The sequence below is a fragment of the Clytia hemisphaerica genome, unplaced genomic scaffold, assembly GCF_902728285.1.
Source record: "Clytia hemisphaerica strain Z4C2 unplaced genomic scaffold, Clytia hemisphaerica genome assembly, whole genome shotgun sequence".
NCBI classification, from domain to species: domain Eukaryota; kingdom Metazoa; phylum Cnidaria; class Hydrozoa; order Leptothecata; family Clytiidae; genus Clytia; species Clytia hemisphaerica.
In genome coordinates this window covers 866,261-1,010,439 of record NW_027103286.1, presented here as the reverse complement: position 1 = coordinate 1,010,439, position 144,179 = coordinate 866,261, and the positions used below count along the sequence as shown (strand labels likewise).

The following is a 144,179-nucleotide window of genomic DNA, read 5'->3' as shown; positions in this document are numbered from 1 at the left end:
CCATTAAAGTATCACTCATTGTTTTATATTGAAGAGCGGAAAACTTGACATCTAAAAAGATCTAAAAAGCGTTTTTGGAATCCAATCAAAATACACGTTTTTTTTTAAGAAACACATTTCGTAAGAAACACGAGGCTCAGAATAACTGAAAACTAGATCTGAACATGGAGGTATAAAGAAACAGGAGAAGTATGCTATTGTAACCATGCTCGCCCTACGATTAAAAAAATTACGAGGTATGCATGCTCATAATCTCATATATCGTGCATTTTTAATGAGCTCTTTTGTTGATAGGTGAAATCTTATTGGCTAACTTAAGTGTTGGAAATAAGATGAGACGAGATTCATTGTTTCTGACATTGGTGTAAGAAAATATTTGGATTAAAAAAAGGCCTGTAAACTTTGCAATCCTTCATCAAATGACAAGATTTTTCGATCAATGTTTTCTTTAAGGTGAACTCTATTGCTTGATACTTTCCTCCAAAATTCTCCAGCGACTTTTTGTCTACAAATCAGGGGGGGGTCAACATCCAGATACCAGACCCATAGCCGGATGGTGGTGTCTTTTTTTCCTTTAAAAGTTTGAAAAGTCAAGTTGGTATTGATGGGGGTGGGTCCCCCTTTTTTTAGAAAAAAAGAGTTATCCTCAGTTGGTATTGATACCAAAATAGGGGGTGGGTACCCCTTTTTTTAAATAATATGATTCAGAAAGTTGGTATCCATATCAAAATGACAGCAAAACTTTCCTAAATTCTGCCCTTATAGCTAAAAATACCCCGGGGTACATATCAGTCTAAACAGGTTTCAATTGGATTTGTTTTAGCTTATGAGTATAATGACTGTAAATGAGTAATAAGTATAAATGACTTTGAAGTTTGTTTATTTTGGACTTTTTCGATATTTTCAAGTTTTCTTTTTGATCAAGCCTGAAGAAAAAACATTTTTTCTGTGATAGCATTTGGTAATGAATGAGTGAATCTATTCTGTTCTAAAATTATGTACTAATAATAGCTTCTCCTAGTTTTTGCACATCAATTATTATATTCAGATAATATTGATTCAGATTGATTTTGCTAGCTTCATTCGGTTTGTTTTTTATTGTATTGTCAGTTTTCAGTCATTTTCTATTTTAGCATATGATATTTTTTGTGTTGTGTTGAAGAAAGAGTATTTCAAAAATGAGTTTTTTTTAAGTTTCTCTTAGTACCCTGTTTGTGTGGGAGGGGGTGGGTCCCCTTTAAACAGCTTTAAGCTCAAATTTGTCAGATTGGTATTGGTACTAAATTAGGGGGTGGGTCCCATGATATTTTGTCAAATTCAAAAAGTCATGTTGGTATCGATACCAAATTAATGGGGTGGGTCCCCCCTTTTGCTGAAAATTATGATTTTCAAGCTGGTATCGATACCAAAATAAGGGGGTGGGTCCCCCCTTTTTCTGAAAATTATGATTTTCAAGTTGGTATCGATACCAATTTTGGGGTGGTGGTGTTAACTTAGCTCAAAAGGTCAAAAGTCAGGTTTTTGGGCTATGGGTTGGTATTATAAATGTTGACCCCCCCCCTGTACAAATTGGGTCTGGAATTGTGTGTGCTTATAAAGAACTTTTTATTTTCTGGCTGGAGAAAATATCTTTTCAAAAAAAAATTTAATGGATGACAAAATTGAACGCAAAATCATTTCGTGGAGCTAAATTTTATTTTATTCTCGTATATCAGAAGGCTAGAAATCCTCGATGCTGATAGTAAGAATATTCAGAGCAAACTTGAGTTCTACTAAAAAGTCGTATTTCATCGGGCGAGCCTAGAATTTCTTTTGATTTATTACATAAAAGAAATCAAAAGACTTTAACGACCAATTACCGACAAATTCATCTCCTGTCTTTCTTTATACCTCTATGATCTGAACTTACTCACATGACATGATCAGATAGAGTATGAAATAACAAAAAGAGGACTGTTTAATAAAATCCAAATTTTGGTGTTGTTCATTTGTTTGAAAAAAGAGGACAAGTTCAGACTTAATTCCAATACAGAGATTGTTCCCTTATAAAGATATATATTTTCACATAACCAGCTCCTGATGACACACAAAAATAAAAAAATACATCTTACATCCTATACGTGATAAGTACTTGAAAATTTTACTGTAACTGAAGTCAAGCTTTGGGCTCTTTCAGAAAATGTCCTTCCATGGGGGGAGGGTGGAGGGTGGAGGATAGAAGTGTCCGGGTGTAGTAAAAAATCTACAAAATTTGCCTTATCCGAGGGGTAAACTTGCTTTGTTTGGGGGTAATTTTGATTGTCCATGGGGTCAACTAATGCTGTCTGGTGGAGGGGGGTCAAAAGTTACAATGTCCGGGTGGTAAATTTCCTACTGTTAGATTTCAAAGATAAATTTTGTTTTTGCAAGAATAAACTTTGTCTAAAATTGCCGAATATTAAGAAATCTTCGTCACTTGAAGTAGTTTTTACAAAAAATAAGTCTATGCAAAAAAAGAAAGTCGAGCTATCCTGATATAAACTAGATATATATTGTCTATAGTTTGGCTTGGTAATATCTAACCTGATATCTCTCGGGCACGGTTAACCTCTAAAGGCCCTTGAAAATTAACCATCTGAGGAAAATAGTCCTTCCGCGCAAAATTCTACAACAAAAATTATGTTAAGTGTGTCGGAAAGTCAAAAACTAAATTTTCCTGATACGGCGCCCTATTCATAAGCACAATCACGCAACTTTGTTGTTAACCACAGTCCTTTTAGATGAGTGCAGTCCTTACAATTTTTGAATAGCATATTCTTCAGATTGTTATGTTTACACCCATCCCTTTAGAGCTTCAGCATTCTCGACAGAAAACAATCACAATCTGATCTCAGGTTAGTAATATTAGAAGTGCAAAAATTGATAACAAAAACAAATTTTACTCCATAATTCGTAATCATTATACAAAATATTATTGAAAAATTAAGTCTACTGCATTACATTACTTTTACGATATTGTTAGACGTCTGCTCTTTTGAAGAAGATACATTAAAGTTTGCTTCAAATACAATTTGGGGGGGGGATTGTAGAGACATTTTCCCGTCAATATTTTTGCTGAATCCCAGAATACCGAAAATTAAATAAAAATGATAACACCGTCACACCGGTTTGTAGAGGTTATACTGGCACAATGACAGAAAATAAGGCTAAATACTGTACCTCGAGTGACTTAGGGCAAGTCTCAGAAACCTAACAGTTTACCCTAAGTTTTCGCTACCAATATAAGCCAGATTCAGAGATCCACTTAGGGCTCTAAATTACCATTAAGGTTTCAGGACCCGGTTGTTACGTAATTAAATATTAACCTAAAAATTAATTATTAAAGAAATTGTAATCATGACGTCATAATTTGATCGAATTTGGTGACGTCATGAATCGTATAATCGCCATAATATTAAAAGTACATGTCCAATCTTTCCCAAATTTGAACCAAAGATGCATCTAACTGAAATGTAACTTTTTGAAAAAAAAAATTTGGAAAAATTTGATGACGTCAGCAAAAAATTGCATTTTTCGATTTTTTGTATTTTTTGCTGACGTCATCAAAATTTTCAAAATATTTTTATTGAAAAGTTTGACACCATTAACATACATCTTTGGTCCAAATTTGAGAAAGATTCGACATGTACTTTTAGAGTTAGAGCTAATTTACGATTTATGACGTCATAATTTGATGACGTCATAATTCACACTTTCTTTAATAATTAATTTTTAGGTTAATATTTAATTACGTAACAACCGGGTCCTGAAACCTTCAGGTATAGGTCATGTAAAAATCCATAAGTGAATCCCTGAGAATGGGTGCTATTGGTCGCGGATTCGGGATTTGTGATTTTTAAAAATCTAGACACGCCCTAACTCACCCGACCACCGTCTGATTTTAAAATACCGTTTTATCGTCTGTTTTTTCGTCAAATCTTGTAGACCCAATCCCGTCACACCGTAAAAGTACAAATTATTATTTCGAGGCAAAAAACACTGAACAAAACATTTTATGTAAAGTAAAAAAAATTTCTAGAAAATTCTTTATGGCTTACGCATCAATCCATTTAGAATTACTCTCCCCAACAAAGGGCTTTACTTTTGATGATATCTTTAATGTACAAGCTGACATATTTCAATTAGTTTACCCCCCCCCCCCCAGCGGTAACTCTGATCACGATATCACACGCACTTTTTGTCTACAATCACGATCACGCAAATCAACAAAAAAGAAAATGGAAGATCACGCATCCCTTTAAAAAAAGTCCAAATCACGTATCACGACTCAAAAATCTTTCAAACCACGATCACGTTTTAACCTCTCATCACGCAATCACGAAGACAAAAATTTCAAATCACGTAATCAGGCTGCAACAAAGTCCCTATCACGTCATCACGCAAACCGCTTGGGGGTTCTCTTGTACGGGCTGCACATTTTTTTCTTCTTGCGACAAACTTTCATGTTGTTGAGCTGCACATGTCATGATTGGTGTGCTCCCAGAGCTCCTCCATAGTTCCAAACGTTTTGATGCTTTTTCCTCTCGTGTAGCAGTTATTTCCATATCGTGTTCTGTACTCTCGGTAATGATAATCTTGGTTTCGTAAAAGTGTTTCGTAGTCCACACAAACCAACCCAAGCATCCAATCTATCACATTAATAAAAATCTCCTTTTCGTTTTTTGTGTAGTTATAATTATTGTATAGAGGATGGTTTTCCCATGTGTGAACAAACTCCACATATTCACCACCTGCGGTGCGTTTCAAGTCAATTAATGATGAATGAAATAAATAACTATAGAAAATTATCTTCAAAGGTTTCAGTTTTTCCTGCTCTCGACGATCATTTTCTTTTCTTAACACTGCCAATGCCATGGGATAATAATAATCCCAATAATCAAATACCAAAAAGTGTATTTTGTCGATCTTACCGAAACACGAAGAATTAAACAAGTCGTTTCTGGACGAAATCCACCGATATGCTGCTTCATACCTGTCATAATCAGGGTTTTTAATGACGTCAATTAAATTAATGAGATTAATATCATCAAGCGTGAATCGAATCTGAATAGATCGATGAAGTGGAAGCCAGTTTAGCAATGAATTATATATGTCAGGCCGTGACACAATGATAATATCCCATTTCCTGTCATTCTGCATTTTTTTTAGACTTGAAGAAACTGATTTTAATGCGGAATAATATTTTATAATGATAAATGATTGTTTTATACCATTGCAGCATCACCAAATATTTTCTCTTCGTATAAACGGTCTACCAGTTTCAACAGCCTACCATTAAAGAAAAAATCCCTATTTCTTTCAATAATGTACGAGAAATCGTTACTATATTCCGTACGCGAACCACGCGATCCTCACTGTTGAGGTACATGTTAACGTAAAAACAATACTCGTTCGTTATGAAATCGTTAAAATATCGGTAAAACTTATAATCCGAGTCCCGATCCAGCACGAGTGTGATATTTCTTATCTCCGTGCAGCTGAGCATTGAAAAATCAGTCCGCCCGTGAGGCATGGTAATATCATTACTGCAAATACAAAACTCTACCACTGAAAAAAGTAAAATCAGGATGACCAAATTTTTGATCGCCATTTTTTTGTCAATCAAGTACTTTCTTTTCTCCATTGATAACTTCGCTCAAGTGATAATAAATCTGATGCTCTCATTAATCAAAACACTTCATTTCCAATTCACGCTTTTTTTTATAAGAATGATGTTTTCCCATTTCATCATGGATATTTTTAACTTTTTGGGAAAAGGCATCCTAAACTATTCTTACGGTATTCTTTAGGCTAGGATCATAATTTCTGTAGTACATAGCTAAATCATAAAATAGCATTTTTGCGAAAACTTCGAACCTTAATTAGCAATCTTAGGCTCTGCTGCCAAACTTCACGATGATGATATTCTAAGCATATTCTTAATTTTTTGGCCAATTTCATCATGAATATTCTTATAAAGTTTATTATTATAAAAGAAAAGAAAATTTCTCTCTTCTCTAGTATTGTAAAACATGTTGTGTTATAACTGACTTTGACGCACGCTCAACCAAAGGAGCTTTTCTTTGTGTTTAATTGATGCTGAACTGACGTCATATTCCCAAATGACATGAGGAATTTTATTTATGTTTATAATAAATAGATTATTTGATATACGCATTAATTCCCAAATGACTTATAAGAATTTGTTTATAATTTAAAATCTAGTCATCAGGGATCATCAAGTTTTTTTTTTAGCAAGCAGTTTTACTGTTTTTAACTTTTATCTTTATTATTTTTTAGACCTGATGATGATACAAATGTATCGAAATATATTGTCAAGTAAAATAAAAATAAAATGAAGCTACATCGTAGACTGGAGTCGTTTATAATGCGTGCAATACTAATAATACCAATACTAATAATAATAATAATAATACGGCATTTAGTTTGTATAAACGACTGGAAGAATCCGGTGTTCCAGCCTTATAGATACAGGGGCTAGCTACGCAGAAACTTGCGTAGCGAGAAAATAATTTATCAAGCAATAACAAACTCTCAAAACAAAATCAACTCAAATGAAAAACTTTCAATACACAAATCCACATACATGTTTTTCTCAAGAATTATTTTGAGCGGGAAAAAGATTATAATTGCAAATATTGACACTTTTCTTTTGTTTGGAGTTAGTGCACAAAGGTTTCTAGACGACTAAAATTGTTCCCTTTATTACTTTTGCTTTATTTCTACTATGTATGAATTAGTCGTCTAGCTTGCTAGACTAGCTACATCGTTGATATTTCACTTCTGATATAATTATATTCTCCTCTAACTCTGAACCATAGTAACTCCCAACAGTACCCTTAAACTCCCTTACCCACAAAAAGAAAAGACACAGTTGTTTTCTTTAAATGTTGGTGTTCGGGTTCTTTTGTCAGCACTGAGGATACTCTGGCCAGCGAATAAAATACAAGCCGTTTGCTCGTTGAGTACAGTATAAAAATTTTCTAGCTTGAATGTCATTGTTGTTTCATCAAAATGAATAGTGATTGCGAACCGGCCGGATGCGCCACAAACCCCTTCATGATAGGAAATACATATTCCTCATCCCAATGCACAGTCGCGTCCTCGAGGGTTCAGGCACTATTCTTAAGTCTCCTGTAATTACCAATATCTCAATAGTTTGTTTAGTGGTAATATTGAACATCAATTGTCCACATTCCGGTATATTATCGTATCGTTTGGTAAGTTCTGGTTCTTTCCTGGAGTATAAGTTCCGGTGATGACTCGCGTATCGTTTGGTCTCGCATATCCAGTTCGCCCAATTGATCGTTAGTCGTTTGCTGGATCGGCTACGGGCTTCGTGTCTTGTTGTCTCCGTTTATCGTCGTCACATCACATGAAAGAAATTTTAAAGTATATGTAAGTAAGGTTAATGTCCAGAGTCCTCGACCCGAGATGTTGTTTTGGAAAAAATCTACCATTTTTAAAACCCTCGCATGTCTCTTCTGAGCATGCGTACTCGGACCCAGATCTCTCAGACGCCCAACCACCCGTTCTTTATCATGCCCCGGCGCCCTACTATTTGAGTACGAGATCGCGGAGAAACTAATTTTCGCTCTATCTTCGACTGCGCGAAAATACGCTTCCCTAATGACATTGTTGGATATTTTGACATGTTTGTAAGCTATAAAAACTATGGAAATTTTCATTTGATCAGAGAAGGTTGTGAGGGTATCTCACGCCACATTTTGAAATGGTTTTTTAACAGAAGAAACTTATATCAAATAATTGAACAGCCTCGCAACACTCATTCTCTACACATAATTCAATAAGATCAGCAAACAATGTCCAAATAAACCAGCTGCGCTGAAATGTCGCCCGAAATCCGAAATCCGAAATGAAAACAGATTAGAAGATTAATTACTCTCGGGTACCTAATAGCCGTCCCCCTCCGCTAATTAATTTACCCCCATCGCTAGATGGAGTGATACGTGTTTTCTCAAGATAAAGATAGTTTCGATGCTATCGTCCGTAAATCTTTTTAATGTCACACCAAAAAATTATGGTACGGAATTTGAAGCCGTTTATGGCTTTTTAAAAAACGCATCGGGAGTGATGAGTTAATGTACAGACAACAGTCACCCCTGAAAATCAGACATTTTCCAAATTTTATTGTTCGACAAATTGTTAGACAGAAAGTCACAAAAATAAACTCGAACTTTGGGCGATTTATGGGTGTTAATAAATTACAGTATTGTTAAGCAGGTAGCAATGATACGTACGACAGATTTAAAATGAGCAAAGCTTAAGACCATGTTCACACGTTACTGTTCCGTTTCGCTCCGGTATGATTTTCGTTACGGATCAAGTGTGTTCATATTGGTTTCGGAACGTTTCGGAGCAAGAAAACGGAGCAGTTCCGTTCCGATGAAAAAAGTAGAGCGAAACCGTTTCGATCTGTTTTGCTTTGTAACGTCTTCTTTTTTTGACGTTTCGAATTTTGTTCACACTTGTTTCGGAACGGAATGGAACTGTAACTTCTGAACATGATCTAAATATTGTATAAAGTCTGACGCAATGATCTTTGAGCTAGTAGAAAAAATTCTTCAACTTTTCAAAATTATCATCTTTTATATTATTATCCTTGAAAATATCTTTCCAATGACGTTAAAAAATTTTATTCCAACCAGAGGAATGTAAAGAGATGGAAAAACAGCTTTTCTGATTACTCAAAGTTCAACGATCACTTCTATTGAAAATTCTATTGTAAAAACGTTGATTAGGTCATTAAATGAAAGTCCAGAAAAGACGGCTCGTCATACAAATCGGACGGTTTCTACATGATTTGACGATAAAAATGAAAATTTGTTTTTCCTTTTTTGCCGATTACTAGTTCAATTTTTAAGAATAAGGAGCACTATTTTTACTAATGTATAGCAAAAGAAATTCTTAACGCAATGATATTAAATTGGTTCTTGCAAAACTGTCAGAAGTCGAGTAAAGTCAAGATGAAGTTATAATTTTCTCGCGCTCTAGCTTTCCATATAATGATGCGGGCATAATGCGGTTATATCAATAGAATCGCTAGGAAATTCTGAGCAAGAAGATATAGGTTCCTTTTCGTATAGGAGAGGTGTACCCAAAATATAAGCCCTAAAGGTTTGCGCATAATCAGGCTTGAAACAAAAGAATTTTGTCACAACACGCTAATTATGCAGATTTTTTATAGCGACAACAAAAGAAACCTATTTACTCGACATAAACTCCCTTAAGGGCAAGAGACCTGGTATATGACGAGCCGTTTTTCCATTGTTTTCAAGAAGCTGTTTTTCCATCTCTTTACATTCCTCTGTTCCAACATTGATACATGCTGAGAAATCGTTAAAAAAATTGAGTGTCTATATAATTTTGAGGGAAGTAAAGTAAGTTTGCGACCGCAGTCGAGGGCGACCCCAAGGCTACCTTTTCGTATAGCTGTCTACTCAAAGGTAGGGGAGAGCGTCAATCCTTTCCCTGGATTTCTCCACTTACCCTTGATCCGTCTCTTTAGTTGCTGAGCATCAAGCAGAGAGGCATCAAGTACCATTTTGGGAATCTTTGGTATGTCCCGGCTGGGGATCGAACCCACAACCTTGTGCACCGTAGCTGGATACTCTACCTTCATGCTACGGTCGAAGGAAAAACTATGGTTTGAGGGAAACTTATCATTTTGTTTTGTTTGCTTTTTTAGGGGCATGACGTAAATGCAGAAATGCCGTTGACGTTCTGGCATCAAAATTTGAATACAGTTCATGTATGTTACTAACGAGTTGTTAATGACAGGCGCGGCGGAAGCGGGGAGACTGAGGAGACTTCAGTCTCCCCACTTTTGAGCAAATGAAATTTTTTTCTTCAAATCATTAGCAAATTTTATCTCATTCTAACGGTTGTTCCGCCGAGCCTGAATGAGTTTCTTTCTCAAGGCACCAACTTCTCACAGACCGGGTGGGCTTTTTTACGCCAACGACAAACTCGATAGGGGATTAATAATCCCCAGTTTTTTTATAGGTTAGCATTTGAATTCCATTGTTTCTAAGTCAGAAAATTCAGTGGGGATGGAAAAAAATAGCACAATATTTTGCAGTGAGGATTTGTTTATTTGATTATTTTCGGCGATGACGACGAAAATTGGAATATAACTATCCAGTGAGGACGATATTTTGGCGAATTTCTCCAGTGGAAAGTGTCCCCATCGGGTCTGTGAGATAGGATGTAGTATCATAAGAAAGGATATAAACGAAAATTTTAAGAGTAAAACTAAGCCAGGAAATAAGTTGGAAAGTCTGAAATGGCTTAAATTTTGCCCTACAAAAAAGAACAAAAATAGTTTAATAGTCAAGTGCCAGAAAAAAAAACAACAATTACGCCAAAACAAATTCTTTTAATCGGTCCTCAAAAAGTCTGTCTGTCTGTCTATCTGTCTGTCTCTTTGTCTGAGGGTGTGTGTAAATAAAACGGATCCATTTATCTATGATGTTCTCGTCTCATTAACAGGGTGTGACTCAAACCAAACAAGGAAAATCCCCGTTCAAGAAAAATGCTGCTTTTTCAACGCCAATCTCCGAATCCCTCGACGCTCAAAAACCTGGAGATGAGTGGAATTTCTAATAGTTCCATTTATACTGAGACGGAAAAATCGTCTGATACGAGTAGTTTGTAAATGTGACCTGTGGAGGAGATCCTATTTATTGAAACATATATGGAAAGTACACTTCTCCATAATTGTTAAATTGCTCGTCTCAGACAAATTAATCGTCTCAGTATAAATAGAACTAATATTTTTGTTTGTTATTTTCATTGTTTCTTCCGCAACAAGGAATGAGATTTTTTAAACATGCCTTCGCATTGTAAACTTTCACCAAAAATGATTTCATCAACTCTAGAATTTGTACATTTTAAAATTTTAGAGATTTTTCAGGTTTAAGAAAACTTAAATAACTTACAGTAACATTGTTACATAATCCACCATTATGGAAGCGAATGTTCGCATTTGTAGACTAGAGGTGATTCGTTGCTTGCAAATCGCTTCCACAATGAAGAAAATATTGTTTGAAAAATTATTTTATTTTTGTGAATAAGGAACAACTCTTATCTTTATGTAGGTGACAGGACAATTGCCCCTGGGACAATTACCCCCAGACAATTACCACCCCCCCTTCCAATCGAAAAACAAATCCGAGACCATCACCTTCGAGACAATTCTTGATCGTTAGAGTCTTTTTGAATTTCTTTTTGATTTTCTTGTTAGTGTTGCTGAAAACTGTCTTCAAGAATGCTGTTCGAAAGTTTATGAATATGAAAGAATCCTATACGATTGTATGAAATTTTATCCAAGAGAGATTTTAACCCACCTTAAAACAAACATTGTGATGATCAATGTAAAGTTGATTTCTTCTGATCTCATTATCCCACCATGTTACCTCTCTCAAGTCCTTAAGAAGACTTTCCTTAAGGATCTCCTTCAACATGTGTAACCAAAAATAAATTTTCGTACAGAAAAAGCTAGCTAAAAAAATAGGCGATGAATTTAGGAGAACATTATTAAAGAGAGTTTTGGTAATTGTTCAGGAAGGCCATCGTCTGGGGGTTGGGATTGTCTGGGGGTAATTGTCCTGGGGGAAATTGTCCTGGGGGTAATTGTCCTGGGGGTAATTATCTGGGGGCAGTTGTCTCGGAGGCAGTTGTCTGGGAGCAATTGTCCTAGAATCTTCTGTATGTGTGTAAATATAATAATTGAAAGTAATTTTATATTTAATACTAATTAAATCCAATGTATATGACACCTTGATAAAGATTTCAATTTGTTTCAAGGTGCTTATTCTTTGCAATCAAGTACAATTCTAGTACTAGTAATTAAGAAAAGTGTCTTGTAATGGTTCCTTTTCACTTCTCAAGGGCTGTAAGCTCTAGTTTAGAAGACGGCCCCCTTCAATTTGTTTCAAGGTGCTTATTCTCCTTTTCGCCCTACTTATTCTAATTGTGAATTAAAGTGGGCATAAAGTGGGCTGTCTAAAGTCAATGCATTGATTGCCCTCTTATGACGTCAATGCAATGTCTTCTTTTAATCTTTTTCAAGCAAAGATTTTAACTGCCAAATTTGTGCCCATTTTCTGCTTACTCTAACAATTAGAATAGGCATGGCAGAAAGTCGGGCGTCTAAACTAGAGCTAAGGGTCCGATTTTGAAAGCCATTTTTTAAGAATCACATGTCTTCGTTTAGAAATCGAGTGACCCCCCCCCCCGGACACAAACCTGTTTATCTGGAATGTTGATATATGTCTCGCAACCTCTCATCAAATCGAATTAAAATCGATATCGATAGAGTTTGTCTTTTCTACGGGTGAGTCGTTAAAACTCACTTTCGAGGGCATTGTAGTGTATTCGTCGTCAATTTTTAGCATGAAAATATTGAAAATATGATAGACTGTTTCATTAATTTCCATGTCTCATTTAGATAAAATACTAAAAAAAATTTACATTAAAAAATAATCGACAATTTATTTAAAGATCAAAACGATATCAAAATTATTGGATGGATTGAGTTACTTGATTGCTGAAGGAATGTTTTTTATCCTTGTACGAACAGAATACTCTTTCAACCCAGCTGGCACACAATGTTTTTTCGACGTTTATCTAACGTTCACAACGTTCATGTAACGTTAGATGAACGTTGAAACAACGTTGTGTGCCAGCTGGGAAAAAACGGCGATTCGAACCGAGAATCCCAGGGCGAACTTCATCGATGTTTGACACTTTATTTTATAAGACTTTTCTCTGTTTCTCTAAAAAAACTCAAAATAACGAGATTTGGTACTCTGATTGAATGCTTTTCAAACATTACTTAATCTTTTCCGAAAATCGTCTGAAGATCTAAAACCATTTAAACATCCAAAGATTACACCAAAGTCCATAAACAAGTTTACATGTATCACCCACTGACCTTTATATATCCCTGGACCATGTTACTCGATGCCGGCCAAGCATAATATTATGATCGGAGTTTTTTTTGAAATTGGTACCCACGGAGAGAGCGCTAGATCTAGTTTCGCTTGGACACAAATGATGTAGTGTTGTTTGTCGTTAGGCAAAGTTTAAAACACTACAATAGCTTCTTTGCGGGTACCGACTTTCAAAAAAACTTCGATCAAAGATGGTGGATATAGCTAGGTCCAGGGATATATAAACGTCAGTGGTTATCACCATGAACAACCATGTTTTCTTATAAAATGAGTTCGCCTCTGTTTCTTCCTTTTCATGTTTTCTTGTAACAGGAAACTATATTTACATTAACAAGGGGGAATTAACCTATTTTTGTTACAGAATTTCTCCGTGTTATGTAGACCAGGCTCTACGGCTTTAACGAAGTGAGCGCAAGCAAGCGGACTGTATTCTGATTTGAAAATGCAAATCGCTTTAGAAAGACCAAGCGGTAAACAAAAACATCAAATATAAAAAACTAGACTCTGAAATAGTTTAACGCCTGGATATCCAGGCTAGGTGGTTTATTATAAGTAACGACAATTTTTTTTAACCAATGCTTTTTTGGACAAATTATGTGTAGGAAAACTTCCACAACTCTCTATTACAGTGTCGGACTTTTTTGCTGTCGGACTAGAAAGTGTCGGGCTAATGTTTTGAAATTTGACCTCCCCTGGAATTTTTGGAGTGTCCATGTTCCTGATTCTCTAGATCTTTGGCTAATATTTTGAGGTAGTGTCTTTGATACTTGCCTAACTTTTAGAGAACCTGGATGTGAATGTGGAGTTTCATTTTCGCACCAAATTTCGCAAACAAATCTAAATTATCCAGGTTTCTTAGCGGATGTTTCTCTACCTAGACGGAAAATTTGAACTTCTCAACACGGGGTAAAAGTTACTTCAGGAATAGTCTATTCAGCGAATGAATTTGTTCAGTGAAGTGTTTGTCTCATAACTAGCGACCTTAAGCATTTAGGACGGTGACTTTGGAAGAGTACGGCAGGATTTAACAAAAAGAAAGCCCTTTGGGATTTATATCTGGATCGCAGCTTGATTCTATTCTTTTCATTATCAATTTTCTCATGAGAATAGTTAATTTTAATAGGTTATTAATGAACGTTTTCAAATCTGAAGACAACTTGAAAGTTTTGTTTTGACGTCGTCCTCAGGACGAAGACGGTAAAGAAAGAGTACAATAGTTTTAAATGATATGAATCCCTCGAGAATTGTATCGAACTTATTTTTTACAAAAACTTTCCTGGATTTCAAATTTGTCCATGTGATATTAAATCTAGATAAAATCGGATAATATTTGCCATTTGATTTTAAGATTTAATTTACGTCCTCATTCAAGTCGCCATCCTTAGATGCTTAAGGTCGCTACTTAAGTTTTCTCATGATGTCATGTTATACCGCATATCAGCGCTGATTTTACTCCATGCATTTGCACTTCGTCTGCACTCTCTTGTTATTGCATTCTTGAATTATTTTGAATTATTTATTGCATATCTGTTTGAAGTTAATCTTTGTAATAAACCAACCAAACCAATGTAAGAGTGATTTATAGAGACAAAATTTACCTCAACATACAAAGTTCTAAAATTATAGAGCTTGGTCTCCCTAGAGAATGAAAGTGCAAACCCATGTTTCCAAAACTTTCCTCGCCAACCCAGGGCAGCAAAATAGAAATTAATAAAAAGCAGCCTTACACAAGATCTAAAACCACTTAAAACATCCAAAGATCAGACCAGAGTCCATAAACAAGTTTGCATGCACTATCATGACCAACCATGTTTTCTTAGAAAATGAACTTGCCTCTGTTTTCTTCTTTTTCATGTTTTCATGTAACAGAAAGCTCTATCTTCACTAGCAAGTGGAGGCATATCCTATTTTTGCTTCAGAATTGCTCAACGCCGTGTAGATTGGAGAATGCAAATCGCTCTAGGGAGACCAGGCTGTAAACCAGAACATAAAATATCAAAAACTAGACTTTGAAAAAGTTTACAGCCTGGATATCCAGGCTAGGTGGCCTGGGAATCTGTAAAAGATTATTATATTATCTTTGTAAACACTATAAAAATAGTGTCCCACTATATACAGGTCAAATTGCAAAATAATAATTATTTTTCTTTAGTCCTGGCCCAGTTTATATGTCAGGTCTCCTGTATTTTGAACATGCTGTCTAACCAAGCTCTTCTATTTGGTTTTCAGGAATGCGTATCAAAAACATGACTAGGTGAAACAAATTTGATTCATTGTTCTATGGGATGACCTTTAGAAAAATATGGGTCCATAGGCGAAGCGAGATACCCTGCAAAATTTATGAGGGAGTGCATTATCTTTTGATAAAACAAAGACAATAATTACAGTGTCCTAAAAACCGCTCTCATCCATAAATTTTGCAGGGTATCTCACTACGCCTATGGGGTCGGTCGGTGCAAACAAAAATAGATTTCCTAAATTATAGACATAGGGGCGAAAGATCAAGACCCAAAGAAGTTTGTAATGTTTTGAAGCGGTGACTTTTTTCCTCTTTATCGATGAGCAATTTTCGTGCCATTTTCATTGTTATTTTTAAATTCATCTAAGTTCTGGGATGATTTTACACTTTTTCACCTTGCTCAGTTAAAAATATCTGTAAAGAAGACTTAAAAAGTCCATCTGCTAGCTTTGCAAATTCAATATTACTATTTTTGGACCTACCTCGGAGGTCCTTTAATTTAACCTTTGTTGGGGCCCCCTTCGTTCGTTCGTTCGTTCGTTCGTTCGTTCGTTCGTTCGTTCGTTCGTTCGTTCGTTCGTTCGTTCGTTCGTTCGTTCGTTCGTTCGTTCGTTCGTTCGTTCGTTCGTTCGTTCGTTCGTTCGTTCGTTCGTTCGTTCGTTCGTTCGTTCGTTCGTTCGTTCGTTCGTTCGTTCGTTCGTTCGTTCGTTCGTTCGTTCGTTCGCCCGATTTTAGGGAAAAAAATTTTGGGCAAATTTGGGCCAAAAACTGCCTAAAAATGAGGTTTTTTGGACTTTTGTGTGAAATTGCCTCATTAGTTTTTTCTATTTCTTTTGCATAAAGATAAAAGGCTGAGGTTCTCTAAAAAGTGGCTGAAGCTGAAGCTGTTTTTTTTCAGAAAGTTTTTTTGGCCGTAAAAATTGGATTTTTTTTATTTGGGGAAATCCTCTTTTATCATTTTTATGGAAAATAACCATTTATCTCGATTGAATTGGTTTTTTTCTGATTCTTTGCATACTGATGTAAAATGGTATTCTCTAAAATCTGATAGAGCCCGATTTTCCAAAAATGAATTTGGCAAATTGGGAGGTAGCTCTGATCTGTTTCAAAAGTTTATATCTTGATGGAAAGACTTTGATTTTCATATTTGACAAAATTTATTTTTATTAAACCCGACGGACCCATATTTTTCTAGAGGTTTGCCCATATAACAATAAATTAAAGATAATTTTTCACCTGCTTAGAAAGGTAGTCTCAAACCTTTTTGTCTCTGTATGCGTAATTCTTTTTATAAGAACAAATTATATAAGAACCCCTATGTTCTTATATAATTTTCGATGACCAAAATGTTTAGAACAAGTTAAGAATATTTTAAGCTTTGCGAACCCTAAAACATCTATTTTCTTAGGAAAACTACTCACAAATTGGTGAAAATAAAAACATTTTCGGAATATTTTTAGACTTAAAACTCAAAAAGTTAAGAACATCCAAAGGCTTCAAAAATTTTGTATGTTTTTATAAAAAAGCGTGTAAAAGTGAAATTCTTTTTCTCCCCTTTAGTAAGGTCTTTTCTAAAGAATACAAGCGAGTCTTCAATTGCGACAGAGTATGGGTTGTGTTTTCTCACATCACTCATTTCTTTATTTTTCTTTTGATCTGTCCAGTCCTATCGGGTTCAAAAACTGTGTTTTCTTTTTCCATAATTTTTTTCCTTCACCATCTATTTTGATACATGCAATTCATGTGGAGTTTGCTTTTAACCAAAAACACCACGTACTGGCACACGACAAACGATAAATATTTTTTCATCACTGCAATGGAGTGTTTATAAAGTCACGACACGATGACAATTATTTCTCCTCCGCAGAGTTTAAACTTAAGATTTTTGCCTAAGTTTTTAGAAAATTGTTGCACGTTTTTTATAAGAATATTTAAAATTTTTGAACCATGCTGATGTTCTTGATTTTTTTGAGTTTTAAGCCTAAAAATGTTCTTAACATGTTCTTATTTTCACCAATTTTAGAGCATTTTTGTCCATTTTCCTAAGAAATCGTGTTTTTTATAAGAACAAACTATTTAAGAACATAAGGCTTCAATGGCCAAAATATCAAAACCAATCCTTAAATGTTCTTACAGTATTCTTAGGTTAGGATCCTAATTCAGACTAGATTTAATATTCATGACACTTTAGTGATATGTGTGAGCCTTACTTGGGGATAATCGACAATTTATAATTGAAAATGCTTATAAAATGGTATTCTTAGCCTCAGTAGCAAAATTCCATGATGGTGATATTCTTAGCTTATTCTTAATTTTTTGGCCATTTTCATTATGGACGTGTAGATGATCAATAGAACATTTATTTGTACGACTTTAGTCTTCAATCGAAGAAGGTTACATTAGTTCAGAAAAAGATGTTATTTGAATGATTTAAGAACCAAAAAAACGGCTTCGTATGCAGTTATTATAAGAGTTCTCTCAATGTCATTTATTTATTTCAAATACACTGAGATGTTTGAAACGAAAACGTTAAGAAGAGAAAAACCGGGTTCCCTGCTCGCCATACCGCTGCGAATTGTTTTCTTTGCAAAATTCTTTTTAATCACATGCCGAGAATCTGAGCGTAAAGAAAAATGTACATATAAGCAACACAGATATCTTATATAAAACACTAGAAATAGCTTCTCTATTGTTTCAAAGCAACTGCAGCTAAGTTTTTTAAGCCATTGTCACAAAACAGTAGACCACAGGTCGATACCGGCAATTTGGTCAATCAAAACAAACAACTATCATAGCAGGAAGCAAGGAGACAAGATAACGGTCTTAATTGTACAAATTGCCGGCACCGAAATGTGGTCTTCTTAATAAAGATGGCGCGTTATTCTGCTTCAGACAGGTACGAAGATGCTCCATCTATTGTTTTAAATAAGATATCTGTTGAAAGCAAGCGGCGAGAAAGCCCCTCTTTTGATTAGAAAGGGTTTTTAAAAACAGAATACTCGATAAGGAATTATATATTTTCTTTATCATAATTTCACAGTTACAAGTTCAGTATTCTTTATAATAGAAACAGAATACTTTATAGCTAAGAAAAGCGACTTACCCACTGTCTTTTTATCTACCCCTCTCCATACAATATTCTTGACTTTATGGTTTGAATATATTGATTTTTTTTTGTTCTATTGTTTTGATTTCATTTTTTTTAGCAGGCGGGTGGAGAAATTTTATATTCCTTTTGGACAAAATGTCAAATGTATTCATTTGGGTGATTGACTCTGTGGTATGAAGAGGTTCACATCAGCTGATTTATTGCAAGGCTGAAGATCAAAGATTTTATTTCGTCAGATACGGTAAGGGATAGGTTAGACTAGCAAACTAGTTTGTTAATTAATTATGTCATAGGGTGGGAACATTGGGGCGGGCGTTTTCTAAAAAATAAGAGCTGTATAGGAGCAAAAGTTGGTGAGAGGGTTCTGATTAACTTATGGGCTTTCAGCCCCTTCCGCCAACAATATTTCCTTACTACGCTTACCTAACTCCTAGGCTTTCTTTTCCCGTGTGATACCGTTCCAGCCTGACTGGCGTACCAGTCTAGGGATAGGATTCTATTTTTCCTCTAACGAAAAAGACTTTCAAATAGGAAGTATATAATTCTGCAAATCCAAAGCATAGGCGGTTTTAGACCATGTCCAACTTATGAGAGGAAGATATTTGTAATTGTATTTTCGTTGTCTTTTAACGAACGTTGCAATCCTTCGCATGTTTCCGACGTACTTGCTCTATTGCCTTAAATCCGCCAGTGCAAAGGATCGAAATTTGAATTCTCCAAATTTTTTGAGTTTATCAAAATTTCATCTCCAGAAATGTCAGAAGGATCCACATAGGTGGAAGACAAAACTTTAGGTTATGATTAGGATGGTCTGACCCGGGTTTCAGTTAATACACAATGAACTAAGCGAAACGGGTTATGGGGCTCTTTACAATCAAGCTTTTAAAACTATATTTCAATTTTTGCCACTTCGTCTCCCTTAGCCTCTATAAGAGAGGACCATCGTTTTCGGTTGCGTATTAGACACAGTTGACGCTCTCTAATTCGAAATTCAAGGGGAATTGAACTTTCATTGAATGAGGAGGGGGTGTATTGAATTGTAGAACATCAAATTAGAGAGTGTCGACATAAAATACATAAAACATCGTTGGCGAAGTACTGATTAGGATCCCTTCTATTAGTTACGTTATATGAACGTTAGGGATGTCAGATGAACCTTATCATGACGTTCTGTGCCAGCCGAGTCATGACGTTACTCGTTAGAATACATGGAATAACCATGAACTATGGGACACACAACGTTGTTATAACGTACATTTAACGTTATATGAACGTTAGGGATGTCAGATGAACGTTGTCATGACGTTCTGTGCCCAGCTAAGTCAGGACGTTAAGTGAGTCTACCTGATTTTGTTTTCTTCTTTTTAGAATTTCCTCTCTATGAAATATCCTTCACAAAGTTTGTCACACCCTTAGTCATATCAAAAGCAAATTCGCCATTTCTGGTAAGTTTCTTTAAATAAGCTTTATATAGGGCATTTCACAGTCGTAAAGCGTAATGGGTAAGCAGGACCACTGCGCGCTAATGATGACTTACTATTGGTCCAAAGTTTTGAAAATTTTTGAAGTTTTTTGCGTTTAGCCAAATAAAAGCCTCCTTGTTATGGAGGTGCAATCAGTCCTGATTAACCATGATCCATTTGGACTGTTGAATTGTCTATTTATCATTATGTCTTATGACATTTTTGTCTTAGTAGATTACGATACCTATGAATCGCAAAGTTTGGGTGAGTTTAGTTTTAGTTAGTTTGACTTCACTCGGTAATTCTTTTTCTTTTTTTTTTTGGTAATTTCAGGCTCGAGTTAGTGTTTGTGTCCCTATTTTTGGAGCTACCCCGGTGGAGATCCTATAAATTAACCTATGTTCGTTTGTGCGCGCGTTCGTGCGTTAGTTACCAGCAATTTTTTGACGACATGGATGTTTAGCTGCTCATGAAGGCTTACTTTTGAAGAATATGTGTGTTTAGACATGAAATTTTGGTTGCTAGACGTGTTTCTATAGAAAAATGGGCCGAATTAGATAATTTCTTTATAAGCAAATTACCAATTACTTAGTTATTAGCTTTTCTCGAGATTAGCTTTTTCATTCTTTATACCTATAAACCCTCGAATGTGACGGAGCTCGATTTACTGAAAAAATTTTGGGTAAATTTCAGCCAAAAAACGGCTAAAAAAGGGATTTTTGAACTCTGTGAACTATATTGGATCATTTTTTTTCAGATTATGTGCAATGAAAGTAGGTAAAAGATGGCTCAAGCAGATTTTCACAAAATAAAAATTTTCGGCTCAAGATTTTTTTTTGAGATAGATGTTTTTTTTTTTTTTGCTCACAAAGTCTTGAATATGAAAGAATATTTCAAGAGCATGAAATTTTGGTTTCTAAACGTTTCTTTTATAAGAAACAAACGGCGAATTTTAATAGATCGTCACTATTTGTGTTCTGAATGATTGTTTAATGGTCACGCTCACGTAGATATCAATTATATATGTGTTAAATGCATAACCAGGTAGGTCCATAAAATTATCGCTTTTTAATTTTCAAAATTGCAGTTTTTTTTGATCTCTGTAACCAATTTTAATAACTTAAGAACCTTATATCTTTAAAAGTTACCGGTAAACAATCATCGTCTTTCTGTTGAATTTTTTTCTAATGCATGCTAATATAGAAAGTAACCGCTGTGTAGACCTGGTTGATGTTGGCTTTACCAAGGAATTCTTTTACTTTTCAAAATCCAATTTTTTTCTTGAATGAGGTCAAAACCCGGGGGGGGGGGGCACTTAGGCAAAATCGGGTACGGGGACGTGCCGCTGGCCAGGGTCCCTTTTCTAGACTCTGAAGATTTCTGACAGGGTCCAAAAATTATTTTCAAAATGTGTATTCGACAGGGTCTACTTTTGGTTATTTTGGACAACTTTCAGGGTGGAAATCAGAATTTTTTTCAAATTTTCGTACTGACAGGGTCCCAATTTTACCAAAAATTTATATCTGACAGGGTCCACTTTTCAAACTCCAGCGGCACGTCCCCGTCGGCTGTCAAGATCATTGTCCCCCACCCCGGGGGTTAAAAGCCCTTTAAACTTTGTAGTAGATTGTTTGCTGGAAATTCGCATTAAATACCCAACCCAATGTCTTCTGACATTACATCACAGACCCAAACAGCTGATTGGTTATATAAAACAGTCAATACGTCACAACCAGTCAGCTGTTAGGTCTAAGATGTAATCTCAGATTGGGTGAGAATGGGTACGAGTGGGTCTGTGAGAAGGGGGTGTATCATGAATAGATTGATTCTTGCTTTGATTTGATGTCATTGATTTTAGGTCATGTATTTTGCCAAAGAACCTGCCTACCACCCTTATGTCAAATATTCTATTATTTATTTTTGGAGAAAGGCGGTGTCCCCATCGGTATAAAAGTCGTCAGTTGTATGTAAATGTGATCAAAAATGTTTCCGCGCCATTGTCCTGTCATGAAGTGAGAGATTTTGTCTTTTATTAATAATACAAGGTGCTAACAGGGTTCAATATTTAGCAAGTTAAGATTTTAAAAATGATGATAGATTTTTTACATGCGAAATTTTTAGGGGAGGGGAGAAAATATCATCTAAAAACATAGCAGCACTGTCGGTAGGTGGCTCGTTTTATTGTTGTTTATGTAATTCGATTAAAACCTAATTGTCATTATTTAAAGAAAATAAAAGAGTTTCTCATTGATATTTTATTAATCTTTTATCATCATTATTATCATTATTCCGTCGTTTTTTATATGCTTTGGGAGGGTTTCCTATATTTTGATGATCAATTTATTCGATATCCCTTTTGCTTTTTTGTTTTTTTATCAATATCTCTCATCTCCCCTAGAAAAAAAATATTCCAATGATAACTAGCCGTTTATAAAAGAAATTTGTCTTTTAAAGCGCAGTTTCCGCCATTTTATGTTGTTATGGTAACTTTGACAAGTGAGGGTGAGAAATTGTTAGGAAAGGTTTAGAAATGGTTCTCTTGGCTTTGGATAAATGATTCATCTTGGTTTTGATATTACTTTAGCAAATACATTTTTTTGTGTCGAAATTCTGGCTTTTAACCTCTTCTAGCCACTTTTTTTATTTTGACTGTCGAAATCCTGACTTATATACAAAATAGCTTATTTCGAAAAGCACTTTGTCAGAGGCATATTGAAACTAATTTTCGTTCTTTATCCAATCCAGCGTTTGTACAAAAACCATGCGGGTCGCACAACTTATGTACGATTTCAGTGGCTTCAAATCCTACGTAGAAGATTCGACTTTAAACGTTGTCTTTATCTTATTGCTGGGTGGAACTGCAATAGGAAATTGACCTCCCGGGGGGGGGGGGTACTTATGCAAATGGAGGGTACGGTATGTGCCGCCCTTAAGGGTACCTTTTTTGGACTTCCAAAGTCCTGCTAAGGGTCGGAAAAATAGGAAAATTTCAACTTTTTACCCCCTGAAAGGTCGAAATTTGGTCAAGATTGGTCAAATTTGTCCCGCAATGGGTCGTAAAATTCCCAAAATTTTCCTTAGTTTTCTCCTTTTTTAGTCCCGGTAAGGATCCAAAGTTTATTAGTATAAGTCCAAAGACTTATTAATGAATTATTTTTTCATCAAGCGGTATTTTTTAAGTGATTTACCCCTCATGTCAAACCTTCTTACCCCTAAAAAAGGGATATGACTAAGTCCTGGTATAGTTTGAAATGTCAAAATTCAAATAGAAATCTTGTGAATAAAACCCTGTATGTGATTCAGTTTAATATAATACCATCGTCTATTTATGTCTGTAGATTTGTCAGTACAGGTAGTTCATTTCCGATGTTTTGTTTTGACATCATTAATTGAAATCTATAGGAAGTTTATTTATCATTAACAGATTTAATTAATTTATTTGATTAGAGTAAAACTTGGTATGAGGTCCAAGGTTTCTGGACGATAATAGTAAATTAAAGATTTCTAGACTGCACACAGTTTTTTTATTTGCCAGTATAGAAAAACATCGTTTTAAATTTCTCAATAGATTCTTTAATCTTATGTTGCTGTATATAATATTTAAAATATTTTTGCCTGCAGTGTGCAATTTTATATTCCTATATCGCTGATTTTTTTTCACTCGCAGCGGCGGAATAAAATATCAAGCCACTGAGAATCTCTTTTGGCCTCCTGCATTGTTGAGCAATTACAGTAATTAGCTTCCGGAATTTTCGCAATACATATTATTAGGTAGACTGCTTTTTGACATAGGGGATACTCATCGTGTATGAAATTCCCGTCCGAGAGTTATCCCAATTTAGGGTTAACCTGTTTCAATTTTTAAAAAAGCTTTAAAAACCCAATGATTGTAACTACGAGAATATATCATACACAATATATACACCCCTTAAAAAACATATCAGAAGGGATGCGTGCAGCCTAATTATTAGGGAGAATATTTTGTAAATCATGGCACATTTTTTCATAAAATAAAAATTTATCTTAACACACTTTGGTAAAACCAACCTTAGCCAAAATATGTAGACAACATGGATTTCAAATTTTCGACCACGCCTCTTATTTTTTGTGTGTTTGTCCCAGGTCACGTCGACTTTTTTTTCCCATATTTGGAAATTGACAATAACGTGACTAGCCAAAGCGCCAGAAAGAATTAACATCAGTGAGGAAGAGTCTTTTTGTTTGAGACGCCCATTTAAAAACAAAAGAGAAACGGATGTTCCATTTTTCTGTTCAGCCAATCAGATGGCTCTATTTGTGAACGTTCGAACGTTCTATTTTTGTGCCATGTAAACAAAAATTTTTCTTTCACGTGTTGCCATTTGATGAACAAAAGTCAAAGAGGAAAGTCAAAAAGACCTCCTTGGGTAAGAATTTTGACTGTTTTGAATTTTTTTACTTTTATTATATAAAAGCATATTAGATTCTTGTTCGACGTAACGAAAAAGTTTCTTAGATATTCACAATAAGGGTACTCTTCACAGATTTATGTAAAGCCCAAAGGGCTGGATGTCGTGCTTTAAGCTCTCCCAAGCAAAAAAAGAAGCGTCGCAAAAAATATTGCTGCTTTTGTCTTCGAAAAACCGCGAAGCCTCTTATTGGTCAATTACTGAAATTCTATTGTAATGTCACGTGACCTATAGGTTAGGATTTCCTGCCTAACCTCGGCACACTTTTCAGCCATAGGACGACATCTAGCCAATCGGGCTTTATAAATCTTTGGTACTCTCAGGTGCCAGATAACTAAAAAAATGAAGTAATTATAGACTAAGACTTGGGCAAAATAAGGGACTCTTCTTTTGACAGCTGTAAATATTTCCAAAAATAAAAGGGGGCGTTTATTAGGCACCTTATTGCAAGAGTTGAGTCTGGGGGTACTGTTTTTGGATTTCCAAAATCCCGCTAAGGGTCGGAGAAATTAGAAAATCTAATTTCAGTCTCACTAAGGGTCGGAGAAATAGGGAAATTTCAACTTTTTATCCCTGGAAAGATCGAAATTTGGTCAAAATTGGTCAAATTTCCCCAATAAGGGTTGTAAAATTCACAAAATTTTCCTTTGTTTTTTTTTTCCTTTTTAGTCCCGGTAGGGGTCCAAGGGTCGAAAGTCGGGTGGCACCCCCCCCCCCCGTTAGCTTGCAACCCTCGTACCCCCGGGAGTTGAGTACCTCTTTCCGGGAATCGATTTGAAAACGGACAAAATTAAAGATAAAAAAAATGAAATTGAACTCTCTTAAGTATTGGGCAAAAAATATTTTTCCCGGCGAAAACGCTCTAAATGTCTTGATAAAAAGCTTATTTGTTGAAGTTAAAATTCGATGGTGTTCTCATTCGGGGTGGGGGCTGTTGAAAAGTTTGAAATGAAAATGCTTGCCTCTTTATTCAGTCCGTGATTTTTCCTAAAATTTTGTCAAACTTCTTGCAAAGGAGGGTACCTTCGTTACTATGGAAACTGTTGAATATATGCTTTTATGTTTTATTGAAATTTTAAAAAGAATCAAATTTTGTCAATTCATCGCGGAAATATTTCATCCAATCAAATTTGAGATCACATCAACTTATCAAAAAAGGTTTCTTGAAAAATCGGAGATTCTTTTCTAAGTAACTTGTCTGTTATTAATTTTGGATAAGGTAGGTAAAACCAAAAATTTCTTTTAGATTTGATTAAATCCGCCAGTCGCTATTTAGTTTGGAGATCTTAGGCTGCGCGCATTCCCTTTCATATGTTTTGATATAAGGGATGCGTATCGTGTATCAAATTCCCGTCCGAGAGTTACCCGCCCCCCATCTTTGTGTTTTAGAGACACGATCAGTAAGTTTTATATGAGAGATCTTCAAGTTTCATTTATAAGTTTGAATGACTAGAGGTTAATATAATCATTGAATTTCTAAACACCCCTTTAAGAAAATTAAAACAGGTTACCCCACCCTCAAGAACACTATGTATCGTCTCTCTTTTTAAAAGAATATCGAAAGATTTTCGCCCTTTAATATTTGATACTACAGTTAGCTTTTCTCGTCATAAGTTTTACAAAATAGTATGAAAATGTTTTCTTTGCATTCAAAATTGGTCGGATAGTCAAATGAAAAGTTTGAGCAAAACATTAGGAAAATCTTTTCTTCACATTCAAAATTGGTCGGATAGTCAAATGAAAAGTTTGAGGTCATGAAATTTATTTGGATGTCGGAAATAGGAGGTTCTATTTTCTTCTGTCTGTTTCTTTACATTATCAGAATTCCAACTGGAAACAGGAACCCCATAGGAACGTAATCAGTTCCACCATTTCCTATTGATAATAGTGAAAATATTTTGGTCCTAAATATTGTTTTTTGGTCACCAGTATATATTTAGTGTGAAAAATTTTTGGTCCATTTTATGTCAAAATATTATTTTCCTCCTCATTTGTTTTCTTTCGTCATTCTTTTCTAATTGCAATACATTTTCTCAGACTTTGTCAAAATACTTTGGCTTTTTTCTGTAAATAGTCCTGATGTGTCCTTTTTCAAATCCGAGTCGGGTCAGGACCTTAATCAACATCCTGAGGTAATTTATCAAGAATATTTCTTAAATATCTCATAAACAAAAAACAACATACAAAGTAAAACAGGCTTTCAAAAGTATCATCCTTCACAGATTGTATCCCATCATGAGCCCCCCCCCCCTGAGGACCTTCAATTTACGCAATCACACAAATTATCTTCTCAAATTCACGCATTCACGCAATGTTTTTTCGCAATTTGTGCAATTTTTGTTCACGTAAAGCTTTCCAATTCACGCATTCACGTGAAAAAGCCCATTCACGCGTTCACGCAAACCGCTGGGGGCCCATCATGTTGTTTAGGGGGCTGGGAAATACTTACTTACAAGGCGTCAAAGTAGGTTGAGAGCGACGAAATTTTGGAAATTTCTTCTATATACAATATCCAAGGGGATCGGGAAATCTTAAATGAAAAATTCTCTTGTCCAATATTGTATCTGTCAGAGATGGGCAAACTATTTTGTTCACACGAGCTGCAACAACCAATAACAAGGAACTTAAAAGAGAGAGAGGGGGTTTGTCATTCTCTGAATACTTCTCTGGTATTCTCTAAGCTGGCTTAGAGGTCTAAGCACTTTTCAATTGACATCTTTACATAGCTTTTTGGAAGGCATTTTGTTTGTCTATTCTCACTCGTTTGATTTCGCGTTATTTAACTACGTTTGCAGTATAATGTGATGGTATATATGCTTTGGAGAGAGCGATTTTTAAGTAAAGTTTTAAAGGTATTTTATTCATGTTTGAAAAGGTGTTCATTTTGAAAGAATTGTCAGAAAGTAAATCTCATTTTTGTTCACTCTCCAAGAAAGTTAACTTTGAATAAGATTGTCGGGCATGTGCCTGTGGAACTTAAAACTCGGAAAAGGTTTCGGGTTGGTTCGGTGTTAAATAACTCTCCTTAACCACACTCTATAACTCGGACAAATTTGCGATTGATATTTAGCTTGTTTGAGTTATGGAGACTTTGATGTACCATTACAGACCCCTGTGTCATAGATTCGGTGGGAGCCCCCGCCCCCGCCCCACTTGAAAATTTCGCCAAAATTTCGTTCCCGATGAGAAAAAAACCCCTCATTTTCAGCCCAACTGGGAAATTGACTTCGTTTTTATTACCAATTTAAATCTCACTGTATTTTTGATCAAAGAACAATAAAATTTTCATCCCAACTGTAGGAAGAAGCTCCATCGGGGCTCCGAGACAGGAATATTTTTCGAATATTTTGTCTTAAGATATTTTTTCATGATAAAGAGAGGACGTGCACTTCTTATGCTCCCCGGGAGGGGGGGAATTGTTATTTCTTTTTGCTGAATTGTAGGATATGTTAAAATGATATCCTTAATTGAAGGAACAACGAAATGATTCACATACCTCATGACATATCGAACTTCTTAAAATCAGTGTCCTGTTTTCTCTTTACATCAAAGCCCTTTATTTACCCCCTCCCACGTATTTCCGTTTTGTGCGAAACATCAAAAAAAGACTTTCATATTAACCCATCGGTAGATTTTGCATAACAGAAGTTCCTTACCCTACCCACTTCTCTAGCTGCGAGCTTTCTCCTTTTTCTCCGTTCAAGGAGTGTGCCTATATCCATATAAGGAATGCAATTGAAAGAATCACTCTCCCTCTCCTGTCTCACATCTCAACCATCTCTGTTCTCCCGTTTTCAGTTGAATTTTTTTTGGTATTAAATTTGTAAAAGAGTGACATCATTTCCTTATATTAGAGTTTAGATATGGTATCATAAAGCCATTTTTGTTTTGAAATACCTCAAATATTTTGTAAGACTCATTCCATCCTTTACTTAAATCATTTTGATATTCTTTATAAGGTCTAACACAAAATAACAGTTATTTATCAAACACAGTTGACCCTCTCTAACTCGATTTCCAAGGGGGGAGGTTTGATTTTCATCGAATTAGGGAGTGTATGGAGTAGTATAGCGTCGTTGATGAGAGTTTCTTCCTTGATGCTGCTGATTTTCAATACTATCAAATAATGGAGCGTATCGAATTGTAGAGTGTCGAATTAGAGAGCATTGACTGTACCGATGAATTTCATCAATGAAATGCTCACACAAATTTTTTATATCAACATTCTCTGCACACATTAGATTTTGCTTTAAGTGCATTGGGTTTACGCACTGGGGATCCCAAGATCGAAATGGGTCGGGTCCCTTTCGAAATTTTTATCCAAGTTTTGAAGCTTCTCAAGTAAGAGAAAAATTCTTATAAAAGACAAAACTTTTTTTTATTTTTTTTGTCCCTATAGCGTATTTTTTAAAAAGACCTTCACAAAGAAGCATCAGGTTTTTCGTCAATAGAGCAAACAAGTTTCTAAGCTACAGGATATGATGTGAGTTATTTTAAATTGCTTACATAAATTTGCCAACCCTCCAAATTGAAATCTCATTTGGTAATAAGAGACGTGACGAATGGTTGAAATTATTCTCAGCCAAGGGAATATTTTCTTTAATTTATGATACTCATGACGTAATGCTTTCTATGAAAATACCCCGGTTTTAGCCAGTAGTGGCAACTTTAAACTAGACAAAAGTTGCATAAAATTTGCCACTACTGGCAAAAACCGGGGTCAGCCATTTCTTTGCTCTATTTTCAATAAAAATCTTGCGACTGATAGTTCGTCTTCAATATTATTAACTTAAGTGTCTGAGATTGAGACTGGAGTGGTTCCTTTTCGTTATTAGTATTTCCAATGGGTAAAGTAAGGGTTGTGTAATTTATTGAAGATTACTTTTAGTATTTAGAGACCTGGTAACGAGTCTGGTGTTCACAGAAAGTTGATCATTACGCATTCATATGATTGATATTAATTTGTGACCATATGAAGTCTCGTTAATATGCCCGTCATTTATTTCTCAATTTGTATATTTCGCGAAATTTCTCAAACATCATGAGATTAATGAGATAATGAACAGTTGTATCGATTAGGTTCAACAGCTAGTTAGCTTGTCGAGCCTGGTGTATGAAAAATAAATTAACTACGAAGGAATACCTTTATTTCCCAAATAAGTAATGCTTAAACCAATCTTTGTGGTGTATTTCTCCATCGGGTGGCTTTTTTTTGGTAGCAGATGTCTCATACCGTTAGCCCACCTACATAAGTGGTTATAAATGAGTCGACAGTCGCAAAATTGTCTTGTTAACCATCTGTAAGTCTTTAATGTACGGTTAAACCAATTAGCGTGTGACAATTTTCCATGAGAATAATCAACTATATTTGCAACTGTTCTAATTAGCTTCTTAATTATACCTCATTAAGGTATTACACGGTAAAAGGTTGGAGAGAGGAGTTTGCTTTCATTGGTTATATCGCAGCGCTGTGGAAGTGAGTTCCTAAAAGAAGAAAAATGGTTTGAAAATGGATTTTCTTGAATGATATCTTAAGTTTTTGTTCAACATTTTTGCCTTTTGTTTCTTTCTTTTTTCTTGCCTAGATGTTGGATACAGATTAATAAGACCGGGATCGCTCAAGTGATACCCTATGGGCACGCAACGTCTTATGGACATTCAATGGACGCCTTTAAGACCTTTGGACGTCCTAGAAACGTACATTAGACGTCCAAAAGACGTTTGTGCCCATTGGGTAAGCTCAGTCTTTCGCATCGGTTTTCGTATGGAAAAGAATTCACGTCTCTTAAAGTCTGTAATATTACTCTTAAGGCTGGTTGGTATCCACTTGCGCGCGCTGAGATTGCACCTTTTAGCTTCAATCCTTTTTGCTTGGAAAAAAGATTACGTCATAAAAATATAGCGCGGGCTCCAAAAAAAAAAGTTGAACACATTTCAACTTTTTTCAACCGTTACGTCAGATTGTGCCAATGGAGTTGCTTCATTTTTCTTTTTGACCAATAGCGTGGAAGCTTTGCTCGAAAAAGTGCGATCGAAGCGCGCGCAAGTGGAGACCGGCCTTTACTTCTTCTTGTTGGCTGGTAGTGTTGAAGTGAGATTTAGCGCTCAAATTTCTAATGATTTCGAGTTAAACATCTTTTAAATTCTGGCGATATGTTATACTTCCAATCCAGAGCGTTTGTATGAAAGCCACGCGAGCTAGGCAACTTATGTAGGAAATAAGTGATTTCAAATCCTAATATGATTTCTAGATTTCTAGGATCTCCTAATAGGAAATTGAACTGTAAACTTCGGCTATACTTTATTGGTTCATCGCATGGACTGATTTGACGTAGTTCACATGACGATATCATATGCATTGGTCATTTGAATAGAACGATAATACCTTGCTTAAATAAGAAATAGCTCAAAAATCAAAATAGACAGATTATTTTCAGAAGGTATTTCATGCTTTTTTATTTAAGAAAACGCAAGACCAGAACTTTATTTTAAGTTTAGCGAAGGTTTTTTATTTAGCCTAGGTTGTGCTCTTAGGTTATATGATATCATAAATATTGTCGTACAATTGATATTTCATAATTGATTTATTCATAATTATTTCAGTTTATTTTCCCATTTTAATGTGCTTACAAAAGACAGATTCAAAAGATTTAATGCGGATTTCCAAGATGACCCAGTCAACATTTTTTAGGTGCAAAATAAAGCAGGGTTTTTCATTGTTAAATTTCTTCATTTTGTCATGCTGAAAGATCAGATAAAATAATATAAAGATAAATATATTTTTTAGCCCGGCTAAAATTTAGTCTCTCTATAAGGTCGCTTTTTTGAGGTCTTGGTCTACATATAACCGCCATTCTCAAAACCTGGATCCCAGGAAGTGCTCAGGACTTTGTGTATACACTACAGTCTAATGTATTGAGTACGCAGACACTTTCCCCGACTCTGTAGTAGTATTCTTTTGGTAGGTTAGTAGTAATGAAGTAAAAGCCCGAAGGGCTAGAATCGAATCTCCTTATAGGATTTGAAGCCAACAAATCCTACCAAAGTTGCGCGGCCTTGAGCGGCGAGCCGGTTTTACACTAAAATTTACCATTAAATTTCGAAAAAATATCAATGGTAAACAAAGGAATTGCTAGATTCAATCTGTCGTCAAAAATACGGTGCATTTTTAAAGGCTTCACTTTTTCTTCCCTGAGAAAGGTTAGAGATTCTACTCTAGCCCTTCGGGCTTAAAACTCAATGGTTAGTAGTAATGCAACCCTCATAAATCACAGACTTTTAATCTCTTTCAAACACTAATTGATCTAAATCTGTATGTTATATATGTCTTTAACAGATCATTGTAGATTGCTTTATTTAAACCCTGGGATTTCATCTTTCTTACTACTAACATTAGAAACGATTTATCTTAGAGAAAAACAAATCGTTTGCCTTCCCCCCATTCTTTTTATAAATCGATTAGTTATCGGTGATACGTTATCTATGAAAAATAAGAATCTCTATTCTTGTGGCCTTGTTCTTAAATTATTCTCAAACCCAACTCAGGTAGTATTATTCTCAAGTCGGAGTATCTAGTTTACAGTTCTTGCAGTCAAAAGCACGAAACGATCTAGAGGATCTTTCAGCTTTTCTCCTCTGATGTTAAGCTATTCTTATAAAAAGTCTTTTCATTAGAACATCTAACCTATACGTCATTCAAACGTAGAGAAAAGAAAGTGATAGAATAAAATCGGGGAAACTGTTCTTATAAAAGACATTTTAAGAAAGAAGCTCGATGTTGTTCATGGCAGGGGGCTATTGATACTCGAATCTTTAGGAGGGAAAAAAACATCAAGAAAAAAAACGCGTTTGATAATAATATAACTCCACACTACTGGAACAACTCAAAAAAAAACTTTGTATGTTAGAATAAAAGCTGCTTGCTGAGTACTGCTGTGTACTGTGAACAGTCTTACGAACGTTTTCTCTTGATGAATTTTTTTTTTTTGTATTCCATTTTTCAATTTTGTTATACGTTGTTTCTTATTAGTTGGAGTGTTGGCGTGTGTGTAGTGGTGTGGTGTGAGATTATTTTATGGAATTTCAGTAAGAATAGCTGGCTTATTTTTTTCTAATATGGTTGGATCAGCGTCAGGAAATTTCTTCACTTAAACACGTTTGCTTCCTTTCCTTAATCATCTTAGCGTAAAAAACCATCTTTCGTTCGAAGTAACTTCTCTTCACCACGAGTCGGCTTCTTATCAAACAAACGATGATAATCAATCAATCAATTGATCAATATATATCACAAAAAGCAAAGATGATATTGATAGTTTATTTGCATATCGTATTTGCTTCTCTTTAAAATCGATTCTTGTTTCTTTACTTTATCTTTTTTATCGGATCTGATTTATCATGTTAGAACGTTATAATCAAGACTGTATCCGTTTAATACTAAGCTCTCATAAAGCTTTTTTACAACATGTCTGAGCTACAAAACAAACTTGGGATTGATTTATGGGATTGTTAAGCGAGCTAAAGAGAGAGAAATAGTTCACGCGCCTCAATCACAATCAACGAAAGAGGATATCGTGTTTTTGCGGTTTTCACAAAATCCGATAATTTGTGTATTTATTTGTTCAAACGATTTATATAGGGTCATAAAAAGATTTTTTGATTAAAACCTTGTCTATGTATGTTTTAATGTAAGTTTTTTTAATAGTACTTTTTAAAGAAATTTGAGCAAGTTTTGTATCTGGTTACAGAATTCAATTTGCAAAATTATTAAACATTCCAGCGAACTTCCTACGCTGTTTGCTGATTGACTGGATTTTCATTTTCTGGTAGATCATGTTTTGGGCGTGTGATGGAAGCACTGTCCAGGTTTCAAAATTAACGAGTTTTCTTTTTTGCGGAAATAATTCAGAGGAAGGATTTTACAGAACACTTGTTTGAGTTTGTAGTGCGGTGATGTAGTGTCGATAAACTGATAAGTGGTTTCTGTATGGGTAGAAAGTCTTGAGTGACAAGTCAGTTTATTTTTATATCCTCTAATAAGTTTCATTGCGGTTTTTCTCCTTAAAGTTACATTATAACAGTCATTTCTATAACACTATAACATCCGAGCTTAAGAATTTTGTGGTCTTCACAAAACTGGGTTTACACTATGATGGAGGTTTTCCTAAGGGTTTTTTTCCACTTTGAATATATATCGTCGGTTCCTCATCTTTGAAATTAATATCGGCATGGTGTAAAAAGTCACGAAAAATGAAAAATGATTGACTCCTATGGGGTGTACTTCTTTTCTCTTTAACTTTGGGAGAAGGGAAGAATTCTAAAGAAACAGTTCACTTTATTATACAATGTTTCATCTACAAGAGGAGAAAGAGAGATTCTTCTCAATGTTGCGAAATGAAAATATTGTGGAAAATTTCGTGCAGCTTCGCTGGTTAATATCACAGCATGATTTTTCAATATACAATATCCTTGAACTAAAAAAAAAAGAGAGAACCAAAAAGTCATGACTCAAAACCACCCTCTGTTATATGTTATGGGATGCCAATGAAAGATTAATTTTTCCATCTATTCAGTATAATTGAAGTTATTCATTTTACCCCATTACTAATTGATTTCCTTTTTTCATTGACAGAATTTGAAAACTGAATTGTTGAATCGTGAAAGAACACTATTGAAGGAATTGAAAGACGTCAAAGTTGCGTTCGTTACGCACTCTTGGATCGGTTACAAACACAGCCCGAAATAGTCATTTACGCAGAAGAAAAAAATCGAAAAGTTTTGATTTGTCATATTCACAATTCTTTTGGTTGGGTTTGAGAAAGTTGGTATGCTATAAATTTTCGTCTTTGGTTGAAAAACTGTAATCATGAAATTCTACGCTATATTTGTATGTTGTATGGCTACAATAATAAACCTGGAGCTATGTTACGCCCAAAAAGAACCGCCTGCTGACAGTCAGCGTCGCCCGCGACCACCACTCATCGAAAAACCAAATCTAGTTGAAGAAAAAGAAACTACGTCAAACGCTAACGAGAAGTCGACAGAGTCGGAAAAATCCGTCAAAAAGACGTCGCGCCGTGACTACAACAAACTGTGTAATATTTGTAGACAAATGTATATCATGTCGGATAAAGAATTTGAAGAGAAGAAAGATGTAGACAAGTTTTGTGTTCGCGTGAAGCAAGTTATGGAGTGCATGGCTAACCTGAAGAAAGAGCGTATCCAATGTGGCATGTTCTTCAACCTTGTCTTTCGTACGGGTGTTTTTATTCAGAACCGAAAACACAAATGCGACGAACGCAACATCACAGTTGGCGACTTGGACAGTATTTTCAATAAGCGGGAAACGGAAAATACAGAACGAGTGAACGTCGGTCAAAATTGCCGATACCGAAAACGTAATACTACACAAAGCAAACTTAAACACTGCGGGATGTTTGGAGACCCGCACTTAAAAACATTCTTAGGTGTTCGACAAACTTGTATCGTTGAAGGGACATGGACACTACTTGATAATGAGTATATGAAAGTGGAAGTCACCAATCGCATGGTTCAAAATGTTGATGTGTCTAGAGCCGCAACAGCAACCGAAAAGGTATTAACTTTTGATTGCTTTTTATCTCTCTATCATGTCTCTCTTTCTCATGTCTGTTTGTATATATTTGTCCTCGTGATCTCCAAATTACGCACTGGTATCCGTCAAAATGGATAGAATATATTTGTCATTTTCCCAGCTGGCACACAACGTTGTTTCAACGTTTATCTAACGTCCATTTAACGTTTAAACAACGTTGTGTGGCAGTTGGGATTATTTAGATACACGTCCTAGTTCTCGAGTTCTCTCTGAGTGGACCAATTTACAAGATATTCGTGTATAATTTTTATGGAACTAGTGAGAACTAGAGCTAAATTAATTGCTACACCCTTATGTCTCAAGTTTAACCGGCCGGCGCTTTATTTTTCATAAATTTAAGGTCTGCATATTGAAACGTTTTGGTTTTCGGATTTTTCTGATTTCAGTCGAGTTTCGTTAGTTTAGTTTTACAGTTCGAATTGATAAATAGATCCCAAAGGTTTTTAATAATTCATTCCGCACAAAGAAAAGGGGTCTTTATAGCGAAAAGGGGGCGGGCTATTATTGTAATCTATCTTCCCTTAATTAAATCCCGTGTTTCTATGTAAAAATGTTAGAATGTGAGAAAATTATAATTCCGTTCTGTTTCTTTTTTCGAACACTGAAGTCCTAATCCAAACAAAAATTTCAATCCAGTAAAGCCTTAATGACAACAAAAATTTTGAAAACTGGATAGATAACGTTTTATTTGATTAGACTGGACCCTTCATTTATACGGAAGTGGATTTAAAATTTAATCTCCCAGGCTATTTATATAATCGATTTTTCACTTACAGGGAATCATTAGATAAATATTTAGAGATAAGTAACTAGGCTATAATCGGGTTGTATTGAGTCTTTGGATAAACAGCTTAGAAGCTTATTTTAGATTTGTTGATTTTTCTTAAAATCTTTTCTTAGTTGACACGCTCTTGCGTGTATAACTTACTGTGTTACTCTGTAACATAAAGTCTCTGCCGAAAGTCTTATCCCAAGTGTCAGAAAGTAAAACTGTAGTCTGGAGTCGTTAATTTCCCGTGTAATACAATAATATGGGTGTTATACGATAATACGATAATTGTTACGGGATAGTATCACATTGCATAAACTACAATTTGTCCTTTCCGTCATTTTTTGCATATCTTTTACATTGTCTGAATTAGTCCTCCAGCGTATACTAGACTTGTAAAACTACGTTTTAAAAGAGCACCGTCACTGGTTTCAGCAGATTGTGGGGAGTGAAGTATTTTTACAGTTCGTCTTGCTCTCTGTGTGCAAGAGACAGTCTTACAGTTGTGAAGCTGCGTTTAAAAACGTTCTTTCGAAGCGAATGAACTCTCACAGTTCTTAACTGTGTTTCTATACTCATTCTTTTTCGCAATAAAAACTAACTTTTATTTATTTTTCAAGCATCGCGACCTCTTTTCTGATTGTCTTTAATAACACAAAATGACAGCATGTCACTCTTTTTATCATCATATCACTATAAACCGGTAATTTTTTTGTCCGGGAATTAATACAGGATATTACCGGGGTTCTGCACTTTGCATATCTATGAGAAAGCTGTTCCTTTGATCATTTAGTATACTAGTGAATATCTTTTTCTCATCAAAAACTCGTTAAAAAGTGAAAACGGCGCCCCGATCAAGTCTTGCGAACTTTCTCATAGAATTTCGAAACAGAAATCTCGCATGAATAAATATTAGAACATTTGCTTATGGTTTATTTTGGACAGTTTACTTTCATTTAAACCTTACGTAGTTAAGAGTTTGAAACTTTCTTATAAAACGATCATGCTTTTTTTTTAGTATATGAGTTCTAATATTGATTTTCTCATTCCGTTTTAAGCGATCAGTTCTCGCATTCTGGTCACGAATTTCGAAGGTCTTCTTTTTAACATTGTACTAACAAATCAGTGCCGATTCAATTAGAATTCAATTTTGATAAAAATGGCACCTCATTGGAATCATATATCTTTATTTATTTGAAGTGAAAAGAACGTTTTGATTGTAAAGCACTTTTCTAACATCTTCATAAGAGGTTTCGAGGCTGCTTTTTTCTCATGATTCTGTGATTTTACGAATAACTTTTTATTAAACCGGGGGTATAGTGCTTTTTGATCTCCTACATTTCCTACTTTGCAATTTTTTCGGGCTTTATTTGCACTCCAATACTATCAGCAATTATCGGTAGAAGTAATAGCTACCCAGCAACTCTATATTGGATGAGTTCCAACGATTTGACTTCAAGTATTTGATTTTTCTAAGTAAAACTAGATCTAAAGAATTCTCAATTGGTTTTCCAGAAAGCATTTAGGATGTGAAATTTGACCCCAAAATCTCGATGTAATGAAAAATCAACAGTTTCTTTTTTAATTGAACTGTTTACAAATCCATTTTATCCCCACCTGATATTTCTATCAAAATTTGAAACAGTTCAAACAAAGGATAAGTAAGTTTAATTTCATATCATAGTAAATTTTGATAAAGTAGAAAACTTGTCAATTTTATAGTGCTTATAAGATATGTTATGCTTTCCCGATTTTACCTTTTTTACATCTCTCTTTTTTAAGAATGTTATAGACGCAAGTACATTCAAACTTCTTATAATTCATAATGAATTTCGATTATTATTTTAAGCGGTGCTGAAATGCGTTGTCTTTTAAAATATTGAAAGTACCGAAGATGGGTGGTTTAAGAGATCTGTCATCTTGAATATTATTCACAATTTTGTGTCTTTTCATTATGTTCTTAGATGTTTTTAAACCTCTATGTGTGTGTATTTTATCAAACAGAAATAATTGTACAAAACTCTTAATAGAAAGGGAAAGTTGGGAGAGATAATATTATCATTCCCCGCCTTCTTTCTCATTACGATTTCCCCTCCTCGTAAAAGGATATCCCTTTCAAATAGTAGAAAAATTATCATCAAATCAAAAAATTGATTTATCTTCCCCTAAACTCTCTCCTCAATTTAAAATTGGATCGTTCCGGTGAATGTTTATGTCGTTCCGTTTTAACCCTTTCTTTTTTAAGTATCCCGAGACTTAGAATTGGGTCTTGTAACAATATGATTTGTTTTGTTTTAAGACAAATACACCCCTGTTTCAGGGATTGACAAGAATCGTTTAGCCAGTAGATAAAGAATAAGGAAGATCAAAAAGAAAATGTCCTGTTTAAGATTCTAGTGTCGTCTGTTCAAAAACCATGTAATGGTTTTCACATTTGTAGTGTCTTTCCCAGTGAGAATAACTTTATTTCTCATGGGGATATTTCACGGGTAATTTTTGCAATGGTAGTCTTTCACTTGGCCTGATACAGGGGTGTAGCAACAGTCCTAGATCTTATTAAGAGGCAGTACTTGTTTGAAAAAATACAGGGAGAAACGAAAGGTCAAAGTAACTTCATCTTCATTATCATCCTTCGAAACAAACAATAACCCTCCCTCCACAGCTCTCGATCAGTCATTGCAGTGCCCAGTTCCTCAATCTCTAGCCCTGTTTCTCGTTACAAAATATCAAGAAAAGTGCGCTTTCTCGAGCGCCTAGGGCCCGCAGGACACCAAAGTAAGATCTCAGACACCATTTCGTTTTTCGCACGGAAACAGTGACCTGAGAAAGAGGAAATTCTTGGAAGTCCATGATATATCTCTTGAAGGGTTGGGTGGTTGCGCCAATCAAGATTCTGGACTCTTTTCAAAAGATTTGTATCGCAGCCATCAAGGCTCTTCAGCATGGTTTTTGTCATGGTCCAAGTCTCCGAGCCATAGGAACTTCACTGAGATCTTGTCTTTCGTATATTTTTAGCACTTATCTAATGACTGTTCATTTCCTCAACAGATCGCTATCCAATTCAAAGAACGTGACTTAGTTTGTTCTCAAGAGAAAAATTACGTTGCGACATCTCAATACCTACCCGAAGCTTTCTCCGATGGTTCACGTACGAACGGCCCGCCTGGTTGCTTGACGACCATTTCCAAATATGACCAAGATTCAGTAAAACTAAAAGCTTGTCGCTCCAACACTACCATTTTGATTCGTCGCGTTGGTAGATATCTAACGTTCAATATCTTATCACCCTTCGAGATTGTAAACAAATCCAGTGGACTTTGTCATGGTGGATGTCCAACCAGTGAACTTGTCGATTATCTCTCTTTCTTTGCAAACCTCATCAACCAAAATGACGTCACCAATGACATAAGAACGGCACCGCGCTCCAATGACGTCAGTGTTACGTCACAACTTTCGTATCACGAAGCAATGCACTTGTGCTCAGTGAGAAATGTAACAGACTTTTATTACGACTCTTGCGTCTTCGATCTTTTGATGACTGGAGAAAGACAATTTTCACTAGCAGCTAAACTGGCAATGCTTGATGCACAGAGCATGGACCCTAAGTTACGACTGCGCCGCTCTAATAGCGTTGTATTACAAGTCGCCAGTCAACAGCAGCAGAGAGTACAAAATTATTCATCATCAAGGACTTTAACTCACTCTTCTGTACTGGTAGTATTACTGACCTTATGGTGTGTACTAGCCCTAAGGTGACGGCATTAAAGCCCTGGTCAGACTGTAGATGATTTTAAATTATGTTCACATTATGAGTTATTTTTTGTTTTTATTCAGAGTGTTTGTTGGGTACACCGAACTCTAAAATTATGGATTTCCACTCAACAGCTGAAACTGAACAAGCAAAATTATTAGAAAAAGGAGACTTCCATTTCAATCCTTATTTTAGAGTTCGGTGGTTGGGTACCTGTTTTGGATGGGTCTCGCAATACCACTATAGTATTTTTTATCACAAATAAATTAAAAAGGGTGGGTGGGAATATTTTATGGTTCCCATACCTCCTTTTTAGAAATTTTATGCATTGTTATAAATTTATAGAAGAGAGAGAAAAATGAATGATATATATTTTTGAGAGTGATAATTTCAAAAAGAGATTTTTTTTTCCTTTTTTTATGTTAGTTTGTATTGAGCGTGCGAGCGTGCGAGTGTGCGAAGTGCGAGCGTGCGAGCGTGAAAAATGGAGAGATTTAAGTTATATTTGAAAAAAGTTAAAATTGTTTATGTTTTTTTCGCCGCGTTTTTGACGTCCTTGTACATATTTGAATGTGAATATAAAAAAACAATATTAATATTATTATTATTTACTGCGCTATTTTTTTGTGTTCAATTTATTATTTTTAACACTTAAAATTTTCATACAACTGTTCAAGACTGGCTCACTACTGCACTCTAAAAGTTGAGCCTGAAAAACAATCAAACTTGAACTTCTTAGTAGCAGAAGAAAGTTTGTCTTAACAGTTTTAATATTTTTTTTGTTTCTTTTGTTTTTATTTTTTTTGCTTACTTGATTTTTGTTCCCATTTTGCAGAGTTCTGAAAATGATAAAATTGCACGAATTTTTGAAAAACAAGAGCTGAAAATCTTTAATACAGTGAAAATTCTACATATTGAAAGTTTTACCATCGTAAATTACAGGTTCTTTCATTTTATATTTTTTTGAGTTAAAATTTATTTTTCAATCATCCAGCCCCTAAGTTTTATTTATTTTATATTTTTTGCTCACTCACTGTTTTTATTTTATAGTGATTTCACACCTATTAATTTTACCCCTCTTTTTCATCATTATTTTTTTTTGAAAAAAAGGAGGAGTTTTATTCCGTTGGAAATTAGAAAGACAGAAGCAAAAATGAAAAAAAAGAAAGCAAAAGAAATGACACGAAACATTTTTACTCGTTCTTTTACTTTTTTTAGTACACCCTCTGGTTATCGGAAAAGCCTATGAAACTTCTCATCAAAGTTTAGCCTGTTTTCCCTCACAAACTCGTTCCCAGTCTCGGAGATTCTGATACACTTTAATTTGGGCTGAGCCTGGATGTGATTTTTTAACATTTTCAAGCCAAAATGGTCTTGAAATTACTTCACTTAAATTTACAAAAGTACCTTGGTTTTAAAAATTGGCCCTCAAGTCGAAACAAATCTGCTCTAATTTACAGTTGAGAAGTAAATGAATTACTGCAATTATTCATTTTTCTAAAAAAACTGGCCGATAGGTTAACATCTGAACTCTCGGTTTACTCGCTTTCGGTAACATGCTGATACGATGTTTTTGGGTATCGTCAAAAAGGTGAACTAAGAGACTTATGAAGATTCGAAAATTCACAAGTGAGTTATTTGGGTCTGAAAGATAATATTCTGTTGTTTTTTTTAGGCATTTTTGAAAAGACTTTTTGAGTACATTGAGAAAACTAATTTTGGCGAGTTTAAACAAGGCTTGTCAAAATTGATTATTATATTCACTCGCCAAACAATTTTTTTTTTCTTTTTTGTATTTTGCCAAACCAAAATAGCCCCTAAAATTGCTCAAAAAATGCAAAAAGGTTTAGCCCAGTTTTAGCCTGTCATTCACCAAAATAAGTTCTCTTAATGTATGAAATTATAGAATTAGGTCCTCGATCATCAAAATTACCGGCAGCCGAAAGAATCGTTCATAAATGAAGGAAAATTTAGCTGGGCCGTATAGAAAGAGTTAGGCTTAAAGGCAAAGGTTATTTTCTTCCCTACTATGAATTCTTGCGTAATACTTTTCCCCAAATGTCTTTATATTTTCTACAGGATGTGATTAATAGTTCATATAAATTTATCTTTTTTAATAACTTCAAGAATATTGTACTCCAAAAATCGACATTGAAAAGCTCCAGGAATCCCACATAAAGATAGCTCAAAAGCATGTCTTATTTTTCGAATATCCCGCTAAGGAAGGTAGATTATTAAGAGCTAGCTGAGAACTTATCCTGTAGAGCCAATTAGTTGTCATAACAACCCTATTGAGTTTTGATTTACAAAATATTTGATCAATATATTATCATAAAAAGTTATTTTTTCGGATGAATGTACTTTATTATTTCTTTATTTTCTTTTCTCGATAATATCTGAAATACTTATTTTTGATGGACAAAAAGAATTTTTTGGGAAAGGAATGCGTTGTTGCTAGTAATGAACTTTGGAAGTATAGATACTCTTTATTTAAAAACATTATTTGCCTCGAAAATAAACTTTTTTTGTCATTTTCAATCGCCATAAAAGTTCACGGATGGTAAATTTTAATGTCGTTATGCCGCAAACCCAGTCCATTAATTCGCTAATTTTATGATTCTGATAGCGCTCAAGTAGCGTAGACAGGAGGGGCGCAAAACTTGTGTAGGAGAGCAGAATTTTATGACACAGTAATTATCATTTTATATTATGAGTAGATAATTACAGTGTCGTCAAAATCTGCGCCCTCCCCCCTTGTCTACGCTACTGCTCACGAAATATTTGTATTTAGTCCATCAGTACACCCCTGTTTCACAGCCCCGGTTGAACTTTTTTCCTCAGTGGGGATAAAAGCTCTTATCGAAATCCCAATGGGGCAACGGACTTAAAACTTGACTATTGTCACGCCCAGTGTAAAGGTCCTAGAGGTTAATCTGAGAAGTCTTGTATTTTAGGTTGTTAGGCGGGGCTAGAGCCATTCTAGGTTATAATAATGTTTGCGTGATATCTAAACTATTTTCTTTTCTTAGGGAAAAGAGTAGTAAATAGCCCTAATCCAAATATAAAAACACTGAAAACAAGTTTTGACCCTATCTTATTACGGACCACGTGTGTTTCCAAAAAAAACATCCGTCGCGACCTGAGCTCTCGTTTGAAGGGACTTTCAAGCGAACTGAGTCATAAGGAGAAAAAATCATTGACAGTGAATTACTGTTGACAGACTGTTGAAAGTGATGGATAGGAGGAATACTGGTTCAGCTTTTTGGCTTGCATGTACAGTTGATGAGTTTTAACATAATTTTAAATATCCAGGGGAGAAAACAGTAGTACAATCTCGGTCAAAATATGTTAAGAATTTTGGTTAATTCCTCGTTTTTAGTATTTTAAAGTTCGGGCGAGAAAGTGGCTTTTAGGCTATTTGATAGATTTAATCAAATATTTAAATTTGGGTGGGATTTATAGACATATTCTGAACCCTATTGGACCGCTCTTGAACTTTCGGATCCTCAGATCCTAAGGTCCTAAGTTTTAAGTCCCATGTTAAAACTATGAGTTAAAACTCTACCCTTCCAACCTAAGTTAGAGCGCTTCCAAATCGATTGGGTTATAAGATTTCGTAGGATTTTCCCTTTTTTCTCAAATATTATGGCCGGTATTGTAGCAAGGTGGCAGTGACCCCCCTCCCCCGCATCGCCGGTCGATTTGTGAGAGGGCACCAAAAAACAAGGTTCGCAAAAAGACGCCTCTGATAACTAATTTCAGCCTCCTTTGCTTTTTAAACCTTTAAACTAGTTAGCTGAATTGAACATCATGATTTAAACCTTGGATTTCATTTCATTTCTAAGCAAAATCAGTCTGCACAGGTAGGGTATACCACAGATATCTGTAAAGCCCGAAGGGCTAGATTTGCAGCTTTTATCAAAAAGTGAAGCTCATCTTTGGAAGGATTTCCTACCAGAGTCACGTGACTAAAATATGCAATTTCACCGATTTGAGAGATGTGAAATAGCGTTTGTCGGCTACGTTTTTTGATCTCGCGCTCCGAAAACAATTAAAATGCTAGATCCTATCCATCGGCACGAAATTTAAAAAGTCAAATTTTAGCTTCACTTTTTTTTGCTGGAGAAAGCTTAAAGTTGCAAATCTAGCCCTTCGGGCTTAGATATCTGTGGGGTATACCAGGGGGTAAATCCAAATGCTTCTTCATCCTTTATATGCGTCTCCTTTATAATGAAACTTGAAACGAAAATTCATAAACTACAAACGATTATCACCTCATTCTTTAGCCTATACTTAGACGTTATCCGCGTTTTTTTCTACGCAATTAATGAGATGGAAAATCCCGGTATTTGGTGAGGTGCTCGCTATTCATTTTTTTGATCACTTTAAAGAATCAGTACTTTTTTCGTATTTTAGCTTTGGTGTTTTGCGTTCTACTGACGCAGGGAGTCCCGGTTGCCGTCAATAACGCAGACAACGTCGAAATGTATTTAAGTTACGGAATTCTACAAACCATAAAAGTGCCGGAATCCGAGCAATGCTTCGATAACTGCATTGCAATGAGTGAATGCCGATCTTTCAGCATATCAAAAAAACAATCGCTGTGTATCTTGAACAATGTGACAAAGGAGGACGTACCTCATTTGGGATACGTTATCACAAACGAGACGCATGTTTCTACTCTTCCACAGCCTAAAGGATTTCGATATTTCGAGATATTACAAAATTGAAGATATCTCGTTTTTGATTTTCTTAATTTATATACTATTAATATTGTGGAAAATGGTGTTGATGCATATGACGTGTGAAAATTAATAGTTGATGTTGCTTTGAACCAAGTTAATGGAATATAGTTTTCGGAGGCTTTTTTTTAACATTTCAAGGACTTTGGCTAAAAAGCCATTTCCGATGCAAATACAGTTGACCATGACGCTCTCTAATTAGATTTTCAAGGGGAATTGGATTTCATTGAATAGTAGTGTCATTTACAAGAGTTTCTTGTTGACATCGCCTTTCAATATCGCCGAATAATGTAGCGTATCGAATACCTTATCGGGGAAAAAAATGTCGGAGTTTTGTTTATACGGGGTTTTTTTTCGTCGGTGAAAAATTTCGTCACCTAGGGGCATTTTCGTCTCTTTTCCCCGACCAAAATTGTGTTCCGGCGATTTTTGAATAGTTCCAGCTTCAAAAATCGATTTTATTGAAAATTGCTTGATGGTGGGCATTGCTGTTAATAATGTTTTTGGATGAAAAAACAACCAATTATAAGGAAAAAGTCCAATGAAAATCCAGAAAAACGGCGATTTCCGGCATTTTCGGCCGGAAAAATATTTTCTCGAAAATCGGACTCGGCCAAGTTTTAGGCATTGTTAATACGCATCTTTGAGCAAAAAATCAGAAAAAACTAATGAGCCAATCCTGAGAAAAGCTGGTAACAGACGGACGGACGGACGGACATCGGTTAATTTATAGGACCTCCGAGGTAGGTCCAAAAATAAAAATCGGGTACAAGTTTTGGTCGGGTGATAAAATATCAGGAAAAAAATTCGTCAGGGAGGGGGGGATTTCGTAACCCCCTCAAAATTTTCGTCACTTTCCCTCGACATTTTTTACCCCGATAGCGATAATGTAGTAGAATGTGGGATTAGTGTCTTTGTGCGTATCATTTTAACAGTGGATCACAAATATTTTCCCCAAATTTTTATCCTGGTCAAAAAATCGAGAAAGCAGTTTTGTTTTAAACAAAGAACTTCATAGACATAAATTTCTCTTCAGCGAGAATAGATCTTATCGGAGTTTTTGATTTTTCTAAAAAAGCGATGGATTGTGGGATAGGAATTACTCGAGGGAATTCTATTATAATACTCCCGAAACAATCCCACAATGCATCGCTTTCTTAGAAAAATCAAGAACTCCGATAAGATCTATTCTAGGCTGCGCGCATCCCCGAAATTGTTTTTGAAAGGATATGTATTTTGTAAGAAATTCCTGTCCAAGAGTTACCCCCGTTTCTGTGCTTTTGGGTGGTACATTTTACAGAATATGCTGAGTGAACGTTACGCCTTCTGTTTCTCTTTACTCGAAAAAAGAAGGAGAATTAGTCTTAACAAATTTGTGCAGTTGCAAAGAAAACATAAATTTGGGGTGCAGTGCCAACCTCGTTCCCTGTGTATTATCAGCTTTTTGATGTTTACTGATAGCGCTAGATAGATAATATTCTCTGGCGGCCATAAGTAACGTAAATAAAGCCTGGGATACACGGGGACCAGATTGGTGCAGCACCAGTTTTTTTTAAAGAATACGATTCACCGAAACAAATTTCCAGAACAGAGAAATTTCAGAGAAGGGTAGGCGTTCAAAAATTCGGGTTAAGTTGTGATCCAAGAAACATAACTTGTAGAAACTTGTCTTTTGTATGTTTGTAACAAAAGAAAATTTAACAAAAAGCTAAAACAATACATTGCCAGACCGGGGTTTTTTATAATGAATATGATCCCAGGCAGAGAAATAAGAAGAAAACGAGCATATTTTATACGTAAACATAATATGATAATTAATTGATATTCAAGAAATAAAAACTGACAAAATATTTCATCTATATGATATATAAGTAGGTAGTACTCGTAGTAGTGGTAGATAATAATTATAAACTTTAGAGTGGGAGTGAGTGGTCTCAAAAAAATATCTTCAAAATTAATTAATACATAAATACAGAATTTAAATGATTGAGTGGCTTGATGGGACTTGGTTTAACACGGTGTCCACCCTAACCCAACTTAATAGCGAGTTCATGTATTTGCACTTTTGAGGACGGTAGAGTGACTGAAACGATTTGGAACAAGCCGCATTTCTGACCTGCTAAATCGAGTATAGTAAAAGTGCTGTCCTCGGTCAGCCAGGATCTAGCGAATTAGATACTAACCGTCTCCATCGTAGAAAAACACAGATACATTAACTCGGTGATATCCTTAACTTTCGCGGCGAACAATTCCAAACAATAATAACTTTCGGTTGGTCCCGAAAAGAAAACCGCTATTTTGGTTTCAGGTAATTTCGTGTGGATTGAAATTCAAAAGCCGTTTCTAGGAGCTTAAGAAAATTTGGAACAAAGAGTCGTTCAAAATAAGTCACTGAAATTATAGAACCTTCCAAAAAAAGTTCAGAGCTTTTTGGAATGCTTCGAAAAACAAAAGAAAGATATGAGAAAATTAGTTAATTCATCATATTCATGACGTAATGTTTTAGGCGAAAGAGCCTAAAATATCATTGGCGTTAGCCAACAGTTTTATTGTTTGAATTTAAAACTAGTGGCAAACACCCGGTTTTTCGGGATGCTTTCGTACAAAACATTACATCATGAATATCACGAATTAGGACCATAACACTAATCTACATCTGCAGAATATAAACCTCGCAATTTCAAAGGTCACAGAGACTTTCCACTTTATGGAAAAATATTTTAAAATAATTTAAGCCCAGAATTGAAAAATAAAATTAATGTAAAAAGGTGCAAAAATTTGAAAGAATTTATTTATAGAAGCCTTTTTAAAACAAACAAAAGAGAGAACTAAAAAAAGGTATATTGCTTTAATTATGAACTGGTGCAAATAAATATTATGGATGTTTTTAGGCCCGTCATGTATCCAACGTCTATGCATTTTGTATGATAATCATATCAAGCACAAAATGCATTGGGCGGATACTTGGGCGTACATGGGCGTACGCCATAAGCTTTCCAGTCTTTTATTCCTTCACAAGATCATACTGCACAAACTGTTTCAAGCGTTCTAAATATTGTGAATAAAGTTCAACATCATTGTGACCTGCACCCTCCACCCATAACGGTTCGACAGCCTTGGGCGCTTTCTCGTAGATTGCGAGTCCGTGCGAAAAGTCAATAACTTCATCTTCAGTTCCGTGGATGACAAGAACGGGTGTTCGTGTGATGGTCGACATCTTCTCAATGCTGAAAAAAACAAGTAATACTTTAATGGACCTACCTATTTATAAAACGAATAATTATAATTTAATGGAAGTAATGTATAATTTTAAATTTCGATTTATATATCTATTGGAACGGAGAAAGCAATTAAGAAACGCATCGATGTTTAACGGTGAAAGAAAAATAATATCGACACTTTAATCAATCATTCAGAGAAAATTAAAACTGAGAAAATCTCAAAAAACCGCTTTTTTCGGGACATTTCCGGTTCTACCGGCCGGAAAAAATTTTTTTTCGAAAATTGGGATCTGTCACATTTTGGGCATTGCCATTTTACATCATTGTGCAAAAAATCATGAAAATCTGTCGAGTATAAGTTGAAAAAATGAAGGAAAACCGTTTTACGCCGGTTTTCGGCTGTTCCGGCGATTTTTAAGGAGTTCCGGATTCAAAGGATGATTTTTTTTGGAAATCAAACAATGCTAAGTTTTTGGGCATCGTCATAAAGAACATTTTTCTGTAAAGAAACAATTAATAAGTTGAAAAAATGTGACGGAAATGTGAAAAAAACGACGATTTCCGGCACATTTCCGGTTCTACAGACCGGAAAAAATTTTTTTTCGGCAAACGGTTTTCGACACCTTTTCGGCAGTACTAATGTGCATCTATGTGCAAAAAATCGCAAAAAACTAATGATAAAATCTCGAGAAAATCTCAAAAAAAACCGCTTTTTTCGGGACATTTCCGGTTCTAAACCGGCCGGAAAAAATTTTTTTTCGAAAATTGGGATCTGTCACATTTTGGGCATTGCCATTTTACATCATTGTGCAAAAAATCATGAAAATCTGTCGAGTATAAGTTGAAAAAATGAAGGAAAACCGTTTTACGCCGGTTTTCGGCTGTTGTTCCGGCGATTTTTAAGGAGTTCCGGATTCAAAGGATGATTTTTTGGAAATCAAACAATGCTAAGTTTTGGGCATCGTCATAAAGAACATTTTTCTGTAAAGAAACAATTAAATAAGTTGAAAAAATGTGACGGAAATGTGAAAAAAACGACGATTTCCGGCACATTTCCGGTTCTACAGACCGGAAAAAATTTTTTTTTTCGGCAAACGGTTTTCGACACCTTTTCGGCAGTACTAATGTGCATCTATGTGCAAAAAATCGCAAAAAACTAATGATAAAATCTCGAGAAAATCTCAAAAAACCGCTTTTTTCGGGACATTTCCGGTTCTACCGGCCGGAAAAAATTTTTTTTCGAAAATCGGGCTCCGTCACATTCGAGGGTTTATAGTAATGCACCTTTGTGCAAAAAATCAGAAAAATTGAATGAGCCAATCTCGAGAAAAGTTGGTAACTAACTAACTAACTAACTAACTAACTAACTAACTAACTAACGAACACGGGTTAATTTATAGGACCTCCACCCCACCGGGGTAGGTCCAAAAAAAGAATTAAAAATATGAGATTAAAAGTAATTACAAAATTCAAAAAAACTGTATCCAGCACGATGAAAACCATAACAGATGTCATACAGTGTGTCCCAAAAAAAGTGGACAAAATATATAAACATTTATGCGAGATTTTATGATATGTATACTTAATATTTCAATCTCAAAAATCTTCTTGGGAATTGAATATCTATTGATTGAACAGTAAATTTTAATCTTTCTTTCTATGTCCAGCTAAGATAATGTGTTTTAATGATTTTACTTTATATAAAGTTTTGTCTGCTTTTTCAGGACACACTGTATGTCAAAACATGCAAATAGTCCTTTTCATAAATTATTTCGAGCGTAACTACTGCCTCGTTTTGAGACCATTTCCAAGCTGATCAAAGTCTTCAAATGTTACTTTTATAAATAAAGCAGTCAACTTCTTAAGAACTCCTCTGCCTTTGGGAATTAATTACCATAGCAAGGTTTTGAAAACGATGTTAGAATTGCTCGTGACGTAAAAGGTCTTGTTTACATTGTTTAATAAATATGTTTTCTTGCACGTGATTTTTATTGATTCGTTTCATGACATGTGGTCTGTGTAATGTTTAAGTTTTACTTTAGCCATGCCCCCCTCGTAGTTACAAGTGCTAATCTGATTTTATCTGATGCCTGATATATACGAATCACAACACCCTAGGATGAAAAGAAGAGGGTCTAGTAGCGTGCCCTTGTTTTGCAAGAGCAAACTATGTAAGTAAATTTTAGGGCTTTGCCGACCCTAAAACACAAGATCTCGTAGAGAAATGGACAAAAATACCCATAATTTTTAATGATTTTTGTCTTTACAGCTCAAAAAGTTAAGAACATCCGATGACTTCTAAAATTTTGTATGTTATAAATAAACGTGTAGTCCACTCTGTTTTTAGATTCAAAAGCTTCACTTCTGCCATGCGATGTACTGCTTTCACTTGGAAAGTTTTCGAAAAATTAACAAGGGGGCGGGGGCGTTTATTTGGAACCTAAGCAGACCTAAGAGTACATTTCTACAAAATTTTCTATGAAATTGGACAATTTTCATCGACTTTTTTCTCTTTGACCAAAATATTCGATATATCAGGACTAGACTACCTTTAAATGTTCTAATTTTTGTACACAGAAAATATTTTTTTTGGCGCGTATTTGGCTTTCCAAAAACAAAGATTCCATTGACTTAAAAGACTCAAAACTGAGCAAATATTGTTTTTTTGAGGAACACTGTCAAACATTAGAGTTAAGAAGGACTTTGACCGAGGCCTAATCTTTAAAAGAAAGGAAAGAGGTTCAACTCCAGATAAATTATTGCACATTCTATAGGGTGCTTTCCCAAAATCAAGTATCGATGGGTACTCATTTTCGGCAAAAATTTCAGCCAAAAATATCCTTTTAAGTCGATTTTACAAAATCAAGGGGGTCAGGGGAGTTAGAAGCCGCCTTTGGGCGAAATTTCAGTTATATATAATAATTATAAGTTATCAAAGAATACCATAATTGGTTTTCCTGTACAAATTATTGGATGCAATAGAATGACCTCAGCTCTAGTCCAAAGAATTGAAAAAAGCCTTTTCGGCCCAAAAAACACCTTTGACAACTTTTTTCACCTAGTTTCATGGTTTTGATATGAAAGATTCATCAAAGCCCTTATATTACAACAAATTCAGTGACCTAGACCCCTTTGAAGTTTTCCAATGAGCCAAAATATCCCAAATTTTAGTTATTTTTCGAGCAGTGTTAAAAATTTTTTTTAAATCAAGATCAATTTTGATCCTGATAGACCAGGCGGTCGTCTTTCATGAACAGAAGAGTTGGAGGCCAGACAATGTTGGGATTTCTAGGAAAAATTGGACTAAAGTTGGTACTTTTTTAGACCGAATTGGCGTTTCGGGCCTCTAGTGGCCAGTAGGGCCGGAATTTTTTACTGCAATCATTTCAAATGGATACACCAGGGACTGAACTATCAGAAATTATTATTTTGAGCAGGGACAAACTACCCTCTGACAGGTTAGGTGGCTCTAATAAAATACTCCTAAAATCAATTTGTAACGTTTTTGTGACTGGCGTCATAACTCCAACTACCATTCATTTTGAAAATTATGATTTTTTTTGAAAATTATATTGTTTCCCTGCCATAGTTTCAGAATCACCAAAAACCAATTCCTCATTTTGATTTGAGAAAGCATGGTTCTATATCAAAAATCTTTTTATGTGCAATGTCCAAAAATGTTCAAATTGGCATAAATCTGATATTATGGATTTGCAGAGACCAAAATATTATGTGATTTTACTCAGTTATTTGTACTTAAAAACATATCCAAAAATGAAAAATCTAAGTTTGAAACTATTGCATTTACCCCAAAGTGCCCCATTAAAAAAAACTGGCTCTTAAGTCTAATTGAAGATATATCTTTAATTGTATGATCTCAAAAAACAGACTAAGGCTCCTTTAAAATAAAGTTCACAGGACTTAGGCACCTTTAAAATCAATTTTGGAATTAAAATAATTGAAATAAACCCCCTTGTCGTGATGGTATGCATAACAATAGATATTTTGCTAGATGCAATGTCATGATGGATAGTTAAAAACTCTTTTATAAATTGTGATAACTCCACGTTTAAATATAGTCAGGTAGAATTAGATCATAAACCGCCAAAGCCGGGACAAAAATGGTGTAGAGATAAAATTTTGCACAGAGGTCCAGGAACATACCAGGAATTACCAAAAAAAAAAGCCCCACCCCCAGGAAGACGAGTACACCCTCAAATTCATAATGGCGGACATGGTACTTTTTTCTACAATTAATTAAGGGGGGATGATTTTTAAAAATAACTGACAGGGAGATTCCTCTCCATGAGTAGATAAAGAAAATGGGGTCATTTTTTAAATTTGGACCATGTGGTCCCGAGATATGATCTCTAAAGTCCAAAAATTGACGATTTTGATGTCAGCATTTTTACTAAGATGGATAAATTGGAACGTTGATGAGCTAATCATTTAGCCCTGATCATAGGCTTTCGAAAAAATATATGGTTTAGTATGTTTAAACCAACCGTTGGCAAGATATAACGATTTTAAAATCAAAAAGTGCTGACTTAGCAAAAATAAGCATTTTAAACAATTTTAAAATCGTTATATCTCGCCAACGGCTGATCTAAACATATTAAACCATATATTTTTCTGAAAGCCCATAATCAGGGCTACATGGTAAGCTTGTCGATGTTCCAAATTATCGCTCTCAGTAAAAATTCTGGCGTCATTAAAGTCATCAATTTTTGGACTTGAGAGGTCATATCTCGGGACCATGTGGTCCAAATTTCAAAAGTGACCCCATTTTCTTTATCGTTTATCTACTCATGGAGAGGAATCTTTCTGTCTAGTTATTTTTGACATTTGAAAACCATTAAAAATCAGTTACCAAGGGTCCCCCCTTGATTAATTGTAGAAAAAAGTACCATGTCCGCCACTATGGATTTGAGGGTTTTCCCATCTTTCTGGGGATGGGGCTTTTTTGGTGATTCCTGACATGTTCCTGGACCTCTGTGCAAAATTCCATCTCTACACCATTTTTTTCTGGGTAGTTATGATATGCAATTCTACCTGACTAATAAATGCAAGGGATTATTGTTGTTGTTTGCCTTGCATCCATTGAAATGTAGAGTTATCGTGATTTATGCTAGTTTTTAATTATCCATCATGACATCAGGTCTAGGAAAAGGTCAATACAAACAATGTGATTATGGACATAGTTTTGTACTGTCCTTAATCCCATTTTTGCATTAAGATTACTGTCAGGCTAGCTCTAAAGCTCTAAAATAGCATCTTATAACATGAAAACCAGAATATGATTTTTCAATGGGAATCAAAACTATGAAGTGCACTTACAAACATCAATTTGTCAGATCTAACAAAATTAATAATAGCACTGTCATCATTGACAATCAAACAAACGATTTTCTGTCAAGAGCCTTGTAAACATTCCAAAAACTTCCATGGAAATGATCTGCCGCAGCTAAGTCTACAATCAGAAAGCTCGTGAGCTCCTGCGCGGGTGAAGAACTTTAATCTGTCTAACATTTTCTCAAGCGAAGAGACGGAAAGCGATTCTAGCTTTATGGAAGTGCCGCGAATCATCAGTGGGTAGCAGTGGCGTGGTGGGAAAATTTCTATGAGGTGGTCAAGGCAAATATGGCGCCCTTTTTAAAGATTTTTTGTTTTTGGCGCCCCTCTCTATACGCTCATTATGAACACAAAAAAGGCAGTGTGCGAGCGAAGCGAGTCAGAAAATTTCGAGTTTCTGAGGTGATGAGGGGCGCCATTTTTGTTTTTTCATTTGTCAATCTTTCGATATGGGCGCCTGAAAAATCCTTCTTGGCGTCCCTTATTTTTGGGTGCCCCCTTCTCAAAAGGGCTCCGTTGGGGCCAGCCCCCCCTGCCACCACGCCACTGGTGGGTAGTATTCAATCATCATTATCCCTTTATTTTCCTTTCTGGAACTTTTGCAAAAAAAAAGGAAAAATACAAAAGTTGTAATTTTTACTGCTATTCAAATACTGAATTTGAAAGATCTTCTATATGGCGTTTTTTGCAAACTTTAAAAAACTGATATTTGTCCTGCTCTTGCTGGACTTTAGCTTAAGTGCTTGCGTGCAGCATTGGGTACAAAGTCCAAATATACATTTCCCAAAACTTTTATATGAACAGTTAGGGCTATACTGACTGTCATTTTTCTGGAATCTTCCCACTATTTTTCCCGGGATAATCCGCATGAGATTGGAAAGAGTTTGTTTCTAAGGGGACATCTTGTGTTTACTCACGAAACTGCCTATCTTTTCGAAGCTTATTTTTTTGAGCAACCCACAGTCCTGGTCGTTTTTCTACTAGATAAGTGGCAAAGGAATCTTAGTATGGAAATCGGAATTTTATACAAAACGACGGTAACAAACATCTTTCAGTTAGTCACACTAGAAAATCAAGCTTTCAGAAAAAATCAGCACCAGTCATCTACAGGATGTATTTGCAACAATTTCTTGGGAGGTTGATCTTCAAATTAGTTTTCAAGGTTGGCTTGGCTCAAACTTTTTCATCCATGGCTCAAATTTTAAGCAATTTCTCGTAGTTTTTGAAAATATTAATTTCAGTAAAAAGCGCTGGGTTATTTTTTCATGAATCTGTTTAGAAGTTTTGCTACGCATTTTTTTGCTTGCGAGTCAAGTAAACGATATACCGTGATGCATACATGCATAGCCCTCAAATGAATGACCTGTCTGGTCATTAAAATACAACTACGCAGCTCCGCTCGCAGCTCTACTCTACCATTTTTGTTTTGATTTGACTTTGTATTTTAATGACCAGCCAAGTCTTTCATTTGAGGGCTATGCATGTTAGCCCCCACTGATGCAAGGTTGCCCGATCTCACGGTAGCGATTTCTCAGCATTAATCTTTGATACGCATTTCTGCGGGATGCTAGTGTGACTAACTGTGTTTAAGAGTTCACAGCGAAAAACACAACAGCCACTCATTATATGCAAGGAAGTCATTACACCAGGCAAATCTATGGTACTTTTTAAAAGAAAGTAATTGCCTCGTACCGTGAGTTGTCCTAAATCCGACAGCCCTGCCTAAATCCGATGGGGTCTTTCAAAGATACAAACTAAAATAAAAACAAATCTTTTGCTGTGACGCAATGAAGATACCAAAGTGTCAACTAAACTGAGAGATTTGATGCACTGAACCAATTGAACCAAATAACAATAATTGCTTTTCATACAAAACATAATTTCTTATTACAAAATTGTTAACGTTTTAAACACGAATAACAGATTCAGAATAATTAGAGGTAATTATTTTTACAACTCACACTTTTTTGATCACATTTAATTGACATCTTGGCATTATAGATAGTAATCTTGTTAAGTGTTTTATTTCAAGAGCTCTTGCAATAGTTTATTGTTCAACTTGGAGAGGGAATGTTTGTACAGGTTTGTAAACATATAATTTTTTTCATAGCAGTGTTATTTGGGGGGTCGGATTTGGGCAGGGCGTTCGGATTTACAGTAGGACCACTCACGGTATGTCACTGAATTTAACATTTTGCAGAATCTATGATTGATCTGTCTGATGTGGGATAACAGAGCTTTTGCAGGATGCAACGTCATGTAAAGAATATAAAGATTCTACTGACTCCAGCATCAAAACAAGGATAAAAGAAGATATAGTACACATGTTTACTAATTATGCTTATGTGTATCATTGTTGTGATGCTAGAGTTTTTAATTATTCACAAACAGTATGACATTGTGTCATTCAAAAAGTGTCATTCAAAAATTCTATGTTACCCCAAATGAAATTTTACTCACCTAGGGAATACATCAAAACAATAAGTCTTTTTTGTCTCTGGAAATGCAACACGCATTCCTGACATCAAGGGAGAATGTAAAATAACACCAGCACATTCAAAACGAGCTGCCAAATCAACTGTTGGGACAGTTCCAATACTTTGACCGTAAACAATAATATTTTCAGGTGTTACACCATATCGTGTACGTAAAGAGTTCCAGGCAGCATCAATGTCTGCATAAATATTTTTTTCTGTTGGTTTCCCTGAACTTTGTCCATAACCAGAATAATCATATGAAAAGATGTTACAGTTTATCCTTGTTCCAAGTCCTATATAAAAGCTACTCATTTGTCCTAAGTCAACAGCATTACCATGACTGAATAATATAGTAAATTTTGCTGTTGGTGAGCATCTGACATACATGCACGAAATCCTATTTCCTCTGTTTGTACGAGCTTGGAACACTTCGATACAGTCAAGTTCTTTTTGTCCATATTGCCACTCTGCTCTCTCACTCAAATGTAATGCCCAGGTACCATCTCCAAGTTCCTGTGTAGTGTAAGTTGGCTCAGGTGGTAAAAACGCTAACTTTGAGGCGATCACAGATGGGAAAGGAGGGCAACAAAAAAGACAACATAACTCAGATACTGACAACCCATTCATAGTAAAATCAAACTAAAAACCATAACACTAGCATATACTTTCTCCAGAATAACAATAAATTATGAACTCTGACCAGTACAATATTTTCTTTTTCAGTGAAATCTTAATACTTTTCCAAGCTTTTTCTACTGTTGATATGAGTAAATTCCGCCTTCCAAAATGGCGGATTTCTTCTGGCCGCGTCCAAAACAAGAGACTAGGTACGAGATAAACGATTTACGAATTCTCTTTCGCGCCGCGCAAGTAAACAAAACTTCTCGTAAACTAAACAGCTGTTTCGTAAATGAAAGACATTAAAAAATAATGAAACGAAATGCTTTTTTGAATGCTGATTTAATTATCGCATTCGACTGGCAAAATTTTTGAATTTTTCAAAGGTTTTTTTCCATTCTCAGCGTTTTAAGGCTAGAAATAAAATTCTCGTACAGTAGTTGGACCAAAAAATTTAATTAAAAATTTTGCATTAAAAATTTTGCCTGAAATTTTCAGTAAAAATTAGAAAATTGCTGAGAAAAAAGACTCCTCGCACAGTCTTGAAAACGTCAAACATAGATATATAAGATAAGAAAGAGGTACAATTTTCGAAATTCAGTTTTCACAGGGTCGATTCTCAAACTTTGGTCGTTCCGGGGGACGCGGGGAATAAATTTGAAAGATTCAAGTCAAAGCAAGTATTGCTCATGACGTAATTTAGAAAAAAGTCTATTGATTTTACATTAGGTCGAATTTCGCATTTGAGTTCATCCGATCTGCAAAATGTTAAATTCACGAGAACTTAATAATTTCGTGAATGGTTACTGTCAAATCATGCGTTTTGGTTGTTGAAATACGCATTATTAGCGCTTCTTTGATGCCAATAAACATTTAAACTAGTCATAGCTTTCACTAAATGCCCCCACTGAAAGGTCATGTCATGCACTTATAAAGCTTTAATGCTTTAAAGATTGAAACATAAAAAATAATCAGGAATAATTAATTGATTTGATTATTGATTGATTTAATTATTGATTGATTGATTGATTCTCTATTGCTACTTTGCCTAATAAATAATAGTCAAGAGTATACTGCGGATAAAATTTATCAAAAAGTTCTGCGTCATCTTATATAGGGCGAAAAAGAAACCAATCCTAGCTAAAGCCCGGACTTCACTCGCCTACTCTTTGATTGCACTTCTCAAGCAAAATCTTTTATGTTGTTGGTCAAAAGAAAAATAAAGGAATGCCATTGTGGTCCATTTAGACGTACAGTCGAGAAAAGTTGAAATGCGCCTAATTTTTTTAAAGTGCATAGTACTTTTTCATGATACAATCTTTTCTCCAAGCTGAAAGCTGATTGAATCCATTAAGATGATCGCAGCACAGACAATGAAGAGACGTGCCTTCAGGAAGCTAGACTTTTTGAGTTTATAGCTATATACTTTCACTTTATGGTGTTTCTGTATATGACTGTCTGTGTGCCTAGTCTAACCCACAAATATCTGTAAAGCCCGAAGGGCTGGATAGGCAACTTTAAGCTTTCTCCAGCAAAAAAAAAGTGAAGCAAAAATTTGACTTTTTAAATTTCGTGCCGATGGATAGGATCTAGCATTTTAATTGTTTTCGGAGCGCGAGATCAAAAAAAGTAGGCGGCAAACGCTATTTCACATCTCTCAAACCGGTGAAATTGCATATTTTAGTCACATGACTTTGGTAGGACTTTGGTAGGAAATCCTTCCAAACCTAGGCTTCACTTTTCGATAAAAGCCGCAAATCTAGCCCTTCGGGCTTTACAGATCTGTGGTCTAACCACCGTTAAATGCCTTGGGGAAGGTCCCTCCTAACTTGGAAAGCCAGAATTGGAGCTATTTCACCAAACTACTGGAGCGCAAGTACGTAGGCTATCACAACTGAAAAAGTTGAATGTGCGCATATACGCCTATACCTAAACTTTTTTCTATTTCTATTCAAAGAGAATATAAAAACTAAAGTAACTTTAGCTTTTATAGTATCTTTGTTCTATTTGGTTGAGTTGCAGGAGGCTTTGAGGCCTATTTTCGCAACTATAGACGCTTTCAATGAGCGCCCCGTCAGCACCTTGGACTGACTATCCAATTCCCCTCACATGGCATAGGTTGACCCGGGCGAAGGTTCATGCACATGCCAAGTGAACCGCTGCGAGTGGGAATCGAACCTCAGTCGCCTGTGCAGTAACCAAGGTCAATGACCACTATACCACAGCGCCTTTTTCAGGTTTTCCAAATAGATTTACCACACTGAACAAACAGTGAAAACACTTTAAGTGAGGTAAATCTATTTTGAAGACCAAAAAAAAAAGTTTGTTTACATTGATTCACATTCAATTTTGGATTCATATGCTACATTCTACTTTTTTGTACTTTGCCGGTATCTTGTTTTACCAAGTTAAGAAAGATATTCCCGAGTTACGACCATATAATAATGGTCTTTAAAGCTCAAGAAGCTCTATAAACAATAAATAAAGGTAGTTATTAATAAAATAACAGACAAAGATAAATTACAGTTTGAACAATATCAACAAATGTACATTTGAAAACTTGAGCAAATTTCTTTAAAGATTCCGGAAAAAGAATTGAAATCATTGCTGAAATGAACTTCTGACTAAATTACAGTATTTTTCAGCTTTAAAGACAAGAAACAAAACTAGACATACAAAACACTTTTTCCAGTCAATGAATCAGCTCATCATCATAATCAGTCTGCCATTTTGTTTGTTTTGATTTGCAAGAGTAATATTGTAATTCGTGTTATGGTGTAATTATATTCTTTTTCTATAATTTGCATTTATAACACTCGCGCTTCAGCTTTTCAATCCTAAATCAAAACTAATGAAATGCAATATATAATAATGGTAATAGCATATAACGTAATATGAAAATGTGTATAACATTTACCGCTGTATAATTTATCGCCATATTTTTGCGGAACACTTAATTGGCCGGAAATCAAATTACAAACAAACACAAAAACGCAAAGATTCGATCCAGTCCAATATCCATGCGTGGAGCTATGAGTGCCTCCTCGTTCGCTGCGATCCTGCTGCGGGGGCAAAAAGTAATAGACCTTTTCGTAAATTATGTCACGAACATATAACTTTGCCTCGTATTCAAACAATTTTTTTAACGAGACTTCATATTTTGTTAGTAAAATAAGTAAAAGCTTGATTGAATAGCCCAGGGTCCATTTTGATAGATTGGAAAATTATATTTTTTAAACTCGAAATGGTATTATTGTTGATTGAAATTTTGGTTTTTCTTTTTCTTCGGTGCTTTGAACTCAAGACTCTGCAAGGAGCACGACTGTTGCTACAGGTTATGGCTATAGATAAATCTTCAGACATTTGGCATAAAATAAACCCAATATTTTCCATAATACAAAGGAATGAGAAATGTTATAAGGGAGTGGTCAGAAAGTATCTACTAGTTAAAAAAGTTTCACAAGGGGGCCCCTTGCTACAATTTTTAATAAGGTATTAGGCATTGAGTTTCAAGCCCGAAGGGCTAGAGGTCAATCTCCTTGGTAGGATTTGAAGCCAACAAATCCTACCAAAGTTGCACGGCCTTGAGCGACCCGCCTGGTTTTTACACAAATGACAGATTGAAACTAAAATTTACCGCTTCATTTTGAAAAATATATCACTCGAAAACAAAGGAATTGCTAGATTCAATCCGTCATCAAAAATACGGCGCATATTTTAAGGCTTCAATTTTTCTTGCCTGAGAAAGGTTAGAGATTGACCTCTAGCCCTTCGGGCTTGAAACTCAATGGTATTAGGTACTTACTTATACTTGAATAAGGGCGACTTGTCACATATAAATCGGGTTTAACTACAGTACATTTCCATATTTTGAGTGATCCTATAGTATAAGCCTCGTAATCGCACGATGAGTTATTTTTTCTTCTTTGGCGCGCTTTCAAAGAGAGCAATTAATCGTTAATTGTATCCTGTAGAGAGCAATTAATCGTTAATCACACTCTTCAATGACGCGCCAATGTTTACAAAATTGATTTTAATGTTTTTCTTACATATTTTTATCGAACGTTTTAATTGCATTCGAAATTCATTTTGTGAGAAATAAAATCTTTAAGCAAACAATAAACGAAAAACATAAAGAGAAGAGTAAAATGTAAAACTTCCAGTGTAATTTACTTTCCTGACAGGGAAAAAAGTAGTGAACAAAATTGTGTGATTAGCTCGTAATCACATAATAACTCGTACAATTCGAAACTTGCACTCGTGATTTTGTTGTTTCGAATTTTCCTCGTCCTTTAGGACTCGGAAAATTAATAACAAAAAAATCACTGGTGCAATATTCTCAAATTGCACTCGTTATCATGTGATTACATATACATATCAAAATGTTGTGCACTCATCATGTAGGGAGCGGAGGACTACGTTTTTATAATGAAGGCAGCAAGTGGGTTGATTTCAAACGTGCAGCCAGGGGCAAAGAATCTAGTGACGAAGGAGGCGCAACCATGGTTTGCGCCGACAGGAGAAAATGTTGATTTTGGACTCCTGATTTCCTTCAAATATACCTTAAGGGAACTTATTTTGGCGGGAACTAATTTTGGCGAATGACAGTGTAAATCTGTTTTATTTTGCCTTATTTTGATGAATTTCAGGAGTTCAGGAGTTATTTAGGAAAGGAAACAAAAAATTTAATTTTTCATAGGAGTAATATTTTGAGTTGTGTTTAAAGGTGAGGAGGCGCAACCATGGTTTGGTTTCTTCATCAACCACTTTGTTTGCTAAAAGCACTGTATTTTCTTTTTAAAAAGACTAGACTATGCTGACATATGAAAATGTAAGAGGGGATCCCTTAACAAAACATTTTCTCTTAGTCCACTGAACCAATTTTTACACAATGTTAAGATACCCATAGGAACCGAAATGATGAGGCTATATTTCCTGAATGCAGAACTAAGAATGAGTTACTTTAGGCGTACAAACTTTCGCGAGGACGAAAAATCGCGAAATTCAACAAAACCCTCACAAAAAGTTTCGACCCCCCCCCCCCTAGTAGATACTTTCTGACCACTCCCTAAGTTAAAGTCTCAGACGTATGAAGACACTTTAGATTTTCTCCCATTCATACTGTGTTAGAAAGTTATCTAAACTAACTTTAGAAAGATATTTTGAAAAATTAAAAAAAATGAAGAAACAAGCAACATGCTAAATGGACCTACCTGATGACGCAAATCAGATAAAAATACTTTAATCGTAGAAATTTTAATGAGACTAATTTAAGCGTTTTAGCGAGTTTTCCCTATTTTCGCTAAAATACGCCAAATCGACAGATCGCTAAAATTTATCGGCGAGAAATTTTTTGAAATCGTCGCTAAAATAAATCCAAAAAAAATCAAGATTTTCCTGACTGGCTGAAATGCGCTAAAATTTCTACGATTAAATTAGGACAAATAGCAAGGAGATTAAGAAAGTGTAGTGAGCAGCTTGAATAGATTACCGTAAGTACATGTTTTTTTTTATAAGCATAACGCTTATAAGCATATGAAGGCTCAGATTTGCAGAATTCCTAAGCATAACATGAGCATATATGTCAGCCTAAAATATTTTTCAAGTGGTCATTTTTATCTGTTTTTGTTTCATTTTTATCTGGTTTGGTAGAGGCCAAGTAAAAAATAAGACATTCCACGGCTAGCTACATTCCACTGCTCCCGAAATCTGAACAATTTTTTTACAAAATTTCTGAATTCATTAAAAAACTTGGCTCGGGGTGAACCATAAGCATAATTCTTAAGCATATAATAAGCATAAACTATGCCTGGATGCTTTGAGAACTTAAGCATACACGAGCCTGACCAAGGGGCATACACTTGCTTATAAAAAAAAAAACATGTATCACAGCTCAAATTAATATCGACCTGTGACGTATGAGTTATAGACCCTATGATTTTAGCATAAGACCGTCATATTTGTCCGAAAAACACACGAAAGTGTCCGAAAAAAAAGGAACCTGAACCTGTTTTTTTGATTCCCCTACCCCTTAGCATTCTAAAATTGTATAACAAGTGCTTTGACTAAAAAGTAGAGTGACCTCAAAAAATGCTAGCAAAGCGTTCAGAATATCAGACAACAGGCTTTTTGGCCTTACGGTCGGAGATATAACAAAGCCTAGAATGAAGTTGAAACAGTCTGTTTTGGTTTTATAAATATATTTCGTGGACCATCGCCATCTATTTCAATGGGATAAATCTTGAAGAATGAGTAGCACCAATACCAGGTCGACCGTGACGAACAGGTTTGTATGTCATTGAGAATTCTCCGAGGTAATGTCCGATCATCTCAGGCTGCAAATAAAAATAAAGAAAGGTCACAAATCAAACATTTATATATAAACTGTGTTCAACAACCAAACTTGCATTTAAATCTTCCTGGAAGAAACCTAGGCTTAACTCTTAGAAATATAAAACACGAAAAAAAGGATCGATGTCTCAAACATTACGAAACTACATACATTGAAAAGCATGCAGCTTTCTGAGATGTTGAGATTGCTCTCTGCAAAAGTTACATTCCGCTTCGTATTAGGATCAAAGAGGATGAAAAGTATTGCAGTCTATCATAAGGGAAATAATGTTCGACCTTTTAAAGAATACTCAAAGGATTTATAATGACGTTTACTACGGTGGTGGTGTGACGAAAAATCGAAAAAAATTTACTACCCAGGGTAGTTAAATGCTAAAATAGGTGGTATCTATGTGTTAAATGTTGAAAAAATTTTACTACCTGGGTAGTTAACCCTATTTTTATCAGGGGGGGTGTTTTCCACCAGGCTGGCACTCTTTTGCTAATAGCTCACTGAAAAATTTTTTTAACACTCTGAAAGTTCTTGACTTTTGATATAATCCTATTAGCAGCATGTATACCAAATTTTACAATTATACACCGACCAGATCAGGTTTTATGACTTTTTTGTGCAGGCATATCATAAAATCCAGCTAAAACCCTGTAAAATCCAAAAATCTTAAATTTAGCATAACTTTTGATCTAGTCATCCAACTGACTTCAAATTTTGACAGGTTTTAGGTATCAATAATAAATTCTAAAAAAATTTTAAAAAATTTTCAAAAACTGCTGACGTCATCAAAAAATGACGTCCATTGTTTTTTTTTGAAAAAAATTTACTCATTTTCTGCATGGATTTTAAAGGTCAATTTATATTAGTATGTTTAAAACCGGCAAATATGCAAATGTTAAAGATATTTATTTTGGCTTTTAGAAATTCAAAACAGAATTGAAAAATCTCCATTCGTTCAAATTTAATTGCTATTTTATTGAATAGTACTTTTTCATTGGTCAGCGATAAATGTGAAAGTTTGTGATGACGTCACCACCTTTATGATGACGTCATCAACCCAAATTTTTTTCTATGAACTCCTTTTATGGTAGAGAACATTTCTGCCAAATTTCAAGTCCATATCATTTATAGATCAAAAGTTATGCAAGGCTGGTGGAAAACACCCCCCCTTGAGAATACAAAATCAGAAAAAGCCTGATAATAATAGGGTTAAAACTGGTAAAATTAGCAAATTTTAGCTATTTCTGTAATTATTTTAATTTTTTGGATGACTTTTCTGAAAAAATCTGAAAATTTTTATAATTTGAAAAACATTTCCTTGGAAAGTTGTTTGCTGCAAACAAAAAATTCTCGAAATTTTTGTTAATATAAAAAAGACTTTAATTCTAAGGACAAAACATTAATTTTTGCACTAAGTGAAAAATGTGTCACAGAAATGATCATTTTTTTAGCTTTTTGTAAAATCAGTCCAAAAAGCAACCAAAAAATAGGTGGTCTCCATGACAAATTGTCCCAAAAACTTTTACTACCAGGGTAGTAAAATACCTCTTCCAAGAGTCTGGGTGGTGGTATGTAAAAATTTGTAAAAATCCTTTTACTACTCATTTAAGGCTCAAAAGGCCAATTTCTTAGGAAACATTGAGGCTGCTTGGTGAAAATAGTTTCTTAAAAAAAACAAACGTGTATTGTACTTGGTATCGTGTGATAACTATTACTAAATATAAAACAACTCTTTGTTACACAGCTTTTGAAGCTTCAAACAATTTAGAATATTTGAGCTTTCAGTGACTGCAGTTTAATCTCTGTGCATTTCAAAAAGTAAAGGTAATGGCAAATACCTTCCTTGAGACTAATAGCACAATATTTGATTGACTACATCTACAGGGAGATCTTCAGAATGCAGTTACAAAATTCCTTTAGTCAATTGAAGGCCCAGATTGTATTTGGGTGGCTAACAAATAAGGTCAATTTGAGGGTGTATTTAAATGTTACCAAGCCTGAAAACTTATCTTACTATTTTTTTATATTCTGTGATTCTCTAAGCTTCCAGAGAAAATCAAAAGGCGAGGGGAGGGCATGGCATTTAGTATAAAAGTGTATTTTAAATTCAAACTCATCCTCAAAGTTATAGCGCCTTGTATCATGATGCAGAATCAAGAGATTGTGGTGAAGGACCGTCTACATTATAAACACAAAAAAAAGGGCTGTTTATTTTCGATTTTCAATATACCTTATTGGTATATATTTTCGCGTGTTACAAATTTTCGCTTCGAAAAAACGTGTTTCGCGTGTATTAAATTTCGCGATTACCGACTTCTGGAAAATTTTTGCGTGTATTAAATTTCGCGATTCACTAAACTAGGTATTTTCAGAAAGTGAAATATAAAGCAAGAAAAAGACTGATTTTGCTTGAAACACAACGTTTTTGATGTAAAAATACTAAGAAACATTTTTTCGTGTGTATTTAATTTTGCAATTTTGTAATTTTGAACAATTTAAACAGTATTAAATTTCGCGAAAATTGACCAAAAAACTCGCGAAATTAAGTACCCGCGAAAATTTGTAACACGCGAAAATATATACCAATAAGGTAGATTTGATTTCTACCCAACACAAAGTTTAATTAAAAATCTATTTTTCCAATGTTTTTCTACCAACTGACTGATTTACCTAAATCGACGCAAACACAAGTTGTTTGTGATTGAGGCCTAAATCCTTCGGCAAAACAAGTTCAAAAATATGCGATTCAACAGTTTTGTACTATCAGTGACAGTTATTATAATTCACGTGCGTTTGGTTTGGGAACGCGAAAATTTGCAAAGAATAATAAACCTAAAAATAGTTTTTTAAACACTTTTTTCCACCGAAAAACAAATAAATTTTATAGACTTACCTTCCCCAAACATTGAAGAAGCCTCTACTAATTAAAATAAATGAGATAAGATAAAACCTTAAAATCAACCAAAATTTACAACCTTTCGTCCAAAGCAAAAGACGTGCTTTTCTCGCCGCCATCTTGTTTCAGAATGAGAATTCTAGAGAATTCCATTCGGTTCCAGCTCCCGCAGGATTTGAGTAATGTGACATCTCTATTGAAAACCCCGCGCAGAATAAAATATAAATACAGGGCGTCACACTACTGGCTACAGGAACTGAAAGCAAGCAATTAAGGCCAATATTTTTAGTTTTTCTGAAGGACAAAAGGTATAGGAAGCTTTACTGAAGGATTTTAATTCTCTTACCCCCGGGTTGGGCCCCCCTGATGTGAGCAAGGGAACCATGTTGGCCACCCCTACTGAAAATTTCAGATCAAAACAAACAAGGAATTAATTCCTGTAACTCAAAGAAAATTGGACAAAGCTGGTTTTTGACTGTTTTTGATCCTATAGTGTTATTTGTTGGTAAAAGTTATGCAATTTATGTTTGGATTTCTAGAAAGCTTACCCATTCATTGTCAATATATTTTTTATTTGAAAGTAATCTCTTCATGGAATAAAAAGATATAGTCAAATGTTGTAGGGTCGTTTTTCAAAAAAATTTTGCCAAAATCGATTTTCGCATTTTGGAATTTTACCCTACGCAAACGCACGTGAATTATGGGGCAGACATATGAAAAGCTAGTTAAGTTGCTTTGAAAATCATGTCCAAGATGTCAGTTCTAATCATACCAGACGGTACTAATCAATATATATTCCACAATAGAGTTCTGAGTATCAAAATTTCAAAAAAATTGTGAGTATTCGTTCACTTTCTTAACAACCCTTCAAAGACTCGATGACTGTTCTAGTACTTTGATTTTTATTGATTACGTTCGATTAGTTTGATAACCAATTATTATATATTATATATGTCTTTAAGAAAAACCAAAAACATTGATTAACTCGACGTTTAATACACCTTATCGGAAATTCCACAAAAACAATTGCGCTAAAATGGATCCGTTGAAATTGGGAGGTAAACATAAATGGTAGCGAGAGTAGCGACGGTATGGCCAGCAATCCATGGAGTACGCTCGCGTAGTACAGCCCAGCTTCAACACTACATTTCCGTCACGTAAATATACTACATGAATTCTGTACCTGTATAAAAGATCCTGCACAAAATAAGAACTCATTTGCTTATATCTGGCTTGTTTATGTTCCTAAAAATACACTGAATTTGAAAAAAACAAACAAAACAAAGCTTTCAAGATTGTAGCAGAAGCTATCAGAAAGAGAAAAACAACAACTTCGGTGGTTCTTCAGTTGATTTGGAGGCTCTATTGGCATCATTATTTTGGGTGTTTTGTAAGGCTTTTTGCCTGAAAATCGCAATATCGAGCTTTGTTTACCTCCCAAAAAGTGTTCATAGCAACAACGCGAGGAGGTGGAATTTCCGATAAGGTGTATTGTGATCGAAGTAGATGCACCTTCTCTGAAAAATCTTCATACCAAAACCATTAGGCCACGACGTCGTATTAGGCCTGACAGGGAAAGAATTTACTTTACCTTGATTTCAACTTGATTAAAGGTTTTTCCATTGTGAACACCAACAATACTGCCAATCATGTCCGGTAATACAATCATGTTACGTAAGTGAGTTTTGACGACAGCTGGTTTTTCCATTGGAGCAGCTTCTTTCTTAGCCTTTCTCAATTTCTTCATCAAAGCCAATGGCTTCATTTTCAATCCACGACCAAATCTCCTTCTGGCACGGGCATGGACTAAGTCCATGAGTTGTTCGCTGGACAAGTCCAAGAGTTGATCAAGATCAACACCACGGAATGAGAACTTTTTGAAGGTTCTCTTCTTCTTCAACTCAGCAGCTGCGGTGGGATCCTAAACATCAAAAAATAGCAATAATCAATATCAAAAGCCATCCAGTTACTCCAAGGTTCCATATCGGTATTCATGAGGTCAGCGATCAGCGAGATAAATCATGATAGAAAGCAAATAAATACCATTTTGGCCTTGAGTTTGGAGAATCCAGCGAAAAAAGAAACTTCGACGCAGCTAGAACTGCAATCTTTATTTTTGAAAACATACACAAAGTTGCCGGCAGACGAGACTGTTAGAGGCGGGAAGAGGCGGTGGATATATCTCCGCCCTAATGACGTACCTTTTTTTCTTTCCTTTCTATGACAACAGGTTGTTGATTAGCTATTTTGAATCCAATGAAACGAGGTTTTTTAACTTTCATAATGGTATCTATGCTGCGGCAAATTTTCACTCACGCTTTCACTGCTCATTTTTGGTGTTTCGTTGTTCTTTTCTGACATGGGGTACAAACCTTACTTAGTCATCAAATCTTTAATCAGCTCACAAATTCACAGTGTCGCTTAAACCCTGTCTTCGTTTTTTTTGCCTCAGCCTCTATTTCTTTTGGAATATAATATAATTCTAAAGTAAACAGGGCTAAATAAAGACTTCTAAATTCTATTTTTATTTTTTATTTTCGTTTTTTCACCCAATTTCCATTATTGGGAAAATATCTAAAATTCGTAAAAATTGCAAAACTAATTGACAAACGCAAAAATCCACTTGCTATTAAAGGTATTCCACTCAAATTCAGTCAGTTGGTTATATCCAGACGATCTCAATCGAACAGAATCGACGATCGAACCAGTCGAACCAAATCGAACGCAATCGACCGATTGAAATTCGATATCTCAATCGAACGTCAAAATTCTGGGTAATATTCGATTGGTTCGATTGTTGTTCGACTGGTTCGATCGTCGATCGATTCCGTTCGATTGAGATCGTCTGGCTTTATTTCTTGCAGCTTCCCAACATCCAAGCTCTCAAACATCACAAGCCGAATGAAATTACTTTCGATTTCCCGTAGAAATTATGCAATGAACAATCCGGGGGTCAATGAATCGATGATTGAACGCAATCGAACATCAATCGAGTGCAATCGAATATCAATCGAATCTGAAAATTTCGGTAACATTCGATTGAGATTCGATTGCGTTCGACAATTGAATTTCAATCGGTCGATTGCGTTCGATTTGGTTTGACTGGTTCGATCGTCGATTCCGTTCGATTGAGATCGTCTGGTTATACGGTTATATTGATTGGGAATGATTTGAAAGTTAACTTTTTTTATTGACAATTGAGTGAGAGAGTATCTGGTCTATTAACACAGAGATTGAATATACCAGCATACTTGTTGGTGGAGACCCTGTTTTCATAGACCTTTTTTTAAAGAGGCAGCCATGTTGAATAATTATGTACTCCAGCATAAAAACAATGATACAGCCATGCATAATTTTTAAAATATGCATGATACAGTAATTATGCATAGCTGTATCATTATTTTTATGCTGGAATAAATAATTATTCAGCATGGTTGCCTCTTTAAAAAAAGGTCCATTGAGCCACAATCACAAATAACTTGTGTTTTGTGTCCAGACGGTACTAATCGATAATGGAATGCTCGAAGTAATCGAATAATGACCACTCCACTTATCGATTAACAATCGAATGTCGAGTATCAAAATTTCAAAAAAATTGTGAGTATTCGATCAATTTCTTGACAACCCTTCGAAGACTCGATAACTGTTCAAGTACTTTGATTGTTATTGATTACTTTTGACAACTTCGATAATCAATTGATTACTTGGATAACCAATTAATTACTATGATCTATCTTTAAAGGCCAGGCTCCGCTTTCATGCGACATGAACAAAAACTTTTGACGTTTTTGTAATGTCATTCATTTGTTGGTTGAAAAATGAAGCAATTCCATTGGTCGAAATTAACGTAACGGATGAAAAAAGTTCAACTTTTTTTTTTGTTTGCGCGAAACTTTTTTATGACGTAATCTTTTCTTCAGGCAAAAAAGGTCAAGAAAAGAACTGTCGCCCATTTTGCGCGAAAGTGGGGATTGGCCTTAAGAAAAACCGAAAAAAATGTCCTAAAACCAAAGCACAAAAAGAAGGCCTATCATAAAGATTGACCCTCTTATTTCCCAGCCATTTCGCCTGCCATTTTGTGTGCCTTCGCTCTGGGTTTCCTCAAGTAACTCATATCGCGCGTTCTGATTGGTCGGAGAAAACGAAAGTGGTTTTAGCGCGTGAATAGCGTGTTTTAATTGGCCGAAATAAAGTTTGTTTCAGATTATTTTGACACACTGCTAGTGGAAACATATTTGATAAAATCGAAGGCTGGAAGGTATTATCTAAGGTACAGTATTCAATATGATCGAAGGTAATTGAAAAGTAATCAAAATGATTGACCAAATCGAAAATGGTTTGAAGAAAATGCCATAATTTGGAGTCGAGTGAGTATTCAATCACCAATAATATTGATAGGTGGTCACTGACCACCTTCAATTATTATCGGTCATTATTGATTACTTCGATCACAATCGAACATTCGATTAGTACCGTCTGGTTGTGTCGTCTGACCGGCTGATAATCTTTCTTAATTTTCTGGCAATTAATCTGAGTCCAGAAATTGCAAAATTGTGGGAATTTTTTAAAATCCCATCCTTTGCTTCACCCCCATCCTATCTTTACTTCAATCGCATGTTACATTATTTTACGGAAGAATTCATTTTCAAAATGTAAAGGAGATAATATCCAACCCTTTCCTATAGGTTTGCAGAAATGTGTTATTATCTCACTAGTCATAAAAACAGAGCTATGCCACATTTAAAAAAAGAGGGGCCGTATCTTTGATCTTGAAATCCAAGGACCGCATTGGCGGACGGTCTACCGTGAAGTCAGGCAACTTGCTGCATCAGTGGAGGGAAACTTGCATAGCCATCAAATGACTGACCAATCAAAGCAGCAAAATTTCAAAACAATTGAGCTAAGCAGCTCCGCTCCACTGGATGATTGTCCCCATTTAACATTGAATAGTTGATAATTGGCTTTAGGAAGTCATAAATCATTAAAAGATTAAGTTAAAATGAAAATCACTAAGGCTATACAGATAGCCAATATTGAATTTTCTATATAATTTTCATTCAAATGAGTCAGATTTGAACAGTGGTTTAGTGAATCTATTGAAAAAAGTTATACCTATGTTTAAGAGATATGGCCTGTTTCTACAGAAGCTTCCAACAAATGAACCAATATGATAGCATTTACAGGCTGTATCCCTGAAAAGGAGAGGGTAAAATGTATTGGAGAATGTTGATGTTCACAAGATTATTTTATTTTCTAGAATGATTCTGATTAATAACTTCTCAAAGCACCCTTGCTTAAAAATTTATAGTAATCTTTGTATCTATACCTATAGGTCCTTATTAAGTAATTAAAAACACTATTTTGAGAGTTTTACCACGTCCAATTAGAACAACAGTGATTATTTACAAGTCTTTTAAAATGAGCAGAGACTCATGTTCAATGAAAAAGCTATTTTGTTTCTTAGGAATCTTAAAAGTGATTTATGAAATGTTTCAAAGCAGCTCCTGTATACAAGCTAATAATGGCTTGTGAGAAATTATCATGGCTAGTGATAAAGTTGGAGCAAATTGGTCTATTCTAAGAGATGCGATTTATGGAAAGCTAACAAATCCACAATCTTTGGATGGTCGGCCATTCTCCATTTGCTCAGATGGATTCAAGGCCAACAGAAGGAAACAAGACTTTGTATTACACCATGGTATGAAACAAGATTTTCGTTTTTTTACAATATCAAATTTTTGGGCCATTAAAGCTATAGTTTCTTAAATTAAATTTATAAACCGTTTTTAAGTTCAAGAGTTTCATTCAGTTTCCTGCTCTGTTCAAAATTTTAAGTTTCAATATTGCACTGTTTTGGAATTTTTCCATTATAGTTTCAGGGTATTGACAATTTAAAATTTACAATATAAGGTTAACTGGAGACACACCTGTATATTCAAGAACTCTATGTCCGAAAAAAAGGTCATAAAATAACAACTTTGTCTCCTTTACTGCCTTTCAACTTGACAAAACTCCAAAGATTAAAAAAATTATAAGATAATTTATTGATTCCTCATATGTTTTCTTACAGGTATTCAAAACGTTGCTTCCCACCATATTAACTATGCTGAAAGTTATGTGTCCATGAAAAAAGTTCAATACGATGAAAGAAAGAATTCATGTATCATAACCTTCACTGATGGAAACCTTGGACAGCTTGATCTAAACACGCTGACCCAAGATATATTCAAATGTCAACATCCTGTCTACGATTTAGCAATTGCTCACAAATACAAGAAATATATTGCATTATGCCAGGATAAAAGTCTCAGGGTAGGTGTAATTTTGATTTTCTTTCACAAGTGCTTTTTAAAGATAATTTGTAAATACTTTGAAGGGGGGGGGGGTTTGTACTTTTACGGTGTGATGGGATTGGCCCTTTTTTAGTACGGTATTACAGGATTTGACGAAAAAAAGACGGGAAAACGGTAGACAACTAATTCATACATAGTAGAAATAAAGCAAAAAGTAATGAATGGAACAATTTTAGTCGTCTAGAAACCTTTGTGCACTAACTCCAAACAAAAGAAAAGTGTCAATATTTGCAATTATAATCTTTTTCCCGCTCAAAATAATTCTTGAGAAAAACATGTGTGTGGATTTGTGTATTGAAAGTTTTTCATTTGAGTTGATTTTGTTTTGAGAGTTTGTTATTGCTTGATAAATTGTTTTCTCGCTACACAAGTTTCTGCGTAGCTAGCCGGGGTATCTGTAAGGCTGGAACACCGGATTCTTCCAGTCGTTTATACAAACTAAATCTAATTATTATTAGTATTGGTATTATTAGTATTACACGCATTATAAACGACTCCAGTCTAGGAAAACGGTATTTTAAAATCAGACGGTGACGGTATTTGGCCTTATTTGTTGTCATTATGCCGGTATTTGAACCTGTACAAACCGGTGTGCCGGTTTTATTACTTTTTTCAATTTTTCGGGATTCCGCAATTTAGCAAAAATTTTGACGGGAAAACGGTATTTCGAACCCCTACAAACCCCCTTTTGAACAAATTGGAAGCTTGAGTCATCATCGTCTTAAGCTTTTAAACAACATGCTAAATTAGAAAGCTCATAGTTGATTGCTGACCTTGTAACATAAGATTTCCGGTGGGGGTTGAAATATGTGCTGCCATCTTCCGGACACCTGACCCCTTGCACATTATGCAGTTCGAAAATTTATCAGTTTTTTTTATTGCTTCCGGCTGTTGATACTGATTGCCTGTTTGACTGCTTGAGAATATCATTGTAAATACATATCATTTCGTTCTCTTCCATTCAGATTATGAGTGAGGATTTCTCACTGATCAATAGGATTCCATATTCTGGTACTTTAAATGGGTAAGAAAAATGGTTTATCCTTTATTTATTTAAACTTTGTTCACATGAAAAATAGTTCAATCTGAAAACTAATGCCTTTAATAATCAATAGTTTACTGTGAACTTTATCTTTGATATTGAGATTTGGCATTTTTCAAACAGAGGAATAATCAATGTTTTTATGCGACAAAAAGGCAATTCTCACTAACAGAATAAAAATGAACGATCAAACCTTTGTCATGTGAAGCAGGAATTATGATGTTGTAACCATGCACTGTTGTTTTGAAAAGTTTTCGGCATGGTAGAGCCTTAACAAACAATTTAGTTAGACTTCAAAAGAAACTTGTGCTGGCCAAATTTTTGAGTTTTGATAAAATTATTGTTCAAGACAAAATTAAGGTTTGTCTGGAAAATTGTGAAAACATTTAATTAATAGAATTAAATTTTGTTAAAAAAAACCTATAATTTTTATTCAAACACTCATTTTAAGACAAAAAAGTTAAAAGCTAAAGTTAAAAAGTAAAAAGCAATGGCTTAAATATTGAAGCTGTTGTAGTGATCAATATCAATAAGCCATTTTGCTAACATTACATCACAGACTCAATATCTGATTGGGTATAATTGATGTATTGACTTATTTTTCGTCACTTACAACCAATCAGCTGTTGGGCCCATGATATAATGTCAGAATACATTGCAATGGTGCATTATTATATGGACTTACACATTGTTTTATATAAGGAACCTTTACTTGGCTCTGAGCCTGGAGTTCCTTATTTTTCCAGAGAATTTCAGTCTCAAAGTTCATCATCCAGTTCCTTATTTACTTAGCTGCTAAATTTGGATTTGCTAAATATTTGACTTCTGTATAAGTATAATTTCTCTTTTTGACACATTGAATGTCGTTTCAGCAACATTTTATCATCTTTTTGTCGGTTAGTGTAAAACGCAGGTCACAGGTCGCAGGTCGCAGGTCACAGGTCACAGGTCGCAGGTCACAGGTCGCAGGTCACAGGTCAACAAAGTGCAGACTGGAAAAAAAATAAGATCATAACATATACATAACATAACATCAATACATAGCGCATTAAATTACAAAAAAGTAATACATGCTATTTAGATATTATAAAATGACAATTGAATAGAATAACAACCTATTTTGACATAGTGACACTTACTTACAAAAATAATGACAAAATCATAAAATATGATGCCTAGCAAGACAAAAGCACGAAAAATATTTATTATACAAAATGTGATGTGGATGGTGTGAATGGATATAAAATGGGACCAAACAGAAGCTTGCAAGGACCCTAAGAGAGTGTTTTAGAAGGATGGAACTAATTAATTATTCAGTTATTATTTTAATGTCTTAATGACAATTTTTGACAAAAATATTAACAGAATCATAAAATATGATGCAAGAACAGACAAAAAAACGAAAAATATTTATAATACAGAATGTGATGTAGATAGTGTGAATGGATATAAAACGGCACCAATTAGAAGCTTGTGAGGTCCCTAAGAGAGTGGTTTTAGAAGGATGAAACTAATTAATTATTCAATTGTCATTTTAATGACTTAATGACAATTTTTGACAAAAATATTGACAGTATTACAAAATATCATGTCTTACAAGAGAAAAACACCAAAAATATTCAGCATGCCGAATGTGATGATAACAATATGGCTGGATATAAAATTACACCAATCAGAAGCTCGTGAGTTCTCTGAGAAGGTAGTTTTAGAGCGATGTGTTTTATTATATGTAACCATCATATAACATTACAAACATTACAATATGTAATATACCTGTTATACGTATAATATGGTTTCAAATATTTTCTGGTCTGCGTTATACACGGCGCTAACCGCGAAAGATCGATAAAAGCACATGGTTAAATTTTGATGTTTGAAATGGTTTTGTATGGATGAAATTGCTTGAGAATTATGTTTTTGATAATTCTTTGTGTTTTCCAAACATTTTCATCTGCAATGACATTGATTAGAGTTAACCTGTCATCACTGACCTGTGACCTGTGACCTGCGACCTGTGACCTGTGACCTGCGTTTTACACTAACCGTCTTTTTGTTTAGGTTATTGGAAAAGTGTGAAAATTCAAGTTTAACTCTTACTGTACCTTAACTTGATTTCTTCTTCTGAGCCTGAGCAGTTCCTTTAACAATTCCTTAGCTATTTGTACCATTTTCAGCCTCAAGTTCCTTATCAACGTGTTCCTTATAAGAAAATTTTTATGCAAAATCACTTTTTTAGTTTGAAGTACAACAAATACACTCATGAAATTATAACATATGGTCTCAGTTCCATCACAGTAAGTGAAAATATTCCAACCTAGTTGGCACAACATTGTTCATGACATGGATCAGGAGTTTAGGTACCCCCTAAGAAAAAAATTTTAGGTACCCCCTGTGATTGGTACCCCTGTGACTTGAGTATATGTCAAGAAATGAAAAAATTGTATATTTTTATAATTAAAAAAAACAATGATGGTTAAATAAAAGCAAGATATAAAATATAGTTCCCCAGCCCCCAGACCTTACTGAAATTATTAAAAAATCCAGCCCCCAGCCTTTTTCAGGAAGATTTTGGTTGTACCCCCCCCTGGGGGCTGTGGGGGTTCATTCCATGTTGTTTTAATTTTCATTTAACGTTGTGTGCTAGCTGGGAACTCTTTTATCTGATCATTTTTGCTTTATTGGCCATGAAAATGACATGGACTGTTTTGCAGTTCCAACAAACATTCCATTGGCTGTCATTTGAAGAAAAACATTTTAAAGTTGGTAAGCCTGAGGTTGGTCTGCACATGAATATTGATTCTTTTTTGCTTCTTCTCTTAAAGCTTTAGTTTGTGCAAGCGTTCATTCCATTTATGCCTGTAGCGTAAAAAATGGAAGAATCAAAATGTTTTAGAATGTTACCGGTGTTTTAAGCCAAATGAGACTTTTCTGACCTTATCCTCACAAATGTTATTGATAGGGCCACTTTAGGAGAATCAAGTCAATTTTTTAACTCTCTTTCTTTCTAGATATGGATGTTTAGAACAGCTGGAACAATTTTGGTGCCCAGGAAAGTTATTCGTGTAAGAATATTTTTTTATCCATATATAATTTTTTCTGGCCACGAAAAGTCTTGTGATCTACTTTTATTACATACCTTTTTTTACAGAAAATCTGTTTTGAAGGAAACTTGCTAAATGCACCTCCAAAATTATCAAAAAGAGTACAAAGTATTATACAGTCATAATTTCACAATATAACGGTACACAATGTGGCCATTTGTATATGATTAAAAAATTGACCTAAAATTTCTAAAAACCCCTTTTTTATTTGATCCCCCTACATTACCACCCCCTGTTCAACAATGGGGGGGTGTAAACTATGTTATAATTTTAGTAATTTTTTTTCCAGGAGAATATTTTGATCAACGATTCAATCACGTGTATGGATTTGGAGAAAACATTCAGTGAGAATCAACGTTGTTTCGTCGCCATAACAACCAATATTTTGGTGTTCTCCTTACACACTGGTGATTGTCTACATGAACTCAAAAATGCACATAATGTGGAAATATCCGATCTCATGTTTTATAAACCTTTAAAGGTATTTTAATTGTTATTACCAACGAACTCTCCAAAAATTGCGATTTAAACATCTTTTAAACAGTGAAGAAATTCTCAAAACTGACACCACAGGTGTTTATTTAGTATAGAAAAGCTATAAGCTTATTAGGTGTCCAAAGGAATAAAAGTGAGCAAAAATCAGCACAAGGATAGTGAGTGCACCATTAAACTCTGAAAAGTCATTCACGTAACCAAATCTGGCAAAATGGGCTTTCTCTACAAAAATAAGAAAAAATATCTTTAAAGATTCAGTTCTGAATGAAAATGTCTACAAACTTTGCAAAAATCACCCAAATTCAAGTTGACCTAGCTTCTGCACGTGTGTCAACCAAAATTCATCAAGTTAAAATGAAACAGCATTTGGGTAGAAGTATTTTTTGGAAGTTTACTTAGACCTTTTCATTGATTTTCATTGTCCAGGATTATTAAAAAACGATTCAACCTAAATTTAGAATGTAAATCGATTTAAGAAAGTCATAAAGTATGAAAATGTCGATGGTAAAATAGTGTTCTACCTGGATATTAGGCGTACAAACTTTCGCAAGCAGAAACTTTCGCGAGGACGCAAAATCGCGAAATTCACGACATTTACTTTCGCGAATTTTACGGAAAAATATTTTTCGCGAGCATAAACTTTCGCGAAACATGACGTAAAATTGAGAATTTTCACATGAAAAAATGGCTTATAGGGACAAATACTTCTTGGATTGGCTTAAAACATTTTTCCTTTGTCTTATTAGTCTTTTAACAGGCTAAAAAGTGCCATAAAAGTTACATTTTATTCAAAGTTCGAAGTTTTACAGATTTTCTATTTTGTCAAGATTTTTTTCGCGAGCATAAACTTTCGCGAATGGCCCTTCCTAGAATTTTTAAAGACATTTACTTTCGCGAATAGGGTCAAAATTCGCGAAAATCGCAAAAGTTTGTACGCGTTAAGTATACTTTAATTCGTTCTCAGCAGAAAGTGCAATATTGTTGAATATTTTCCAATGAGGAACTTGTATCCTGTCCACCACTGTTTTTTCTTATAATTTAAGAATTTTTATGTTTCTTTTTTTAAAGTGTATGTAAAATAGTACAACATGTACTTAGCTTGAGGCTGAATAACTGAACAACTGAATTTAAGAATGATTTAAGAATTCAAGTATTTATGAAGGAAATCTGTTAAAGGAATAACCAGATAAAAAGTAAAATGTAAAATGTGCTCAAAGATTCCTTCCCTGGTCCTTAGTAAGAGCACCAAATATTTTAAAGAAAAAACATTCTGAAGAAGAAGAAATGACGATTTACAATTTCAGATTTTCATACCTCACGCGTATCTCTCGTTGAAATTCTTTTGTATTTTGCATAGTCTCGATTTCCAAACCATTATTCTTATTACGCAAAATAGGGGCAATTCTCCTACAAAGTAAAAAATAGGAGTATGTCTGCCATAAAAAAAAACCGCGCGAGAGAGTGTTTTGAATAATTTTTCCTTTTTTGACGAGCGCACTTCTCTTTTGCAGTACGGTTCACCTTTAAATGTTTGATAATTAGGTAAAGCTAATTATTGACCTGGAATTTTAAATTATTATTCTAGATCTAGACTAGTTTTTAAGCAGAAACTAAAACTTACAAAACCTAATTATCTTGACTTTGAAAGCAAGTAGCCAGTAGAATTTGGAGGTTCTGGTAAGGACTATGGAAGAAATCTTTTGGTTGAATTTCATTTTTATGTGGTTATTCCTTGAAAGTTTAATATCTTTTTAAATATTTTTTTTCTTCAGTTGGTCGTTAGTGGAGCAAAGGATGGATCTATCAAAACATGGGTGCTTACTCAAAACGATGTATGGCAATTAAACTGTCTGTTCATTGGTCATACAGCTAAAGTGACGTCATTATCTGAATTTCCATACGGCCCTTGTATTGTATCATCGTCATTAGACGGGACGGTTCGCACGTGGAGTTTGGACACAAAAGACGAGATGAAATGTCAGACCATGGATTATGAGATATTAGGAATCGGTCGTGAACAGAAGGATATTAGTTTCTTTTTCACCTTCTCCAAAGCTGTTCTGCAGAAATGGAAAGTGTTGAACGTTTATTCACCCTTCTCTGTACTTGGGTAAGGAGGACCTTTCTATATAGAGTTTTTTTCATGTTTTGTTAAGTTACGTAATTTTTCCGCCATTATGGAAGCAAACGTTCGAATCTGTAGAGGCGACCCCTTAAAGGCCGGTCTCCACTTGCGCGCGCTTCAATCGCACTTTTCGAGCAAAGCTTCCAAGCTATTGGTCAAAAGAAAAATGAAGCAACTCCATTGGCGCGATCTGACGTAATGGTTGAAAAAAGTTGAAATGTGTTCAACTGTTTTTTTCGAGCGCGCGCTACATTTTTATGATGTATTCTTTCTTCCAAGCAAAAAGGATTGAAGCCAAAAAGTGCGATCGCAGCGCGCGCAAATCGATTGTTCGCTTTCATAATGGCGGAAATTACGTAGCTTTACAAAATATGATAAACCTCTATATCTGTTTTTTTTTGCTTTTCGGTTTAACCACATCATCCCTTTTTTTAATGATGAATGGTAGAATTAAGGGCTGGTTTTCATACACTGCGTTGCAATTTTTTTGTTTTTTGACGGAAATCCGTCCAGCTGAGATTCTTCCCGTCTCTATAAACCTGGAAAGGACAAATCTCTATTTTTTCAAAGTTTCGTCTAGATTCGCCAAAGTAGGCTGCAACACCGTCTTATACAATTTTTTTTCGGGTTTTTTGAAAATTATTAGCTTCTTTTTGAAAGAAGTTAACAGAGGTTCAGAGAGTTCTTTTTACCCTATAAATATCATAATATTATAGTGAAGAAGCTAAAGTTTGAACCTAAGCATTTTTTGCGTTATTTTCAATAGGTCGAAGGCAAAGCTGTTGCGCTCCAGTAAATATTCGTTCGTAAGTTTTTCTTTGCTTTTCTTTTATCGCCAAACTGAATCCACAGTAGATTCAAGTTTAAACAAGTAACTTCAAGTTACAAAAAAAAAGATTGCAAAATCTTTTCGAAAATGTTTGTGAGAGAATGGTGTGATATTCTAATTCGACGTTCTACTATTTGATTTGCTCCATTATTCGATGATATTGAAAGTCACCGTAAATGAGGAAATCTCGTAAACGACGCTCTACCATATAGTAATATGGGTGGTATACCTATGATAATACGGGATAATACCAGTTTGTATGAAATATGTAGTACCTTATTGGGGGAAAAATGTCGGAGTTTTATTTAGTCGGGGAAAAATTTCGTCACCTAGAGGCATTTTCGTCACTTTCCCCGACGAAATTTACAATTTAGTCACTTTCACCCAACTAAATTGTCCAAATGAAATGGTTTCCTTCACTAGCTCGAAAAAAGATCTTGTAATTCGACGTTTAAAGCACTAATTTCGGTTAATAAAGGTGTAAAAAATTTAGATTTTAATTTTGGTTGGGGTTAAAAAATTGGGTAAAAGTTTTGGTCGGGTGATAAAATATCGGGGAAAAAATTCAAAATTTTCGTCACTTTCCCCCGACATTTTTTTCCCCGATAAGTTATACAAGTCCCTTTCATTATTTTTTGCTTAATATCTACTATGTCTGAAACAGTCGTCTAGCTTGTTAGGCTTTGAAATTTTCCCTGCTTCTTAGAGCGACTGTTCGTTTTTAGAATTCTCAATATACCAAATTAGCGCGGTTAAGCATGGCATTATCTAAGTCTTACGGGATCTTGAAAATTGCGGGTCAAAATACATGAAATCTATGAAATTGCCGAAACTTACGTCAAAGACTTCCATTCGAAACTGAGAAAATGGAGATTGGAGAGTGGGGATGGCAGCCGATTCGGACTGAAACAGTTAGGCCGTAAATCAAAACTCACAGCGTAAATAGCTTCATGCCTAACCCAGTGCTATAGCCACCCAATATTTTTTTTTTTTAATGTTTTTCATTCTAATTCTTCAAATGAAACTTTATTTTGAGTGCGTTTTCCGGCCATCTTGAACTCAAATTTTCATTATTTAACCCTGTCATTAAACCTCATCATCCCCCGGCATTGCAAACTTGTTTTTATTGAGATTTTATTTTATTTCGTTAGCTTCCATGCTTATCAATATGTGTTTGCGAGGACGCATGCGCGAGAATAGTTTGTCCGGTTACCGGAGAAATCGTCACGGTACTTATCAGTCCCGACTACACGGCTATTACTGATGTCGTTGCTATCGTCTCCGAAGGTATTGCTTACTTTTTCATTTTCCAACACTTATATTGTTACATCATCTGATATTTTCGTTGATTTCTTTAAGTTCAATTATTATTTGGGAACTAATCTTGTCATTTCTCGGTGATTTGGCCCAACAATTTCCATTAAACATATCACTGATATCTTGTACAAAAACACGGAGCTTCTTCGCCCCTAGTTGAAGCAAATTAAATCAGTCATCTTTAATAAATAGACCATAGTTCGGTGCCGGCAATTTGATCGATCAATTTTATAACGCTTAGTTTGGTTGAACAAATTCCTGTACTGGACTGTGGTCTACTATAGTCTATTCTCAGCAAAGATGGCGCATTATTTTGCTTCAAATGCCGTTGCTTTATCTAGTGTTTTATTTAAAATAACTGTCTTTGGCACTCCCTTTGGTAGACAGCCAGAGAAAAGGGAGCCTTCGGATCGCCCTCGAAATTGTTGCATTCTTGTTCTTTTAGAATTACTGTTTGCACTTTTGATGGACGGTCGTATCCTTAAAGTTTCTTACAAAACGAACCCCTGCACCATTATACAAACTTGGACTAAAGAAACGACGGAAGGTGAAGTATTGCCGATCCATCACATTGGGCTATTCCAGAAAGAAATTGAATCCCCTATGTTGATTAGGTCTTTTTTTAAATAGGTGACCCCACTGGATTTTTTTCTCAATTTTTCAGAACCCCCTTGGATTTTTTCTCTTATTTTTTGGACCACCCTAGATTTTTGTCCTCATTTTGCTGACCACCCTGGATTTTTACATCCAAAAAACTAGACCACCCTGGATTTTTTATTTTCCAGACCACCCTGGACGTCACACTTCCTCAATATAGGGGGTATAAACTATTTCTGGAATATTCGTTCACGAGGTCTATCTATTCATACCACGGAGAGAGAGCATTTGATTTTCGACGTTGCTTACTATTTTACCAAAATTCAAGTTGCTACTGACAATCTCAAATAATATTATTATAACTATGCAAGAATATTCAAAAATGTTGATTTTGACTTTTCAGTACATGAAAAGATCATAGATCCTAAAAATAACATGTTTCATCATTCAGGTAGCTTATCAGGTACTTATCGGCCCCTTTTACGCCGGCTCTTATTGGCGTTAGTTGTTCACGGCTGGCGTAATAAGGGCCGGCGTAAGGGATCTGAATTTAATTAAGGTCGGCTTTTTACCAATCTACGACACTGACTGTCCCAGTGTTCGCTTTATTGAAAAGTAAAATACATAATAATCTTTTCAACTTCTTCTTTCATTTTTCTAGCCAATGCTTCAATCACGTGCATCGCTCTCTTTGAATATCATGTAAGTATCTTTATACAATGCACCACTGAAGTAAAGCCGTAGAAAGGAATTATGGGTAATAAGGAATACCATGCTTTGATATAGATTTCCCATTGTTTTAAAATGCTCGAAGGTTTTTTTTGTCGAACCTAAATGTGGAGCTGTTATAGAGATGCAATCAGTTCTGATTACCCACCCAGCTGGCACACAACGTTTTTTCGACGTTTATCTAACGTTCACAACGTCCAAATAACGTTAGATGAACGTTGATGGGCATGATTTATTTCGCCCTTGAAATGACCTATAAGATGATGGGACTAGGTTCGATTCTACCAGGGTTGAAAAGCGTCATTATTCTGGAAGCCTGCAAGCTATTGCATTAACGAGCTCATAAATTGCAAGAAAGGGATCGCTTAAGGGGGTTGGAAGACCTTCAAAGTCCATCTAAGGGTCGTAAAAATCGCAATATTAAATATCAGTTCCCCTAAGGGTTACAAAAAAACAAAAACTCCTATCTTTATCCCTTAAAAAGCTAAACTTGAGGAAAATTCCCGGTATGGGTCCCAAAACTCACAAAATTTCGGGTTTTTTTTTTCGACTCTAGACCTTTTCAAAATCCCCCGGGATTATTCCCCTTCACTCTGTCTTTATTCTTTCTCTTAGTCAGGGTTTGAGAAACTAAACAAACTACTGGAGCAGAAAGAAGACGAAGAATATGGAAAAGGGAACCGTGAGAAGAAAAAGATTAAGCCATTGGAAGAGAAAGAAACAAGGCTTCTGATTGGTGGCTTAATGAATGGATGTCTTGTTATCTTCAATTGGAGAAATGATAAGAACAAAGGATGTGTCATTTTCTCCCTACAGGTATACTACTTTAAGGGCAGAAAGTTTCGCGGGCAGAAAGTTTCGCGATGTTAAAAAGCAAGAGATTTAGCGAATTTAAGTTTCGCAAATTATGGTTTTAGCCGAAATTTCACAGATAGAACTTTCGCAAATTCATATAAAATTTACCTTTTTTGGTAACAATTGATTTTGATATAAGGAATGTGTATCGTGTTTAAAATTTATCGTCCGAGAGTTAACCTATCCTACTTAACCTAGTAGTAACCCATTTAAATTTCAATGATTGTATTAACCGCGATTCAAATTTTCAATTAAAATTTAAAGAAATTTAAAGATCTCTTGTAAAAAACTTACTAATCAATCTTATCAAGTTTCTAAAACTCAAAAAACACAAGGACGGGGGTAACTCACAAACCTCACTAACTTTGAACTTTGTTAGATAAATGGAGAGTATAAGTTCATCAACTAAAGTGACGTAGTGTTCGAGTACGAACAAACTTATTCAATAAGACTTCTTTTTAGAGCCTGACATTATTCAATATTATCTCAATATGTCTTCATCTGCTTTATTTTGACAGGCTCACTGCGAAGAGATTACGTGTATTGCTGTAAATACTGGTTTAAATCAACTCGCAAGTGCTAGCCAAGGTATAGTCTTTGTTTCAATTTTATTTTACGATCAAAATGAGATACAAAAACATGAGTGTAATTTTTTATTTTATTTTAGCGAGAGTTATTCAATGAAATGTAATTCTGAAAATTGTATCATGCTCCTTCACCTTGTAGAGCACTCTTGAAGCATCGCTTAATCTTTAATACATAATATTCAATGTATAAAGTTCCACCTTAGTAGCAATAAACCCCAACCCTCTAACCAAACAAAATGATACAATGATCTTTTTACGAAATACACCAATAAGTACACAATAAGTTTCCCTTCGGAAACACCCAAATTTGAAACCCTATTTAGTCTACACAAAAGACAGCTCCAGGCTCTTAAGCGGGCTCTTAGGCATTGCCTACTCGAAGGGTAGGAGTTTTACGCTCGAAACGAAGGAAGATATGGCGTACCCTAAGCCCTGTTATGCTTTAGTAAAACGTTCGAATTTGTAGAGTCCATGTTTGCTTCCATAATGAGATTACGTAACTTAACAAAACACGAAAAACTACATGGCCTTGCGCAGTAACAAAAAGATCCAAGCTTTTTCGGGTTTTTCGTTAGGGAAAAGAATGTAATTTAAACATATCAATAATCGAAAAATGTCAGGGGTAGTAATTCGAATTTTAAGGGAAATTGGATTCTCATTGAATAAAGTAGCGTATCAAATACTGTTGAAGTAAGACGTCGAATTACAATAGAGATCGTTAAAAAGTTGCGGTTTTTCAATGTGGACTAGTCTCGATACATAAGATCGCATTTCTTTTTATTATTCCATTTTAAGTTTTTTTATCGCTTTTCCAGATTTGACTCTCAAAGTATGGCGTATATACCCTTTCGCTTCGGAAGCGCTCGCTCCGCTCTTCATGTTCAAGAATCACTTACCTGCTACAAATCTGGTTTTCGCTCATCGTTCGCTTGGCGTTGTATATCAAGATACTACAAAATCATCTTATGTCTTCTCAATGTTCAATACGAAGGATCCTAAAAAAGGTATGATCTGTATGGATATCTTTTTAAGGACAAATCTAAGGAGTTACATGCGTTGATATAATTCAAAATCTGATCTATTTTTCATGTGTTCATTAAGGTTTTATTTAAACCGGTAAACGGCTAATTCTGCTGGTCCAAGGCACGAAATAGATACGATTCGCCGGTCTGCAAATCCGGTTCACCACCTAAATTACATATCCATGCTAATTAAGACACTAGGATCACCAGCCTAGAATCTATAATTCTCCAGAGTCGATTTTCTATTTGTCAGCCTAATTAAAAACAAAGCAAAACCTCCGTAGACAATTTTGGTATGGTTAAGCTTTTACTCTTGAATTGAACAATATCAATGTCGATAAAAGTTGATTCATCCAGCATTTGGCAGACAATGTTGTTTCAACGTTTAACTAATGTCCAAGGAACTTAGACTACACAATATATTGGTGAGCAATATTCGACAATCAAGTTTGCGGACCGTAATGTACGGAGTAAACAACAGGTGCTCTATTATAAAAAGGAATTTTCTTTCTGTAAATAATCCCCCTATATTTTTGGAATATTGCAAATCGAGATTACAACATATTGCCGACACCTTTTCAATATATTGCCGGTATTCAGCTATCAATATACCTGACAATATTTTGTGTAGTGTACCCAGCTGGTACACAACGTCGTTTCAACGTTTTTCTAATATTCACAAGGTCCATATAACGTTAGATGAACGTTGAAACAACGTTGTGTGCTAGCTGGGTATGTAGCCCTTGAATTGTTTTGTAATCATGGCCTTCACATTTTAAAGGGTTGTGAATTTCCTTGGAAACTCGAAGGCTTAGCGAACTTGTGTTAAATCTCAATCTTTCTCTTTCTACCAGCACAACAGATACAACACGATATGGTGGACGATCATTGTGACGTCATCACTTGTGTTGACGCTTGTCCGAAATTACGCATCTTTGCTACGTCATCAATGGATGGTACTGTCCGTATATGGAGTAATCGAAACTTACTGATCAGGTACAGGATGGTGAAAAGTATTAGTTATTAGAATTCGGCAACAATCGACAAAGATTTTGATAGTGATATACAGATATCTCTTTTCAAAAAGATTGAACTTTCTGGGTGGAAACAGAATGATATCAATCACAAATAGGAAGTAAGGGAAACAAATGAAAATTTCCAGGAGAGAGAAACAGATATCTTATTCCTTATAAGCTTGGGAGAACAGATCAAAATTTTAGTTCTGGGAAGATACTTTGAGATTAAAAATTTAGGTTTTGAGCAGAAACAGATCTTTATTTCTAGGAATAAGATTTTTAAACTTTTGGCCAACAGATCAGATTTTCCAGGAAGGCTATGCCTAGGGAAACAGATGTTTAAAAAAAGGTCCTCGCTGGATGCTTTCGCCCATGAGTTAATAAAAACCACATTTCAAAACATTGTTCAATTTTCTCTCATTTTTTCCTTTTCTTTTTAAAAAGGGTAATCAAAACAGATGATTTCGTGCGAAGTTTATCATTCTGTTCTCAAAGGGGTGATTTGTTGGTTGGCGTTGGGAGTAATCTCAACTTTATTCACCACAAACAATGTAAGTCTTTTCCCTTAACTCGAACCTAGTCCCTTTATATAGTAGGGGCGAGGCAACCACAGATTTCTATAAAGCCTGAAGCTCTTCCAAGCAAAAAAAATTGAATATCGCAAAAAATATTGGTGCTATCGTTTTCGAAAACCTTATTATTGGTCAAGCGCTGAAACTCTATAGTAATGTCACGTGACCTAGGTAGGATTTCCTACCTAACCTCGGCACACTTTTCAGCCAAAGCACGACATCTAGCCCTTCGGACTTTATGAATCTATGGGGCCAACCCTTATGATCCGTAGCATTTTTCGTGAGACTCAACCGCATGTGATTGGTTCGAAAGTAGATAGGATTTTGAAATTTTTTGTTAGGGGCCGGCGAATTAGGCCTGGCAAAAGGTTTTATGTCCAAAAAACTGACGTCGTATGCAAAACTCCTAACCAACAAAATAGGCAAAAAATTGACGATTTTTGAAATTTGAATTAAACACATTAAACGAAAATTGTTGATACCATCGGATATATCATATACTGTGTAAAATTGTATACTCCAACAAGTGTTGAATTCAAAAACACAAATAAGATATGATCCTTTAAAGATGCTACGGATCGTAAGGGTTGGCCTCCTTACTATGAGCTAGTTCTTTTATACAGTTGACGCTCTCTAATTCGGTCTTCAAGGGGAATTTGATTTTCATGGAATAAGGAAGCCTATCGAATAGTAGAACGTCGGATAAGAGAGCGTCAACTATAATTCATCAGTGAAATCAAAGAGTGGTGCAGGTGGCTTTGGGTACGAGATAGACATTTTCCTAGCTTCGTATACTGTATTTCTCTTTTGGCTAGCTAGCATCTGTTATTCTTGAGAATAATGTCTATAACGAAATGGATAGATTGTAGCAGGAGATGGGTTAATCATCTAAATACAACGGCGTGGTCTACTTTTCTAAGGTTTCATTGTCTTTATGAAGAGATATCCCTAAATTAGGATTTCTTTTGACTTAAAAATTTAAACAGTATGAAGAAAAAACTTTGGTTTTTTTTAGGGGGGCTGTCACTTTATTATAGAACCCATTACAGGAAAAGCATTTCAGAGTCGGGTAAGAGTGGCTGTTGAACAGAGATTATTCTTCGGTTTCCTGACTACCTTTCGGGAAAACAAATTTTTGGGAAAGTGACAGAAAATTTGATTGGATGACAAAATGGTTTCCCTTAAAAAATTCCCCTATTTTTCATCGTCAATAAGAACCTATTAACTTCTATCTCTTCTAAACTTTAATTTTCGTTTTTACACTCAGTTTATCAAGGTACAAGGTACTGGAAAATTAGGGGGAAACTCTAAACAGAAAAACTTTTTTTCCAAATTAGTTCTCAAATTTAAATCTTTTGTCGGCGAAAAATAACGAATTTGAAAATTTTGACGAAGATGTGGGGACAGGCTGGAGTTTTTACAAGCTCTTTTTTGATTTGGTTTGTCGTTAACCTGTAATGAAACAATTTGCTACGTTTTTTCTAAAGAACGCGTCGTCTCTATCAATTCAAATGACCTATTAGTGAAGTATCTTATAAAAAATCCAGCTCATCCCAAAATTTGTCTAGTCGACGAAAGTTTTACCCGTCGAAGTGAATTCCCGACTGATTAAAATCCCGACATTTTTCCCCGATATCGTTCACCAGATCTTCCAGATTCATATTTGTATCAAATGGTTGCCATGGTTTTCACCGAGAACAAACAAGTTGAACCAATCAAAATCGAGAAAAAGAACACATTGACACCGAGCGATCAAAATCGTTTATTCCGCGCGCACTGTTCATACATTAAATTCATGAAGTTTCTGGATGATGTTCCTGATTCCGAATTAGAACGAAGAAGATTAGAAGAAGAAGATAAACAAAAGGTCTGGGTCGAGATTTTTTTATTAGTTTACCGATGAGGTTGCATTCTGTGGTTAAAGAATTATTTGCGAGTTTATGTATTTGTACTTTTGAGGACGGTAGAGTGACTGAAGTGATTTGGAAAACCCCGCATTTCTGACCCGCAAAAATCTAGGGTCCTCAGTCATAGATATAGACAGATTATAACCTTACCGTCTCCCTCGTTGAAAAACACATTAAACTCGCTATTAGGCAGTTTTTAAGTTTTTAAGGCGACGGTAAGTGAAGTCGACGCAAAACAAAGTTGATAGTTGATGTACAGCTCTATATCGTCTTTGCTCACCTAAACAGACGACGGTATTTTGGTTTTTTTACCGTTGTCGACCAAAGTGGACGGTGATTTCGTTAACATGTCAACTTTGCTTTATACCGTCTCTTTTGATTTACTTCGAAAACATAAACTCGCTATTATGGAAGCAAATGTTATAGATTTGCTTCGGGCACAGCTTTTTTCTAAATTGAATGTCGAAAATTTAGATGAGAAACCTGCTTATAGATTTTCAATGAAATTTTATAAGTGATAGCAAACCTTATCTATTTCTTGGCGAGATAACTGTTAAGTTTTAAAGGCTTTTTGAAGAATAAGTAAACTACTTTTCGGTGTTTTAGCTAACACCCATTTTTAGAATTGAAAAATCTTTTTAAACAAAGTTGTGATTATGCAAAATCTTTAATATTCTCTTTGTATATTCTTGACTCTAGAAAAATAAAATTAGTTGAAACTATCGTTCTTTTTTTTCAGGAGTTTGAAGTTCTCAAAGCACGAGATGAAGAGCTCGAATTACTTCGAGATGGCAAACTAAAGGCGTCACATAAGCTTCGAACTAAGAAAATTATTAAAACTTCTAAGAAAGAAGCCTTTGAGAAATATCTAGACTTCTTTTACAATCGGGGACCAATTGAAGGTCCGAACGTTGACGAATTTGCCGGTGACGAAATGCCATTTCTTGTTAAAATGGATAGTTCTTATAAGCCTCCGGTCCATGATGAAGGCTTTTTTGGAATCCAGGCTACACTTGATGACATCAAAAAAGTCAAATCGAACCTTCGAAAAACGCGGGAAGACGATGTCGAAAAACGCAAAGAAGCCGAGCGAAGTCTCGCTAAGGAGCCAAAGATGCGCGAGAAACGTTCTCTCTCTATAGCTGGCTCAACTATCGATGAGTTTAAAAAAGAGACAAGGAACCGAGCTACTTTATCAGCGTCAACTACATACGTGGAACGTTTGAAAGCATTCAAGAAAGCACGTGATCAAAAGGACTTTGAATTTTGTTTGGACAAGTTAGAGAGCATTGAACTAGAAGCTTCCAAAGAATATCCGAGCAACGAGAGCGCTACACGCGCCGCTAACAGAAAGATCATACAGCGTATAGAGCAAACTTCCAATGCGCACACGCCGAACAATGAAACTTTACCAGTGGCGCCCGATGGTTACATTCCGAATTCTGTAGTCGTTGCGTTGTACCGTGAATTACGACGTGAGACGAAGGAAAAACCATTGGTTGCGTGGAAACCGAAGGAATTGACGGAAGATCAACTACTACAAATCAGGGTTTGTTTTCTCATGTCTACTTTTTGATCATCTTAAAGTCCGTCAAAAGTTAACGGAACAAGAGAATAATCTATTTCTGAAAAGGACAAAGCAACGAACGTAATCTAATTTATTGAAGCGTAAAAAATTATCTTTTTCGTTTTGCTTTACAGAAAGACACGCTAGAACCAGTTGAAGATTCACCGCCATTAACGCCCATTGAATCTGACGAATCGGAAGTAGAGGAGGAACCGCCCAAAAAGATTTTCGAACATTTCACGCCCGTTCGGGTCAAAGAAGATATTTCAACGCCCCCGCCCACGCCACCGCCACCAAAACCGGTAGAGAAGAAAAAGAAGACACCTCCAGAAACGCAACCTAAACCAATCAAGAAGTTGGTTTCAAGACCCAAATCTCCAGAAAAGTATAAACACTCTATTTTTTCTTCTTGATTCTTATTTCGAATTTGCGTATAAATTTGTTCGAACTCTACATAAAAAGAGATATTGCTTTAAGGTCCAATTAATTGAGTTTTCTGTCAATAAAGTCTGAACAAAAGATGTCGACCATTGATGAACATATTTTGTGAGTGAAAAAAAACACAGACCTATAGTAGGGGTAGTAGGAGGGGGGCTAATCTTGTGTTTTTTTTGGTTTTTTTTGCATGTGTTTGGTTTGAAAGTAGATAGGATTTTTTTTAATTGTATTACCTTATCGGCCAAAACTTAGTCGGCCTTAATTATTAGTCGGCCCTAATTTTAGTCACCTCGTCAAAATTTAGTCACTAAGGACCGACTAATAACTAAGTTTTGGCCATTTCTAAATTTTTAGTCGGCCCAAATTTTATTCGGTCCAAATATTTTAGTCGGCCCAAATTTTAGTCGGTCCAAATTTTAGTCGGCCCAAATTTTAGTCGGCCCAAATTTTAGTCGGCCCAAATTTTTAGTCGGCCCTAATTTTAGTCACCAAGCCAAAATTTAGTCACTTAGGGCCGACTAAGTTTTGCCCAATAAGGTAATCGAAATTAAGGCATCGGATAGAACATGAAATTCTGAACAAGGAAAGTATATTACAACAAGTCTTTGTACTCAAATATAAAAAAATATAGGCGTTTGAAGCTCACAATCCTGTTAGGTAGAGTACGATTGACGTCAAGTTTAGTCTAAAACGTAACAGATTGTAGAAGATTTCAAACTTTAAATAACCATATTCTTTTGTGACTTATCATTTTGCTCCGAATGTCACTCTCCATCTGACGATAACAATCATTTTTGTTGAATCTGGTTGAATTCGACTTTTGAAAATGGTCAATTTTTTATTAATTTTGGGGGTTAGGAATTTTGCTTAAAACGTCCGTTTTTTTTTTTACCAGGCCTAATTCGCAGGTCCCCTCTCAATAAAATTTCAAAATCCTTTTAGGGCCATCTGAAGCCTGTGTCTCTTATCCAGTCTTTTCATGCAACCTGCTTTAATATTCATTTTGTTTTAATTCGTCATTTTATTGTTTTAGATTTTAAAATTATTTTTAAGCTCAACTTTGTTTTACAGAAATCGTTTGCCTGAATGATTTATATGATACTTTTTAAATCAAAAATTTTCATCCTTTGCTTCAAATATCTTGGCTTGATAAATTTTCTCGGACTTGCTTTTATTCTTCATTCATTTTGTGTTGATGATGTTGCTGTTTTTTCAGACCGCAACCAGTTGTTGTAAAGAAAGTGAATTTTCCACCTCCACGTCCAGATACTCCTTTACCAGACTTCATTTCACAATTCGAAAATTGTGCCTGGTTCCAAGCACTTTATGCTGACTTGAATCCAAAGGTATGAGTTTTACGGCCTACCCAGCTGGCACACAACGTCGTTTCAACGTTTTTCTAATATTCACAACGAACGTCCATATAACGTTAGATGAACGTTGACACAACGTTGTGTGTCAGCTGGGTACCGTCACATGTGACTTGTTTTTGTAGTATGTAAGGGTCTATGATAGACATTTTCATAAATTACGTCACCGACATCACTTGCCTTGAATTCAAACAATTACCATGGTGATTATGTCTCTTGAGATATTTAATTATATTTTTGGCGACCTGGAGGTCCTATAAATTAACCGTTGTCCGTCCGTCCGTCCGTCTGTTACCAGCTTTTCTCGAGATTGGCTCATTAGTTTTTTCTGATTTTTGGCACAAAGATGCAAAATGGCAATGACCAAAATGTGACGGAGCCCGATTTTCATATAAAATTTCAAAAAAAATTTTCCGGCCGAAAATACCGGAAATATGCCTGAAAAACTGTTTTTTTGGCATTTTCTCGAGATTTTTATCATTAGTTTTTTCTTATTTTTTGCTCAAAGATGCGTATTAACAATGCCTAAAACATGGCCGAGTGTGATTTAAAAAAAAAAAAGGATTTTCATTGGACTTTTTCCTTATAATTGGTTGTTTTTTCATTCAAAAACATTATTAATAGCAATGCCCACCATCAAGCATGTTTCAATTTTCAATAAAATTGATTTTTGAAGCTGGAACTATTTAAAAATTGCCGGAACAACATATTTTCGCCGGAAAGACAGTATTTCTTGAATTTCTCGAGCTGTACTTTATATTTTTTTATGAAATTTTGCACACTGATGCAAAATGACAATACCTAAAATGTGACGGAGCCCGATTTTCAACAAAAAAACATTTTTTTTTCGTCCGAAAATGCCGGAAATATGCCGGAAAACCCGTTTTTTTTGTGGACATTTTCTCGAATTTTCATCCTTAGTTTTTTCTGTTTTTTTGCAGAAAGATGCGTATTAGCTATGCTCAAATAATGGCCGAAAACAGTTTTTCTTGAATTTTTCAAATTCTCCTTATTGCTATCTAACTTTCATCATCAGGTAGGTCCATTCAGCATCTAGCTTGTTATGAATAGGAGGTATTTTTAATAAAATCCGCTTGGAGTTAATCTCCATGGCAATAATTTCAAGACGAGGCAAGTGTTATTCGTAACGTAATTTATGAAAAAGTCTATTCACTTCTTTAAAGTGAGTTTAGTGAGTTTATGTATTTTCACTTTCGAGGACGGCGGAGTAACTGATTTTGAACAAACTGCAGTTCTGACATCAAAATCGAATCGGTCAGGATCTAGACAGATCAAAAGCTAGCCGTCTCCGTCACAGAGGAGCACACATAAACTCGATATAGATTACAGATATCAAGGGTAACCACGGTAAGACGAGATAAGAGTTGTTTGAGACAAAGCTTATAATTAGACTATCAGTCTGTTCCTCTAAAGAATCCTGCATTGTAACACGCATGTGTAATTTGTCGTTCTTTAAAACCATAGGTAGTTAATTCCCGTGATAACCAAAGGGGAATGAATACGTAGGGGTGGTGCAGTCACAGTTGTGGATGGCGGCATTTGTTCTTTTTTTCTATTTTTAGCTGGCACATAACATCGTCTCAACGTTCATCTAACGTTATATGGATGTTGTGAACGTTAGATAAACGTTGAAACAACGTTGTGAGCCAGCTGGGAATGCAGGATTCTTTAGATAAGCCCCCTCTATAGTAGACGTCAACCGCGTTTTTTTCTACGCAATTTAGAATAAGAAATTAGAATAAGAAACGACATGACATTTCGCGTTATTTGGTTGCTAGCTTATAATAAGACCTCGACTTTCCTCGAATTTCTTAAATACACCTCACATTCTCTTTAACCTGAACTAGTTTTCATCTTCCTATACTCGATAAATCTTTTTAAACACTAAATATTATGGGTCATAAAAAAAACTTGTTTTCAGTGAATATTTGAGTTCTAAGGTTTTAAATTTTTTTCGACCCACCCGGTAGTTGCCACGATTGCACAATGACAAGACACACAGTTTACTCTCGTGTTCTGCAGGGTTAACTGCTATACCCATGTGTAATACAGCTGAAAACATTGCAAGAAGGGGGACTTTGTAAAGTTTCTACTAATCTTGAGGGCAACTTAGACTACACAATATATTGGTGAGCATTATTCCACAATATAGTTTGCGGACCGTAATGTACGGAGTAAACAACAGGTGCTCTATTATAAAAAGGAATTTTCTTTCTGTAAATAATGCCCCTATATTGTTGGAATATTGCAAATCGAGCTGACAATATATTGATGACACCTTTTCAATATATTGCCGGTATTCAGCAATATATTATCAATATATTGCATTACAATATATTGTGTAGTGTACCCAGCTGGTACACAACGTCGTTTCAACGTTTTTCTAATATTCACAAGGTCCATATAACGTTAGATGAACGTTGAAACAACGTTGTGTGCCAGCTGGGTATGTAGCCCTTGCATTACAATATATTGTGTAGTGTATGTAGCCCTTCAGATTCACAAGATTCACAAAGATGACTGCTGGACTTTAGGATAAAGTTTGAATAAGACACTGCCTAAGGTAAGTTGGTCTAATGTCGACATCCCTCATCTAATACCGACATCCTTCTTTAGAGTGATTCCGACATTCCTATATTCGTATCTCTAAAGAAGGGGATCGGAATTAGATGATGGATGTCGACATTAGACGAACTTACGGTCCTAAGTTCTTCTTTCCTTGCAGACTTTTGGATCTTCACCAACTGTAACAGTGTTTGTTGAAAGTCTATTGGAGAAGTTGATGTTGACCAGAGATTACCCTACAAAGACAAATATCATTTCAGTACGTATTCTGTATGTCTTCTGTATGCCTTTGAAAAGGTTTTTATCTTCTCCTCGTAGAGTGCTTGATAAGTTGATAGAGCAGTTATATATTAAAGGTTTTATTTTTACCTAAGTGTTTTCGTTTCATATGAGGACAGTGTTGCTCCCTTGAATTATGGTGATATAAGCAAAAAATGTTTTTCTTTTCCTCTTTCTGACCAATCTTGCTCCACATCCGTGTCAATCCAATGTGAAAAAGCTTGTGAATTAAAATTGACGAATAAGCAAACGATATCACTCTTATTTGAAAACAAAACCTTTAAGAGTCAACATATTTGACGGGATGGTGATCTCAATGATAAGCGATATAAAATTCTAAGAACAATAGATTTTTCTCATGGGTGAAACTACAATTATCGTAAAGTCTATTTCAAATTAGCTGGCAGTGTTTTTTCAAACCTCAAGAACTTTTGATAGAGTTCGAAGAAGTTAGCGGTTTTGTGCTCGTTGAAAAGATCCGAAGTAGAATATCATCAAAAAAGAAAAAAATGGAAAACGAAGATGAAAAATTAAGAAGAAAAAAATCAACTTCTTGTAGAATAATGCTATGATCTTCAGTTTTGTATCAGAAACTTTTCAATCTTAGAATGATAATTTGAAATAGACTTTAGTACACTAGAAAAATCACCAGATTGGTGCAACCACCGGCAAGAAATGAAAATTGGCAAGTGACAAGAGTTCACCTAAAAGGTCAAATATTTTCCCCCAATAGAGTGTAAGTTTTCTGACTAACTTGTGTGGCTCATTTTATTGTGACTTTTTTCATTTACAGGCGATAACACAGTTATACCAACAACAGTCATTTATTGAGCAGCTCAAGCAGAAAGTTCGAACAACCCTTCTCAATGAACTTAACTTGCCTGGTGGCCGCCCCTCTTCAAAAAACTCGACGGAGGAGTTGAACTTCATTAAGAAAGCACTGCAATTACTTTTCGAAATTGATGCACTCTCACCCATGGTGTTGGTGGAATTAATGGCGCAGTTTATTTTGGCTTATCCTTTTTTCAGGTGAGTTTTTTTATTCGGACGGCTTGTTTAAACTATACACGTTTATTTTATAAGAACAAACTATATACAGTTGACGCTCTCTAATTCGACGTTCTACTATTCGATAGGCTCCCTTATTCGATGAAATTTAAAGTCCCTGTCAACAAGAAACTCTCATAAACGACGCTCCCTTATTTGATAAGCTCCCTTATTCGATGAAGATCCAATTTCCCTTGAAGATCGAATTAGAGAGCGTCAACTGTATGAACATAAGGCTTCGACGGCCAAAAATATTTTTAGAAAAAGTTACAAACATTTTAGGCTTTGCGTGTTCTAAAACACCTATTTTCTTAGGAAAATGCAAATGTTGGGTGTTCTTATAAAAAAACGTGCAATCTGTCCTTTTTCAGAAAAACGAGCGTAAGATTAAGAATCTAAATACAAGGCTCTCTCTTTTAAACGTGCGTCAGGAAGTTTTTGATATTAAAGTTGATAGAAAAGTGATAAATTTTAGTCAATTTATTCACACGAGAGAAAGTTTAATTCCAACTCTAAATACTTGCCATGCGTGGAGTAATCAGAATCTGCTCGGAGATAATTATGTCCTTTGAATATTCAAAAAACATCAGTTATATGGATGTTATGAACTTTGGATGGACGTTGGGGTTAAACCGCCGGGGAGGGGGCACTCGACTCAAAAATGACCGTACGTGCGGCCCAAAATTAGGCCTTTCAAATCGGACCCTTACAGTGCAGAGAAAATTTAGCAATATTTGAGCAAATTATCGCGAAAATTCACCCTTACGATGCATTTTCTTGTCGAATTTCTTTTTACCATTTACAGGCAAAATATGGTCAGATTTTTCAAATTTTACGCCCTTAGAGTGCAATTTTTTTCATCTTTGCTTATTTCGACCCTTACAGTGCACTTTTGGAAGCTTAGAAAATATACCCTTAAGGGCTGCACGTACGGTATGTCATTTACCTTGCGTGAACACCCCCCTGGGGATTAGACCTTGAAAGTTTGGAAACTCTTTTTAACTCTATTCTAGGAAAGAAATAATGAAGACATTAGGAGAATTAGGTTTGCATGATCCTAAAGGATATTTGGAACATGAACTGTCCAGTTTCGACTTTTCGGTAGGTTTTCGAACACGAACTTTCTAGTTTCGACTTTTTCGGTAAGTTTTCGAACATTAACTTTCTACTTTCGACTTTTTCGATAGGTTTTCGAACATGAACTCTCTAGTTTTGAGTTTCTCGAACATGAACTCTCCAGTCTTGACTTTTTCGATAGGTTTTCGAACATGAACGTTCTCTAGTTTCGACTTTTCGATAAGTTTTCGTGACTTTTTTATATGAATCTGCTAATAGGAAATTTTTGTATTCTATTTTTGGTGACTCACCACTTTTTATCTGCCATATTTGCTCACAAACAATGTTGTACTTATTGATATCTTTGAAATTTTTCTTCAAAATAATTGTCTTTCTTCGACGCCTAACTTACCGAATCAAGTTGTGTAGCTTTACACTTATTAAAACTTTAAGACTTTCTTTAATTACCTAATCGGGAAAAATGTCGGGGTTGGTGGTGTCCAATTTGGGGTAGCGACATAGAGGTGTTTCATGTGTTGTTAATTTGCAAGCAAATGTTCGCTTTGCGTAAGGGATCGCCTCTACAGATTCGAACGTTTGCTTCCATAATGGCAGAAGTTACGTAACTTACATTCTGATAAATAACGAGATTGCTCACGGAAATTTCTAACCCGCGCGAGCAAACCCGCACCTCTGTCAATCATTTTTAGACCTGTCAATCAATTTTTGGCAGCATTTTCAATCAGTTTTGCTTTTCTTTTCACTTGTGGTTCTGAAAAAAGTGTTTATAAGATAACAAAAAAAGACGAAAGTCGATATTTATGCATTTTTTAGTTGAAAGTTTTGGAACACTGGATTTTCAAGAGAAGGGAAAGTCATAACTCTTGACTCTTGACTCTCCACCCGCTAACCAACCTGATCCATTTTGAAATATTGTACTTGAGTCAATCAAACTGCATTGAGCTGAGGTGACACTACTTAAAAAATTTTTGTTTCTTGTTTCTTAAAATTTTAACGGAAATTTTCAAAAATATCAACAAGAGCTCATAAAACCAGAAAAAGTTTGGTCAATGCTGACAAAACAGACAAAATAACACAAACTTCGTCGCACCGTATAGGATACGAACTCTCGAAAATAATTACCAATTGCCAATTCACTGTCTTATCCACTCGGCCACATGGGTGTGAAGTTACGTGGAACAATAATTATTACAATACCTTTATTTTGCTATGACTTGCTATAATTTTACCCTGTCATTGACTTCTTAATTAAAGAAATGATTTTAGATTATTTCCAACATGCAAGTTTGCTAGTGTCTATAAATAGAAATTTCCATCTGAGGGGTTAGGACACTCTCCAATCTCTTTAAAGTCTCAAAAGACTGAAGAGAAGAGCTTGTTCTTGCATACAGGACCATACAGTACCCATATACAGCAGACAGAGCGTACACGCACGGGCGATTAAATACGATCGCGCGGGATGCGGGTCAAAAAATTCCCGTGAGCAATCTCGTTATTTATCAAAAAGTGCATAACTTAACAAAACATGAAAACCTCTATTTGTAAATTATTTCACGACCGAATGCTTTTTTTCCCGATAATAAGGTATTGTCTTATAAACATTTCTTTTATTAACAATAGTTGACCGTCGCTAGTGAGCAGAAGTCCAAATGTCGCGACATGTGCTTCGATTGGTTGAGCTCGTGGACCAAGAAATTTCGTCAACACATTTTGTCTTTGTCTGGTAAAATTGCTAAGAAAAGTAGTAACAAGTGAGTATACGCTTTTTATAAGAATTTGGTTTCGGTTATAACATAGGGACCTAAAAGTACTGACGAAATTTGTAAACAAACCGTATGCAGCGGGATACAAAATCAAAACAAATGTCACATGGAGGGGAAGAAAGGCCCATACTCTCAACAACAACAAAAAAACCGACAAATTACAAAAAGAACGACAAATTTCACTATCCACAACCCCGACCGAAAGTGACTGTACCACCCCTAGCGATTCATTACTAGTTTATTGTAGAGAATAACGATTTTTTTTTCTCCCCATTATTCTTCTACAGGTCAAAAAGTAAAACTGGTGCAAAGAAAAATCAAGACAAGGTATGGCTTCCCTTACATCACATTATTTCTGTGGTGTGCCTTCCCCCGCCCGGTTTGCCGTTACTCGACCAACCCTACGTCGAAACCTTTTATTGCCATTTTAAAGAGCTATTTTTTTCCTACAAAAACCTCTCTTGTTCTTAAGCCTAAGAATGGAGAATTCCCTTATAGCTTTTCCGCTTTTATTTCAAAATTACCCAAATGTAAATAGACCTTTTATAAATGATCGAAATAAAAGGTTTTTCCGACCGACCGATCTCTAACATTTAGGGTCAGTTGACGGCAAACCACCGTTTTTTGAGTCCAGTCTAAAATATTGTTGACTGAAAAAAAAACTAACCTTGTTTGTTTATTGCTCTTTTTTTGCGATATATTTGACTTTATTAAAATAACAATATTTCGCCAAAACCTCACTAACAGGTCAGCGATACTGTAATTTTGTCGCCTAATTTTCAATAATGGAGTAAGACTGCTTAAATATGATGTCTATTGTAAAAAACAAGCAGTTACAGTTGACTCTGAAATTCGATCTTCAAGGTACCAAGAATTTTCTTCGAATTAGAGAAATATTCGAATTGCAGAAAGTATTTTATACTAATTTCTAACTGAGGGAGCCAATATTTTAGGTCGAATTATTGAAAGTTCGAACAGTAAACACCCCAGTTTCACAGACCCGCTGGGACCCCAGCCTCACTGGAAAATCTGGCAGAAATTTCGTCCCGGTAGGAAAATCCCCCGGAGTTTTAACCCAACTGGGAAATTGACTTATATTTCATCCCCACTCGAAATTAAAAGTTAAAAAATTGCCCTTCAAAACAATCCCCACTGGGTTTTTTAACCTTTGAACAATAGAATTTCTATCCCCATTGGGATTTTAATAGGAATTTTTATCCACACTGAGGAAAAAAGTTCCACCGTGGCTGTGAGACAGGGGTGTTGTAGAGGTTCGAATTAGTGAAAGTTGAATGTATTTCAATCTCTGTTTATGTTTTTAGAGCTCAAAGACAAAAGATGGTAAGTCGATAAGCTATTCCCAGGTGGCGCACAACGTTGTTTCAACGTTCACCTAACGTTATATGGATGTCGTGAACGTTAGATAAACGTCGAAATAATGTTGCGTGCCATGTGGGTTGTGAAAATGGATCCATTCATTTGCTTCGTTTTATACTTGCTAACTAACGGAACGAACCAACATAATACAGAGTTCATAGATCAGTGCTAAAAGTTGTTCCGTCTCAGACGGACTTCCGTTTTAGCGAAGTATATAGCGAGTTTATGTATGAGGGGATAACGAGGGCGACGGTAAGTTAAGTCGACGCAAAACAAAGTCGATAGTTGATGTACGGCTCTATATCGCTTTTACTCACCTACACTGGCGATGATTTTTTGGTGTTTTTACCGTCGTCGAGCAAAGTTTTGTGACATGTCAACTTTGGTTTATACCGTCTCCTTCGATTTATCTCGAATACAACTCGCTTATAAAGAGGCTTTTCCGGAACTTATTATTGAGGGATAAGCTGGAGTTTTTACAAGCTCTTATGTGATTTGGTAGGTCGATAAGTTAATTTCATTACTTTTTCTAAAGAACACGTATCTTTTAAAAACTCCAGCTCATCCCATTATTGAACTAGAGGAACTAATTACGAAATTGCATTTCTCGTAGTTGTAAATATCCTAAACTAGGAGGGTAAATATAGATAAATAAGTAGACATAAACTTTGCTTTCAACACTTTTGACAGCTGAAAATAACAAGGGAGGGATCTTGATTAACTCGATGTGGATGAAGGATCGACAAGCGTCGTTTATACTCCGCGTAATACAGTAATATGTGTGTTATATGATAATGCGATAATTGTAACAAGATAATATCTCCATACGGGATAACATCATCATACTATAATAATTTGTCCCTTCCATTAGTTTTGCTTAATTTCTATAATGTTCGAATTAGTAATCTAGTATGCTAGACTAACAATAAGATGTATAATACATCTGTTCCTCTAAAGAATCCGGCATTGTAACACGCATGCGTAATTTTTTCGTTCTTTTAAACCACATGTAGTTAATTCCCGTGATAAACTAAAAGTAATGAATCTTTAGGGGTGGTACCGTCACTTTCGCTCGAGGTTGTGGACGGCGAAATATGTCGTTCTTTTTGTTTATTTTTAGTAATGCAGGATTCTTTAGATAAACCCCTTCTCTGTATATACGCCTGGGAATTTGAAGTGCCAAGGATCTTTATAAAATGTTATCTTGTTTTGTCTCGTTTATTCACAAACAGTGACATACGTGAGTAAAGATTTTGTGTCTGGTGCAGCAAGCAATGCGTCACCTTTCGATGTTCTCAATTACTTCTGTGAACTGAAATATGAAGAAGAAATGGCTCGTTTGAAAGAAGAAGCTGAAAGACAAAAACAAATCGATGATAAGAATTCACTCAATAAAAATACCGTCCTCTTGGTTCCTAAGAAAGAAGGGTACGTATCATTATCATTACCATATTCAGAATTTCAAAAAACGATTCATATTCACATTCTTTTCAACATACTATTCCCTGGGAGCTTGATACATAGCTTGATAAGGGGGTCTTCTACCATATTCAGAATTTCAAAAAGCAATTCATATTCAAATTCTTTTCAACATACTATCCCCTGGGAGCTTGATAAGGGGAACTTCTAAGTCATATCGCACTGGTTGGGAATTTTTTTTCGTAGACATCAAACTATAGAATCTAACTTTGAGAAGACTTCCACCACTAAGGAGGTCGAAATATTGTTTAAAATAAATTTATATGAAGAATGACCCTTTGAACGTATATAAATAACTTTGAGATAGTTGTTCATGACCGATTTAATCTCGTCCGCTCCGTTTATTAAAATTTTCCAACACACACCCCCACCCCCGTTTATTTGGAACGTAAGAGTACAATTATTTTTCCTTCACAGGTATATCAGTTTGGCTCGTATTGGAGAGACACATAGGAGTCGGTGTCACCCTGAAAGAGAAACGTCTCTTTTCTATGGTAAGTCATATCATGTTTATTTGCTTACCGACCTTCACTTGGGATTTGTGACAAAGTCTGTTTGCAGGTATAGTATTTCACCTTCTTTAGAACATTTGAGAGGACATTTTTTAAAGAAGGCGAAATACACTTTGTAGAATCATTGTCCTAACATAATATTTTGACTTTTTTAGAAACATCTGAAAGGGTGTGTGTTTCCAAAGAAGGCGAAATACACTTTGTAAAATCATTGCCCTAACAGAATATTTCGACTTCAGAAACATCTGAAAGGGTGTGTGTTTTCAAAGAAGGCGAAATACACTTTGTAGAATCATTGCCCTAACATAATATTTCGACTTCAGAAACATCTGAAAGGGCGTGTGTTTTCAAAGAAGGCGAAACACACTTTGTAGAATCATTGCCCTAACATAATATTTTGACTTCTTTAGAAACATCTGAAAGGGTGTGTGTTTTCAAAGAAGGCGAAATACACTTTGTAGAATCATTGCCCTAACAGAATATTTCGACTTCAGAAACACCTGAAAGGTTGTGCATTTTCAAAGAAGTAAAAATACAAGGGAAATACACTATATAGAATTATTACCCTAAAATAATACTTTGCCTTCTTCAGAAACATCCGAGAATGGGGGTGTTTTTAAAGAAGGCGAAATATACCGTGTTAATTCATAACCCTACTATAGCAGGCCTCCCATTTGTCATAAATTCCTAAATTTTTACAAATTTTCACCAATTTGGTAAAAATGTCATAAATTGTCATAAATTTTGAAGATTTGTCACAAATCTCATAAATTTCTTACAAACTTTCTCATCAATCACTCTAGTTTAATTAAGTCATTATTTAGAAAAGATCAACTTTTTTTCATCTTCAGCCAGCTCTAACCATGATTATAGAATCTTTACATAGATTTCACAACACTTTAACCCATATCGTTGTATTGTAACTTTTGGTCAACCAACATGATGTTGTATTGGAAGATTTGTTGTTAATCCTGGAATCCGGCTGAGGCTGAGCCAATATCATGAAAGATTAATTTTGAATTTAATGAAAATGAGTTTGAATAATCAATTTATTTGTGTACATCAGTGCTGTAGGCACAAATTATATTTTAGGGGGGCCCTATATGTTTAGTATCTAAGGAGGCTCCACCATGGTTGGGGCCGACGGGTCAGGAAAACTTTTGGACTTGATACCCTCCAGATTGGCTAAAACTGCCTCTCCGAAAGTCAATTTTCAGCAAAAGGCAAGTAGAAATCGCGTGCATATTAGTATATTTTCAAATCATAAGATTATCTTCTTACATAGTTAGTGCGTAAGTTAGTTATTTCGTTCTGTGGCACGCGTCGGCTCAACGTAAAAGTGGTAAAAGAGGGAAGAGATTAAGCAAATAAATCAAATAAGTAAATATACAGACAACGTTGACGAAATTTACACATTTTTCAAAAAACACCATAATCTGAAAAATCTTTTGTCAATCTATTTTGATGCTAGGCTGAAAAAAGTTATTGTATAGTTTCATTCTTTAGTTTTCTTTGTTTAAAGTTTAAAGGCTGAAGGGTTTGAGTTTTTCTGAACCAGACGATGTCAGTCGAACCATCGAACAATCGAACTAATCCAATTTCATCGAACTAATCGAACGATAACTGTTCTATTACCGAATCTCATCGAACAGTTATCGAGCGGAGAAATCCCGGTAAAGTTCGATTGTGTTCGATAACTGTTCGATGTGTTCGATTTCAATTCCATAGACCTCAACCTCCACTCGTTCTTAGGGGCGGCCACAAATGCACCATCAGGGTGGGGCAGAAGTAGTTGGCGCCCGCCCCGTAAAACAAACAGCATTATTTAGAATCTACAAACTAATAGAATTCTATTTGAACTCTAAACGAACTTAATCGAACAATATATTATTATCGAACTATAATCGAACACTAATTTCCGGTAAAGTTCGATTACTTTTCGATTTGGTTCGGTAATCGAACAGTTATCGTTCAATTAGTTCGATGAAATTCGATTGTTCGATTACAAAAATTGATTCGATAACGTTCGGTTCACATTGTCTGGTCTGTACCCAAGTTTTGCATTTTATGCTTCCTTTTATGTTGTTGTTCTTTTAGTTATCTTGATTAAACAGATAATGAATACACAGTGATTACAGTGTCACAATTGCCAGAGGGCCTTGATTTACATAATTTCTATTCCGCTTTTACTGGACTTGAATTCATAGGGCTAAAAACCTGTTAAACAATAATTTGAAAGAGGGCAAGAATTTTTGTCATAAAAATGTCCTAACTTTTGTTGAAATGTCATAAATTGTCATAAATGGTCATAAATTTTACACCAAAAACGTCATAAAATGTCCTAAAAAAGCATTAAAAAATAACAAGCAAACTTCCTTCCGCCTACTTTTTTTTTCAAAATCCAAATATATTTTCCAATCTATGAACTGTCATAAATTCATAAGAAAATTAGCTAAATAAAGAGTGGGAGACCTGCGTATAGTGTCCCGCCTTCTTTAGAAACACTAAAAAGGGCCGAATCCGATGGGCCTGATTAAAATTAAGCTTGTTTCTTAGGTAAATATTTGGGAGTGTTTATTTCATTTTTCAAAAATTTTGATTTTTTGGTCCTGGAGACAAGTTTCTCGCCTAGCGAGGCTGAAATTTTGGGCAGCCTGGAGAGTTAAACCCTATTGTTTAAGCATCTGCAATTGGGCCTTTGAGTTTACAGAAAAAAATATTGAAGTTGAGTCCAGTGCGTTGCGCACAGGAAAGGGGTTTAAGAGTTAATAAAATAAATGCGATTACATAAACATCAGCTACTAAGAGGGAAGGAAATAAACTTGAAAACATTTAAGAGTCATGTAATATTTGGGAAAAAATTTAATCAGAAATAAAAAATAATTGTATTTTGATTGCGAAAAAAACAAAGCATTTACTAGTAACAAACAAGAAATATACACTTAATGTCGACTCAAAAAAAATACCAACGCCTAAAGGCTCCAAAAAATATTACGGAAAAATCCCGGAACTCATAAAATATTTCTCGTATTGCACTCAAAGTCTATTTCATATCCCTGACACTAGATATAGCTTACACTAACTGCCACCTTTGAAACAATATGTTTAAATATTATTACTATTATTTATTTATTTACTTATTTTTATCCTTTTATTTCTAGACTAAGGAACCTTTTATTTTAGGGAAGTCGATTTTATGATGAAAAAAAAGTTCTGTAATGGGAGATTACAAGACAATAATTCGGCGTGCATGGGGAATAAAATATAAGCATAAAGTTTGGTTACATGAAGAAATAAATGTGAAGATTTTTTTTTTTTCTAAAAATAACAATGTAAAGAATCTATCCAAATAGATAAAAATGATGGGTTAGTTTTAAAAATGACAATATAAACAATCCATCCAAATAAAAATGATGGGCTAAGCGGTTTTTCTATATGCAATAAATCTAAATAAGTACAAATCACAACAATGACTCCTTTATAACTGCTTTAAACTGCATCCCATTAAACGAACCCTCCCCAATTTCTTGCTGGTTATCTTGTAAAATATATATAGGGAAAAGTATCAAGAATCTTTGTGCGGAAATGGGAATCTTATACAAAACAACGGTACCACTGGAGTTTTTAATGATTCAAAATGAAAATCCTGATTAGCAAAAGGTATATCAAGATCGGATAAGTTCGATATTGAAGATTGATTTATTACCTTGTTGCCCATTTCCGACGGCTTATTAGCAGACGCCCACGCTAAAAAGCTTAAAATCTTCAGAATAAAGAAAGTGTGATACCTCACCCTCCTAATGATTGTAAGGGATCGTTTAGGCTAGAGCTCTTGCGCTAGCAATTTTAACTGGAACCATTTGAGCAACAAAAACATTGATTGAACTTGATCGAACTACGATATAAGTAATCAAACTGAAGATTTTCCGGTAAAGTTCGATTACTGTTCGATCAGGTTCGGTAATTAAACACCTAACCGTTCGATTTCGTTCGATGAAATTTGATGGTTCGATAACGAAAATCCGTTTGATAGGGTTTGGTTGACATCGCCTGGGCTGGCATCGGGGAGGAAAAGCTGGAACTTTTTCTCAACCAAACTCATTGAACACCAATCAAACTTCATCAGATAAAAAACTGACTGTTTGTCACAACTGGTTAACATCATGAACATATAAACGACTGGACGTCTATCTTTTATTGTCTCTTTGAAGCGAGCTTCGTTGCCGCCTGTATTTCAAAATTGGTATGAAAAATCCGACAATATTCCGTCATAATTTTATTTCTTTGAATTATTTAGGTAAAAGGATTGATAGAGCTTGAACATTACTCCTAATGTACAAAAAAAATATTTTCGAATTTTTTCACAAGTTCGCAATATATTTTATCAACATTGTCAAATCTAAAATGCAGAACTTCAACTGCGTGTATACTTTTGAATCCCTTTTGTCACTCAAATAAATTTTTTTGTGACTTGAAAAAAATAGCTTGCCAAAGTTGAGAGCCTGTTTCATAAGAAAATCGAAATTAGAATGTGACACTCTCTAAAATTACTAGACACTTTTAAGTCAAAATTTAGAAGTATCAGTCGGAGTTTTGACAAGCTAACGATGATTTTGCCTCTGTTATCTTTGTTATGATATAGATAAACGACTTGAGAAGAGTAGAACAACAGAGACTTTTGTCGAAGTTTTGACGTTGTTAGCAAGGTATTCCCAAGTGGTATATCATCAAAATCTATTGTTTCATTTTATGCTTTTAACGAGGCGGCAACGAAGCTAGCAGCCTTTTCTACAAAAAGACAAAGGAGATGGATGTCCAGTCGTTTATATGTTCATGTTAACATTTAACACATAACTATCTGGTGAAAAAAGGAAAAAAAAGATCATACCTGTCCTGTTTGTAGTTTTAGTGAAGAAGAGGGCTATGTGTTGATGTTTGCTGTTAGTGTTGTTCAGTCAGGAGTAATACCTTAAACAAGGCGTATACCTTGTTCAAGTAAGAATTCCAAATTTCTATTGTTTGATACTTCCTATTTAGGAAGTAGTGGGAATATTTTCCAAACTAGGAAAAAGGGCACTCTCTCGTCTATACCATTGGAAAGAGCACGAGAAACTGAATTCCCATGGTGATTTTTAGAAAATTCCACAGCCGGAATCGATCACAATCTTCAATTTAAAACAACCTTAAAGTCTAGTCTACATGAAACGAAATCGGCTGTTTTAAAGGGTGTAGAAAGAGCTTTACACAAAAAATACAAAACAATTTAAAATGATACCCGACATTTTTTAAAAGATCTTTAAAAATACCTTGAACAAGGTACCCCTACCTTAAACAAGGTATATACATGTACCTTGTTTAAGGTACATCCTAAACAAGGTATACACCTTTGTTGTTATTCTAAAAATCCTTGAATATACTGCATGAAAAAATACGAAAATTATTTTCCCAGACTTTTTCACGATTGATAAAATTAACAATAGTAGAGCATACTAACTTAATAATTCCTGTTTTAAGCTTTTAAGATACAAGGTTTTTTATAAGAATGCAAAATCTATAAGAATATCCATGATTAAGTCTACCAGGAAATTCAGAAAAGACTAAAAATATAACCTGAACAGTTTTCAGCCGAACCTAAAGATTGCCAAATCTCTGATGTTTTTATATGCAAATCCCTCAATCAATTGGCCTTGGACCACAACCTATGCGAATACCGTAATAGATTTTTTAGGATATTTCCTCCCAAAAAGTTAAAAATGTCCATCCATGATGAAATGGAAAAACACTATTCTCTTAAAAAAAGCAAACATTTACATTACAATACAATCCCGTTTTTCTTTTTCTCGAAGATGTTCGGGAAGTCCACCCAATCGATTTATACAAAACTCGATATCTCGATCAATATCGACTTCAACCCCATTTAATTCCGATGTTTCAACATTCATTTCCTTTCGAAGTTTTTTTACGATAAAAAGAATAGTCAAAGCTTGTTCATGTTCTTGACGTAATTTCAAATGTTTCGCCATGAATAAAGCCTCTCTTAAATCATTTGGATGATGAGGTCTCTTTAGTTCTTTGAAGAGCTTTTTCGAATGTTTTGAGGCTTCTTTGAAATCATTTTCACGAATGAAACAACAAATATAAAGTATTCTGCTTCGGAATTTCACTCTCGTTAGATTAAAAATTCCTAAATTATACCTAGGATCGATGAAACACAACAATAGGTCTTTAACGAAATCAATAGTTTCAACTTCGTTCAGAATCAACATTTTACAAAAACTGTCCAGATAGGAAAAAAAATGTAACCAAAGTGCAAATTGACGGAGTTTCCGGTAAATCTCTCCACATTTTTCGTATGCACCTGTATCGAAAAGAGCACGACCGACTTCAGATAATGAAATTTGTCGTGATTCTTCATCATCAGCATCGAAAGTCAAAGAGTCAAAAATCTCTAAACCTTCTTCCATCATTCCATTCAGTATCAATAAACACGCAATCAACGTTTTACAAGGATAAAATACATATGTCAAGTCTGAATATTTCTTTATCAACTGTAATCCAGCATCGTAGTTTCCAAGTTCTTTAGAAGAAAGAGCAAGGTGGAATGTTTCAACAAAATCTAACGTTTGTTTCGATTGTAATAGACTTTGATGCTCTTCAAAATCACCATCAAATAAGATGGCTGCAGAGAAACTGAAATCAATGCCTTTTAAATCTTCCTGAATATTCTGGATTAGTTTTTCTTTTTCAGGAGATTCCTCTACAACATTCTTCTTCACTTCCTTCAACATTTTTTTCAGAGAATCTTTTTCTTCATGACCAATCATACAATATTTTATCCGATAGACAGTGATGTCAGTTTTGTCATGTGATCGTACCTCATAACTTTCTTTAACGACCTGTTTTCTAAAATTATCGTATCTGGTTTCACCGAGGTACAAGTAAATATCCCAGATTCTGTAATCAATGATATCGATGAAAATTGTTTTGTATTTCGGTTCCTTCCAAAGATGATAGAGGTGAGGAACCCAAAGAACTGCGAGTTTGTCTCTATCTTCATCTTCAATGCAATCAACAATCGTTTCATAAAACTTTTTGATCGCTTCAAATTCCATGTTCTTTTCGAAAAGATAATGTTGGATTGATTTTTGGTAAAGGGAATGCACCGTCCAAAATTTTTCGGGTGCTGCATGCGTCAATTCTTGAAACCTTTGATTGCATTTGATCATGGAATAATCTAACAAAAGTTTTTTGGCTTTCGTATATTCAAGTTTGTTCTCAAAGCAACGTTCAAGGAAAAGTTCGTCGATAAAACTACCATCGAGTATACCGAATAAATATAGGAAAGACATCATCGATTGGTCGTTAGATTGTCCGATTCTTTCGATAGTGATTTTAAAAGATGAAAAAACGGACGATCGAACTCCATAATGAGTGACAGCTTTTTGTGATAAAGTATCGAGCTTGTAATCTTGAAGAAGCTGGAGGTAGTCTTTCAAAGAGGTTTGTGATTGTTTGACGTACGCTACTGCATGACTAATAGCTAATGGATGGAAATCTAATTCTTCAATCAAATCTTTAAATAAATGTTTCTCATCCTTCAGATTGTTCTCGACGAATTTGTAAGCAGTTTGTTCAGGCCATGTTTCCATTTTTAGATGTTCGTAATTGTTGGACCAATTACCAAGCTGTGTGGTGATGATGGTTTTTTGACCAAGTTGTAAAACATCTGATAACTGGTTGATATCGGTGCAGTTATCAAAGACAAAAAGTGTCTCTTCGTTTTTGAAATACTCACGAAGCATGTGTGAAATATCCTTGGTATTCGATTGTCCTGGGAAACCGAGAATCTGAGCTATATTGGTGTAAGTTGTGCCAATGGATTCAGCATTAACCCATAAAATGTTATTATATCTGGCAGCATAATCTATGATGTACTTCCTTGCTAATTCTGATTTTCCGAGACCTGGAATACCTGAAACAACCGTGGCTAGTTTATTTCCGGTAACAAGAGATTGGTGAATTGTGTTCAATTCATTTTCACGACCAACGAAGTTTGGGTTTTCGTTCGGAAGCTGATAAATAAATGTTGGTGACAGAGGCTTCAAATCTTGTGGAGGACATCCTAAAGCGATCAAAGGTTTACTCATCCGATTGTAGATTCTCTTATATTCTGCTTTAGTAATCTTTCGGTTTGCTTTATGGTTAAGTTGGTTACGTTCAATCTTTAGAATGATACAATACGCGATGTCTGAAGTATCGGTAGGGTCCGGTTCCGCATCCCAACCTGTCCGTGGTTTTTGATATCTGCATAAAGTACGGATCATAAAGAACGTCAAAGTGACGTCGAAAAGTGAGGAGTCGGTCCTCTGACATGCTGGATAAATCAAATCGTATTGATCTTGTTTCAAAATCCGCTGATTCAAAAGTTGTTTCAATTTCCTTTGATGTAGTAACAAATCATTGTATAAATCAACTGGATTGCGTGGAAAATGTTTGTGAAAAACATTGAGGAGGTAATGTTGAGATTTTTCTTCGAGAATATCAACATTATGACGATTCTTGTGTTCTTGTGTGAAATATTTGACTGGTGAAGTTTGTGTTCCCGATGCGGCTGTTGCCATTTCGAAACTTTTGCTACTTCATGACATGACAAATTTTTCTCTACCACTAACTTCGAAATGTCACTGTTACTCACATTTTTATCTATTATGCCAATATGTGATTGTTTTTTGTAATCAGATCTGTTCAAAGTTCAAATAAAAACACATCACCATAAAGGTTACAAGCTCTTTTCTTTAAGAACAACGAGACTAAGAAAAATTAAGAACATTTTATAAGCATTGTTTAGCCTGGAACGGCTTAATTATAAAATGATAATGATAATTTGATGGTCTTTCGGTTCGCACCTTCAATGATCGTAAGCAAATCCTAATTTTTATCGCTCAATTTTTTTCATCAAAGTCAAGACTATGATAATTCGAAATCTCTAAAAATGCAACGATTTGATCTTACATGGTTCTTACGTTAAATATTCTTGTTTCCTTGGTAAATGTCAAAAACTTATAATTTTAATCTCTCGACATTGGAAAATAGTTTAACAAAAAGACTTTGAGGTTTTACTCAAGAAAGGAATCTCTATTTCAGAAAATCTGATTACCGAATTACTTCGAATACACGTTTTTTTTTAAGAAACTATATAAGCTAATTAATCGGCCTTTTTAAACTTTGTCAAGCTTAAAGGACGCATGTCGATAATACAATAGTCTAATTGACTAATCTACGGTACTTTCCTATCTTCTATATTGATTTTCTGACTTTCTCAAGTGTTTGTAACTGTTATGTACCTTATCGGGGAAAACTTCGTCGGGCTCGGGGAAAATATTCGTCACTTGTCCAAAACTTCGTCACTTTTCCCCGACGAAGTTTTCCCCTATAAGGTATGTATATTTCTGGAACCTTGATTGGAAGGTTCTTAAAAAACCGAATTAAAGAATGTTATTTTCTCATTTTCAGCCTCAGCATGTTTCTTAGATGTTTCTTAGTTTTTAGGTATTCTGAGCCTCATGTTTCTTAAAAGTGTGTTTCTTAAAAAGAAGGGGCGTTTATTTAATAATTCATAACCAAGGCCACCTTAGTAATGTGAATGGGAACAACATTTTGCCGTTTCATTATTGTTTGAGTACAACTTTGTCAATTTAGGGATGTAGAAATGGGTCAAAATCAATTCAAACATAAATGAATAAAATTATTATCATACATCTAAGTTTCCTTCATATTATAGTTTCTTGCAGCTATTTGTTTCGAATAAACGCCCCTCCTAGAGGGAAGGCGTTTATTCGAAAGGGACGTTCATTTGAGGGAGACGTTTATTTAGAATTTTAAGAAAATTTAGGATCATCTTATTGAAAATAGATTTTAAATAAAATACATCAGTTTTACATGTTTTTTTATAAGAACATCCAAAAACATTAACATGTTCTTATTTTCGCCATTTTTAAGTGTTTTTTAGAGTCCGCGATGCCTTAAAATGTTCTTAACATATTCTTAACATTTTGGAGATCAAAGCCTTATGTTCTTATATAGTTTGTTCTTATAAAAAAACGTGTAACCTAGAAATATGACCAGTATGAGAAGAATTTGAGGCTCAAAGTGCTAAAACTATTGAGTTTCAAGCCCGAAGGGCTAAAGGCGAAACTTTAACCCCCTTCTCAGGCAAGAGAAATTGAAGCCACTTATTTCCCATCCAAATCGCGCATAGAACGCGCCGTAATTATGACGATGGATTGTATCTAGCGGTTCCTTTGTTTTGGAGGACTACATTTTTTTGAAATCTAGCGATAGATTTTAGTTTCAATCCGGCGTTTGTGAGAACTACGCGCGGGCGTTCTGGATGGGAAATAAGTGGTTTTATTTTCCCATCCAGGAGTCTCGCCTCTAGCCCTTCGGGCTTGAAACTCAATGGCTAAAACAATAAGAACATCGAGATCGAGCCTCATCAAAATTTTACTATGGTTTTTATAATAAATGTTATCGGGAAAAACTTCGTCGGGGAAAAGTGACGAAATTTTGGCCAAGTGACGAATATTTTTACCCGACAAAAATTTTCCCCGGCCTTAATGCGTTTACCAACTACCAGCAAGTGACGAATATTTTTCCTGTACAAAAATTTTCGCCGACGAAAACTTTCCCCGGCGAAGTTTTCCCAGATAAGTTATATTCAACTTTTTTTTTAATTCTAGGACGTGCATTACCACCTATTGAAACCCACACAAACATTAATAGCTTGATGTTACAATCAAAAAAGATAAACCTTAATCCTTTCCCAGAAGACTTTGCAGATCAATTACTCTACGCCCCACAATGCAATTGTGTTCAATCGAACCTAATCACGTTACGTTACTCGCGCAAATATTTCATCCCGTCGCAATCCTTTGTTATGTAAAGATGACGTAATGATTACGTAATGACGTAACTAGTATGAAACAAAAGGTAACGAACTCTTTCTTGTAAAAAATTGGGCCCAAAAGTTTCTTTCTCCTATTCTAATTTAAAGGTTTTGTTTTTACATAAGTGTTTACGTTTCATATCAGGCACATATTTCATATCAGGACAATGTCTTGCTATTGTTATATTATGCTGATCAATCTTGCTCCACATCCGTGTCAATCCGATGTGAAAAAGCTTATGAATTAAAATTGACGAGTAAGCAAACGATATCACTCTTATTTAAAAACAAAACCTTTAAGTGAATTAATTATTTTAATATGATGAATATTTTTATTTATAAATTTTAACCTTGATATTACGTTGTACAGAGAATATTTTTGTTATTAATTTATTTTTTCTAGCGGTTTTTCAGGCTTTATTCTAAGAAAAGAGCGATTGTAGGCTAATTTTGAAAGTCTGTTTGAAAAATGCTTTTACTAAATCAATTTCATAGTTTAATCTGTCCATAGTCATTATAAAAACACTGGTCTGGAAGGCTTTTGTCTCTTTTCATTGTTGAAAGATGGAGCTTACGTACCAAAATCGATTTATTTTGTAAACTTTTTGATCATGTGATTAGCAAATAGAACAATCCCAAGAGGAGATTTTGGTAACGTGATCAAAAAGTCAGAAGCAGCCACCGACGCAAAATTCGCAAAAACCTGTTCTCTTAAAACCAATTTAAGGGAAGCTATTAATTTGCAGTGGAACGTAGGAAAAGATTTCAGTATTGTTTTTGTTTCTTTTTGCAATGGGCAACTTGAAATCTAGAGGGCTCTCATAACCTCTCTAAAATGTTAAAATTGGTTGCCGTGCATACTAGAATGGTACTCCACGTATGTTGCAATATGTTTAGAAGCTTCCTAGCCTGAATTTCATATCGAACTTGAACATCTAAACATTTTTTATAAGAACATTCAATATTTTTTAAGCCTTCCAATGTTCTCAACTTTTTAAGTTTTAAGTCTAAAAATGTTCTTAACATGTTTTTTATTTTCTCCTACTTTTAGAGTATTTTTGTCCAATCTTCTAAGAAATTGAGTGTTTTAAGTGTTTTAAAGCCAACAAGCCTTTAAATGTTCTTAACTTGTTCTTATGGAAGTATGTAAAAGTTTAATGGTTTTTATAACGAAAGACTCCCCTATTCTGGAATTTGTCGTCAATTTATTAATTACTTTATCTTTTCCCTCTGTTTCAATATTTTGGTAGAACGTTATTAAAAACTGAATTCTGAAATAACACAGACTCTCAGACGTCTTATATGGACGTCTAAAAGACATCTTTTAAAAGTACAAAATGATGGAGGTTTTTAGAAATATAGATATGATACCGATTTTCCAGCTGTTCTCATTCGCTTGATAAATATAACACTTTTATGAGATTGAGAAAAATGTTTCACATCTTTTTACTTGTTGAAGTGCGGACTTTGGATAAAAATTTCGATGGTCAAATTGTCAACTTTTTATTAATAGGTCAAATGGATAGTGGCTAGAGGGGTTTAAGCTGGCTATATTGAAAGGACGGTAAGAGTAGCTGTGACCCCTAGGAAGGAACTCAGGTAAAATTAGGGACGGGGAAGTGCCGCTAGTCAGGGTCCTTTTTAAGGCTCTGAAGATATCTGACAGGGTCTCAAATTTATTAGTTTTCAAGATGTGCATCTGACAGGGTCGACTTTTGGTTATTTTGGGCAGTTTTCAGGGTGGAATTTAAATTTTTTTTCAATCTTTCGTCAACATTTCTTCACTTTTCAGGATAAAAATGGAGAAAAAAAATTACATAGGGAACCAAATCTACCAAACATTCATATCTGACAGGATCCACTTTTCAAACTCCATCGGCACGCCCCCGGGGCTGTGACTAAACACTGTTAACGCTCTCTAATTCGATTTTAAAGGGAATAGGATTTTCATCGAATAAGAGAGCGTATCGAATAGTAGAATGTCGAATTAAAGAACCCAAACTGCACATGTATAGTCTCTTTTGAACCCAAAGTTTAGATGTCTAACAACGTGACTAATTTTGCGAAGTATTACATTTAGTGAATTAGTTTTCGAAGGACCTTGTATGGGAACGTCGCTTTAACGTTTTTCTAATGTTCACAACGTCCATATAACGTTAGATGAACGTTGAAACAACGTTTTTTGTCAGCTGGGTTGGCATTAGTAAGACTATTTGTTTTTCTGTTTTGATGAGAAAATGTGATCTTTATGTTTATTTTGTCGTTTTACTGTCATTTTTGTTTACCCTCTTTTGATAAATTTTCTGTCGTCATTTTAATCGGGGATTTTACTATTTTACTGGGAAATTTAGTTTCCAATCAACTTTTCGACTTTTGATGAGGTTTTGTTTGTACAAGATAGCCGTATTCCAGTATGCTTAGGCATAGCGTCAGCCCCCCCCCCTGCTGGTTGGTTACACCCTACATTTTTCCCATAAAAGGAGGGGGCTGGAAGTACACCACTTTTTTGGGGGGACCTATGTACTTGGGGGGAGCTAAAATCTCATCACTTAACGTGGGGGCTAAAATAATTCAGCTTAATAGTTACCGTACCGTCAGTACTCAAATTGAAGCTCATGAATCTGAGAAATTTTCCCCTGTAGCGTAATATTTTTATAGAAAGTGTGCAAAATATTTTATCTTTAACTTACAACTGTACTTTGTATAGGATTTTAAACTGCATTAATTTTAATTGTAAAGTGAGAATTTAAATGGTAGTCCTTTCCCAGGGAAACAATTTTCTGGTTATTTTTGTAGATTTATTTGGCGAGAAATTCAAATTGGAGAGGCTCTAAAGTGTGCGTACTAATTCTTGTTTTGCTTGCTCATTTTTTTCAACAAATGTTTCAATTCTAACAAATTATGTTATGTTGAAAAGATAATTAAAAGCACAAATCTTTATCAGAAAAATAATTCAAAAGATTTTTCCCAGCCGGCACTCGACGTCGTATCAACATCCATTTGACATTCATAACGTCCAAATAACGTCATTTACTCAATTTCAAGCAATTTAAGGCTCCTGACTTCAGCTATGTAATTATTTTTCACTTAAAGTTATGGCAGACAGAAGTAGCCGGCGGAGAGATTTTTTAGAAATATGTATTCTTATCTTCTAGGAGACCAAATGTTATGACCTTTCAATTTTTTATACAAATTTTCTGACTGATTAGGAAACCTTTATGGCACTATTTGTCTCCCTAAAGGTATCACTACTTTAATGGTTTGATGTGTTCTAAAATCTAGGGAAAACAGTTTGCCAAGATAAACATGTATCATATTTGTTTTTCTCCACGGAAGGTGTGTTTTGAAAGTTTCTAGGGTTACTAGACAACAAGATTACATCAATTTTGTCTTAAATATACCCCTTTCTCCTTAAAAGATGTGTTCTGGAGCTTTCTAGGGCTACCTAGACATCAAGAACACGTTAGATGACCTTGATTATACCCCTGTCTCGTCAGAACACATTATTCCTTACTGATTAATTTTCGAAGATCTTATCAGAATAGATCAGAATTTCTAGCTGAAGTATGCTCTCAGAACACATCGGATAAAAGGTCGCCTCGCCGGCTGCTTTTGGACAGCCTCTAGAAGATAGCTCTTTGAAGTCGAAAGACCCTTTTTATGCGATTTTCCAGCCTTTAGTTACAAATTGTTTATTAGAATTTATCCCTGCAAGCACCTCACTATAGTCAAAATAATTTGCATTAAGTAAAAAAAAAAGGGAAAAGTTCCCTAGGTTTTTGAAAATTACTTCCTTTATTTTCATTAGAAATTTGAATCTATTATGTTAAATAAAAGTTGGCAGATTGAGTTATTACATTTCCTCAACGAAAAAAAGCTCTTTGCAAAAAAATAAAAGTTTTGACCCTAATTACGAAATTTCCGAATTTTTTAAATCACAAAGCTACGTAGACTGCTGGCATCTACTAACGAATTCGTGTTCCTTATCGACCGCCGGAGGCGGTTTCTTGTACGCTAATCTCGTTTTGCCTTGGCTCATTACTTTTTCTACCATTTACTTTCAGTTTTTTTAACTAGATTACCCAGGTGTTTCTCTTTTTTTTTCCCTGAATGTCTTTTATTCGGAATTAAATAATCGAGGCATGAAAAATGACTATATTGTAATCTGTTTTCAATGAATAATGTGCGCGCGCTCTTTCGCGAGCGTGATGCGTGATTGCGTGATGGAAGGCGGTCGTTTCATTGTGGTTTACATCCACATTGTGACCTAGTTTATACTACTTGGGGTTTTGTAGAGGTCTGTGATCCAGACTAAAAGGGACGTTTTAAAGCATCAAGACTTTTTTTTTGTTTTAAAACTGCTAACTTGCTTGTCAAATATGCATATAGAAGAGTGTATTGCAAAATGTATACGATTTTTGCTTCCTGGTATTTAGAAACAAAGTGTTGCCGATTCAACACTATTCAATACATGTGCATGTGTATATATTCAAAAAGTAAAAAAAAAGTTCAAGAAAAATCTATATAAACTTCCAAAAGCTAAATATCAGCTCTACCAATCGAGTTCTGGGATTTTGGATGGTAGAGAGTCCCGGGGGGGGGGGTACTAGGCTTGGTGGATGAGAGATTTAAGCGGACCGACCCTTAGAGAGACTGATTTTTGCTGAAAATGTGTCCCTTAGAGAGACTTTTGAATAATTATTTTCTTCGATTTTTGAAAAATTCTTCACCCTTAGAGAGACTTTCTGAAAAAAATTTCCTAAAATTCGTGAATTTTCCTATCCTTAGAGAGACTGATTTAGATTTTTCTGATTTTTGCGACCCTTAGAAGAGAGACTTGAAGGGTGAAAAACCGGCCCTTACCTTCCGCACATACCCAGTACCTATTTTTGCCTAAGTATCCCCCCCCCTCGGGTAGAGAACATATACATTCGAATGGTTTGGTTGTGCGTTTGAGTCTCGCTGGTTCTGTTTAGTGTTTTGCAAATGTTTCATTGTCTGGCCAGAGGTCAAAAACAGATTGACTCATTTGGTCATTTGGTAACAATATCAAAAATACCAAAACGTATGGGAGAAATGGTTTTTGAAGAGCGAGAAAGCGGAAAATTTTTTGTAAGCCATTTGAATTTTATTTGCTAATAAACAGTTAGTTAGAAGAAGTGTGTTATCTTTAGAAAGTCATATTTAATGAGATTATCTCGCTGTTATTATATAGAAGTGACTAATTATTTGATATATCATTTTCTTTTCTCCTGCGAATGACAGTTTCAATCATACCATAGGCTAGACATTCCTCATTGCAGTAGCGAGCACCTCACTAAAAACCAAGATTTTTTATCTCGTTTCTTAAGGCCGGTCTCCACTTGTGCGCGCTGCAATCGCACTTTTTGGCTTCAATTCTTTTTGCTTGAAAAAATAACAGATGTTAAATTTAACAATGTTAAATCACCCTCTTTTACAAAAAGTGCTTAGTTTTAATGAGAAATTAACCTTTTTGTTTCGAATTTTTTTTAATTGTCTACAAAGGATTGAATAACTTTCTAAAAATTTTCGGAAAATTTTTCTAAATTGATGTATCAAGAGTAATGATTCTTAACCAATTTTTTCAAGATTTTGAGACGAAGAAGCTTTTACAAAATTTTCCGAAAATCTATTTTTTGTTCGGCAAAAGATACACCTTCTGATTCAACTTCTTCTATGTTTTGTTATAAAGAGAATTACAAAGCAAAAACTATTCTAGGAATGCGCTTAGCCTCAGATGTCGAATTCTTGAAAAAATTATGAGAGGCAATAACCTTGGTAGCCTGGATATCCAAGCTCAAAATTTTAGAAAAAACAAAATTTACCTCAACATACAAAGTTCTAAAATTATAGAGCTTGGTCCACAGATATCTAAGCCCGAAGGGCTAGATAGGCAACTTTAAGCTTTCTCCAGCAAAAAAAAGTGAAGCAAAAATTTGACTTTTTAAATTTCGTGCCGATGGATAGGATCTAGCATTTTTATTGTTTTAGGAGTGCGAGATCAAAAAACGTAGGCGGCAAACGCTATTTCACATCTCTCAAACCGGTAAAATTGCATATTTTAGTCACGTGACTCCTTGGTCTCCCTAGAGAATGAAAGTGCAAACCCATGTTTCCTAGCCAACCCAGGGCAGCAAAACAGAAATTAATAAAAAGCAGTCTTACAAGATCTAAAACTATTTAAAACATCCAAAGATTACACCAAAGTCCATAAAAAAGTTGCATGCATTATCATGACCAACCATGTTTTCTTGGAAAATGAACTTGCCTCTGTTTTCTTCTTTTTCGTGTTTTCATGTAACAGAAAGCCCTATCTTCACTAGCAACTGGAGGACTATCCTATTTTTGCTTTAGAATTGCTCAACGCCGTGTAGATTGGCCCTTGCGGTTTTAGCGAATCGCTCTAGGGAGACCAGGCTGTAAACCAGAACATAAAATATCAAAAACTAGACTGTGAAATAGTTTACAGCCTGGATATCCAGGCTATAACCTTGGAGGTTGTGAATTATTTGAGTTTTCAAAATATTAATTAATTTATTATCATTAAAATAATCAGATTTATCTCTAGGTAAAGCAACTATGAAAAGATTTTTGCTTTTATTTCTACTATCACTTTGTTTTTATGAAATCAGTGGTTTTGTACGTAACATTAAAGGTAAGATTATATTGAACATTTTCTTTAAAATGCAGCCTACTGATATTTTTCCTCGATATCCTTGATTCATTCGATCCAGACCCCTTAGAGTTTGCCAATTGTTAAACTGCGGTTAAGGAGTTTCTTAAAATCAGTGTTTTTCATTTGTAATTGTGCCTAAATCCGATAAATCGTGATCCGATTTCCCGATCTTTCCGGTTTGATTTCCCGATTTGGTTTGCATTTTCGCCCGCACTTACTAGGATATAATCTTAAATTTTATGTTAGATATATTAAGAAAGGCTGACCATGATAAAGATGTTAACATAATGGTTCGCTATTTAAAAATGACGATTACCGGGAGTTTGCAGCCGTCATTAGGGCTGTTTTATTTTTGTTAAGCATGTTTGAACAGATTCTTTTGGGGATTTTTGAAATGGTCATAATTATTCAACCAGGCTTTATCTGTTGCTGAAAAAAAAATTTTCTAAGAAATAAATATTTTTCATTTCATAGGGAACACTTTTTCATGCCCTACCTTAAACACGGGCGCAGAGGCGGATGGCGTTATCGACCTTACAATGGCGGAACATAATGTATACAGGACACGAGTTGAATGTTTAAAAGAATGCGAGCGACTGAAACAAACAAATAATTCCGCAATTAATGGCGCATTATTCGATTTTTATGAAAATGGAAAAATTTGTCAATGTTTGATTGGCCTGACTAGATATAAATGGACCCGTTATTTCACTTATTATGAGAATGGTAGGTATTTACTATATTTTCATGAGATTTATTTTCGCGACTGGAAATTTTATATCTAAGGCAAAAATAAAAATAAATGTTAGTGTTTCCGGAATGCGGGTGAAGGAAAAAAGCTCTCATGTGGCCAGCCTTTTTTTTGCTTTTTTGATAACTTAAGATCATTGAAATAGAACTTTAAAGATAACTTTTATGTACGAAGTATGAAGCAAGCCCTGAATACTAATGTATCAACTACTAACGAAGTCTGCGGCCGGTTTCCGGAAACACTACATTTTTTATTTTCGTCTAGTTCTAAAAATTTCGCATGAATTTAATTTCTAGACTCAATGAATGATCTTACGAGATTTAAACTATTTCAAAATGAAACTCGGAGTATTAATCCCTAATTTCCCTCATTGTCATATCATTACTATTACTTATACCCATTCCAGTAGCGTAGACAGGAGGGTTTGCAAAATTTGTGTAGGAGAGCAGATTTTTATGACACTGTAATTATCTTTTTACATTATGAATAGATAATTACAGTGTCAAAAATCTGCTCTCCTACACAAATTTTGCGCCCCTCCTGTCTACGCTACGCCCATTCGGTTTCTAAAATCATTTCTTTTTCTTTTTTCAAGGTATAAAAAATAACACCAAACTTCCTAAATACATACGAAGATCAGGGCGTGCCCTAACAAATAGTTTCGCCAACGCTACTGTTCTACCGGTAGCCAAAAATTCGACCATCACAATCAACAATTGTACCACAAGATGCCAGGAGTTGAACTCTACCTATGGAGACATTTCTGCATTCTCTATTAAAGCGCTCGGTTCGATTCGCCACGCTTATTCAAGGCTTTTAAACGTCACTGAATGCACGTGTTTAAGAAATCCTAGGTTTGGAATCACTGATCTTAAAAGAACTTGCTTTTTCAGTCCGCTTGAGAGTAAGTGGGGGTATTTTTAGCAATGGGATTTGAAATAGTAGCGTAGACAGGAGAGGCGTAAAATTTGTGTAGGAGAGCAGATTAATTCGACACTGTAGTTATCTATTCATGAGGCGAGACCAATTTAATTTGTTGTTCTACGGGCCCGACCGACCCTATTTTTGCTAAAATCAAAAAAATAATGATATTGAATTTCCACTGATGATGATTGGCTGCTCTTTGCAGAGGACACCCGGTTCCGTATTGAGCGGTCTAGGAGTCGTCTCATTAGAACCGTCTACGCAATGGTTTATACTGCGACCAGCTTGCGAGACACTAACACACAGTTTTTGGATCGAGCTCGTTAAGTCCAGCGTGAACCACTAGGGAACAAGGCCAGCGCACTCTCACCTCATCCACGATGGATTGTGGAATCGATACCTAGCACAGTCACCGACAGGCTTCTTGAGTTTCTGTCTACCCAATCCCCCTCACATGGCATGGGTTGGCCCGGGCGAAGGTACATTCACTTGCCAAGTGAATCACAGCACCGAGCGGGAATCGAACCCCGACCTCCTGGACGGCAGTCAAGATTGATAACCACTACACTACTGCGCCTTCTGAATTTCCACTACATTATATTTTACTCACTAAAAAAAAAAAAGTCTGTTCACGATAAGTGTGCACTCTTTTTTCTTTTCTTTTTCTAAAAACGCTGTTTTCTACTGTTTTCTGCTGTTTTTTGGGGTCAATCACTTATTAACTTTGTATCATAACTTTATATTGAATAAATATTTTAGTGAAATTTCTTCACAGTGATGATCTCCTAAGATCAAAGAATCTCTCCAGTGAAAATGAAAGTTATAGCACTTCTCTACAAGATCTTCATTTTTTTCTTCTTCATTTTCATCTTCGTTTTTAGAATTTTTTTAAAGACTTTTTTATTTTAAATTGTTTTATCACAAATATCTCTCCAACGATACCAAATTTATAAAGATTGAAGAATTCCATCAAAAGTTATAGGTAAAAGAAAAAAGAGTGCACACTTATCGTGAACAGACTTTAGTTATTTGTAAGAATCAAATTTGAATAAAGCTGAAAATTATTTCAAGAAATTGAAAAATTTAGAAAATCAAGCATTCCATACACTAAGATTTTATTATGATCTTCATCGAAGATAAAAAAAAGTGAATTTTTGAACCAGTATTTTTTGGAAAACCTTTTAGTACTTTACCAGCCCTGATAAATGAAAGATTTTTACCGACCGACCGACCCATATTTTGCTAACGATCTGCCCTTAGAACAACAAATTAAATTGGTCTCGCCTGATATAAAAAGATAATTACTGTGTAAAAAAAATCTGCTCTCCTAAACAAATTTTGGGGATGCCTTGGAGTTTTTACAAGATGCTTAACTGATTGGTTATTTTTAAACAATAGGGATGACGCGTTCTTTAGAAAAAGTAATAAAATCGTTTGTCTCAACATTTAAAGACCAACAGAGTCATCAAAGAACTTGTAAAAACTCCAGCCTGACCTAAATTTTGCGCTCCCCCCCCCCATTGTCTACGCTACTGATTTCTATTTTTTATGATTAAAAATTTCAGTAGCGTTTTCAATTTTGTTACGAAATTATCATCTTTTAATGTTATGAATAGCTAGATAGTTACTTTTTCATAAAAATCTGCTCTCCTACACTAATTTTCCGACTCCCCTGAGAACGCTACTAGACTGATTTTAATCCCCCTTTTTAAGTGTGTAAACTTTTAAATCAGGGCCACTAGCTACTCTTCACTTCAATCTAGACACCCCTGTCTCATATAGCCCCGGTGGAACTTTTTTTCTCATGTGGGAATGAAAATTCCTATTGAAATGCTAATGGGGATATAAATTCTATTGTTCCAAGTTTACAATATCCAGTGGGGATGGTCTTGGAGTGCAATTTTTAATAATTCAATTTCGAGTGGGGATGGAATCAAAGTCAATCTCCAAGTTGTACTGAAATTCCCACTAGGGATGAAATTTTTGCCAAAATTTTTGCGAAGCGAATATACATGAGCGAAGCAGTTTTGCTATCGTGTATATGTACCTTTAAATCTCACCTACGCTGGGGAGCGCAAATGAAAAATTACTATATATATCCAATCTTTCAAACGCAGAAATGATTGAGAAAGCTGTCCGCCCTTCCTTAGATCAAACCTAGAATCGCAGCGGAGAGACCTGGAATTACGGATGGTTTAATTCGTTTTTTTCAAAAAGTGTGGCCTCGTGCGTTTAGATATACCAATTCTTAAAAGCTACGGAGATAATACACGTGGTTATCGGTACTAGATAAGCCTTGTTCTTATCTCCTTAAGGTTTAAATTGAGAGATCTAAAGAAGAGATCGGAAAATCAGCGCGGGCTGGACGCGTTCAAGAAGCGTTCAAATGGAGCTCATTTTTCAAGAAGTCATTGCATTGACTTATCTGATACTCCGATGGCGTATTGGCGGCCGCCCACGCTAAAGCTCTAAAGGAGCGGGCCAATATACCATCGGAGAGAAATAGTAGTCATCCATTGATGTGCCGACATAAGTTTAGCCCTCATTTTCGGGGCCGTGCTGAACGCTCAAAAATTGTTTTTTTGAGATCTGGCGCCTCAAAAAGACCGTCAAATCACTGTCGTTAGTTACCACGTCATGAGTATGTCGGCAAAAATTACAAACAACATGGCTGATGTAATTTTCAAAAAATGTGTGCTGTTATGGTTGTTTTTGGTTTCTTTTGATGGATTTTTTGTAGTTTAACTGTACTTATCACTCCCTGAATATTAGTTTTAGTATCCAGTGTAATTTCTGTATGTGCACCAACCCAAAAAATGTGTTTCTACCACAGAAAAGTTGATAATTGGTAATTTAAGAGGTTAAGTTTTAGTTTAACTTTTATTTTGTTACGACGCCACGCCCTTTAACGTATCTAGCTAGAGTGGTTTTGGTGGGCCGTCCGCCCATAGTACGCCACCGTCGCATTTGCTCCTTTCGGTAGAATCTATAGGTGGTTTAGAGCTATGACTTCGAGCACTGATCTTCCATTCGCAAAGAAGCTCATCTTACAGTGAAGACAGAGAAAATTATTTTTTTTTGTTGTTGTTGAATCTTTCAATATCTCTCAAGCCAAGGCCATAACTATCAGTGTTACTAAACGTAAAGAGATATAGAGTATGCACATTCATGGATATAAATGTAGTTTGTGCAGTGAAGCGTACAATTTTCGTAGCACACGAAACGAAAGGAGACAACATTCAAACAGTAACTTTTTTTTGGAAAAACTGTATGAAACAAACCATCAAGATATTATCAAGTATATAACAATATCTGCAACTAAATTTGGCAAAGGAGATGGGCGGTGACGAGATGTTGGGCCGAGGTGATTGTCGCTGGTTTTTGGAGATGATGGCCAAGGGGATTGTCGCTGGTATTGGGAGATGTTGGCCAAGGTGATTGTCGCTGGTATTGGGAGATGTTAGCCAAGGTGATTGTCGCTGGTATTGGGAGATGTTGGCCAAGGTGATTGTCGCTGGTATTGGGAGATGTTGGCCAAGGGGATTGTCGTTGGTATTGGGAGATGTTGGCCAAGGGGATTGTCGTTAGTATTGGGAGATGTTGGCCAACAAGGTGATGCTCGCTGGTCGATTGGAGGATTGGGACCATTGGGGAGAGGACCCTCCCGGCGCTCCGGAAACCTCCGGTGCAAAAAGTGCCGTTTTTTTCGTGCACCGGAACACCGGAACGTTCCGGTGCACTTCCAGTGCTTCCGGTGCAAGATTTTTCCGAATCGAGCTGCACCGGAACACCGGAACGTTCCGGTGCTTCCGGTGCATGATTTCCGCGATATAAATGCAAATGCGATAGCGTTCGCTGCGCTAATCATGTAAAAAGTAACTACGCACGTGCGAATTATCCAAATTCTAAAACCAAAATAAACATGTTTTAGCAGATTTTTTTAGAAGAGAAATCAGATTCTTGGTGATAAAAGTGTGATAAATTGGATAAATTAAATGACAGTCACGGAAATCCTTGCATTTGCACGGGGTCCGCTACGTTGCATTTGCAACGGGTCGAAATCGAAAGTAGCGCGAAAACCCGGTGCAAATACACTGGGTTTTTGGAACTCTGTGCATCATTTGCACGGGGTGGAAAATTAGAAAATTTAAGATTTTGCAATGGTTTTACAATCAATTAACATCATTCTTTTTGTTTAGAATCAATATTAAGAAGATGAATCAAATTCAATAAGATATACCAGGTAATCCTTCTTTATTGTCTTTATATTTTGATTTGGAAAATAAGAATTGTTCCTTCTTATACTGGCGTAAGGCTGTGGCGAAGGAGTTTATCTGCGCGGTCATACTTTCGATTTTCAAATGCGGAACATACGAAACTTAGAATACGGGCATTGTGAGATAACGGTGTTTAATAATCCCGATCCTGCCACTCCATACTTATTTTTAATTCTCCAGCGGTCAAGATTGGATGAATTACTTCTTCTCTCGCTGTTTCTTCTTTTTCTTTTTCATTTCAGTTTTCATTTTTATGGGAACACAATTGCGATCATCATATCCAGGTGAGAAGTGTATTTTCCACATTTTCCAACGTTGTAATATCATAATGACACACATCCATTGGCGAGGGCGAGAATATGCTGGAAACCCTCTGGAGAATACCCTCGTGTCAGAGATCCGGTGGAGCCCTCAGTGTGATGGAAAGCCATTCTCTCTGTAAACTTAGAGCTGGAATATATATTTTCTATCCCAATCGGGACACTACGATTAGATAAAAATTTTCATCCACACTGAAGGAAAAAGCTCCACCGGGGCAGCACTGAGACAGTGGTGTATGTGCGTGAGAGAATGAAAACAACGCCCAGAAAGAAAATAAAGACCAACGAAGTTACAGTCTATATTCTATTAATTTGATTTTAATGATCAATGGCCTCATTTTTATTTTTGGCCACTTTTTTTAATGTTGTATGTATTTCGTAACATATATTATTTTATAAATTGTTAATTTTAAAATAAAAAAGGTGCGTTCTTATTTTCTTCTTCGCGACTCTCGAGCAACACGCTCTCCTTGAACAGCTCATAATGGTAACAATCGGTAACATTGGTGGCGGTACTCTAAATAAAGAATGAAAATTGAAAGTTATGACTGTGGAAGATCCGTGGTACGGTAGATTTTGTTAAGCTTGAAACTAGACAAAGTGACCGTTGCTCAAGTATGTGGATAAACTGCCGAAGTTACGGTAACAAGTAACACACACTAATTGATGGGAAGCACAAAAATTGATCTAGATTTCAACATAGATCTAGATGAGATAATTATTTCATACATACAACAATGTAATTTACGCTGTCTAAGGCTCTCAGGCACTTCTTGAGTTTAGTGAAAGCAGTCCGTTATGATTTTGATATTGATGAATCGTCTCTGCTTCGGTTGATCCATTTTTCCTGAATAAAAAGAAAGTAAAAACATTATTTGAACTTGAACTTATTATTTACTTTAAAGGTATACTAATTTAAATATAAGATCATATAAAGATCAGATGCGTACTTCTTTGTTCTTTATTTATCAACGATGTTCCCATGTGTGATGCACGTGATAATTTTTTATAATTGAGCAAAGTCCGCCTATCGTATTATTCGCGACTAACTCTATCGCTGGATATCCCTGTATCTGACGATCATACCTTTTATTGCGCAGTGATCAAATAAAAAGTTCGGTTGGTACTGGCTAATCACATTTTTTTTTCGTGACCCTGTCTAAACCTAAACGGCTTTTTAGCGCGTGCGAAAATCCCTTGCACCGGAAGCACCGGAAGAGCACCGGAATTTTCCGGTGTGAAAAATGGCGTTTTTTTAGCTGCACCGGAAAACACCGGAGATTTCCGGAGCGCCGGGAGGGTCCTTTGGGGAGGCTGACATAGCTTTATATTGTCCCAGGTTATCATTTTATTTACATACTTTAAGAGAATGCTAAAGTTCAGTTGCTTGGAACAAGGTGGAAGAAGAAGAAGCCATATGGATAAAAAGCTTTCAATATGATTGGTATGAACTCTAACAGATGTTTGATTGTGTGATATTTAACATTTTTATTTGGAATTAGGTTTTACCTAATTTTGGGTGTTACGCAAGGGGCTCGCAAAAATGGGAACAATTTTATTATATTTCTGGCCAAACCGAAACAAAAATTAATACACCATTAAAACATAATTTTTTCTCTACGAAACGTAACATCGATTATTTGAAAATTCTCTCTTTTTCTCCTTTAGCTTTTAAAATTTCTTTCAAACAAAAGGCCTATTTAGTCGATATAAGTTACGCTTCTAAAGGCACAGAGGCTTTCTTTTATAAGATATATTTCCGTGGTAAAATGGTAAATTTTTCCTGTCTTGGACAGTGCTTATAAAAACATTATATAAAAAAGAGAACAAATTTCTTTTATCTCAGGTAGTTTACAAACAAAGATTTTACTTTTTATAAGCATTAATTCAATCCCACAGATCCCAGCTGGATGTAGTAATCAAGCACGAAACCTGAACATTTTAAAGTTCCTCCTGTCAAGAATACACCTAGGCAAGGTGGTATACAGATGGTGCACGTCAAAAAAGTCTGTCTCTGCGGCATTTATATTGATTTACACTAGCTTTTTCTAATTTGAGTTTAAAATATTATTTCACATAACTATTATAGACTGAAGTGTCTTTGTCAGCTTCAGTCGGCTGACAAAGGTAGATTTGGAGTAATACAAAGTAGGATCATTGAAGGGCATTGATTAGATGACTTGAATAGCCTGTTATAACAAGACTGTAAAGTTATAAACGGCTCATGCTGCAGATCACGGGCAAGTTTAATATAGTTTTTCATGGCCTTTGATAGATTTAGGTTTAATATAAAATCGGTATATAAAATAATAATTCATTTTCTATTACGTGCTCTTTTGCTACAAAATTTTCCAAGAAAGAGTATGTTTACATTGAGTCATTATCACACGTAGAGCATCAGTTGTACAGATAGCTGGTCAAGACTTGGGAAGAAGGCAAGAAAATTTAAGTTATGAAGAAAAGATATTTGGTACCCCTCAATTGGCTAGCATGTTGTAGAATGGGCAAAGATGGAGTGAACTGTAAAGGAGGTACTACCAATAACAAGTTTTTCATAATTACTAATGGCTAGAATTGATAGCAATGAGCAACTTTGGGTATCCAAATATTCCGTTTTCCCTTTCAATAAAGGGCTCGTAATCGCGGTTGTGATAGATTCTCCTACCGGACCGGCTGTACGGCTAGGAGTCTCTCAGCAGCGAGGATGTTAATGTAAATGTTCGTAGTGCAAGTTGTGAGGATCCAGACCGGCTGTCTGGGCAACCCGGCTGGTTGCGAAAATCCGACGATTCTAGGCAATTCATCTCGATAGGGAGGTCAGATTCGGAACAAAGTCCGGCTTTATCCCGGCTGGTGGCGGACCTCCTCAGTTTTCGGGCGCACACGGTTGTGATAGATTCTCCTACCGGACCGGCTGTACGGTTAGGAGTCTCTCAGCAGCGAGGATGTTAGTGTAAGTGTTCGTAGTGCAAGTTGTGAGGATCCAGACCGGCTGTCTGGGCAACCCGGCTGGTTGCGAAAATCCGCTGATTCTGAAGCAAACCCATCGTGATAAGGAGATCAGATTCGGAACAAAGTCCGGCTCCTTCCCGGCTGGTGGCGGATCTCTCTTAAGTTTCAGTATGCACAAGGTTGTGATAGATTCTCCTGCCGGACCGGCTGTACGGACAGGAGTTTCTCAGCTGCGAGGATGATACGGTAGGGAAACTGTCCATAGCGTTGTTTTAGGGCTTGTGTTTTTCCATTTCATACAGCAAGAGATTTTGTCCCACACGAATTACGCGCGATGGACAGTTTCCTGTAGCTATTAGGCTGTGCACGGTGATGAGGGGCCAGGCCTTGAGTCTGGGCAACCCGGCTGGTTGCGAAAACCCGCCGATTCTGGGTTTATTCATCGTTTAGGAAGTCGGATCCGGTACACAGTCCGGCACTTACCCGGCTGGTGGTGGACTTCCTGTCGGGTGCACATTGTTGTCTTATTTTTCTTTGTGTGATGTAGACGTGAAATAGTTAAGATAATTGAATTTGTTATCACATTTCATCTTATGTTTATATTTAGTGAGTTTTCTACTGGTTGATATTTTATATTGTTACGGTATACCTTTTATAGGCTTATCTACTTTTACTAATAGAAAATTTTTTAAATTTTTAGGTACGCGCGTCTTCCTGCAACCGTTAAGGCGCGACGAAAGTATAATTTGGGGATACCTTCGGTTGGGAAATATTTTATCCCCAAAATTACTTGTATAGGAGTGGTTAGCCAATAAACAAATGCCAAAACTTAATACACTGGTTTCCCTTATCGTTCACCCACTTCTGGGTCATCCGTTCTGCCCGCAGCGTTCCAGGAGTAAAAAATAGAAAGTTAAATGGTAATTTAAGAGGTTAAGTTTTAGTTTAACTTTTATTTTGTTACGACGCCACGCCCTTTAACGTATCTAGCTAGAGTGGTTTTGGTGGGCCGTCCGCCCATAGTACGCCACCGTCGCATTTGCTCCTTTCGGTAGAATCTATAGGTGGTTTAGAGCTATGACTTCGAGCACTGATCTTCCATTCGCAAAGAAGCTCATCTTACAGTGAAGACAGAGAAAATTATTTTTTTTACCTCCCTCCCTCCCTTTAAGGCTTGCGAGCGTGGTTGCAGGTGGCCATCTTATACATTATAATTATTGTCAAATATGGGAAATATTTTATCCCCAAAATTACTTGTATAGGAGTGGTTAGCCAATAAACAAATGCCAAAACTTAATACACTGGTTTCCCTTATCGTTCACCCACTTCTGGGTCATCCGTTCTGCCCGCAGCGTTCCAGGAGTAAAAAATAGAAAGTTAAACATAACTTTTGTTTTTGTTTGTTTTGATGATGGCTGATTTTTTCTGCACTTTCTCAAATATTTTGTTTTTGCTTCTGTGATCAGTTTAAAGAAGGAAAAATACTTATTTGAGTATTTCTACATGCCCTCCTTGTGAAAAGAATGATAATATTTAGCATGATTCCTTCTCCAAAAAGTTTTGTATTTGAATTTATTTCGTGAAACCTTTTGAAGTTTTTTCTGACCCAAATTTTGTCGGCCATGACACCTTCCCTGTCCAAATTGCACTCGGGCCCATTTTTCTAAAAAATTACGCGGTCAGGCGAAATTCCGTAATGTATTTCTTCCAGATGTTGAAAATTTTCCCGACCTTCAGAGCTTTAGCGTGTCGGAAGAAAATTTCTACATCGGGTGCCAGATAATGCATTGACTCGAGCTTAGGGCTTTCGAACATTTCCAAATTCGAATGTTGACTAAAAACAACAAACAAACATTTATTGTTGTTTTGAAAAGAGAAATTGGTGTTTTGAAAAGAGATGGTGCTTGATGAAAAGAAACGAAGAAAGGAGTGTGATTATTTACGTGGGTCCCGTGCCCTCGTGGGTCCCGTGGGTCCCGTGCCCTCGTGGGTTCGTGCCCCCGTGGGTCCAAAAGAAAAACCCGTGGGTCCAAAAAAAAAAACCCGTGGGTCCAAAAAAAAAACCCGTGGGTCCGAAAAAAAAACCCGTGGGTCCGAAAAAAAAACCCGTGGGTCCAAAAAAAAAAACCCGTGGGTCCAAAAAAAAAACCCGTGGGTCCAAAAAAAATCCCGTGGGTCCAAAAAAAAACCCCGAAAAAAAAATCCAACTTCGTGGATTTCATTGGTTATTGCTTTGGTTCCGGAAAAATAAATGTCTCGAAACTCTATTGTTTGCTTCTTGTGTGTTTTAAACTGCGGGTCGGTTTTAGATATTGTCTGCGGGAGACTGAGTGTTCGAAAGTCTTTTTCTCGAGTTCAAGGTAGGACAAAACAGTCGAATATCAACTCTTTCAATACCGCCAGAAAGAGAAAGTTTCCGGATTCTAGCAATTGACAAATGAGAAAGTTTGTTGCAGGGCGATTTCTCACTGTTGAAAAGACTTGCTTCATTTTTGCTTTAATCGAAAGTAAACTTCATTAACTTTGAAGAGACCCCTAATCCAGACCCAAATCAGGCGATCATGCTAAATTTCAAGTTCAATCACTCATCACGAAAAATGACCAAATCGAAGTTCATCACGCAATTATCGGCAATACATACAGAGCAAAATTTCGTTCACGCATCACGCTCCAAAATTTTGTCAAATCGTGATCACGTTCTAACTTCCAATCACACAATCAAGCCAAAAAATTCGGAATCGCTCCATCACGCTTGAAAAAACCCCCCGCAATATTTTCCGGAACCAAACCAACCAATGAAATCCACGAAGTTGGATTTTTTTTCGGGGTTTTTTTTGGACCCACGGGATTTTTTTTGGACCCACGGGTTTTTTTTTTTGGACCCACGGGTTTTTTTTTTGGACCCACGGGTTTTTTTTTCGGACCCACGGGTTTTTTTTTTGGACCCACGGGGGCACGAACCCACGAGGGCACGGGACCCACGGGACCCACGAGGGCACGGGACCCACGTAAATAATCACACTCCGAAGAAAGCAGCTGAACTTGCGGAATGAGAAGAAAGAAGATGGAACTTTTATTCTTTCATCGACAGGCAAGGCTCAACAGAGTTGTTGCTTCATTGCAAGAAGAGGATCTAAGCTGAAGAAATGAACTGTATACATATGGTGGGAAAGCCATTCCTTTTGGTTTAGATTGAATCTTATTGGTAGTATGTTGAAGTGAGCATCACTGGACTTTTTGTATGTTTTGAATTGATGGAAACAAAAATATTTTGCGCTTTTGGATATGGCTAACCTGGAAGAATTTATTCCTCCCCTTATTCAGTGAGTGGAAGGAGAAATGTTTGTTTGTCTTTGTTTTTGAAATCTTGGCTTGACCTACCCTCAATGATGTGGGGTCTTTGGTTGTTTGTTATTTATGAATACGCATCGATGACGATGCAGAACATTGACATGTGACTGTATTATAAAGGATTTTACTGTTGGTAATGGTAATTAATGGTAATGACTTGTAAAATGTCGAAATACAACGACAAAACATGACATTATGTTTATGGATGCATTTTATTTTAACTGTTTTAAATTCCTGCGCTACAGCCGAGAAAAAAGTCACAGATTTTTTACTTTTTATGTTAAGAGTTTGCTCCTGTTTGTCAACAACTCGAGTAAGAGGGTAAAAGACTGCCAAGTACTTGCCTCCAGCAAACTTAAGATAAGAGTTTCCCAACTTTGAAAAAAATCACAGCCAGTAAAATTTAGAGGTTACACGTAGTAGAATCGTTGAAAAATATTTTCTATATCTCAGTTTTTTATCTGGTTTTTCTTTATTTTTATCTCAGTATTTTACAGCGTTAATAGTTTTATAATTTTAGAACTTTGTTAAATTTTTCATAATTTACGATGCAATGATACAATAAATTCCTAATTAATATGGTTATTGAATTTTGAAACTACATAGTGGGACATAAGTCAACTTATTTCTATTAAATTCTAGTCTTGAAATCCTCTGTATTTCATATCCCTGTCTCAATAAACCGAGTGATGTTTAAAGTTTGTTTAACTTTTTTTGATTCTCTGGGCTCTTTGCAAGGAAGAATTTTTGAAGAGGCTAGAAAGGTATTTTCCCTCCAGGGGCGAAATTTTTGCCAAGTTTTCCAGTGGGTCTATAATGACACAGGGGTGTTTGTGATGTTAGGAAAAAAATTTTCGAATGTTATTTTTATTCGAACGTTCGAAATTTAAAATTAGAAAGATTCGAAAGTTCGATTTTGAACGCAAGGAGTTCGAAACCGGAAGTCAAACGAGTCTAAAACAAAAACTAAGAAATAAAAGTACTCAGGGCGGACAAATGATTATTGAACTTTTCACAACGATTCATGAAAGAATTCATATAATTTTCCTCAAACCCGTAGATGTAAACGTCGTAAGTTTGTACACCTGAAGTGTTTGAGTGTATCTCTAAAGAGGCTCGGACTTCCTGAACCTGACCAGTTGTCGGGGTTTCGCGGGGTTTACATTTACGAATTGGTTATGAATCTATTTTAACTTGCAATGTCTAGTGTGTGACCCTATAAATATTTTGCTTGCAACTTGCGAATCGAGTGACTTGCCTGGATCGCTTCGCAATTCTTATACATATACACTAGTCCAGTGGGGGTGGGGCCCCGCAAATTTTTTTTCCGTGAACGGACGGAAGTATCTTCGACGGTCAGAAGTATCATCTTTTGACGGTCGGAAGTATCATTTTTAATTTTTCCTATCCGTCATTCCGTGGGGGTATGGGGTCATTACCAATCAATTAGGTAGGGTCAAGGTTGCTAGTAACGGCTTGTCACTGTGCCGGGTGCATACTCGGCGCCTTGGGCCCCGCAGGGTTGCTAGTAACGGCTCGAATTTCAGTCAGTTTAAAAAAGGGGTACTTTTACCCATATATTATAATAACATTACCCCCGTCTTTTGCCTGGGGCCCCAGCGGGTCTGTGACACAGAAAACATCTGTTCATCTATCTATAGAAAACAGTTGGAGAATTATACTGACGCAAAATTAAAAGGTCTTACCACCTTTCAATTCTTTAACTTTCAGCTCCGAGGTGTAAATGGTTCAGCTCTAAAATACCCGAGGCTAGAAACACTTTTCCTCGACCGTTTGGTGAGTTGGCGGTTAATTTCTCCACTTGTATGATCGAGTGTAGACGTATCCAGCTTGAGCGAGAGATATCAGTGTTTGGAGTGATGATGGATTCTTTATATGCAGGTGAATGCAGGTGCACGACGGAGAAAAAAAGAGATTTGAGATTTAGTTGCATCCTCAGGAATGGAGGTATAAGGCTTATATTGTGGTCCGTATAAAAACCCTGGTCTGGAAGCCTTTTGTTTCTTTCCATTGTTTCTTACTTGAACTTGCGTTGAGAAATTAGTTTGTTTTGCTCACTTTTTGATCATGTGATTAAATGTTAAACCAATCCCAAGAGGAGTACTTGGTAACGTGATCAAAAACTGAGCAAGTCGATTTTCATTTTTTGATAATAACAAATGAAAAAGCAAACAAAAAGTTAAAACAATAAGCTTCCAGACCATTGTTTTTTATACGGACTATGCTTATATTAACGGTGTTATTTATCAAGTATGTGGACTTATCCCAGACGGCACACAGCGTCAAAATAACGTCCATGTGAAACGTCCAAATAACGTTATCTGAACGTTCAAACAACGTTGTGTGCTAGTTGAGATGTTATATCCTTTATATAGCCCCTGACAGGAACGACAGTCCTTTGTCTTGGAAATTTAAAAAAAATGAAAAACTATCAATCAATTTAAACGCGGTCCACAGTTAGCCGACTTGACTATCTATAAACTGAACTGAGTCTATAATAATACGCCAAAACTTGATATTCGAGTAAAATACAATTAAGATACAAAAGAACTAAAACATTTTGTATCTTTCTTTTCTTCTTTCATACACTTCCACGCACTTCACATTTAGTTTTTCGCAAACAGACGACATATTTTGCCTCCAAAACAGGTCGATCTAATACTAACTCATTCCATGAGTGAATGCCGATGCCACCTCTCTTGAGTAGAGCTTTGATGTTATCTTCCCAGCTGGCACGCAACGTTGTTTTAACGTTCATTTAACGTTATATGGACGTTATGAACGTTAGATAAACGTTGAAACAATGTTTTGTGTCAGCAGAGTTTATACCTCAAGCGTGGACGCCTGATTTGTCTGCTGCCCAAAACTAGTTCTCCATAAAAAAAAGTTGTTTAACAGTTCGACTGTTGTCATGTGACCGAGCCAGCGGATTCGATTCTGGGCTAGCATAACTTCAATATCAACATAGTTATAGATCTCCTTAGTATCTCCTCGTTATTGACAAATAAACTGAATTCGAACCACGAACCCCATATTTCTTCCTAGAGAAAGTAATAATGATTGATCTTAATTTATAAGGTACTCGCTAGCTAATGTACTCTACAAGAGGGGTCCTGTATCACTGAAACTATTTAGGTTGATTTAGAGTAGAATGCCTTCAAGTTTCCAAGCTAGCACCTTACGTTATTTTAACGTTCAAACGTTAAATGGACGTTGTAAACATTAGATAAACGTTGAAGCAATGTTGTGTGCTAGCTGGGTTATTAATGTTGAGAATAATTAATATCTTTCATATTACTCTCCCTCCACGTTTCTGCCTCCTTTTTTTAAAGGGAAATGTAACCTACACTCTGGTCTACCAGTTTCTAATGGAACCATCATGATGTCCGAAAAATCAATGCCTGTCCGACAATGTATTGAACTTTGTATTGAAGCTAAGAAAAATAATTCAGCCATCAGTGGAGTAGAAATGAAAGATATCATATGGACCAATCGATGTATTTGTCATCTTAATGCAACTATGGTTCGGACATACAGATCATGTTTCTTTGGTAAGATAGATTTTTCTCTGACAAAGTTCCCGGGGGGGGGTACTAGGGTTGGCGGATGAGGCGTATGTGCGGATGGGACCTCCCAAAACCGACCCTTAGAGAGACTGATTTTTGCTGAAAAGGTGATCCTTAGAGAGACTTTTTTAAAATTTTTCACCCTAAATCAAAAGAAATTCCTGGAAATCGTGAATTTTCCGAGAGACTAATTTGAATTTTTCTGATTTTTACAAACCTTAGAGAGACTTTGAAAGGTGAAAAAACCGACCCTTACCGTCCGCACATACCCAGCAATCCTTGGGGATTGTTTTGGAGTGCAAATTTTAAGCATTTAATTTCGAGTGGGGATGAAATATATAAGTCAATTTCCCAGTGGGGCTAAAATTCCAGGGTATCTTCTTACTGGGGACGAAATTTTTGCCATATTTTCCAGTCTAGCGGGTCTGTGACACAGGGGTGTATAATTTGAATGTAACGATCTGACCTGGTTGTCCAGCCAAAACATTCAAAAAAAATCATGCTTTGTATATTTTACTAGAAAATGGAATCCAAAGTTTATGTTTCTGATTCGTGCTTGTTTTGGTGATCATTTGCCTTAATAGTTTAACCAATCAGCTCTCTCAAAAGCTCAATTAATATTTATCCCAAATAAAAATCAATTTTACACACCCACTTCTCACAGACCCACTGGAAACCCTTCCCACTGGAAGAATTGGCCAAAATGTCGTCCCTGGTGGAAAATTATCCTCCAATTTTTTTCTCCACTGAAAATAAACAAATAAACCAATCCTCACTACAAACTATTATGCTATTTTTCCATCCCCACTGAATTTTTTGTCTTGAAAACAAAAGAATTGAAATCCCCAGTCATAAAAAATATTGGAATATCAATCCCCATCAGGTGTCAGTCCATTTCTTTTATTCCCATTGGCTAAAAAAGTCCTACCGGGTCTGTGAGAAGGGGGTGTTCTTAATAAAGGATCCCCCATTTTGTTTCGTTAGTAACACACTTACAAAAAAGATTGTTCATTTAATGTTCCATGACGTTCGATAGACGTTGGAACGATGTTGTGTGTCAGTTTGGGAAGATACACTCTACTTTGATTTCTTTAACGGGGTGGCCGATACCATCTTATTTCCCATCCAGAGCGCCCGCGCGTAGTTTTTACACAAACGTCGGATTGAAACTAAAATCTATCGCTAGATTTCAAAAAATGCAGCCCTCTAAAACAAAGGAACTAGTAGATACAATCCGTCGTAATGATCATTACGGCGCGTTTTAGATGGGAAATAAGTGGCTTCAATTTCTCTTGCCTGAGAAGGGTTAAAGTTTTGCTTCTAGCCCTTCGGGCTTGAAATTCAATGGTCAATACCTTTATAGCGAATGTCTTTTCATTAGACAACCTACCACAACTTTCAACGGTTCAACCAGCTACTGTGCTACCCACCACCAACACAAGTATGTCGACAACTGATACCAAAGTACCGGCAACGATCAGCCCTCCACCAGAGCAAAAGGAGTCTCCCCAACAAGTTTTAAAAACTGTCTTCAAAATATTCAACTCTACTGATAATGTAAGTTTTTAGATTTATTTCTGGTTATCTTGTATTGCGCCCGATGGCAGATTGGCGGCCGCCCATGATTAAGCTCTAAAGGGAGGAGCGGGATCAATCTCTCATCGGAAATCAAATCCCCAGTTAGGCCCAACTTCCTTTGCGCGTAAGGCTGAGAATATATCTTGGACCTGATGATCCCTTAAAAACGAGGGTTTGGGTCCAGGACTTCCGCTTAAAAATCCTTGACCCGGTCGAAATTCCGTAATCGAATTCTTTCAGATGCTTAAAAAATTCCCGACCTTCAGAGCTTTAGTGTGTTGGATGAAAATTTCTGCATCAGGGGCAAAGGGGTTATTGTTATTTTTTGTTGCCTATACTAGACTTGATATCTACTGTTTACAGAAAAAAAGGTTTTTTCCTTAATACAAAGAATATATTACAGAAAGATATTTTTTGGGAAAGCTTGTAAAAATATATACGTGAGAAAGGAATCAAAAAAATCTTTTTTTTTTCTATCAGATCACAATCTGCAGAAGCGACGACGCGCATGATAACTGTACAACGCTGGAAGGTGCTTTAACATTATTGAACTCTCTTGTCTTCAATCAAACACAAAAATTCAATACAACTGAAAAAGGAGGAGCTGACGAAAAGATACGAAAAGAATTTCAACAGCTGACTTTATCTTACAGTTTACTGGCCAACTTGACTACTCCTAAACAAACACAAAAGGTATGATAAATTATACATAAATACAACTTTTCGACCGTAGCCGCTTATTGCCGCGCGGGCATTTTTTTGTCTGCTTTATCCCACTAAAACTGTCCCAGTCCTTTTTTTTTTGCACCTATAGACAATAGAAAAATGTGTCAAAAAAAGATTGGATCGAGTATAGGGGGATAATTAAATCATTAAGTGGCACGCGCTTGACCGCGCGACTACGGTCGAAAAGGTGTATTACAAGCTTTCAATGCAAACCCGAAGTCTTGACTTGACCTTACTTGACTTTTTCATGTAATTTCTAAAATGCACTCTTTTATTGCAAACTTAAATCAAGCCCCTTAGTTCACTTGTTGTTCTAATAGTGCCCCCGATTGTATCATGTCCATTAGTAAAATCAAAAAGAGTACAGGCCCAGCGGAAGCAGGGAGAATGGGGAGACTTCAGCCTCCCCACTTTTAAATGAATTTTTTTTCTCAAATTCCTAGTGGGGGATTCGTACCTTGGCCCGACCACATTATTTCAAAATAAAAAGGACTAATCTAATTACTAATCAAGCAAAATTCTGTTTACAAAACCCATAACAGACCTGTTTTAGGCGATCTAGAAGGGTCAAAATTAAAAGATTTTCGCCCGTCACCGCCAACCATGGTAGAGTCTCCTTAGTCCAAATACCCTATGATGCAAAAACACTTTCAAAGAGGAGTTGCGGCCAAAAAAATAATGTAAGTACTGGAACTGTTTCACCTTTTTTTACCATTTTCAGTTAGCACCAATAATGTTTAGTGCCTTCGATCAAATTTCGTTTTCACCCGCCCTCCGCCCAAGAAGTTCACCCGAAGAAGGAAAGACGCAGCTCGATACAAAGCCAAAACCAACATCCATCTCAATGCAAATCAAAAGAACCATTTTACAGACCATTGATACTGTGGTCCGTAAAGTTATGGAGGTCCCATCTCTAAGCCTTGATATTGGTCTGCAAAATATGGCCATAAAAATTGAATCATTGGATGTCACGGAAGAGCCAGGAAACAAAGGTCAGTAAATTTAATACGAAAAATAATGAACCAAATTAAAAAGTGCCTGCCTGCCCTTTGAATATTGTGTCAATCAAGCATTGGTTTTTCAATAAGCCATGTCACAGTCGAAATGAATCATGGGTAATCAGGTGTGATTGCACTCCCATAATGGCCTCCCGTTAGTTAGACACTAAAACATCAAAAATCTTTAAACAAAAAGAGAATCGTTACAAGAACATGGTGACACCCCCTTCTCACAGACCCGGTAGGATTTCTTCAGCCAGTGTGGGTAAAAATAACGGACTAAAAGTCGATGGAGATTGATATTCCCATATTTTTTATGGCTGAAGATTTAAATTCTTTTTGTTTTCAAGTCACAACATTCAGTGGGGATGGGAAAAATAACATAATGTTTCGCAGTGAGGATTGGAATATTTGATCAATTTCGGTGGGGAAAAAACATGGAGGATAATTTTCCACCAGGGATATTTTGGCCAATTTTTCCAGTGGAAAGGAGTCCGAGTGGGTCTGTGAGAAGGAGGTGTATGGTGGTCCTAATTGCCCATGATTCCTATCAACTATGAAATGGCCTAATGACAACAGGGTTAGGCTAGCAGTAAAACATCGATTGAACTTCCAATTCAATCATTTTATGTATTTTATTTCAGGTGTCCGAGAAAAGGAGATCGCAGTACATTCGTCCGAAAATGGTGAAATCCTTTTGATCAAGATGACAACTTTGAACGAGGACATCTCCAGGACCGATCTTTCGGCCATTAAAGTGCCAAAGACCGCGTTACCTAGCAACCAGTCAAAGATCTCAGTAGCATCTGTTGTTTATAAGAATGATTTGTTTTTTGCACAATCGGTTGGCAAAACAACCAATCAGATTACAGATCGTGTGTCAGGTTCGATTATTTTTTCTTTTCGTGTAGAATGACTGATTCTTTGTTCTACAATCATGGTCGTAATATCTGAGAAAAAAGGGAAATACACCGGGAAGTTTTGTAACCACAATCAATTTGTAAGTGCTCTAAAGTAGGTTGGAAGGGTTGAGTTTTAACTCTGAGCTTTAACACGAGACTTAAGACTTAAGACGAGACTTAGGATCTGAGGATCCAAAAGTTCAAAAATGGTCCAATAAGGCTCATAATATAACCTGTAGGCTTATAAACCCGAGCCAAATTGAAATAACCGATTAAATTTGAGAGATGGCCAAAAATCGACTCTCCAAATTTCAAAAAACGCAAATAATAAGCAAGAAATAAGCTGAATTCTCAATAGATTTCGACCATGATTGTACCTCTTTCAAATTCTTCACTGGGCGAAAAGTTAGTCTAGCAAGCTAGACGACTAATTTATACATAGTAGGAATAAAGAAAAAAGTAATGAATGGAACAATTTTAGTCGTCTAGAAACCTTTGTGCACTAACTCCAAACAAAAGAAAAGTGTCAATATTGCAATTATAATTTTTTCCTGCTCAAAATAATTCTTGAGAAAGAAAATATGTGTGGATTTGTGTATTGAAAGTTTTTCATTTGAGTTGATTTCGTTTTGAGAGTTTGTTGTTGTTTGATAAATTGTTTTCTCGCTACGCAAGTTTCTGCGTAGCTAGCCGGGGTATTTAAAAGGCTGAAACACCGGATTTTTCCAGTCGTTTATACAAACTTAATCCCGTATTATTATTAGTATTAGTATTATTAGTATTACACGCATTATAAACGGCTCCAGTCTAGCGAAAAGTAGACTGGAACGCCAGTCGGGCTGGAACGGTATCACGCGGGAAAAGTGAGCGTAGGAGCATTAGAAAGGGTACGGGGAATCTCTGCTTTGTAATTCTAACGCCTTGACCACTTGGCTACCACTTCTCACTGCTTCAACTAGACGATGTTATAGTCCGTTACAGAGATAGTAAAGGCGGGCAAATAAAAATACGCAGAGAAAAACTCGGCGCTAGAGTTCTGTTTTCAAATTTTCTTCTGCTTTGAACTTTTTTGAGTTATAGTTATTTGTCTTAGACTAAAAAACGTAAAATGTAGAAGCAGCAATATATAAAACAGAAAAATGAAGCGACTGTTTATGTAGAAATTTTCGTCATCTTTCGTGGCTTCATCAGCATATCACAGGAAAAAATCAACAAATCACAAGTTTGTGAGATTCCGTTTCCGGCGCTTAAAAATTGGATTTTCAAAATTCAGTTTGTGAAATAAAGTTTGGTATTTTGTGAACATTGGGTTTTCTTATTTCACATTGAAGTTTTCTTTTCACAAGGTCGTCGTGAATTTGATTTTGAGCTATTTATATATAGCTCAACAAAAAATTATATCATTTTTGTCTTTGACTACATAGCATTATTTGAGTTTCAATTCATCAATGTTTTACAGGGAGTGTTGGAAGTGTCATCCATTCTCTGATTGTTGGTCAACAAGAAATCAAAGATTTGGTTGATCCCATCAAACTCATCTTTAAAACGAACCAACAAATGAAAAGAAGTCAACAGAAAATTACGAATACAACTTGTAGCTTTTGGGTTGAAGGTAGGCCATCCTTATATTCATGATATTAATTAATTGCGTAACGGAAACACCCCGGTTTTCGGGTAGAAGACTTCAAAGTACTGAAGCTAAAAATATCATGTGATGATTGGTTATCAAGGATATATTCAATTCAAATATTTTACAGAATCGCATTGTGTTTTCTCGCTTCGTCCAATCCAATGAAGTATAAGCCCAAAGAGCTAAAATCGAATCTCCTTGGTAGGATTTGAAGCCTACCAAATCCTACCAAAGTTGTGCGGCCTAGCGTGGTCCGCCTAGTTTTTACACAAATGACAGATTGTAACTAAACCTTACATCTAAATTTCGAAAAAGATATCACTCGAAAACAAAGGAATCGCTAGATTCATTCCGTCGTCAAAAATACGGCGCATATTTTAAGGCTTCACTTTTTCTTGCCTGAGAAAGGTTAAAGATTCGATTCTAGACCTTCGGACTTATACTTCATTGGCTTCGTTTCTTTTAGACTCTGATCATCGATACTATTGGTCGGATCAAGGCTGTAAAACTGTCAATCAAACTATCGATCACGTGATTTGTCAGTGTAACCATCTCACGAATTTTGCGATTCTTTTCGACGTTCAGCAAACGGCACAACACTCACCGAGCTCAAAAGGTTTGGAAATAATGACGAAAATCGGATGTGGAGTTTCTATTGCTGGCTTAACGCTGACTGTCTTCTTTCATTTGTTTATCGCGTAAGTGATTTTTCAATCTTACATGTTTTTTTATAGAACATCCAAAAAATTTTAAGCTTTCAAATTTTCTCTAACTTTTGAGCTTTAAGCCTAAAAATATTCTTAAGATATTCTTAATTTTACCATTTTAGAAGTATTTTTGTACAACTTTATAAGAAATTGGATGTTCTAGAGTCCATCAAACCTTAAAAATGTTCTCACCTTGTTCTTAATATTTTGGCCATCGAAGTTTGTTCTTATAAATTGCAAAGAGCAGTAAGAGAAAGATCCTCAAAATTGAATTTATTTGCTCTTTTTCAGCAAATTAAGAACCAAACTTCATTCACATATCTTAATCTCACTGAGCTCATCTCTAATCATGTTACTGGCTCTCTTCGTTTTATTCGCCGAGAAATGGTCGTCAATGAGCCGGTTGTCATGTCAACTGGTTGCTGGTGGAATCCATTTCTTTTTGTTATCCTCGTTCGCGTGGATGATTGTCGAAGGATATAACCTGCATTCAAGTATTGTTTCTATCTTCTTGATACGTGGTGGTGAGCGCTTCTTCTGGTGGGCTTTGTCGTTTAGTATAGGTAAGGAGCTCTCTTTTATCGACCGAAATCATAAAAATAAGATTTTGACAAAAAAAAGGAAATTTGGAGCTTGACAGAGCGTGTCAGTTTTTCATTATATTGACCTTTTTTAAAGGCCTCTTTAAGTTTAAGCCGGGTAGCTCAGTCGGTAGAGCAGTCACCTTGCAATCATGGTTGTGGGTGGGTTCGATCCCCAGTGCCCACTCGCCTAAGTTATATTTGGTAATCTGATTTGGGCGGGAAGTAACTGGGAGCTGATATAAGTTGTGGCGCTCTACTTCAGCATTCGATCTCCCAGGTTAAGTGCAAAAAAAATAGGGGATAGACTCCTCACACTCCCGGCCCCAGCGACAGCCACCAGATGAATATATTTACTTAATTAAGCTATTTAGATTTTCTTAGAGAAAAAAATTTCTCAGGAGAAAAGGTCAGGATTTTTAAAATTTTTCCCTATCAAAAAATCGGAGCCTCGGCCTCGTGATTGATCGATGAGAGTCGTTGAATTACTAATGCTAGATATTGCTGTTACTTAATAATTAACCACATCTTTGTGGCTCTTGTTTCCTTATAGTGATACCAGCAGGACTTGTTGGAGTGAATTACGCCTTATACCCACAATCACTTGGAAATGAAAGATTGTAAGTCAAACATATCACATCAAAAGTCAAAATGGCTAAAGTTCTAAGCTATGGTCTAGAAATAATATTAGAAAACACCTAACCTTTGAAAACCTTGTAGGTAAAGCTTGAATTTATTTATGTAATTTTTTGATACCAATTTTCAATTTCCATTTGAAAGAATTAAACTGATGGTAACCTGCTGGTCTTATTCAAAAAAAAGATTGCTAATTCTGAATATGATATATCATTTTTTTTTTAGTTGCGTTGTCCACGGTCCTGGTTTTTACATGTTCATATTGGCGCCTATTATTTCTACTATCATCTTCAATGCTGTTATTCTGGTCCGCATAATACACACCATCCGAAAATCAGACAAAAAATTCAAAAATAAAAAATCAAGACCAGAAGATGAGAATGTAAGATTAAAAATGATTCGCATTGCATTTACATGCAGTTGCATCATGGGTTTAAGTTGGATTTTTGGTATTTTTGCAATCGAGGATGCTTCAGTTGTGTTCCAATGGTTATTTACTATCTTCAATTCGTTGCAAGGATTCTTCATTTTTGTTATGCATACTTTGCGGAACAAAGAAATACAGAACCAGATACGGAATTGTCAAGTACGCGCCCAGGGAGCAAACTCTCTGCAAAATTCTCCTAAAAGCCTTCAATCGCAGAACACCATAAACATGACACTTCGATAATTGATCATCAAAACATGAAAAATACCTTATCGGGGAAAAAATGTCGGGGTTATAATTATTCGGGGAAAAAATTCGTCACCTACATAGAGGCATTTTCGTCACTTTTCCCCGACCAAAATTATTCAAATTCGTCACTTTTCCCCGACCAAATTTACAATTTTAGTCTCTTCCACTTGACTAAGTTGTCCAAATAAAATAGTTTCCTTAAGTAGCTCGGAAATAGATTACGACGTTTAAAGCACTAAATTCGGTTAATAAAGGTGTAGAAAAATTTAGATTTTAATTTTGGTTAGGGGAGGGTCGAGTAAAAGTTTTGGTCGGGGAGAAAAAAATCAGGTCAAAGTTTTGGTCGGGGATAAAAAAATCGGGTAAAAGTTTTGGTTGGGTGATCAAATGTCGGGTATAAAATTCGTCGGGGAAAAATTTCGTCACCCTCTCAAAATGTTTGTCACTTTCCCCCAACATTTTTTTCCCCGATAAGGTAAAATGACAAATACCGGCTTAATGAAAAATAAAAGGGCCTAATATAATTTATCATGAGAATTGTCAATACCAAAAAGGTGAAACTTTTACTGCTCTATATAATATGTTAATAACGTTTATTTGGCACTGTAAAGCAAAGGAGGGCCATGCGATGGAGTACCTTAACCCTTTGACTCCGCTGTCGACCGCTGTTTTTGACTCTACAGCGCGCAGTGGTTTTTCATAAAAAGTCACCTTTTACGCAAACCGGTATAACTTTTAAACAAAACAACTTCAGCTAAAAAGTTATATATCTTTGAAAAGGAAAATTTATCTGCTTTCTTCTGAGCCATAACATAACTCCTATAC

General features: G+C 35.6%; 6 protein-coding genes across 6 annotated transcripts in view; 4 read left to right on the top strand and 2 right to left on the bottom strand.

The window, feature by feature from the left end:
- Positions 1-11,199, top strand: part of LOC136806164 (sperm-associated antigen 8-like) — a gene marked incomplete at its 5' end in the record, with an annotated part of 39,675 nt that extends 28,476 nt beyond the window's left edge. The window contains 2 exon segments of the mRNA XM_067062729.1: positions 9,749-9,811; positions 10,552-11,199. Of these exon segments, the coding sequence (XP_066918830.1) occupies positions 9,749-9,811; positions 10,552-10,665 (177 nt within the window). The 3' untranslated portion in view covers positions 10,666-11,199.
- A 7,266-nt stretch (positions 11,200-18,465) lies between these two features.
- LOC136806153 (repulsive guidance molecule A-like) lies at positions 18,466-40,613 on the top strand. Its single transcript, XM_067062720.1, has 4 exons — positions 18,466-18,605; positions 19,733-19,809; positions 33,904-34,866; positions 38,723-40,613. The coding sequence occupies exons 3-4, from the start codon at positions 34,138-34,140 to the stop codon at positions 39,428-39,430; spliced, it is 1,437 nt and encodes a 478-aa protein (XP_066918821.1). The 5' UTR covers positions 18,466-18,605; positions 19,733-19,809; positions 33,904-34,137; the 3' UTR covers positions 39,431-40,613.
- A 5,342-nt stretch (positions 40,614-45,955) lies between these two features.
- LOC136806142 (alpha/beta hydrolase domain-containing protein 17C-like) lies at positions 45,956-56,019 on the bottom strand. The gene is made up of 2 exons (XM_067062711.1): positions 55,201-56,019; positions 45,956-47,394 (listed from the first exon to the last, which is right to left on the bottom strand). The coding sequence occupies exons 1-2, from the start codon at positions 55,842-55,844 to the stop codon at positions 47,172-47,174; spliced, it is 867 nt and encodes a 288-aa protein (XP_066918812.1). The 5' UTR covers positions 55,845-56,019; the 3' UTR covers positions 45,956-47,171.
- Positions 56,020-62,018: 5,999 nt separating this feature from the next.
- LOC136806132 (small ribosomal subunit protein uS19-like) lies at positions 62,019-67,203 on the bottom strand. Its single transcript, XM_067062701.1, has 3 exons — positions 67,118-67,203; positions 66,666-66,995; positions 62,019-62,170 (listed from the first exon to the last, which is right to left on the bottom strand). Exons 1-3 carry the CDS (start codon positions 67,118-67,120, stop codon positions 62,057-62,059), a joined length of 447 nt encoding a protein of 148 aa, XP_066918802.1. The 5' UTR covers positions 67,121-67,203; the 3' UTR covers positions 62,019-62,056.
- A 3,333-nt stretch (positions 67,204-70,536) lies between these two features.
- Positions 70,537-112,514, top strand: LOC136806120 (WD repeat-containing protein 97-like). The gene is made up of 29 exons (XM_067062691.1): positions 70,537-70,772; positions 71,145-71,386; positions 72,393-72,451; positions 74,706-74,763; positions 75,478-75,531; positions 75,860-76,051; positions 77,838-78,175; positions 78,957-78,996; positions 80,171-80,306; positions 80,782-80,883; positions 81,595-81,635; positions 82,278-82,478; positions 83,036-83,105; positions 83,920-84,108; positions 84,981-85,122; positions 85,587-85,693; positions 87,361-87,581; positions 88,361-89,170; positions 89,323-89,573; positions 90,843-90,972; positions 93,743-93,841; positions 94,655-94,890; positions 95,922-96,009; positions 97,606-97,736; positions 98,036-98,075; positions 99,071-99,089; positions 100,358-100,553; positions 101,022-101,098; positions 111,856-112,514. The coding sequence occupies exons 1-29, from the start codon at positions 70,616-70,618 to the stop codon at positions 112,056-112,058; spliced, it is 4,629 nt and encodes a 1,542-aa protein (XP_066918792.1). The 5' UTR covers positions 70,537-70,615; the 3' UTR covers positions 112,059-112,514.
- Positions 112,515-120,110: 7,596 nt separating this feature from the next.
- LOC136806110 (adhesion G-protein coupled receptor G6-like) lies at positions 120,111-143,417 on the top strand. The gene is made up of 12 exons (XM_067062680.1): positions 120,111-120,413; positions 133,065-133,301; positions 134,687-134,905; positions 136,302-136,477; positions 136,979-137,191; positions 137,946-138,216; positions 138,867-139,106; positions 140,584-140,736; positions 141,221-141,452; positions 141,753-142,024; positions 142,596-142,662; positions 142,904-143,417. Exons 2-12 carry the CDS (start codon positions 133,160-133,162, stop codon positions 143,346-143,348), a joined length of 2,430 nt encoding a protein of 809 aa, XP_066918781.1. The 5' UTR covers positions 120,111-120,413; positions 133,065-133,159; the 3' UTR covers positions 143,349-143,417.
- Positions 143,418-144,179: the final 762 nt, after the last annotated feature.

Excerpts from the sequence above, each read along its gene's own strand:
- LOC136806153 (XM_067062720.1), top strand. The coding sequence starts at position 34,138 with ATGAAATTCTACGCTATATTTGTATGTTGTATGGCTACAATAATAAAC. Across the intron at positions 34,867-38,722 it reads CCGCAACAGCAACCGAAAAG|ATCGCTATCCAATTCAAAGA; the intron begins GTATTAACTTTT and ends TTTCCTCAACAG.
- LOC136806120 (XM_067062691.1), top strand. The coding sequence starts at position 70,616 with ATGGCTAGTGATAAAGTTGGAGCAAATTGGTCTATTCTAAGAGATGCG. Across the intron at positions 85,694-87,360 it reads CTTTATTCACCACAAACAAT|ATCTTCCAGATTCATATTTG; the intron begins GTAAGTCTTTTC and ends ATCGTTCACCAG. Across the intron at positions 100,554-101,021 it reads TTGGTTCCTAAGAAAGAAGG|GTATATCAGTTTGGCTCGTA; the intron begins GTACGTATCATT and ends TTTCCTTCACAG.
- LOC136806132 (XM_067062701.1), bottom strand. Across the intron at positions 62,171-66,665 it reads TTAATCAAGTTGAAATCAAG|CCTGAGATGATCGGACATTA; the intron begins GTAAAGTAAATT and ends TTTTATTTGCAG.
- LOC136806110 (XM_067062680.1), top strand. The coding sequence starts at position 133,160 with ATGATCGAGTGTAGACGTATCCAGCTTGAGCGAGAGATATCAGTGTTT. Across the intron at positions 138,217-138,866 it reads GGAAGAGCCAGGAAACAAAG|GTGTCCGAGAAAAGGAGATC; the intron begins GTCAGTAAATTT and ends ATTTTATTTCAG. Across the intron at positions 142,025-142,595 it reads GGCTTTGTCGTTTAGTATAG|TGATACCAGCAGGACTTGTT; the intron begins GTAAGGAGCTCT and ends GTTTCCTTATAG.
- LOC136806142 (XM_067062711.1), bottom strand. The coding sequence starts at position 55,844 with ATGAATGGGTTGTCAGTATCTGAGTTATGTTGTCTTTTTTGTTGCCCT. Across the intron at positions 47,395-55,200 it reads TGTTTTGATGTATTCCCTAG|CATTGAGAAGATGTCGACCA; the intron begins GTGAGTAAAATT and ends TGTTTTTTTCAG.